General features: G+C 51.5%; 4 protein-coding genes and 2 long non-coding RNA genes across 9 annotated transcripts; 4 read left to right on the top strand and 2 right to left on the bottom strand.

The window, feature by feature from the left end:
• The first annotated feature begins 3,251 nt into the window (after nt 1–3,251).
• Nucleotides 3,252–9,729, top strand: RRP7A (ribosomal RNA processing 7 homolog A). The gene is made up of 7 exons (XM_033116839.1): nt 3,252–3,343; nt 4,864–5,006; nt 6,491–6,616; nt 7,256–7,373; nt 7,630–7,727; nt 8,146–8,344; nt 9,432–9,729. The coding sequence occupies exons 1-7, from the start codon at nt 3,271–3,273 to the stop codon at nt 9,515–9,517; spliced, it is 843 nt and encodes a 280-aa protein (XP_032972730.1). The 5' UTR covers nt 3,252–3,270; the 3' UTR covers nt 9,518–9,729.
• A 143-nt stretch (nt 9,730–9,872) lies between these two features.
• On the bottom strand, nt 9,873–29,068 carry SERHL2 (serine hydrolase like 2). Its single transcript, XM_033116838.1, is given in 13 exon segments — nt 9,873–10,230; nt 11,070–11,166; nt 12,553–12,635; nt 16,611–16,645; nt 23,905–23,954; nt 23,956–23,982; nt 24,671–24,783; nt 26,240–26,314; nt 26,824–26,843; nt 27,263–27,304; nt 27,660–27,773; nt 27,890–28,039; nt 28,989–29,068. Coding segments are annotated over 13 exon segments (930 nt in total). The 5' UTR covers nt 28,993–29,068; the 3' UTR covers nt 9,873–10,110.
• On the top strand, nt 15,183–21,776 carry LOC117028376 (uncharacterized). 2 transcript variants are annotated; one of them, XR_004424116.1, is made up of 4 exons: nt 15,183–16,164; nt 16,552–16,689; nt 17,095–17,218; nt 20,996–21,776. It is a non-coding gene; the product is annotated as an uncharacterized LOC117028376 (long non-coding RNA). The 2 variants fall into 2 exon arrangements; XR_004424115.1 differs by lacking the exon at nt 17,095–17,218.
• A 3,074-nt stretch (nt 29,069–32,142) lies between the features above and the next one.
• LOC117028293 (DAZ-associated protein 2-like) lies at nt 32,143–32,623 on the top strand. Its single transcript, XM_033116671.1, is given in 3 exon segments — nt 32,143–32,206; nt 32,209–32,235; nt 32,238–32,623. Coding segments are annotated over 3 exon segments (477 nt in total).
• A 3,710-nt stretch (nt 32,624–36,333) lies between these two features.
• Nucleotides 36,334–109,941, top strand: NFAM1 (NFAT activating protein with ITAM motif 1). Of its 2 annotated transcripts, none has more exons than XM_033116080.1 (6): nt 36,334–36,469; nt 94,907–95,236; nt 96,439–96,551; nt 99,711–99,806; nt 107,997–108,080; nt 109,449–109,941. In XM_033116080.1, exons 2-6 carry the CDS (start codon nt 94,942–94,944, stop codon nt 109,506–109,508), a joined length of 648 nt encoding a protein of 215 aa, XP_032971971.1. In that variant the 5' UTR covers nt 36,334–36,469; nt 94,907–94,941; the 3' UTR covers nt 109,509–109,941. The 2 variants fall into 2 exon arrangements, with proteins under 2 accessions (XP_032971971.1, XP_032971970.1); XM_033116079.1 differs by lacking the exon at nt 36,334–36,469 and adding an exon at nt 80,917–81,163 and having other exon boundaries at nt 109,449–109,940.
• On the bottom strand, nt 72,849–80,980 carry LOC117027985 (uncharacterized). 2 transcript variants are annotated; one of them, XR_004424049.1, is made up of 3 exons: nt 80,858–80,980; nt 79,726–79,821; nt 72,849–73,698 (listed from the first exon to the last, which is right to left on the bottom strand). It is a non-coding gene; the product is annotated as an uncharacterized LOC117027985 (long non-coding RNA). The 2 variants fall into 2 exon arrangements; XR_004424048.1 differs by lacking the exon at nt 72,849–73,698 and adding an exon at nt 74,140–75,784.
• Nucleotides 109,942–140,504: the final 30,563 nt, after the last annotated feature.

Raw genomic sequence — 140,504 nt, forward strand, 5'->3', positions numbered from 1 at the left:
AGGTTGCAGGACAAGATCAATTGATAAATACTTGCCATGAACAATCTAAAAATCAAAACAATTTTGCGTAGCATAGCATCAAAAAGTAAAATGCATACATTTAACAAAATAAATGTAAAACTTACATTTTGAAGACTACAAAACATTGTTGGAAAAAAAAACTGAAGGGACCCTGAGTAGCCAAATCACTCTTGAAAAGAATAGAGTTGAAGGACTCACATCTCCCAATTTCAAACCTTAATTACAAAGCTATAGTAATCAGACAATGTGGTACTAGTGTAAGGATAGAAATATAAGTCCATGGCATAGACTGGAGAGTCCAGAAGTAAAGCTCATAGGTCTTGTCAATTGATTTTCAACATGGGTGCCAAGACAATTCACTGGAGGAAAGAATAGTCCTTTCGATACGTGATTCAAAGACAACGGGATATCCACACAAAATAGTTAATTCCATCAAAATTCAAAGCTTCTGTGCTTTGAAGGATTCCTATAACAAAGTGAAAAGACAACCCACAGAATAGAAGAAAATATTTGCAAATCATATATCTGACAAAGGAATTGTATCCAGAAAGAACTCCTACAACTCAACAAAAAGAAATAACCTAATGGGCAAAGAATTTGAGTAACATTTCAATAATAATAAAAAGATACATGAATGGCCAATGAGCACATGAAAAGATGTTCAGTATCATCAGTCATTAGGGAAATGCAAATGAGAATCATAAGAAACACCACTTCACACCCACTAGGGTGGATATAATAAAAATGACAGACAATGACAACTGTTGACGAAGATATGGAGAAGTTGGAACCCTCACACATGGCTGGTGGGATTATAAAATGGTGGGGTCACTTTAGAAAACAGTTTAGCAGTTTCTCAAGAAGTTAAACAGAGTGACCAAGATATTTTCCTAAATATATACTCATGAGGAATTAAAACATGTCTGCACGTTCTGCACACGAATGTTTGTAACTATTATAATAGAAGTACAAACAACCCAAGTGTCTGCTACCAGATGAATGAATATGTGGTCTGTACACCTGTTGACATAAGAATATCCGAACCTATAGAAAATTTAAGAGTTTATTTGAGCCAAACTGTGGGCATGCCCTGAAGCAAGCTCTCAACAGATTGAGAAAATGCTCCAGAGAATGGAAGTTTGGCAGTTCTTTTTATGCATTTGGAATCAGAGCAGGGAACGTAAGGAAGATTACATGAAATCTATTGCTGGTAGGTTAGAGAGAGAGGGAGACAGCAAGGTGGAGAAATCTGACTGGATACAAAGTCAAATGGAGAGAACATTCGCGGTAAATAGGGATGATATACTGTTAGTAACATGTGCTCCTCTTGGGGTCTGGAAAAGAGGATTATTCTGGCACTTCAAAGGTGTGTTAGTTAACCTAGATTCATAAGAACAATGGGCAAGGCTGGCTGAAGGCAAAGATAAACCAAACCTTACACTAGTTATAGGCCTGGGGCGTGACTAATTCTAGAAACTGTTCAGGCTCCAAAAAAGAAACCCATACTTAAAATTATTCCATGTCCCCCTCCGCCCACCCCCGGCCCCGGTAGCCACTAGTCTAACGTCTTGTCTTTGTGGATTTGCCTGTTCTGGACATTGCACGTGTATGGAATCATGCAATGTGTGGTCTTTTGTGACTGGCTTCCTTAGCATAATTTTTTCAAGGTGCATCTGTGTTGTAGGTTGTATCAGTAGTTCAATTCCTTTTTTTAAAAAAAAAATCTGTGGTAGGGCTGGCCCTGTGGCTCAGGCGGTTGGAGCTCCGTGCTCCTAAAACCGAAGGCTGCCGGTTCGATTCCCACATGGGCCAGTGGGCTCTCAACCACAAGGTTGCCTTCAACTCCCGCAAGGGATGGTGGGCTCTGCACCCTGCAACTGACAACGGCAACTGGACCTGGAGCTGAGCTGCGCCCTCCACAACTAAGATTGAAAGAACAACAGCTTGACTTGGAAAAAGTCCTGGAAGTACACACTGTTCCCCAATAAAGACCTGTTCCCCTTCCCCAATAAAATCTTAAAAAAAAAAAAAAGAAAATCTGTGGTAAATAATATATATGTATGTACGTATACATTATATTAAATATATTTAATATTAAAATTTACCATTTTAACTATTTTAAAGCAACAGCTAGCTGGAACGTGACTTATCTCGTCTGCACTGCGATGGGGCACAGTGGGAAAGCAGGAACGTTGTAAGTGACAACACCATGCTTCCACCTGCTCAGACACTGAAACCTAGCAGAGGTCCTGGATTTCTCTTTTTCTCACACTGCATATCCAACCTGTCAGCAAATCTGACTGGAATTCTTCAGAACATACCCAGACTCTGGCTGCCTCTCATCACCTCCACCTCCACTTAATGAAGGTGATTAAGCCTTCATCTTTCCATCCATTGTTGCAGTGGTGTCCTAAACGACCCTGCTGCTGCCATGGCCCTCCCGCAATCTAACTGCAGTGTAACAGCCAAAATGGCTGTTTACACATCACTCCTTTCCGCTCCAAATGTGGCCCCCATCACACGCAGGTGGAGTACCAGTGCTTCTGGTAGTCTGCCAGAGCCTAAGGGATCGGCCAGGCCCCTGCCCCCTACCTCCCCACCCCCCCAGATTCTTCCTCAGTTCCAGCGCGGCGATCACCTTGTTTCTCTACCACACCAGGGAGACAACAGCCTCAGAGTCTTTGCTCTCTCCCTTCCCTCTGCTCAGAATACCCTTCTCCCAGACACCTGAACGCCTTGCTCCTTCACCTCTTTCAAGTATTTGTTCAAATGGCACTTCAGTGAGGCCTTCACCTTATTTAAAATTGCAATGCCACCCCTCACCACATTCCCTCTCCTCCATTTTCTCTAGCACTTTGCTCTGATGCATATGCTTTGTGTTTTGCTTCTTTGTGTGTTTATTGCCTCGTTCCCTCGTTAGAATATAACCTCCAGGAAGGCTGGCTTTTATTTCACCTCTGTATCTCTAGTACTTAGGAGAGCGCCTGGAGCATTCATTGTTATTTGGGGAATGGAGAGTTGAGTTCACACCCGGGAACTGCCCGCGTCCACGCTGACATTTATTCCCACATTCATGCGCTGACTTGATTCCGAGCAAGTGAAAGTGGGGCCCTGGCGTGACCCGGGCCAGAAAGGAGAGCATGTAACCGAGATTGTGGGGGAGCAACTCGGCGCCGTCGTCATAGAAACGCGCCGTTCCCATCGTCCAACTACAACTCCCAGTGGCCCCCGCGGCTTCCGGTCGGCAAGATGGTGGCACGCAGGAGGAAGCGTGCGGCGCGGGACTCTCGGGAGGAGATTCCGAGCCCGCCGGGCTACTCAGGTGAGGGGTGAGGGGTGCGGGACGCGGCGCCGGGCACGGTCAGCCTTCGCCCGGAGGCGGCTCGGGGGTCGGCGGTGGCCCCGCAGGTGTCGTGAGGCTCCGGGCCCTCAAGAGCCAAGCGGCGCTCGTCTGGCTATACGCTTTCGGGGCGAGCCCACTTTGGCTTCTCTGGAGTGAACCCTCCTCTGTCCACCCTCCCCCCCAGGGCGAACCCGTGTCCGTCTACACCCTTACCCTCCCTCCCCCCGCCAAGTGAACGCATCTGCTTCTCATCACGTCTTTGCAGTTCCTAGTCCGGTCCCATCCACTCTCTCCTGGGCAGTTGTGTACCCTTCTAACTGGTTCTGCTTCTGTTCTTGCTCCTACCTTCAGTTCTCTCCACTCAGGTGCCAGAATGTTCTTTCTAAAGTCAGATTTAAATCAGATTTTGCTTCACACTCCCACTTAGTCCCTCCAGTGGCTAAAGTTAGCACCTAAAACAAAATCGGGCCTTCTTCCCGTTGACCTGCACGGCCCCACTCGTTCTGGCTGGTGCTGACCTAAAGCTCGGTCTTTTCTGTTTCTCTGAAGCACCAAGCTCTTTACACTTTCAGGGATTTGGCACTTGCAGTGCCCTCTTCCTCAGAGTTCCTGCAACAGCTATGCCCTGACTGTCCACCAGCTTTGTGTCCTTGGCGTCTAAGTTCTAATGTTCCTCAAGAGGCCATTCTGACAGTTGGTTAAAGGCCTCTGCCACCCATCACCCCACACTACTCCCCTGTTTCTTTTGTATTTGATACAATCTTGCTATGTGTGTGCTCCGCCATTGCCTTTCTCCAGGACTGTGTGAGCCTCAGAGTGCAGGGACTGCAACTGTAGCCCCCTGTGCTCTGAAGGAGGTGCTGAGAAAAACAGAAAAGAGTTCCTAGTTTTATGAGGATTAAAATTTATGGAAATGAGTGATTACCCAGATGATCATACAGATACAGACTTAAGACCATGAGAAATGACGAAGGCACAGAGCCCGTGACCCTAACCTGGCCTGTGTGGCACTCCTGAGGAAGTGAAGTTAAAACCTGAAGAACGGGTGGAAGGAAGAGGGTTGGTGTTTCACATAGAGGGAACAGCATGGGGGAGGCCCTGGCTTCATGAGAGAAAGCCAGAGTGTTGGGGTGCCAGCTGGTGGGCGGAAGATGGTGTGAGAAGAGGCCGCAGAAGTGGTCAGCAGGGCCTCCAGCCAGGATAAGGATTTTGGTGTTTTCCCCAAGAGCAAGTAGGGTTTCAACTTCCTTCCTGTTTCCCTCCCCACCTGTAATAACTGCCCGGTTATGTTCTGTCTCCCTCACCAGTTTGGGGGCCCCTCCCTGGCAAATTCTTTGTTCATTCACTCTCATAGACTGCACAGCACCCTGCACAGGCCTTGCCTAGGGGATGGACTCAGTGAAGGATGGATGGGTAGGTGGACAGACAGATGGGACTAGAAAGGGGCAGCCTGAACCTGGCTTTCATGCCAGTCCCTTCCCACCCCATTTCTCTTCCAGCCATTCCTATCAAGTTCTCTGAAAAGCAGCAGGCGTGTCATTATCTCTATGTGAGAGAGCACAGAGTTCGAGAAGGCATCACCTCTTCCTGGCCTCAGAAGCGGACCCTTTTTATCCTCAATGTGCCCCCATACTGCACAGAGGTGAGCTGGTATCGAGAGGGAGCCTGGAGGCTCAAGTGGGCTTCAGGCAGAGCTGGGCTCCCCCCGGCCCCCACCAAGTCCTTGCCGGTGAGATGGAAGCAGCTAACTGAAGCCCCAAGGGAGGGTATCCAGAGGGCTGCCTCTTTCCCGTGACAGGAAATAAGCTTTTTAAAGATGTGTTTCTAAAAATACAGTTTTAAGGAGCCCAAAGCTTTTTATTGTTTACCCAGAATTGTTTAAATTGCATATTGCATTTCCCTGATTATAAAAGTGATGCATGTCCATAGGACAAAATAGGAAAAGTATAAGGAAATAAAGTGACTTGTAAATCTGCTGTCCAGACATGCCAACTGTTTTCAAAACTGTTAAATTTAATATGTAAATTTATAGAAGAGAAACTAAGGAAATTGCTGGACTTTAGATGAATTTTTTTCAAAAAAGAAATACAAATTCCTGAGAGATTATAGTTACAGAGAGAAAGAGCCATTAAGAGGAGAGAATGTCGTTTTTAACCTTTACTGAAGAATAGTGTATGTGTGGAGATGACCTCGGGCCAGAGGTAGAGTTTCTGGCATCTCACAAACTGAACAGACCCGTGTAATCAGCACCTAGATGGAGAAACAGCATCACGCGCACCCTAGAAAGCCCTCACGCCCTTCCGCCACCACGGCCAGCCATCGTCCTGACTCCAACAGCATAGATTTAACTCAGTGTTTAAATGGCTGACTCAAGTAGTTGGTGGTCTCATAAAAATCATAGTGGCACCAAAAATATCCCCACCTATTCTTGTAATAATTACTGTGTTTCCCCCGAAAATAAGACCTAGCCGGACAATCAGCTTTATTGCGTCTCTTGGAGCCAAAATTAATATGACTCGGTCTTATTTTACTATAATATAAGATCGGGTATTATATAATGTAATATAAAACTGGGTCTTACATTAATTTTTGCTCCAAAAGACGCATTAGAGCTGATTGTCCAGCTAGGTCTTATTTTCGGGGAAACATGGTAAAAAAGAAAGTTTAGAGCCTAACCTTATTTTTAGGATCATTTCACCAGAGAATTTGATAGGGAAAGACTGATCTTTCAGCAAGATGTCCTGTCAAGTGAGAAATCCTTTCAGACTGGTGAGAAAACCAAACACACCCTGGGCCTGTGCGCCCAGCCGTGTCCTGCCACAAAGCAAAAAAGCTGATAGCTGCATTCCATCTCGCATTCCATCTCGCATTCCATCTCCTCCCAAGTCCCCTGGCCAGTGAAGGGGTGGCTTTTTGCCCACGATTTTTAATGGGAAATGAACCCAGCTGTTGCCTCGGGCCCTGGGAGGGCAGGATTGTGACCTCTGTGCAGAGGAGGATGTGGCCCTCCAGACCCTCCCTGCGTGCTCCCAGGTTGGGCGCAGACGGGCTCCCCAACCTTCAGGGGCGGCGGGAGGCTCTGGGAAGACCCTGCGGTCACTGACACGGCTTCCTCGGCCATGGCAGGAGTGCCTGTCCCGCCTCCTCTCCCCCTGTGGACCTGTGCGGTCAGTGGAGTTACAGGAGAAGCCGGACCTCGCCGAGAGCCCAAAGGAGCCAAAGTCGAAGTTTTTTCACCCCAAGCCTGTTCCAGTAAGCCTCCAAGTACTGGGTCTGCTAGAATGGGGGCGTGGGGTGGGGCTAGGGCAGCGTCCCCAGTGTGTAAGGGGACGGTGGAGTCGGGTGGCAGTGGGGCTTGCAGAGCATTCCCTGGGGCCCTGGCCAGTCCTGGCTGTGTGGGGGTGTAGGAGGAATCGGGTGATCAGCCTGCACTCCTTTGCAGGATTCACCACATCCGTTAGCTTCCTTCTGGCTCTTTCCCTTGTCCTGGGTGAAAGCCTTCCCTGCGCTCCCAGTCTGCTTCCCCCACTGAAGTCCATTCTTCCCCAGGCTCAGTGGGCCCAGTGTCATTTCCCTGTGTTTCCTGAGGCCACAGTTCCTCCGGGTTTAGTGGAGTTTGACCTAGTGTGTGCCCCATGTGTCCATCTGCTCCTGTGCTTTTCACTGAGTCCCTCCTGTAAAGGGAAGAGGTGGGAACGTGTCACTTCTTACAGAAGTTGGCCAGCTCAGATCGCCGTCGTCCCCACCCCTGGATTACAGACAACCTCCTGGTTATGTTCACGGTTCGGGCGACAAGTCAAGCTGAGGGCAGGTGGCAGCGCTTGTGCCAGGCGGAGGTGGCTAGAAGGGTGGGAAGGCCTCCAGCACTGGGACATCTCTCCCTCCCTCCAGGGGTTCCAGGTAGCTTACGTGGTGTTCCAGAAGCCCAGTGGGGTGTCAGCTGCCTTAGCCCTGAAGGGCCCTTTGCTGGTGTCGACAGAGAGTTACCCCATGAAGAGTGGCATTCAGAGTCAGTACTGTGGGAAGGTCGGGGGCCTCCTTCCTGGGCCCTGGTTTGGCGGGGGAGGTTTTGTGGGGGCAGCGTCTGCCATGTTCACTTGCCCTGAGAGCAGCGTGTGCGAGGCCTGAGCCTGGCACTCGGGTGGGCAGAGGTGAGGTCTAGCTTCCCCCCTGGACCGTGGGCCACAGTCTCCGTGCCTGCGGCCTGTGTATGATGCTCCCAGCTGGCCTGAGGAAGCCCCGTTTCCCTCCCTCCTTCTCCCTAGAGTGGATCAGTGACTACACAGACTCCGTGCTGGACCCCGAGGCCCTGAGGGCGGAGGTGGACTCATTCATGGAGGCGTATGACAAGAGGATCGCTGAGGTGGGGCTTCCACACAGGTGGCTGGCTGCTCATCACCTGTGTGACCATGGGGAAGGTGGCGCTACGCATGTCGTGGGATGGCTCCCGGGGGGCGGGGCTGTGGCAACCTGGCCAGGTCACCGTGTAGAGTCCAGGGTCCCTTTTTTCCCTGCTGAGTCCTGGGCCATCTAAATAGGTGACATCTAGTCTCTAGACGGTCTATAGGGAATGAACTGTCCGAGGGTGGAGGCGGCGGCGTTGGCATATCTGTGCCACCCCCCAACCCCCAGGTGAGGCACCAACACCATACTGGGAGCAGAGGGAGCAGCAGGTGCTGGTGGGTGCCCCGGGTGGTTCTGGGTACAGGGGGAGGGAGAAGCACTCCTAGGCTGCAGGGCCGGTCCCAGGCGCCTACCCGGCTCAGTCGTGTTCCTTGCAGGAGGAGGCTAAGGCTAAGGAGGAGGACGGGGTCCCCGATGAGGAGGGCTGGGTGAAGGTGACCCGCCGCGGCCGGCGGCCCGTGCTCCCCCGGACAGAGGCAGCCAGCCTGCGGGTGCTGGAGAGGGAGAAGCGGAAGCGCGCCCGCAAGGAGCTGCTCAACTTCTATGCCTGGCAGCACCGCGAGACCAAGATGGAGCGTAAGGGAGCGCCCCCAGCCCCTGTCCCCACCCCTGTGGCCAGAGCACAAATCCCCAGAGGGCGGGCGCTGGACCTGGCAGTTGGGCAGTGGTGTCCTTAGGCACAGGCTTCCCAATAGGTTCTGGGGTTAGGGTCCCCAGCCTGGCAGCATCCCATGTGGTGATTCCCCTGTTGCTCCCCAAAGAGCATTGTGGGGGCCGCTGGATTACTTAGAAGCTGCAGAGGCACCTGGGATGTAGGACCCACCGCCAGACTCCTGAGCAGTTAGTGCTGGAAACTGTCAGCCTCCCGCAGGAGCCAGATTGCAGAGGACGGGCGTCAAGTGCTCGCTGTGGGTGCAGAGAGGGTCACTGCCGGGGGAGGGGTGTTTGTGTGCACCCACACACATGGAGAGCACCCTGGAGGGTGCTGATCACCTGTGGTGGCCGTGCTGAGCTGCCTCCTGGCAGGACGGCTTCCCTGTGGGCCCAGCAGTGGGGACAAGCCCTGACCTACCACCCAGTCACACTGCTCACCTGCTGGCTGCTCCTCCCACACTACCCACCCCCTGCGGCACCTCTGCTCCTGACCTCGTGGCCCCTAGACTCACTGGATAGCGGGCTTTCCTCCCAGCCTCCCGGCCTCACACACCCCTTGGACCCAGTCATCCAGTGACCAGAGCTGCCATCTGAATTCTGGCACTCTGGGGGTGCAGTCCTTTTACTGTTCCCGATGTCCTCCCTAGTCTGATTGCTGCAGTGGGGAAGGGCTGGGACCGGTGTCCCCAGGGGTCTCTCAGCACCCCCAGAGCCTTCTTCCTTTACCTATGGATGTGTGGGTGCTGGGGTGGGGCTGGTAAGGGAGCAAGTGCCGTTTTACTGGTGCATTTCCTATCTGAGAACTCAGGCGTGCCGTCTTCTCCACTCGAGCCTCTGCCCTCCGTCTGGGCCTGCAGTCCAGTTCCGTTTCCTGGCAGCATCCAGACCATTCCCAGAGCACACCCGAGGGGGGAGGCGATGCTGAGCTCCCGGACTCTCGAGTGGGGGGCAGGGGGCGCGGCGCCCAGCGGGCAGGCTGTCTGATCCTGGCCCTTTCCCCGCCCCTCAGATCTGGCACAGCTGCGTAAGAAGTTCGAGGAGGACAAACAGAGGATTGAATTGATGCGGGCCCAGCGCAAATTCCGACCCTACTGAGCCAGCGTGGAGGGGGCAGCGGTGGCCAGTGAGGACGTGAGGCGCAGGAACGCTGCAGACTGGACCTGCCTAGGCTGAGGGGCCGCCACACGGCAAAGATCTGAGTCCACACGGGGGGTGAAGGACAGTGTCACCCTGGTACTTGAGCTTCAGGCATCCTGGCGCTCAGTGCTGGCGAGGCCAACAGCCCGAGTAGTTCCTTCCCGCCCCTGGTATGTGTCCCCAGCCTGTCTCTGGATCCTCTGAAAGCTAAGTGTCTGCTCTGTTCTCCCCTGTCCCTCAGTGGAAAAGCCCCCACTGCAGTGAAAGCCTCAAAAGCAGTGAGACTACAAGAACAATTTATTTTTCATCCAGTCAGCAGCAGGAAAAGGCTGCAAAAGCTGCGGGGCTGCATGCAGGCCTGGGCGGCCTGTCCCAGCCCCTTCCTGTAGCCAAAGTCTCCCCTGTGAAGTCACAACTGTTGGAGCCTCACCCCCACAGCTCCCCTCTGCTCGTCCATGCTACTCAAGACCGTGAGGCCTGGCCTGGCCGGGGGCTTGGGAGCTGGGCGTCCGGGTGCTGAGTGGTGAGTGCGACATCTCAGTAGCCCAGGGCTACGGCTGGGCTGGGATCCTGTCCCTGCTCTGTAAGAAGGAGCTGATGATACTGGCCACGTGGTGGGGATGGCTCATGTGGACGTAGTGAGTGCCTGGGACTTCCACAAACTGGAACCTCTGGAGAAGGGAGGGGACATGTGGTGAGCGGTGGCCCAGACAGGTGGTTCTGCCGGCCCTCTGGTCGGGCTTCTGGTCTGCGTCCCTCCCCCCAACCCCCGTACCCCGGTCTGTTTATAGTACCCCATGGGCAAGTCAGGCCCGGGCTCTAAGCCAGTGAGAAAGGCCTGATTCTGTAAACTGGGGTTCTGGGCCATTCTGAGTTGTGAATTTGTGGGGCCAGGGGTCAGACTGCTGCTGGTTCTGATAATTCTATCAGGTCCACTTGAGAAAAGAATGAGTAGCTTTCCGAAGTCACTTCTGCCTGGGACACGGGCCCACAAGACAGGAAGGCTCTGCCTGCTGGCCAACCAGCCACACGCAGGCTTCCCTTCCTTCCTTGGGGACAACAAGGTGTCTGCAGAGGCCCCAGGGTCAGGTGTTTGTGCTGGATGATCATAAAATGCCAGGTGCTCCCAGGGACAAAGTCACAGCACAAATCCCAGCCCTCCAACTTGGAGGCCCACTCCCACCTACAGCCAGCACCCACTGAGGGGACTGGTCATCTGATCCCATTTGGGACCCTAGAAAATTGTGGCATGGCCTCTGGTTGAGCTGGGCTTGGCCCGGGGATATGTGAGGACAAGAAAACTGGGAGAATGCCAGTGAACAGTGTGCCTGCGCGCTCTTCCATGGGCCCCCGCTGGAGGGAGGCCTGGTAGCTCCTGGGGGGCCAGCTGTTAGGCCTGGAGCTGAGCCAGACCGGGAATCCCAGTGCAGGAGAAGAGACAGGTGCAGTGGAGCCAAGTGCCCGACGCCCCCCTCCTAGACCCCAGCTGCCCTGAGCCCCCTGCACATACCTCTTTTAAAACAGATTTCAGCTTGTCAATCATGAAACCCAGGGTCTCCTTGTTAGCGGCATTCTGTCTCCTCACACCATCATATCCCTGGTTTGCTCTGGGAAACGGGGTTCATCTCAGGTCTGCTTCCACGCAGTGCCCTCCGCCCGGGCCTGCGCTGCCCTCTGACTTGCCCACAGCTGAGTCTCTCTGAATTCAGATCTACCCACTCACACTCAGGGCCCACCATGGCCGGCACCAGCGGGGCTCAGCGGAGTCCCGGGACCCACCCACGGCCACTCTGTGGCAGAGCCAGGATCTGAACGGCTCTGGAATCTATGCTTTCTCTCTTTTAACAGCTTTACTGAGATAATTTCACCCACTTTAATTGTATAATTCATGGTTTTTAATGTACTCCGTGGTGTAATTCATTAGTCAGTTGTCAACAGTAGAACATTTTCATCACCTCAAAAAGAAAAGTCCCAAAGCTGTTCTCTCTCACACACACACACACACCTCCCAGTCTACACAACCACTAATTGACTTTCCGTCTCTAGAGAGAATTTCCCTGTTTGGACTTGCATGCGGATGGAATGATACAGTATGTAGACTTTGTGTCTGACTTCTTTGCGTAAGAAGGTTCACCCACGGTACAGCATGCAACAGTGCTCGTTCCTTTTTATGGCTGAAAAGTAGTCCACTGGCCGGCTAGACCCCATTTCGCTTGTTCATGGACGGACGTTTGGGTGCCTCCCCTTTTGGGTGTTGTGAATAATGCTGCTGTGAGCCTTCGCGTACATGTGGGGTACACACCTAGCAGTGGCACTGCTGGGGCAGAGGGTCTCATGGTAACTTACTGGCTTGAGAAGCTGCTGGACTGTTTTCCAAAGTGGCCGCACCACTTTGCAGTCCCATAGCAGCGTGAGGGTTCTGCCTCCTCCCTGCGCTTGCCGTCTGTTCTCTCACTTTGAGTCTAGCCGTCTTGGTGGGTGTGCAGTGTGTGCAGCACATCTGGAGTCCATGCTTTCTAAACCGTGTGCTCAGCACCAGAGACACATGTGTCCCTGGAAATCACAGTTCCTGCCTCAGGCATGCCACGGCCAGAATGGCTGCAGTGGAGTGGGGAGTGGTGTCTCGGCCACACTAAAGGGGGTTCAGTGCTGTGGGACCCAGAGGCGATAGACTTACGGCTGGGTGGGGGAGGGGAGGAAGGCAGAGGGTGGAACCGCGTCGGCCTGGGAAGGGGAGGGGTAGCTGGAGGGTTGGGACAGGCAAGGGCCAGACCAGTGGTAGCCAGACTGCCCTGCCGATGGGCCCTGCGGACACCTGTCAAGAGGGGTGTAGTCCTCGCCCTATCCCCTGCTTCCCAAGCCCTCCCGTCACTGTGCCTGCCTTCCACAAGCCAGCTGCTGGGGACTTCCCAAGAAAGATGGCAGCGTGGTGTCCGGGAGAACCAGAGGCTCCTGGCGCTCCCGGCTCAGTGAGGCACTAGGTGCAGACTTACTTGATGAGCAGGGTGTGCGCTTGTAGCTTCGTGATGTAGTGCTCAAACTGCTCCCTGCTGATGAAATCGAAGGCATATTCCAGCTGCAGAGACAGAACCACAGTGAGTTCTCGGCCAGGCACCAGGCACTGCTGTGGCTGCAAAGCCTGTCTCTGGGGGACAGTGGGGGGCCTGGTGGGGCCACCTCACCATCTACCCCAGGACGGAGCCACATCACCTCCCCACAGAGGCCTCTGACTGCCACGGGCCAGACTTTTCCCTGAATTTGTTCTTCCTGGGCTCATGGCTGCCCAACCAGATGCCGTTCCCCAGACTCCCTCACAGTCAGGTGTGGCCTTGCGACTAAACGCAGAGAAGGGACTCGGGCTACTTCCGGGCCTAGAGTTAGGACTGAGGTGTGGCCCCTGCACAGCCCCTTTCCCCATCCACAGGCTGCCCGGCAGTGCTGCCCCGCCAGCCGCGGGCCTGGCCAAGCAGAGCCCACCTCCCTGCACTGAGTTTCCATTTGCTTAAGCCACTGCAGAATGCGTGCGCCATAATGCCCCCATGGTCCCCGCCGGCCGCCGGCAGCCCTGAGCACCATCATAACCATTTAAGATGTCGGGCTGTGCTGTGCCACGGAACCATCAGCCCCGGGTGACTGTGGAGTGCCTGAAATGGAGCTAGTCCACACAGATGCGCTGTCGGTGTAAATTGCACAGTGGAATTTGAAGACAGTGGGAAAAAGTGTCAGCTATCTTCATAGTGTTTTATACTGATTACGTGCTGAAATGATAACATCTTGGATACTGATTTTTAAATGTACTGGACATGATTTCACCTGTTTCTTTTTACTCCTCTAATACGGCTACTAGAGACGTAAAGTTACATGAAGCTCACATTATTCGTCTGAGAACCCTCTCATGGCACCAGAATGGCCTGAGTCCGTAGCTCTCAGCTCGCAGCCTGACAGGATAAATGTGTATTGAGCGGATTCGTTCACGAAAGCTCCCGTAAGGATTGACTGTGAAGTCATGCCCAATACTCTTCCACCATCGCAATGGATATAAAACTCGACACAAACACGCACGTGCACACACCTATCTGGTCACAGCCCCCAAAACCCATCGCCCTTGTTCCACCTTGACCCCCCCTCCCAGCCATCTCCTGCTCCTCAGGCCACAATGACCTTGGGTGCTTTTCCAGAAACAGGTTTGCACATCATCTGCAACAGATGAGCGAAGCTTTACTGAGGACCCAGACGTGCCACATGTTACCACCCCTCCCAAGGCACAGCGCCTGACTAGGAAATGACAGGTGGGTCCTGCCTGTGGGAAGGGCTCCGGGACAGATCTGAAAGTCTGCGTCACAGTCAGCAGCTAACGAGATGGTGCCAGGACTCAGCTCGGGCCTGGGCCCCCAGCCTGGCTGTGCTGCCCCACTCCCTACGGCAGAGGTTTTTGAGCCAAATTGACGACAAATGCTGGGAAGCAAGATCTCAAATGCTCCCTCCTCACCATTCATTTAAAAAAAATTTTTTTAATTGGGGAATATTGGGCAACAGTGTGTTTCTCCAGGGCCCATCAGCTCCAACTCATTGTCCTTCAATCCAGTTGTGGAGGGCGCAGCTCACTGGCCCATGCTCACATCATTCTTAAGAACAAATCCCAGTTGGACCAAAAACAAAACTCAAACTTTCCCATCCCCTTGGCGGATGTCCTGTACATCTCACATCCAAGCCGGGTCTGGGCAGCAGCTTTCAGCGGCCTCGGAGGCCAGAGCTTCCTACCTCTAATGACGGTCTCGTGCAAAGCATTTCACCCTCAAACAGTCGCAGTAAGAGCAGCAGCTGTGAGCACCTGTAGTGACAGCACTGTGCTAAGGCCAGTCCCTGTGACCTCGGCTTGTCAGCAACCCCCAGCGACCCCAGGGGCGGCACCTCCCAGCTCCTCATTAACCATCAGCATGAGTGAATAATGAGTAAAATGAACGCACTTTCTTTTTGCCCACAAGACAACTGAGACTCCAGGTAAGCGCCTTGCCCAAGGTCACACAGCCTCCCCGTGGGTGACACAGCTGAGTTTCTACAAGTGCTCCTGTCACACCTCCAGCCCTCCTGACGGCTGGTTTTTAAGTCCTTTTGTTATCCAGTCCCTCTCCTTTTAGTCTTCACTCGAGGAACCCGCCACCCCACCCCACCTACAGCTCAGCAGACGCACTGAGCTGACTCCCAGTCTTTACCACTGTGACAGCAAGTACCTGGAATGTTCCCCTTCTCTACCCACCTGGATCCCACTGCCCTGGGCCCAGCACAAGTCCCGCCTGCTCTAAGAAACTCCTGACCACACCCTTCTCGGCTGCCCTTCAGTTAATTCATTTACGGGTTTGCAACCATTTATGTAAAAACCTAAACAAGACCAAAAAGGCCCTAAAACAAGCCCGTGTCTATCTACATAGACACGTGTGGGGACAGAGCCAGGAGTGCAGTTTCCAGGCTCTCGGCCTCACGTGCAAAGGTGCTGGCTCAGGTAGTAAATGGCCATCAACTGTGATTGGATGGCCATCAGCTGTGGCTAGTTGGCCGTCAGCTGTAACCAGTGAGCCATTGGCCACTAATATAACTGCCGTGACTACACTAGCAGCAAATGGGGGCTTAGCAAGAAGATGGTGGCTGAGCTACCAAGAGCGGATTGCAGCTAGCACGGCGGATTGCAGCTAGCAAGTGAGCTTGGTTGGCAGAGAAGTGGACGGAAGGTTGCGGAATTGTGGCTCTTGTTTCCCGTGTCTCCAACCCAGCTGCCAGCGAGAATATAGTGGTGTGACTCCCCTACTGTGGCTCTGTGGGTGTTCCTTTTTGGCCTCACCATATCCTGCGTTCTTATGTGGGGAGCGGGAGCTGAGACCCCGCATGACACCCTGCATAACAACACGCATGACAACACACAGATGGGACTGCAAGTTAACCTGTGACACGACCTGACACAATCTATGCAGCCAACTTTCACGTTTTGCTCTGTGGACACCTGTGTGTCAGTCATGGTTTGTTTTTTTAAATTGTGCCCTGGGTGTGAAGCCCCTCCCCCCAGCTGTGCTGTCTCAACCTAGTTTCCTGGTGGTAAAATGTGGGTGACAACACCTCCTGTCTCTGGAGCTGCCCTGTGGATTAGCACACACACAAGAGGCGCCGTCACTGGGGCCCCAAGCCCGGATGGCCCTGCATTATCCCAGGTGCCGAGCAAGCCCCACTCCTGCCAGCCCCGTTTGGGACACAGCCTAACTTCAGGAATCTGCTGGTTGGTGGACCTCTCCCTCGCCCCCAGTCCTTGCCATAAGGAGAGCGAGGATTCAGAAGAGACCGGACACCACACCCACTAGGATGGCTATCCTCAAAAAAGACAATGACAAGTGTTAACAGGGCTGTGGAGAGACTGGGACCCTCACATGCCTGGTGGGAATGTAAAATGGTGCAGCCACTGGGGACGAGTTTGGTGGTTTCTCAAAAGGTTAAAGCCAGGATTCTCATGGGATAAAGCAGTTCCACTCCTGGATGTAGATGCGAAAGAACTGAAAGAGGACTTGGACTGATTCACGTCCATCGTGCTCACAGCAGCATTATTCACAAAGAGCTAAAAGGTGGGAACAACCCACGTGTCCCATGGATGAATGGCACATCCATCCACGGGATATTATTGGGCCATAAAAGGAATGCTGACCCACGCTACCACATGGATAAACCTTGAAAATATTATCTAAGGGAAGGAAGCCAGACACAGGCTACACGCTGCATGAGTCCACTTACATGAGATCCCTAGCGTAGTCACACTCGAGACAGAGCAGAGCGGTGGGGGGCGGGGGCGGGAGATGGGCAGTGAGTGTTTATGGGTATGGATTTTGGGGGTGAGGGAAGGTTTGGGGGAGGGTGATGGTTGCACAACCTCGTGAATGTACTTAGTGCCACTGAATTGTACACTTATGAACGGTTTAAAAAATAAGTATCATGCTACGTATATTTTTCCACAGAAGAAAAAGAGAGGCTGACAGGCAGAGCGTGGATGGAGCAGGAAGACCGCTGCACTCACCAACGTGATCCTCCGATCTCTGTTGAGCGTCAGACCTGGGAGGAAAGCACAGAGACTGACCTCAGCACCGCCTGGTGGGGTGAGTTCCCTGGGGACCCTGGGGTCTCCAGCCGGGGCTCATTTCTTCAGCCTGGACTGGCAGGGACCATCCCTGACATCCTCGGGGTTCAGAGCTTGTCCACAGCTCCCTGGCTGTGGACCAGTGCGGCCCACACAGGTGCCTGCCCCGGCCACTCCAGAGGGTGGCCCAGAAGGATGGTGGTGGGAACAGTTAACACTTGTCCTCTGAGAACCTTAAAATGATCGTGCGGATCTTTAAACACCAGGAAGGAACCGTGACTAAGAGTCGAGTGTTCACTTGTCAAAGAGAAACTGAGCGATAAAAGGAAGTCTGGAAGGGTTGAGAGGCCGGGGTGGTCCCAGGTCCAGGGGGAGCCTGGGTTCTCTGCCACAATCCCGATGGTGGACAGCTTGGTCTCACTAGGGACGGCGGACACCCAGCAATGCCACGCCTGGGAAATGTCCCCTTGAGAAATGGCTGCAGGAGTGTCACGGAGGGCACAGAAGCACAGACCGTGGAGACTGCCTGCTGTTAGCGGGATGGACAAGTGAGCTGTGGGGTGGTCCTTCGGAACCCTCTCCAGTGGGGAGATGGCAGACGTCAACTGGGTAAAACCCACAGTCGTGCCGCCCAGAGTCAGGAGGCCCCGTCCCTCCCACAAGTCTTTGCTCCAATACCACCTTTCCCGCCAGGCCTCCCCATCTCCTTCTGGTCTATTTCTCTCCATAACACTCAGCACTTTCTCACACACTCTGTCATTTACTTCTCTGCTTCTTCTTTCTTCTGCTAGGACGGAGCTTCCATGAGGACAAGGGGTTTGGTCTCGTATTCACAGCGGGGTCCCTAGAACCTGCCACACAGCAGGGGCTCAAAAGTGCTTGCTGAGTGAATAAGCAGGTGTTTGCCGCTGGGTGGCAGTGGTGGGGATGGGCAGGGTTCAAAGGAACGGGTGCTGGTCTGTGGTTTTTGGCTGGGTAATGGGCACAAGTGCTGTTACTATTATTAACATTAGTATTAGTGAGACATATATGATACACCAACAAGATTTGGGGGCGGGGAAGTAAAGTACCCAATTCTGGAGTTCACTGGGAAAAGTAAGCAAACAAGAATAGCAGAAAAGCTCTGAAAAAGAGCCATGAAAGGAGAGTGTCCTACAGATAGCAAAACACGCTGTGAGACCTCACTAATTTAAACGGCGTAGTGCTGCTAAGCGAAGGCGGCCAGGCGCATCGAAAGGCAGAGCTCCAGAGATGGACAGGACAGAGCTGGACAGTCAGGGTATGATGTGGCAGCGCTTATGTCCATGAGGGCAAAGACAGAGACTTTTAAAAACTGGCGTGTGGAAAAAGATGGAGACAGATCCAAACCTCACCCTGTACACTAGATAAAAACCCAATGTAGCAAATATTTAAATGCAGACACTCAATCTCAAACAGTATTAGAATCAAACATGAGCTTTAAACTAAGATTCAAAATGCAGACGCCATAAAAAAGACATATTCAATTACATTAAATTCTGCATTGCAAGAAAAAACAACAACAACAAAAAACATTCTAAGCAAAGCCAAAAGATAAATGACAACCTGGGAAAAAGTATTTGTAATTCAATCTCCCCAACATACGAAGAGTTCCTAAAAATTGAGGAAAGACCAGTAGCCCAGCAGAAAGATGGGCAAGAGGACGGAAACACAGTTGTCAGAAAAAATACAAGCGAGATTTATCCTTACCATGAAAACCAATTAAAACCACATTGAGATATAACTTCTCACCTGTCAAATGGGAAAAATGCCAATCGGGTGACAGCCAGGGACATAGGTCTCTCATCCATCGCAGGCCGGGCAGCTAAGGGACAGCCCTGGAGGGTACCTGGCAATGCCTTTCACCTCGCCAGGGGAGAAGTGCGACCTCAGTGTGGTTTTCAGTTGTGTGGTGCCCACGCTCTATGGGTTGTTAAACCTGCGAAACGAGGAGCTCCACTGCGCAGTGCAGCCCTGCTCCTAACAGGGCAGTCTGGAAACGACCCGTGTCTGCCTGGAGGGAACTGGCTAAATTAGCTTCCAGGTCACGTGGGGGACATGCTGCGTCGGTGCAAAGGATGTGGCCCAGTCTCCAGGATCTATAGTGAGGAGCAAGGAGGCTGCAGAACTGGCTACAGTGGGGGTAAATGAGGGCATATATTTGCATGTTTGTACTTACCTAAGAAAACTCGGGAAGGATGGGAACCAATTTAAAAAGGGGGTGAGTTGAGGAACAAGGTGGATAGAACGGGGTGAGACCCAGCGAGACGGGCCCGTAATTATATAGTGATTTTTAAACCATGTGATCTAGGACCTGTTCAGAAAGTAATATCAGATTAAGAAGTAAAAACAAAAGGGCAGCTCTGCTCAGCCCTTCGGACATGCCGTCAACCCCTCAGGTGGAGGGACACGTTGGGCAAGTGTCCACCGGAGGAGAGGCATCGGGATTCCCCCGGGAAGACTGATGTTTGAATGCAAAGTGGCTTTCCGAGAAAGAAAGAAACGATTATGGAAACATGAAGGCGAGCTATTTTCCATAATGATTAGGTTCCCCCTCTAATTAGAGATGATGGAACTTTTAGATGATACATCTAGAATCTAGATGATTAATTGTTGACAGAGGTTCTTGGTCAGGCATTTGTGACTCAAAATACCATGTAACTGGAAGATTTTCTGGTCACTGTACTACTAGATATGTCAGCCTAATGAACCAAGGCTGAGGCCCCTGGGCCACCCTCAGCTCTGGCCATGACCTCCCTGCACAGAGGACAGGCCCCTGCTGTCTGTGCAGGACCCTGGTGACGTCTGGGCTCGCTGCCTTCCTCCTTCCTCTGAACCTGGGTTCCAGTTACTCAGAGGATGTGAAAAAGCTTACAGTGGGGGTTCTCTTGAGAGTGGGATGAACCCCCAAGTATCTGGGGACCCCCACTGTGCTGTTTTCTCTGTCCTGAGGCCTTGGCTCCTCCTCCCCGCCACCCCTCCTCCTGCTCTGACACATCCTGAACTGCCTGGGCACCCCCACAGCCCAGCTGCTTTTCTATCTGCCTCCCCTGTGACAGTGACCTTTGTAATACAAGAACTGTTTCTCAGACCAGCGTGCCAGCACAGATGTCCCTTAACTTAAATAAGGAGTCCAGCCATCAGATCGAAGAGCAAGTGGCCCCGGCATTTGTGGAGTGAGAGAGATTAGTGCTCAGTCCTTTTCTCAATCAGATTCAGATCCCAGGGACACTGCGTGCCAGCAGTCGTGCTGCCGGCCTTTCCCGCTAACTTGTCTTGTCAGCCATGCAGAGGCCGATGTCAGCACCTCTGTTTCCCCAGAAGGAAAAGGAGGAGGGAGGCTTGGCCCGGGCCGGAGGGACAGACCCTGCACCAGCACGGCTGGACTCCTCAGGCCGGCAGGTGGCTCAGGAGACACGCCACCTCCAAGGGTTTCAAGAGCCCCAAAAAGTTACATGAAAGGAACATTTTATAAGAATAGAGTTTGAATGCAGGAGATATTATCAGAATCCTAGACCCTCCTCTCCCACCACAGCCAATAATTAGAGGCTGTGATAGTGAGACAGGATAAGAAATACATCTTAGTATTTGTCCCTGGCTCCTGGCAGAGCTCCTAAAACCTGTATTTCCTAAGTGGAAAAGTGCTAGGAGCATCTTTTGCTCTAATATTTGGTCTTTGAACCTAGTTCCTGACACAGAGCTCCTTGGAATCTCCTGGGTGACAGGAGCGTCTTTTGTTCTCATGAGGGGACTTAAGGTGGTCTCCTGGAGAGCTTCGGGATGGGGGCTGGTCAGCAGAAAGAGCAAGCCAGCCCTGGGGGAGTAGAGAAGGGCTGGAGGCTGTTTCCTCCCCATCTCCCACTGTCCAGTTACAACCCTCCAAGAGCTTCCCTTTGCTTTTGGAGTAAAACCACAATCAACCATCAACCAATGGTAGCTAACTGAGCCCTGCCCGGTCCAGCCTCTACCCTCCACCCCCCATGGCAGCCACTCGCTACCCCTCTCGAAGTTCCTGGCCTTCTGTCAGGTCCTCAAACTGGATGGCTTCCTCCTGCCACGGGCAGGATTTCCCACTAACTTGTCTTGCCAGTTCCCTCCACAACCACGCAGACGTCAATGTCAGCGCCTGTGTTTCCTGGGTCTGGACCGCTCCCCATGCCATCTCGTCCTCTTCACCTGGCGGGGCACACCTTCACTATCCTTGGGCCCCTAGGCAGGGTTCCCACAGATTGGGCGCCCCTCCCCCAGGTTAGGTAACCATGAACGTGATGTGACTTGGTTAACATCTGTCCCCACCCCACCCCCAGGCTGACTCTAGGATCCCCAGGCATGAGCACACAGGCTGCCCGGGGCAGGGGTCCAGGACTGGTGGTTCAACGTGGGACTCTTTGGATGACATCAGCCCTGGACGGAAACCTCAGAGAACCTTTCAACCCTCTCCCTCCCCGTTCCTCTGCTGGGAACTACCATGGTCACAGACTCAGATGCCGGCAGAGGCTGGGCAGAGTGAGTGCAGTGCCCACTCACACGCCATGGCAGCGGAGTCTGCCAGCCACTGTTGCCTGTGGAGAACACACAGTGTGTTGCCAGGTCTTCCCATTTTTCAAAAGAAGCTGAAAATCTCCAGTTTTACATAACATCTTTCTATTTTAAATATGAACAACTTATTCAAAATTCCCCTCATGCCAAAATTTTGTGTTTAAGCTGTACAACCCAAACAAATCCTGCTTGCAACCCCAGGCCCACCCAGCCTGTGGTGAGGATGGAGCGTCCCCCAACGTGGGCAGGCTGCAGGGCCCGAATACTGGCACAGGCATGTCCTTTGTCATTAGGAAACCCCAACCAGAGCTGGACTCGTCCCTCTTTCACGCCAACACCTCCAGCTTGTTTCCAGAAGGTCTAGGCCAGTATTAAGACAGGACTCAGATAAGAACGCAGATAAGATAAGGAGTTGGCCTCTCTCTCCCTACACTGGCTCACTGCCTCCTGGTTTCACCCACCCGCAGGGTCAAGTTCAAGCCTCCCAAGCCTTTCCCGGTGGCTCCCTTTGCCTGGATCACATTCCTGCTGGATTTCCGTCTGGCCAGCTCCCTCACCTGCACCTCTTTGGTCAAAAGCCATCTTCTCCAGGTCAACCGGCTTGTCCTGTCTAAAGATCCTATGGCACGCTCTGCGCCACGCGGAGCCCGTCAGCCTGCTCTCACCTTACATACTCCGTGCAGACTGGGGAGAATGGCAACAAACACGTGAGGCCGCCAGGAGACAGTGTAAACAGTCTGTCACAGCCCTGCCAACACTTTGACCTTGGATTTCTGGCATCCAGAACTGGGAAGGAATAAAATGTCTGCTGTTGAAGCTGTCCAGTCCAGGGCACTTCTGCGGGCTGGCAGCCCTAGGAAGTGAATTCGGATTTTGGAGACGTCAGGTTGAACGATGGAAATTTCCAGTCCTCTGCCCTGCTCCAGAACAGAATGGGGGCTGTCAGGAGCTCTCTGGGGCTTGAGGAAAAGGACTCGGGGAGCTTGGAACACCAGCTCCCCCAGTGTCACCCCACCCCGGTGGTGTCTGGGAGCCGACTCGGTCTTTTAAGTTAACCCCGGGCCCTAAAGGGCCACGACTGCTGCAGAGGGGCTGGTCCCAGCACTACAATCCAGTCACCTGCTCACTCCCCCTGCACCCCTTTCCCAGCCCGCCCTCGTCTCCCACTCCCCTTGACAATTGGTTCAGTGTCACCATTTCATGTGAGCCCGGCCTGGCCTAATCGGCTTCTGCAGCCTGGCCAGAGCATGTCTGATTCCAGATTAGCCCACTTCTGAGCCACCCATCTGTGTGGGCACGTCGGGAAGACTGGACCCACGGCCCTGTGCCCTGGACCTCCCCTTTCCAAGATGCATTTGGAGGAGGAGCCGACAGAGTCTCAGAAATAATGACGACGACGGCCCCCACAACAGGTTGCGAACTGGCAGCTGAGGCCAACACAGCCTTAGGTACCGTGTAGTCCAGTTGACCTCACAGAGTGTTGCTAACTACTAGAAAATAACCCAGCACAGAGGAGCAGCTGGGGACTCGGGCCATCCTAGACCGATTCCACATGATAAGCCCTGGCTGGGCCAGTTCCACAATCCCCTTCACTGCCCACTGCCTCGCTCGCAGCCGCTGGATTATTCCATAACTTGCCCAGCTCCCACAGGCTCTTGGGTTTTTGACCCCTGCCTCCTCGGCTGAAGTCACATTCACCACCTTGCTTGATCCAATCAGCCTAGGAGGACAAAAATCCCAAGACCTGTCACCCGAGGAAACCAGGGCCGTCGAACGGGAGGGACTTGCCAAGATGGCTGAGCTGGCAGAGTCAAGAATCGAACCCTGGTCTTTGCGCTCAATTTAGTGCATGTTCCATCTTACCACACTGTCTCCCTGGGCTTTTCCTTCACCTCCTGAGAGCCCCTTCCAGGAACAGGCCTGCCCACGGGTGTCTTCCAGAGCACTCACTACATTCCTTTTATTCCTGTTACAATAAAACGTCTACTGATTTGTCTGTTTACTGACTTATTGTCCATTTCTCCTCCTAGAATGTACTTCCTGCCCGGCCTCCTCCTTGCTCAAGTCCTGGGAGAGTCATTTCCAGGGAGGTCACTTGTGAATGGCGGCCCCTGGAGCTGTGCTGGCAGAGACATTGACCCCTCAGGAGAGAGGGCGGTGTCAGTTCCTGCTCCCTGCAGCCCAGCTCGGGCCAGCACTGAGCATGCTCTTGATGAATGAACATATCAGGGAACAAAGTGCAGAAGATACGGGCCGACACTGCTTGAAGCCAGGTGACCACCGACTCCTCTTCTCCGTTTTATAAAACCTCTTCAAAGTTGCTTGGCCGCACAGGACATCCCCAAAGCCTAGCTTTGGACACTGGTGCCCACCACACAGGACCTGTACAGCAGGGCTGACATTCCCCAACACTTGGTCCCAAGAAGCCTGTCCAAGCTCCCACAGGACGTGGCTTCCTGGGACGTGCAGTACCGTCTGCCCTGGTACAAGTCACTTGGCCTTTCCAAGCCTCAGTCTGTTCTGTAATAAATGGGATGTGATAGGGTGGTCGGAAGATTAAATGAGACACTGTTTGCAAAGCACATAGATTACACCTGATCCAAAGCGAGCTTAGTCACTGTCATTCCTCACCAAGAACAGTGCCAATGAGCACAGCCTGGGACGGTGATTGCCTTACCTGTGGCCACCTGTGTGGTTCCTCTCTGCAGCAGGAGCTCCCCACACTCCGTTCATTTGGCTGTTATTCTGCAGGAACCTGGGGGAGACGGAAGGACCTGAGAGCCTTGTGTGAGGAGAGGCCAGATGGAGAGGAGAGGAGGGCAGGGAAAGGTAGGCCACGCCACAAGGACAGAGGCATGTGTGGAGGGGTCGTTCACATCAGCAGGGAGTGTGTGTGTGTGTTTTCACTCCTTTAGGCAACACATCGTTACAGAGCCCTGATGCCCAGGCACACTGGTGCATGCTGGAGGCACAAATGTGACCAAGCAGCCTTAGCCACCACCTACAGACCTGAGATGACCTACAGGGCAGGGAGGTGGAGTCAGGGCAGGCTTCCAGAAGAAGTGCCAGCAGCTGAGGCCCAAAGGAGGAGCAGGGACATCAGCAAGGGGCCCTGAGCGAGATCCAGGTAGAAGCCACAACGGGGATGAAAGCTGTGCCAGGAGAGTGTGCATGAAGGGAGAGGAAGGGGGACCAGCGAGTGGGTGGAGAGGGCTCCAGGGCACGGCTATAGAGTGGGGAGAATGAAAGGCTGATAAAGTCAAAACTGGGCATCTGAGGAGTGCCAGGAAGCCTGATGCCCAGGGTGGGCAGAGAGAAACAGGCTTGGTTGGATTTGCGAGTAGGAGAAAGAAGCTGCTTCCGGGCCCCAAAGATTTCCTTCTTGGTGTCCTGCAGTTCCCCCCGGGCCGCCCCCCACCCCAGTCTCACCTGAGGGCACCCACCTGTGTAGCATCTCCTCCCGGCTGATAACGCTTGAGGGCTTTTTGGGTAATCTCTCCATCTGCAGCGTGTGCTCTATCAGGTTCCGCTTGTAGATCAGAAAGTTCTCTATTTCCTAAATATTCGTGGTTCTGCTGGGTGGGCAGAGCTCTCACATGCAGATAAAAGGGCCCAGCTCCTCCCCCAGCTCCACCCTCTGCCCTCAGCAGCCCCTCAGCTGTGCACCCTCTTAGCTGGTGATTCATTCTGGCCCAGTGAGGGGTGGCACCGGACAAGCCCCTGCTAGTTAGCACTGTGGTCCGGAGCAAGTTGGCTGCCTAGTCACAGGCATCCCAGCCCTGCCTGTGGCGGGGGACAGCTGGAGGGGTCAGACTGGATGAAGGAAATCTCTGTCAACTGCCAAGTGCTTGCAAAGGTGAGATATTAGGGTCCATAAGTCAGGAACTATCCAGGGTTGGCCATTTCATCTGGTTTAACTAATGTTATCACTCTGAATGGTGGAGCAGAGGCTGGCGGGGAGTGCAGTGCAGAGGCTTTCAGCCTCCCCCCAGGGTACCCCTTTCCAGCCCAGCTCACTCTGGGAACGGCCTGGCCCTGTCCACAGTGCACTGCGTGGAGTAGCCGTGGGAAATGACACTCCCATCCATGCCCGATGACAGTACAGCAAACAGGAAGGAACAAAACACAAGAGCCCCAGGAGAAAGACCCAGGGGGACACTGTGTTTGTCAACTCAGTGGGTGAAACACATAAAGAAGTGAGACCCAGACTCATTGGATCCTCACAATAACTCACAAATTATTTACCCTTCCATTCAACGAACATTTACTGAGCACTTACTATGTGCCAGGATTGGGCACGTGGTGATAAAAAGACAGCGATGGTTCTTGCCCTTATGGAGCTTGTGGTCATTTGACAGACAAGAAAACTGAAACTGATGAAGGAGTTGTCACAACCGAAAAGGTTGAACCCTCGGGAATAGAATGACAGAAGCTGGCAGGGCACCTCCCAGGTCATCCAGTCCAATCTCCTCATTTTATGTGAGAAAACTGAGGCCCAGAGAGGTGAAGTGACTTGCCCAGGGTCACACAGCAGGTAAAGGGCAGAGCCAGGACTCAGATGCAGGGACAGCCCTGGTTGTTGTCATTGGTGGTGGTGGCAGGGGATGGGGGCAGCACTTTTGCTATCAGCCCATACTCAGGGCTGTTGTGTGCAGTTGTGCAATGTTCACACATCACAAAGCCATTTGAGCCTGAGTGTGGGTGGGCTGGCCAAGCTGTATGCCTCCCGAGTTTCCTCAGCCCACTGCTCCTACCCTCTCCCACCCCGTCACTTCATGATTGACCTGGCATTCTGCAATCCCAGGCCACACACAGGGCTTCCAAGTATAACAAAGGCCCCAGCACCCCTTTCCCTGCCCACCCCTAAGGGCACAAGCAGCATATCACCCTGTTTTCTCTGTTGGGGGGCCCCCTGACTCCCCTTGTCTGCCCTTTTGCCACCTCTTCCCACCTCCCTGGTATCCACCGAAAGAGACAGGGCTGGGGGCATGCATGTAAGCCGCCATTCTTACATTACAGTCCAGGAAGAAAGGGACTGAGTCCAGCAAGATGAGTTTATCTACCATCTCAGGGAAGATACAGGAAAACTATGATGCGACACAAAAAGGGAAGAATGAATAGGAGAGGAACTTGAAGGAAAAGGGACTCAGACTCTTCTCCGGGGACACTGGTGTTTCCTGAAATATCTCTCAGGTTGGGGGGAGGGTGCTGACCCAGAGGCTAGAACAAAATTCTTCTAGTCCTTCCAGGGACCTTCCTTCTGTGCCCCTCCCCCTGCCCCCCACGCCATTCACACCCAGCACGGAGCTCCAAGCCTTGGCAATGGCTGGACTCCAGGGTTCTCTGTGACGGGCCGGGGGCTGTCAAAGCTCTGAACTCCACCAGAGTCTGCATTTCCACTTACCTCTCCATGATAAGGATCATTGCTGCAATGTACACAGCAAACCAGCACTAGCTAATAAAATGTTGGCTGGAGACTGATCTGAGGAGGCACTTCCTTTCCCAGGTAACTTCCCCCTCTTCCTCCTGTTCTCCCCACCCCAGAAGGAGCACCCCTCGGTGGCCAGAGGTGGTCACTGTAAAGCCATCTACTCACCATTCCACCTACGCTGCCACCTGGCGGACAAAAGAGTAGTCTGGCTGATATTCCCCAGCAATCAAAATCCTACCAGAATTTCCTCCCAGGGGCTGACCCACCCTCAGGCTAGGGGCCTGGTTCCTCTCTCCCATCAGTAGACAGGCTCTGTATCTGCCGTCAAACTGGGGCTCCCTGGGGCCAGGTGGCCCCTTCATCAGACTTCACCATTCAGAAGGTCACATTGGGAGATAGCTACCTACAGGGGCCATATGTTCCTCAGAGGAGAGGCCTGAGGTCAAAGGGCACAGTACCCAAAGGTCAATGTCTAAGGAACCTCCTCATCTCTCCTTGCAGTTCCCAGAAGTGCAGGGGAGAGGTACCTGTGCCCCAACTCCTCTCCCTCCCTCGCAGCCCCACCATGGGAGCCCAGGTCAGGTCCTGGCCAAAGTGAACTCACCAAAACTGTGGCACATGAGGGACAAACGATTCCATTTCAAGGCTGAAAGCACACGGAGCCAGGTCTGCAAGGGCCCAGCCTCCCCCACCCTCTGTCCTGCAGTTCCTGTGCTCGGGAAATCCCGCCCCAGCACCTGGGGTGCCCCACTCAGGAGACCAGCTTAGAGGGGCCCTAGCTTCAGTGAGGAGTGGAGCCCTCAGGAGAAAGTGAACTCTTCTTGGCAGCCTTCTCCAACTTTCCCAAAGTTACCCATGAATTCTTGGCAGGTCACCTCCAGGCCAGTGTTGTTTCCTGGCTACCACACCCCACTTCAGTGATAAGAGGGGGGTGTCCCTGAGCACCCCTACCAACACACACACACACACACAGACACACACACACTCCACCTCTTACTCACCTGCTACAACTCTTCGGATCTCACTCACAAAGTTTAGATGGTAATACGGGAGACCTGGGCTGTAGTGGGACGAGAGCCCGTGACCCCCGAAATCCATGGCAACGTAATAAAAGCCTGAGACAGAGATAAAGGAGGTAGAAGAAGGTGTCTAGGTCAGCTGTCTTCCCCTCCCTCATTCTCCTGCAGTCCTGCCACCTGGCCTCTCCGCTTCCTTTCAGCCCCCAACCCACCTTTTGGGAGAAGAGGAATGAGTCTGTCGAAGGAGTTGGCATTGTCCAGCCAGCCGTGCAGGCAGAGAACAGGGGAGCCGTGCTGGGAGCCCCAGGCTTTGGCAGCGATGTGGCCCCAGGGTAAAGCCAGCCTCAGCTCTGAGAACAGACCTGACGACAGACAGAGCCACCCACTCAGTCATGAAGCACCACTTCCTGAGCCCCTCATCTAGGCCCTAATATGTTCCCGGCATCAGTGCTACCCAGGGGTTCAGGTCTCCTGGGCCATCTCCAGGGGGTTATGGGGAAAGAGCCAGAGGTGGGTGTGGGGCTCCCCAGAGGAGGGAAAAATAAACTGGGTCCACTGGGTGAGGAAAACCTTGGGAGGGTTTCACCGCAGAACTTTCTAGAATAGGCTAGGGATGTTGGCTAGGTCTGGGCTCTGCCACTTGCTGGCTGTGTGACTTTGGGCAAATTACTGAAAAACAAAGACAAAAACAAAATCCCAGCCTCTGTTTCCTTTTCTGTAAAACTGGAGTGAACAGTAATAACAACAGCCAACATTTTCAGAGTCTTCACTGAGGGCCAGATGGGGAAGTCCCTCTCCCCACATTGTCACAGTTAAGCTGGATCACTATTACTCTCCCTTCGCAGACCAGGAAACGGAGACATAGGGAGGTGCAGTCCATGCCCAAAGTCCCAGGGAGGACGCGGCGGGTTGAGGATTTAACGTGACACGACCCCTTGTCCTGACCATACTGTCTCGGGTCCACTCTGGTCAGGGCTGCATTCTCCACCGTCCAGAGCTTACCTTTTTACCCTGCTGGCCCTCCCCACGGGCTGGAGACCTGCGCGCCCCTAAACCCCCATGAGCTTGCTTCTCTAACCGGGGCCTCCCAGAACCCTGAGAGGCCACCTGCGGCCATGTACTGGGGCCACCATTACCCTCCCACCCCATGCCCCAGCCCCGCGGTGGGGCTCGGCCCGCTTCCCAGGCTGCGGAAGAAAGAGACGTGACTCCCAGAAGGGAGGCCTGGTCCCAAGTAGGTGGGTGGGCGGGTGGAAGCGCGCGTAGCCTCCACCACTTCTGTCTAACGGCCCCTGGGTACAACGTCTTCACCCATCGCAAGCGTCCTTTGGTGGCACAGCCGCGGTCACTCTGCGCCGGAAAGTCGAGCCCAGGGATAGGGTGGTCAATATCTGGCCCCGCCCCGCCCCACGGAGGCCCCGCCCCCACGGAGGCCCCGCTCCTCTCGCCAGCCCTAGGCCCGCCCTGCATCTCTCTGCCCAGGCTCCCCCCCAGCCCGCCAACGTGACCTGGCCCTAGCTTCTCGACTGCAGGAGTTGGGCGCTCTCCGAGGCACCGCCTGCGTTAGGGAAACCACCCCAAAGGTCGGCTCAGTGGAGTCGTGAGCAGAGCCGCTGGGGATTCTGGGGTCAGTGGCCAAAGGACATCCGTATTGCAGGTTACACCTGAGCGGTATCGCAGGGAGTGGAGAAGGCTCGGTTTGACATGTGGATCGTGTATTGGCATAGAATTAACCCCCTGTCGTCGCAGAATGTAAAAAGATTTGCAGGACTCTACAAGAGTAAGAAAAGATGTATTAAAAGTCAAAGAGAGAGAGAGAGAGTCCTGTTTGTAGCTACTAGCAGAAGTTTTGCCAGGGCAGTCTGAGAGAAACAGCTGCGCCCGTTTCTGTTTAGCTAGAGTTTTGTATTTCTCTAAAAATGATGTAGGGTGCTTGTCATCTTGCAGGGGGCCTGCCGTTACAATTGTCTTCTCCTGGGAATGTCCTATTCCCATCTATGACGGAAGTCAGCTTGCAGGCAGTTGCTGTTGCAATTGGGAACTGTTCTGTTCCTCTCTATGATGGATGTAAAGCGCTTGTCAGTTTTCAGGTGCAGTGCTGGCCAGGGGATTCCGAGCCAAGTGGTTACCGGTTAGCTTGTTCCTGTTAGCCCACAAGCTCGCTCCTGTTAACTCTTTACTTGTCTCATCAGGTGGCAGGATCCCCAGGGCAGTGCCCATGGCCACCCCTAGCCCCTTGTGGGCCCAGGAGTTGGCAAAGGACTGGGGAGCAGCCCCGGGACACCCCCTGGGTGCTCACTGGCTTGCACTGTAGGGCTAAAGGTCGAGTGACTGATTAATGGTTAATGTTCACCCTGGCGCCTACCGTGTAGTGCGTCCTCAGCAGTTCCCTGGCGCGAACCAGCCTTAGTATTTGTTGTGAATGAATGAATGTATAAATTGGGGACATGGAGGACCCCCCACAGGTGAGGAAGGATTATAGACGATGACATCTACAAAGGGTTAGCTCCTACACAAGATTACTCGAGAGAGGTTGCTGTTTTGCCTAATTCATAGAAACAAACACAGAGAGACAGCCAAAATGAGGAGACTGAGAAATACGTTCCAAACGAAAGACCAGGAAAAGAACTAAACGAAACAGAGACAAGCAATCTATCAGATGCAGAGTTCAAAACACTGGTTTTAAGGTGCTCAGTGAACCCCGGGAGAGCTTCACAAAAAGACCGAAGACATAAAAAAGAACCAGTCAGAAATGGAGAATACAATAACTGAAATGAAGAATATATGTTATGGAATCAATAGATTAGATGAAGCAGATTGAATCACCAATTTGGAAGGCTAGGTAGTGAAAAACACCCAATCGGAACAGCAAAAAGAAAAAAGAATTTTTAAAAATGAGGATAGTTTAAGGGACCTTTAGGACAACATCAAGCGTACCAACATTCGAATCATAAAGATCCCAGAAGGAGAAGAGAGAGAAAGGGACAAGAAACCTATTTAAAGAAATAATGGCTGAAAAGTTCCCCAGCCCTATGAATGAAATAGACATCCAGGTGCAGGAAGCACAGAGAGTCCCAAACAAGACGTACCCAAAGAGACCCCCATCAAAACACATCATAATTAAAATGCCAAAGGTAAAATCAACAAGGATTTATTTTTTAACTTCAAAGTTGGAAACAAACAGAAACAAATAAACTTAACTGTATATCAAATGGGTAACAACCATATGAAAGAAAAATGGAAAAGAAAGAGTCCAAGTAGCTTTAAGCCACAGTATTTTCACTCCCCTCAGTCTGAAGATAAAAGGACCAAAAGAACTGCAAAGAAAACTTAAATTTTACTTAATAAGTTATTAGGTTTTTTGGTTAATAGTGGTGTGGGTGTGGTAATTCTGAAGCAAATTTATGTTCATTGCAGAATTGAGCAAAGGAGTAAATATATTGATTTTGTTGGGAGCCAGGCTTCTCATGGTGAGAGAAGGGAGCTACAAACATAAAATTGTGAAAGGCAAGAATTATTTGAAATGGCTATTTTCCCCAGTCTGGCCACTGAAAGGACAAGAGCGATGACGCCTCGGTCGCAATGAGCACACCTAGCTTCCAGATCTCGGGTTGTACTATCACTCCCCACTAACAAGAATCAAGGGTCCTTAGCAACATGACTGAGTCCAGGGCTGAAGCCGGGAGAGTAAGCCTGGACCATCTTGTTTCAGAAGCAAAAACTCAGTGCTCAAAGAATGACGGGAACAGAAACCAGCTTGAAGGAGCTCCCACTGGCCAAATCCGGGACAATCTGAATATCCAAATAAGTAATGATAGTAATGGATTATCACCCACTGAATAAAACCAGAATCCATGGACCCATATTGACAGAACTAACTAAGTAAGGGAGAAGAAAAGGCCCTTACAGTAAAATGTTCACTAAGAAATGCAGAAGGAATGATTGAGTTTAAAAACCACAATCAGGAATCATTTTAGTAATTTGATTCCAGCAAGAACCCTCAATGTACTATGAGGAACAGGATATTCACATGGTAATGTTCAAATAATCTCCGCCCAGGTTAGTTATTAATGACAAAGGGAAACTATTAATCTTACAACAGTGAAACTCGGAGGACCAGCCGAGGACTTGGTGATTGACATTCACATGACCAATATGGGAACAAGTCACAGTCAACTGCCACCTGGTAAGATCAATGAGAACACAGTGTCGTTTCTGGGGCATTCCTGCCACCTATGTGTAACCTGAACCTAATGAAATATCAGATGAACACAAATCAAGGGACGTTCTATAAAATAACTGGCCCCATCTTTTCAAAATGTCAAAGTTGAGAAGGACCGAGAAACACTAAGATTGATCCAGATAAAGGAAGGCTGAAGAGGTGACATGGAAGCGACTACGAACAGGAAGAGGATGAGAAAAATAACTGTCTGCGACGCCAAACCGAACCGGACCCGCAGCCACCATGAAGAGCATAGGTCAATATCCAACGCAGCCAACCTACCCTGTGCAGCCTCCTGGCAATCCTGTGACCCTCAGACTTTGCATCTCCCTCAGGCTCCCCCTACACTGATGCTCCACCTGCCTGCTCAGAGCTCTGTCATCGGAGCTTTGTGCACCTACCTAGGGGCTGCCACATCCTTACCATGTCAGCTGCATTACCTGGCGCCTCCCTGTATCTGCCCATGGCCCAGTCTGTGGCTGTGGGACGCTTAGGTTCCACAGTCCCCATGGCTTATTATCCAGTTGGCCCCATCTATCCACCTGGTTCCACAATGCTGGTGGAAGGAGGGTATGATGCAGGTGCTAGATTTGGAGCTGGGGCGACTGTTGGCAACATTCTTCCACCACCCCCTGGATGCCCTCCCAATGCTGCTCAGCTTGCAGTCATGCAGGGGGCCAATGTCCTCGTAACTCAGCGGAAGGGAAACTACTTCATGCTTTAGGGACAACTGAAATGTAACAGGTGACCTTGGATTGGATCCTGGGCCTGAAAAATTCGTATTACAGAGGACGAGGACAACAGGTGAAATCTGAATAAAGTCTGTGGGTTGGATAACTGTTATCAAATGTTAATTTCCCAATTTTGACACATTTGCTTTGTGGTCATATAAAAGAATGTCCTTGATTTGAAGAAACACACACCGAAGTATTCAGAGATTAAAAAGAAGAGAAACAAAGGACTGAGCAGATCCTCTTGGGTTGGGCGCGGGTTCCAGAATGCCTGTGCTGAGTGGGGAACATAGTGTGTGGCCAGAAATGAAGCCACCTGGTGATGGCCCAGCTTGATGGGATGGAAGGAGGGGCTGGTGAGCCTGAGGGGACAGAGGAGGACCTTGAAGGTAACAAATGTGTGTCCCTGTGGTGTGCCTGGTCCCGGTGCCAGTGGCTTCAGGGTGAGTGACAGACTCCAGGACAGCTGGGCAAACACCCTGGAATTACTGAAAACCATTTGCTGACACCCAGTCCCCAGGTTGTCACGCACAGTCATACGAGCTCTCCATAGGCCACTGTCCTCAGGCAGTGGCTGCCACCCGCCCTGTCTTATTGGCACAAGGCACAGTGGCCGAAGCATCCTCTGGCAGGCTAGCTGTTCCCTCCTTCTTGCCCCATCATACCCCGTGGCAGCGCACCTAACCTGTTTCCTCAGAGTCCTAAGGTGACCGAGGTGGTGGAGGGAAATGACGGTTCTGTCTTTCTTCTCAAGCAACAAAAGCTCTTTGTCGAGGGCCTAAGTAGCAGACCTTTCTGAGAATATCCACAGCTGCTCTTTTAGTTCTTTTGCTCAGGGACCCTGGGTTTTCATCTCATTTCAATTAGACCTTAAAAGTCTAATTGAAAGGAGGTACTCTCACTGTACCACAAAATTGGGGCGGCCGGTTAGCTCAGTTGGTTAAAGCGTGGTGCTAATAACACCAAGGTTGCCGGTTCGATCCCCACATGGGCCAGTGAGCTGCGCCCTCCTTAAAAACAAAAAAGTCACAAAATGAAGTTCACCAAAACCAACAGATCTTGGACTCAGTGAAGCCAACTCTCCTCCTAAGCTCACCCTTCAGAGTGATATTCACGCGGCCTTCGCTCTCCAGGCTCGGGTCCCATTGATCCCTCATTGCTTGTTGCCGGGCAGGGCCCCTGGAGCCCCTGGGGAAGGGCTCACAGAGGCTCTTTACCATCGGGTATGAAAACAGTTCAGTTCAACACCTGGTACAACCACACTCAGCACAGCCACCACTGTCCTCCTGTTGCTTCATGGTAGAAAGGGAAGCCACTTTCTGTCTTTATGCCTGATGTCTAACTGGGGGGACCTTATGGTTCGTCTGTCCCCAACCCTTATATTGTCAGATTCATCAAAGAAACATTTCCTGAGCAGGTGGCTTGTGCTGGGAGCTGGACCAGAGAGACGTGTCAGGTGTCCCTGTCACTGGGCAGTCCATGATGACAAGAAGGAGAGGGCACAGACAGAACAGGCTGAGGAATGGAGAGGAATTTGGCAGAGGAGGGCCTTGGGGTGACTCCAGGGCTCTGACCTGGGTGAGTGGTACTAGTGTGTGCTGTCCAGATGAGGACAGGAAATAGTTAGGAGTAAACAGTAAAAGTTCATTGAGCCAGAGGCTAGAAAGAGGGGCTCTCGGAGGCTAGAGCAAAGGTACCAGAAACAGTGAGAGTACCTCCAGCATTATAGTAATGGCACCAAGGAGGGACCCCTTCTGTGCTTCCCAAAACATCAGGTACGCCTCAGTCAGCTCCAGCAGCCTGTGATGGAGGAGACCTCTACCGTTGCTTCAGTCCCAGGAGCTGTGTCAGCTTCTTGTAAGGACGAATGTGGCAGTTTTTCTTAGTTTGCTCCTCTGTGCCAACATGGTCCTTATTTAAGTTTCCCTTATTAAATTCCCTCTGTTCCAATACCTAGAGTTTTTCTGTTTACTTCACTAGAGACTGGTTCATACCATTTCCTGTACGATTGGGAAAAGTTAGAAAGTCTGGTAATACCGGGTATTGAGTAGTTATGTGGAACAATTGAAACTACTGAAGGGGTGTATAAGTTGGGACACTTGAAAGAATTTGGCATCAACTGTTAAAGCTAAAGATTGATACTCTGTAACCTAATAGCTCCTATCCTATGTATAAAACCCAGAGAAACTGGTGCACGTGTGGGTCAAGATATGTGTACAAGCAGTATTTCTTGCAGAAACCAAAGCTGTCCTGGCTGTTGTAAATAATGCAACTACGAACATTGGTTTACGAGTCCATCTGTCTGAACCCTTGCTTTCAATACTTTCGGATATACACCTGGGAGGGGCATGGCTGGATCAAGTGGTGTTCTGTGTTTAACCTTTTGAGAAACGGCCAAACTATTTTCCACAGGGGCTGCACCATTTTACAATCCCACCAGTAATACACAGGGTTCCGATGTCTCCACATGCTCAACAATGCTTGTTATTTTCTGTATTTCTGGTTATAACCATCCTAGGAGGTGTAGATGGCACCTCTTGTGGTTTTGATTTGCATTTGCACAAGTCATGTGTATATTTTCTTTGGAGAAATGTCGTCGTTTGTGCTTTTTAAAACTGGCTTGTTAGTTTTTTTCGGTGGGGCTTGTGTTCAGAATGGAGCTGTGGGTATGACCATCACCCACCCCTGCAGCCTAAGTAGCAGGGGGAAAAAATCAGATGTGCAGAGAGCAGAGGAGAATGAAACAGGCTGCCTGCCCTCGATGACTGTAGTGGGTGCCATGGTGCACCACCCAGAATCCTGCCAGGGCTGAGGTGCCATGTCTCCAAGTGCCAGGGAGTGTCACTGTGACGGCTCACAGCTGAGTTCTTGCCTGAGACTCCCGTCCCCGAAGAGAGGAGCTGCCATGCCTAAGATTATGCTCTCTTCTGCCATGGACCGACCAGTCCATACATGGGTACAATGGGCTGGCCCCCTTACCTTAATTCAGGGCAACTCTGAAGGACGACCCTAGCTCCTGAGCTCCCTGTGGAGTTGGCTAAGGCTCCCAGCTGTATCAAAGTACAACTTCTGGACAGTCCAGCTTTTCTTACTGGCTCGTGGGATGGTTCCTGAGGCGCTGCCCAACAAGGGTTGTGCAAGTACATCTTGAAGCCTCTGCTTCTGTGTCCGGGTAACCCAATCTAAGACAGGAGGCTTAGGGAAAAGAGGCTTGTGGTTGCTATGACGATGCCAGTAATTACACCGTGCTGCATCTGAGTTTTCTTGCTGGGCCTAAAGCTGGGCCTCACTAAATTCATGTTTAGTAATGAAACAGACTGGCTCAGGTCGGGGTGGTAATCATTTCTGCCTCGGGCACAGCAGGGCAGGTCCGGTCAACGTCGTGAGGGAGGTCATGTGTGGCTTTGGCGTCTCGTCTTTTTTTTTTTGGAATCTCCCTCCCACAGGTCCCCCCACTGCCCTAGGGACTAGATGTGAGGTGCTCCACCCAGCCTGGCTTCATTCATTCAACAAGGACTGAGCACCCCCGAGTGCGGGCTCCATTCTCTCATGCATCTCGCCATCACAGTGCCCTGACTGGGTCCCATCCACTCTGATCGCCTTAGCCAGCGAAGCACACGTGCAGTAACTACCGCCAGCTGCGTTTTAAGCACGATCCTTCCACTGGGCTCCTGTTCCGTGTCTCGGAATTCCTCCTCAGGTGAAATCGCAGCTCAGTCTCCATTTTAGGGTCTGCAAAAGTCTCCAGGCTGAAGGAGGCACAGAAGGTCAGAGGACCTCACATGGGCTCCAGAAAAAATGTCATCCAAGCCGCTCTTGTCGCAACTGTGTTAACAGAGGTGAGTAATTGATCCAATCCCACAGCCAGGGCCAGGCGGGTGGGGGAAATGCTTCTCGCAATTCGACTCGATTCTTCCGCCACCCACCAGCCCCCGCCTTCCTTTGGATGGTTTCATGACTGTGATTTGCTTCCAAGTGCCCGCAGTTACGATAGCGGGGCGGGAGCGGGGGGCGGGGGGGGGGAACGGGGGGGCCGCGAGCCGGCAGGAGGACGGGCCTGCGGGCGGCCACGCGCTCGCGGGCTGCGGTGGGGGTGTGTGGCGAGAGCGCGCGGCGGGCACGCGCCCGGGGAGGCAGTCGGGGCGCAGGGAGCTGCTGGCGCCGGGCGCCGACGCTGAGCGGTTTGGGTGTGCTTGTGTGTGGAGGCACCCCCACCCCAGTCTCGCTCCTTCTAGAACCCCTTCGGAGCGGGGCGCGTCTTGTGCGACGTGTTTTGGCGAACGTGCTTCCTGAAATGAGGGCGGTGGGGCGGCGTCTGTTGGAGGCTTTTGGGGTGAGTTAGAGGAAGACCCCGCCGTTCCGCAGACCCTGAATTCGGTCCCTCGCAAGCGGCTTGGGCGGCGCAGGCGGTGGGCCGCGTGCAAGGACCGAGGCGGGCGCGGCGGGGTTGAGGGTGAATGAAGCAAAAAAGGGAAAGACGCGGCGAGGGGCGTTGGACGGCGCGGCCCGGGCGCGCGCCACCCCAAGTGCGCGGCACCGCGCAGACCTGGGCGGCGACGACCTCAGGCGCCGGCCCGGCCCGGGGAAGCCTGCAGCACCCCCTGGCGGCTCCCCGCCTTACTGGAGCCCTGCCCGCTGTCCTCCCGGCCGCCCGCCGTGCGGGACCCGGGCCCGCACCACCAGAGCGTCCCGCGCCTTCCAAAGCCGGCGTTCCCTTCGCACTTAGCTGCTGTTGGTTTGGCCTTAATTAAAGAGAAAAGGGCAGAAGGGCCCCGTACCCACCCCCGCCCCCGTGTGAGAAAATGGAGAGAAATACGCATACACTTCGGTGGGGGCTTCCAAACGTTTTTGGTTCAAGGACCACTTCTGGGTCAAAGACTAAAGAACATCCTTGCCACTGTCCTGTGCCTTAGGAGCTTCTCCTGTCCGTAGGATTCGGTTATCAAACACTTACTTGGAAAATAGGGGAGCTCTAAGAAGCTGCTTCCTGAACATCGGAAGGTGTAACCCTATTCCCTAACTCTGCACCCTCTTTGTTTTCTTCACTTACCCCCGTTTGCAGTTACTTTTTTGTCTTTGGTCTGTTTTACCTCTTTTTGTCTTTGGTCTGTCAGCACCACTGACTTACCCACCTTAGTCTGATTCCCCATTGTTAGTACCCGGCCTGGCACAGAGCTGGCTGTCAGCAAATGTGTGTTGGAGGAGCCGTCTCAAGAAGCTGTGCGAGGTAGAACCAGCTTTCATTTCGTTTGCTGGCTGTCTCTGCACCCCGTATTTGTCCCCTCTCCCTCGGATCTCCTCCGATGCCCACGGTATTCTCCAGTCCCCCTGGAGTCTACATTGTGCCCTGTGTCTGAACTGGGCTTACACATTCAGTGCATATATTTTTTTGACAAGCTACCAAACCTTTCCAAGAATGTTCTGAAATCTGTGTGCAAGGAGCAGAGGCAGTGTAGGAAGGAACAAACCTGCCCCCTGCTGGGCTCTGCCGCGGACTAGCTGGGTCACTGAACTGAACACTATGTCCTCTTTTATAGTGGGTCATAGTAATTCTTCCCTCAGCAGGAAGATAGAGTGAGGTCGTAATGGACAGCGTTTATTGAGCACCTGCTATATCCAGTACAGTTCTTAGAACTTTGTTTGTATCAAATCATTTAATCAATGAGATAATGCTAGTAGGTGCTTGGCTCAGTGTCTGCCATAAAATAAATGGTATAGATAAAAATAACTTTAAAAAATTGTTCAATGAAAAAGGAGACCATACATAGAAACTTATTAATGCTGCTTTAGCTTGTTGGAAGTATTATTTATTTAAACAGTTAAAACTCTTCTATTTCACTATGTAGATGACAACATACAATGTTCAAAGGTTACATTTTTTATTACTTTGTAAACTTCTTGGTGTGATGTATTTTAAGCTTAAGAATATTTCAAATTATTGTAAGCTTCATAAATTTCATTTGAATATTTATATTTTGCCATTATTGACATATAATGCATAAATATTTTTAAAATGGAGCTAAATACCTAAAATGTAGAATTAAATAAAGTAGTACATATACAATATTTAGTTTTGATATAATAGTGTGCTCAATATATTGCGGCTGTTGTATTATTTCTATTATCAGCTTGACCTCTGAAATAAACTGTCAAAATAAAAACATCCATGAGAGGCATAATTATTTTAAAATATTCTTGAATTCATTAGAACCAGTAAGTACAATGGTGAAACATGAAATGGGAGACACCCGTTTGCTTGTCGTTCCATAGACTGTTCTGAAAGAGCATGTCTGAGAGTTTTATAAAGGTGGTAATGTAACCTACACAGCTCCGAAGAAATCTGCTATGTCTGTAGTTTCCGTCTTCCAGACGCCCACCCTCCTTGAGGAAGTTTGTATATTTAGTCCTGGTATCGCCCTGGCTTTTTTGCACCTGTTGAAATGAGTAATCAGAAATGCTCCAAAATGTGTTACTCATAAGAACTTAAGGGGGTGAGTTACAGGATTTTAACTTTTGGGAAGGCAAGAAGGCTCCCACCTGTAAGGTAAAGGTTGGTTTATTTTGGAGGCTGAAGCGAGTTGGTTTTATGGGTGATTTACTACTGTTCATTAAGAAATTTCATAATTAAAGATACATCTAATTATAAAAAAGGAAGCATGTGTATTTAAATGCCAAATGTATCCAGTTCCTGTGAATTTGGGTTTTTGTTTTCCTTTGTTTTGGTAGAAAAATAAATTATTGAAATCTTAAACAGGAAACATGTGAGGGCAACCTGGGTGCTTGTCTGTCTCTCCTTCTCTCTCTCTCCATGGCCTCTTTTCCTCTCCCCCTCCCTCAATCTTTCTGTCTTTCCCCATCCCTCTTCCCCTGTACACATTTTTTCTTTCATTTTCTTTGTTTAGAACACCCTTATGGAAGTGATGAATGTTTTATATTTGGTTTAAAATGATTATGTGCTCAGTGCAGTACTTTATTTTTTCAAATATGAACAAATTTATTACCAGTTGCTATAGACGCTGTCCCCATGTCTTTATGAACAGACTTGCTCTGCCAGAGCGCGTGGAGTTTGGACCTGCCTAGCTACTCACTAGCTCTGTGATCTTGAGCAAGCTACTCAACCTTTCTGTGCCTTGGGTCCTAGTCTGTAAAATGGGTACAATAAGATTCCACTCCAAAGGAGCCTTGGGGGTGGAATGAGTTAATCAGATAAAGCAGTTAGAATCATGCCTGGTGTACCATAAATATTATCTAAAATTATTACAGTACTCGTGCTTGACTTTGAAAAGCATAGTTGAGCCTGTTTTTCTTTCTTTTAAAAAAAGGATTATGTAAACTCTACAACTGACAAGCACGGAGGACACCTGGTGAAACATGGTCTCTCCCACGCTGCCCCAGCCACCCAGGCCCACACCTTGCATCTTGTACTTTCCATAGTGTATCTTGGTGAGCACATGTCAAAGACAAAGCCGGACATTAGTGAATGTGGTACAAACAGATTTTATTCTGTAACCACTGCATCCGGGACAGAGCTGAGGTCCATTCTGACTTGTGCAGAGGTGACCAGGCATTTTAAAGAGAGAATAAGGGAGTGTTCAGGGGAGTGAGTCAGAGAAGTGAAAAATTACCAAAAGTGAGTAAGAGGGTTGGTCAGTGTCGATGGGATTAGATCAGCTGTGTCTGCTAACTGGCAATTGTGGAAGTTAGGTTTCCGCCTCCCACAGAGACTAGGGGGCAGCGGTCCTGTCCCTCCTGATGATGACGTTTCAATTGAATGGCCTTCAGGTCCCTGACAGTGACACTCCTGGGTTGTGGGAGACACATATACATCTCAAAGGGACAGCGATATTCCATTTCATGGCTGGTGGTCCCCTATTGATGGACATTTGGGCCCAGTGTACTGAAGGTTTTATAAACCCACGCTGTTTTCGAGAAGACAACTATTAAATGGAGATTGCTTGCTTCAAAAATGATCAATGCCGCATGTAAAGAAATAATCTGAGGTTGAGTTTTTTTAAAGATTTCTCCACTATTATTCCTCTCCTAGGACTAACCTCATAAGAACGTGTGTGGGGAATGGATTTTTACCGCACACCCTGTGCCCTGTGCCTTGGGTTCAAATCCTGGTTCTGACACTGATAACCTGTGTGGTTGTGACAAATCACTCTTATTTTCTCGGTGCCTCAATGTTCGCATCTATAAAATGGGATGATAACCTCTTAGGGTTATTGTGAAAATTAAGTTAATTAATCCATGTGAAGCCCTTAATAATTGTTAACAGTTTAATCCAATTTCTTATTACCTCCCACGCACAGGCCTAGGAGAGGATCAAGGATTGCGGTGTTGTGCTTTTGTACCTTCGGTCTGCAATATCTATCCTATTTCTGTATCTTAAAAACCTCTCCAGCGTTCACTGATGATTTCAGACATAACTGTACCCTAAACCCCTTGCTGATTCACTGACGTGCCATTAGTATCCCATGTATATTATGGAATTTACGTTAGTTCTGCACGTATTACAAGTTGGAGGTTCTTATCTAATCTTAGCTACTCTTCTTTTCAATCCCCCCAACTCAACGAACCTTGAAGCATTTGCTGAGGGTCTCAGCCTGTATGGGAAGCACAAATCAGGTTAGATGATGCTTTCTTTCACAAAGAGTATACGGTTCCATTATGGCCACTAGGTTTCACAACTTTTACCAAGTGCCGCAAGGTATATAGCACAGGTAATGACCTTGTTTCAGTACGTTCCTGGCAATCTAGAGGAGTCGGTATCTTCAAGGAAGGAGAAGGGGGTTGAGGTGGGTCTTCAAGAATGCTTAGCGTTTGATTGGTGGCCTTGGCAGGAGACAGGTGCCCAGGGCAGAGTGAGGAAGAAACCAAGCTTGTCTATGGGGAGAGAATTCCTATCTGGGGTTGGAGGGACAGGGTGGGAGCCAATCATGGGGACTTTGGAAACTAAACAGCTCTTTAGATATGACAAAAGAGGAAGTAGCCTCCATGTGTCTTAAGCAAAGTCTTAGGTAATTGTAGCCTCTTACCGTGTTTCCCCGAAAATAAGACCTAGCCGGATAGTCAGCTCTAATGTGTCTTGGAGCAAAAATTAATATAATATAAGACCTGGTCTAATTTTACTTATTTTACTATAAGACCGGGTCTTATATGATCGGGTTTTATATAATATAATTTTTGCTCCAAAAGACGCATTAGAGCTGATTGTCTGGCTAGGACTTATTTTCACGGAAACACGGTACTATAAGAGCCTGTGTCAGGATAAGACCGGTGGGATTGTGGGCCTGGAAATTTTTTGTAAGAACCAACTTTCCTTTTAAGTATTTATTTATATCTCAATTTTCATCCTTCAGCAGTAGGAACAGTGAGTAGAATTGAGATTGTGCCATATTTACTCTCCACTTCATGAAAAAAATGCTAACGTCCCCAACCCGTCACACCTGACTTTGGCCTTTCTTCTCTGGCAGTTCTCTCCATGAATCAGGACCCGGTTCTCCCTTCTAAGAACACATTTCCATTGCTGAACAGCCAGGCATTTGCTCACTAAATACAATGTATTCTTGTTTCTGTGGGCTTACTGTCTCATTGAAAACTGACGTATAAATACCTAAATAGGGTAGACCAGGAGTTGGCAGACTTTGTCTGTAAAAAGCCCGATAATAAACATTTTAGGCTTTGCAGTCATATGTCTCTGTTGAAAGTATTCAGCTCTGTCACTGTAGCAGTGACAGAAAAGCAGTCATAGACAATACGTAACTAAACACGAGAGCACAGCTTCACTTTTGGACACTGAAATGGACATTTCGCATGAGTTTCATGCGCCACAAAATTTTCTCCCTGTGATTTTTGTTCACCCATTTAGCAATGTACAAACCACACGAAGCTCGCAGGCCACAGGAGAACCAGGGGCCCGTCACTGGTTGACTCCTGGAATGGACCATGATAAAGGTTTGTACAGAGTGCCAAGGAGCACAGAGCAGGCAGGGGATGCTTCCAGAAAGAGTTTTACACAGGCTTGGAAAGTTAAGCATTTGTTGGCCTGGGGCCAGTAGGAGGGGAGGTAAGGGTGGATAAGGACAAGTGAGTTGTATTCCAGGCTCCTTGAGCAAAGACAAAAGGACAAAAAGGCCTCAAGTGTGTGGAACCATGACTGGTTGGTGTGGCTGGAGCACAGGTAATGGGGACAGGAGTGGCCGGAAGTGGGCAGGGAAATGGGCCAAGTTTTGCAAAGGGCCTTTATTGCCGCGCTAGAGAGTTTGGCTTTTATTTCATAGGCAATGGAAACCTGGAAAGTTTCCCAGCAGGGAAGAGGTTCAAAGTGGATCTGTGTTTTACATAGACATCGGGGGGCCGGGGCATGGAGGCCGGGTTAGAGGGGGGCATGGGAGCAGGTAGGGGTCCGGTTGGGCTGTCGGGGTAGGACCTGGGTGTGAGGGCCATCTCCAGAGAAAGGGTTGTGGGCAGTGCCAGAAAGGAAAGGAGCTTTAGTTGGAATCCAGGGAGTGAAGCCAAAGCTAGGAGCCAGAAATATAACCTGGCAGGGCACTGCCTGCAAGAGCCAGGATTTTGGGGAAAAGATGTCATTTTTTAAATTATAAAAATAACACGTAATAATTTTAAAAAAGTAAAACAATGTGTATGTGTATAGATATACGTATATGTGTGTATATCTACACACACACACACACACACACACACACACACACACACACACACAAAGTCCTCCCTCTAGAATCAGACTTTAAGAGATTTATAGAAATGTAAAACGATGTCTGTATAGGAGGGAAGCAGGTTGGCGTTGCCTCAGGCCAGGGACCCCTGCCGGGCCTCCAGGCAGGGAAGCTTCCTCAGCTCCTTGCTGCCTTTCCCTTTCCATTCGTGTATACTCGTTCGTGTATACTCGTGACACTGGACAGTTCCTGATGAGTTACTTATCCATGTGCTGCTTTCTCTCTTCCACTAAACCAGCAGTTCCCAAGCGTTTTGGTCTCAGGACCCCTTCAGACTCATAAAAATTGAGGACCCCAGAGAGCTTTGGCTGATGTGGATTACGTCTATCGAAGTAAAGCTGAGAAAAAAAATATATGTATTAATGCACTTGAAAATAATAATGTCCATTAGATATTAACACAAGTAGCATATTTTAATGAAAGATAACTATTTTCTAAAACAAAAAAACCTGCAGGGAGTGAAGGAAGGGACATTGTTTGATTTTTGTCAATCTCTTTGTGCTAGAGACACAAAGCTTGTAGCCTTTGCTTGTAGTCATTTTTTTTTTATTATAGTGGTAAAATATCCATAGCATAAAATCGACCATTTTAACCATTTTTAAGTGTACAGTTCAGTGGCATTAGATACATTTGCATTGTTGTACAACTGTCACTGCCATTTATCTCCAGAACTTTTCCATGTTCCCACACTGAAACATGTACCTGTTAAATCCTAACTGTAACTCTTCATTCGCCTGACCCTTTTTGCTTCTAGTTTTGTCCAAATAATAGAGACAGGTATCCCACTTTCTGGGATAATTATTTTCTTCTCCTTAATTTAGATTTTCAGAATATCTACTGTTTCCATCACCAGAGCACACATTTTGAAGGTCTCTTGTGCTGTCACACAGAAGCATAGGACATACTCTCTGCCCTCAGGTAGCTTGGTTTTAATTAGATGGGAACATAAGATACAACGCAATTTATGTGAAAATGTTTATTCACTTAGAAAATATTTGTTGAATGTCTGTATTTCATTGATTGCAAAATGCCTATTTTTCTCACATTTTAACATTTCTCGAGATGAATTGCACTATGAATGGATATCATACTCGAACCATCATTTTTTTTTTTTTTCTTTCTTGAATACAGTTTGTGTCAGGTACCTTTCAAAGTGCTGGAGATACAGTGATCAAAACAGACAAAGGGACAGTGGAAAACATGTAGTAGTCACACACTAAATCTTTGTTTCTTATTTCTTTTTCTTTTTCTTTTTTTTTGCCTTATTTCTTTTGAAAACTGGCGAGTATGCAACCTAAAGCCCCGCTTAGGACTTTCTGCATAGCTGTCCTCTCTCCGCCCCCTCCCCCACCTCACAGGGGCTTAAGCGTTTGAGATCTTAGATACAATAGAATTAAATGTTCATTGCCTTCTGAAAAGTAACAGTATCTTTTGTTTGGTTAGCACTTTACAACTTAGCATTTCTATGTGCATGATTTAACAAATACTTACTGAGTGAGTGAATTTTCCCAGGGAATCACAGCATCCCTTTGAGACAGGCCGGTGACGTTGCATCACCACGGGGATGACAGGGATGAAGGATTTGTCCAAGGTCACCCAGCTGATCGGCAGCCCCAGGACGATAACCCAGGTCTTCGGACCCTTGTGCGGGTATACTCAAAGTCCAGCTCCTGTGAAGAGTCTCCTATGTCTGACCAGTAAATATGCAGGAAATCTTAGCATTTCTTCTCCTTCTAATCGAGGGTCCATTTTAAGATACCCTCCAGCTTCGATGTAAGTTGAATAGTTCAAAGTGGAGGCTACTCTCTCTGCAGTTTTAAAATAGGCCATACAAGCTTCTGGGCTGCATATATATTCATAAAATAACTAGTATTTCTTAGTGGTAAAATGGAGGCTAATTTTTATGGAGAGGGAAATGGGGTCAAAGACAACGAGACCAGGACATACCAGGAGGGTGACCTAGAAGCTGAAGCTGTGATGGCACCAGGTCCGCAGGGTCCCTAGTGTTTGAAGGCCTGTGTGCACCATCCCAGACTGTGCTGGTCATGTCTGGGGAAGGGCTCTGCGTGACTTGGGGGTAGGACAGCAGGTGGATTTTACCCTTGAAAATGTAAAATCTTTTAATTATGTGCCAAAGTGCAGCACTGGTGATCCACAGGGTCTTGAGCGATGAGAGTTTAAGGGCCGCTCTTCCTGCCGCGTCTTTGTTCCTTCCTTCATTTCATCAGGCGAATGTTTGCTTTTTTCTCTTGATGCTTCCTTTTGTTTTCACTTCTTCCTCAGACTTTCTCCATCCTTGCGGACCCTCCTCAAGTCAATCTGGTACTCCTTTTTAATCAAGAAGAACCATACAAAGGGGAAATTCAGAACTGGCAGGAGCCAGAGGGCCGGGCGAGAGCCTGACAGGTTGTTAATCCTCCAGCTTTGCATCCAGTGTGGGGATATGGGCCAGGCATCCATTCGGTGAGCGTGGAAAGGGTCCATCTCAGCACTCGTGGATGACACTTTCCTACTTGGGTGTTTTCAGCATCAAATCCGATCATAGGTGTAAATCATTAAATGCTACGTCAGTGGAAGTTCTGAAATAAGGTAGCCACTAACATTCAGAACCAAGTTTTTATCTTAAAATAGATTACGTTCATCTTTCCTGATTCAATGTCAAAAATTTTACAGACTTTCTGGTTTTTTGGAGAAGCCAGCATAATTCTAAGCCGAATAAAGTAGGTAAGCCCAGCAGCTAAGACAACCTAAAATGCTACATAATGTTTTTATCCTATTTAAATACAAATCAGAACAGGATCAAGGGAGAGAGGCCCAACTCAGAGCGCAGAGTATCACCTACTTCATTCCAGCACCAAATGTATATGTGATAACTTGAATTTCTGTGAAGTCCTAATGAATATATTCATGATCTTCTCTCTTCGGGTGAAATTAACATTTCTGCATGAACCAGAAATTAATTTTTTAATTTTACCTTTTCTCTCCTATGGCAGCGATTTCTCATGGCTTTGATCATGCCTGACAGCTCCCCCTTTCCGTGTCTGGCTGGCACCTCTCCCCTGAACACCCTCGTGTGCCCAGGTGCCTCCGCGTCGCTGCTTGCACATCCATCTCAGGCTGTTCCCGTCCACACATCTCATCTGGCCCGCAGGCCTGCTCGTCTCGCAGTGATGGCAACACCCCGTGTCACTCAGGCTCGAACCCTGACACTCATCCTTTCTTCTCCTTTCTTCCCCCAGAGCCAGTCTGTCCCGAGATGCCACTGACTCTGCATTAAAATGAATGCAGGATCCGTCCACGTCTCACCACTTCTGTTCCTGCCTACTAGTCAGAGCCACTTCATGTCTCGCCTGGAAGAGTGCCATCGTGCCTCAGTCTGTCACCCTGCTTCTCCTTTTGTCTCCTAACGTGTGTTCTCAACACAGCAGCCAGAGTGATGCCCTCTTCAGAACCTTGCAACAGCTCCTTCTTTCCCTCTAAATGCCAGCGTCCTCACATGTCTACAGCCCCTCTCGATGCGCCACTGGTCCCAGTACCTCCCTGAGCTCATCTGCTGACCTTGACCTTGCTTGTTGCCTTCCAGCCATGTTGGCCTATGAGAATGGACCCAGCATATTCTGTTCTGGGCCCTTAAACCACAAGTCCCCTTTAATGAGTGGGTGCTCGCCTGTCCTAGTTGTCCACGTGACCAGCTCTACCACCTTCTCCGAATCTTTTCCTAAATGTCACCTCCTCCCCAGGTCTACCCTGACCATCTGACTTAAAATCTCTCTGCACTGCAGCCTCTAGACCCCTCCCACTCCCTTCTACCTTCCCCTTTTCCTTTGATTATCACTTCCGCACATTCTACAAACAGAGTTGAAGTGCTCTTTACGTCTGTTCTTTGTGACGTGTCTCCCTCTGCTGGAGTGGAAGCTCTACAGTAGTAAGGGTCTGTTTTGCTCACACCGCATCCCAAGCCCCTGGTACCTAGTAGGCCCTTCATAAATGGACGCTCACCTTGACCATCTCAGGTGCTGCCAACCTGCGATCAGCACTAGCTTCCTACCGGGATCAAACCTTGGGTTTCAGACAGGTTTATTCTCAGAATTTCAGCGGGGTTCTGTGTTGGAGTGGGAGGGATGGTGGGCGGAACTGGGAGGCAAGGATGTACTGGACATTTGGTCATGAAGAAAAAAAGGATTTGTTGTTCCAAACGTTTTGTTCATTGGGATTAATGAGTCAAAAATTCTAAAACATGGGATAAGGAGACATTTCCCTAGGATGGGGGAGGGGAGCAGGGCACATTCGGGATTGGGATCCCGTGCCCTTTCCACCATCTGTGGGTCTTGTGAGGTTTCGTGTGCTGTGCCCATGTGCGTGTTTGTGAAGAGCATTGCAGAGCCCTCGCTGGAGTCTCAAATGACCGTGACCCACAGAGGGTTACAAGCCCCTGGCTCAGGACAGCGTCAGGTGCGTCTGCTGAGTGCCACGGACCCCCCGCCACCTGGGCACGTCTGTGAGAGTCACTGTGGATCCTTCCTGCCTCCCATTCCCCCCTTGGAAATGGTGCCGTAACTTCATGGAGAGCTACTTTGTGAGGGATGGAGCACAAGCGGACGCACTCGGGCTCAGAAGCAGAATGGCCCAGGTTTGATGGCCTATGTGTCTGCTGTGTGACTCTAGAAGAGTTACTTTACCTCTCTGAGCCTCAGTTCCTTCACTGTAGAATGGGGATGAGTTTGTGTTGAACAAGTGGCACGTGGTAGGGCTCTCTTCACTGAGATAGTATGGTACGGGGACAAAGTATCCTGTAGGAAGGACTTGTATTTCAACTTGAAAAGTTATGTTATAGCATGAGGTGTGAAGGGCCTCCTCAGAATGGGCAGGGCTGAGTTCTGGAAACGTCACATTTAATCCCGTTTCTGTCACAGAGGACTGGACTGTGCCAGTGTTGAAACCCCAGTTGTTTAGACGTCAGTGAATATCTGACTTGGAAGATTTGGTTCCTGGAAGGCTTTTCAAAATTAGGTAGAAGTATGTGTAAAATATGAAGTACAGCAACCAAATACTTTCCCCAATGAAACACACAATGTCTTTTATACCCTCATCAGTGATCCTGAGAATATTTACATTGGTCATATCGTTAATCAAGAAAAACTTTTGGAACTTCTGTTAAAAAGAAAGCTCAGAGGTAGTCAGAGCTACACAGCAAATTAATTCCTTTGTGGCCATGTTTGAGTGTTGTTTCGATTTTGGTCCTAAACTATATTACTTATTTTGATCAATATCCTTATTAATCAGACTGGGTTATAATGACTTCTGCATATTTCCAGAAATTAAATTCACCTCTCAAAGATGAAAACTTGCCAGTATTGAGGAAAGTTAAAAGTGTGCCCTGTTCTGGTTTCATAAGTGTATACATTTATCAGAGAGTTTTATCAACTGGTACACTTTGAAATAAGCACATATAGCGGGGGTCTAAATTATACTCCAATAATTATTTAAAGGAAGGTAAAGAACACCTCAAAATAGGCCCCCTACACTCTGAAGGCAGCGCCCCAAATCTGGCCAGAGGCATTGCTGCTAACATCAGTGCATACTTGTGAAGTAGAATATTTCTTTCGAGTCCCCAAATGATGTAAATGATGTTGGATCTGCCGGCAGTTTCTGAGTATGGGCCGGGATCACGTCTTGTGAAGCCAAAGAATGGACACACGGACCAGGAGAGGCAAAAGGTTGTAAAGGAAAATAGTTTATTAGAGGCAGGAGAAGAGGTTGCAGCTCCCGAGAGGGAAGGGGTCCCGAATGGGGGTGCCCAGTGACTGAGGCAAAAGCTCTTCGTTTTATACCTTCCCCTGCCTGCTTGGGGAAGGGGGCTGGAGCCTTCTAATGGAATTCATCCATCAGGTTTGTCCTGCTTGCTCATCCTGAAGGGATTAACGAACCAACCCATTCCTATCTATCAGATCTGCTCCTTCGGCCAGAAGGGATTTGAGATTATGTATTAACCTCAAAGCGTATTCTCATGTCCCTGTCCTGGAGTGAAGGAGACATTCCAGGGCCTGGAGTTTCAGGACATGGCTGCTTTTTTGTTTATTCTACCAGGGACCCCCCTGTCTACCTAGCAACATGCTAACTAACCTGTCTCACTTGGAAAGGATCCGCCGTGTGCCAGGTATGCGTTGGCACCTGTGTGCACAGGCCCCACTACTGTCCCTGCAGGTTGGTGGCAGTGGTGGAGCCGGTGTGTGTCCACCCTGCTGTGAGATGGTGCCCTCAGTATTGAGCTAGTCCCCACCCCACCCTGCCACCCAGATCAGAGATAGGAAAGGCCACGTGCTAAAGCCAACTTCCTCATGGGACCTGCCTTTTAGTTCCCTGGGCCGTGCAGTCAGGCTCCGTCAGCCTCAGGATTTCCTTCCAAAGGGAATACTTCTGTCTGAAGAACTGTTCTCTGACTGACTGCGTGGGGGCACTTCTGGAAAGGGTGGTGGAAGCCGCTCAGCACAGCTCTCTCCAGTGAACTGGGGGCCTGGGTGAGCTGCAGGAGGATACCAGGCTGTGTGGGGGAAGGGACCCACTGACCTAGCACACGTGCTTCCAGCCAGGACATCACAGCTGAGACACGCTTCTTTGTATTAGCCATCAACTGCTAGGTGGCCGCGTCCTGCATTACTGCCCCTTCTAGGATGTCTGGGCCAGCCTTGTCTTAGGTTTGTTTTTTGGTTTTGTTTTTAAATGGTGGTAGTACATTTAAAGTTTTAGAGGGAAGGTTGAAGCCATCTGTTTGGTCCTAAATATGGGTGGATCTTCCTGGTCCCCTACTGCTGTCCCCATGGAGCATCCCCACAGTTCCACTTTCAGCATAATTAATTCCTTTCCTCCTTTGCAGCTTTTGAAAGGGCAAGATGGGGGTTTTGTGTCTGCTGGTTTGTTCTAATACATGCCTGCAGAATTAGACACAGACTAGAAACAATGGGAAATCAACATTTATTTGGGACTTGGTCAGTGGTTGGCTCATTTTCCTATTAAAGACAGCTCCTCAAGTGCCTTTGTTAGCCAGAGCAGATGTCTACTTTATTGTCCTTGTGGCCAGCGGAGGCTAGCATCCTCGTCAGTTTCACAAGAAACCTTTGGTGTCAGTAGAAGCACATATATAGCAGGATGGGTTTTTCACCTCCCACTACCCCTCTTTCCTTACTCTGCAAGTCAGCCCAAAATAAAATGTTCATAAGTACATTAGTCGGTAGACAAAAGATAAGAAGCTGAAGTAGCTTAATAAATGTCTGACGTACGTTCCCTTTAGTGGCAGTGCTGTAGATGCCTGTTCCTTTATTCTCACCCCAGCAAACACCACATCACAGTAATTGCTATGTGCTTTCTGGGGTCATTGATTCATTTAGCAAAACTGTGTTGAGCCCACGGGGAGCAGCCTTGTAGCTGTGCAGGAGGCTTCAAACAGAAAGGGGGTTGGTAATTTAAGGGGCTTTTCTCTACTGAGGCTAGGGGGTGGGACAGAATGCTGGGGAAAGAGTAGGTCACAGGTCTCGGGGTGAGCTGAACGCTGGACTTTGGGTAGCAAGATCAAGGCCTGGAGAAATGGAATGATTTGCCTGGACTCTCCTGACCACCCTGTAGGGTGTTTTTCCTAGACCATGTCCACTGTATTCTTGATTTGGTTTTTTTTAAACTTTGGAGGCAAAGGAAACATTTTTCATCCTCTTAACACTCATTGGAGTTGTGTGAAAACACCATTTCCCGAACTGTTTTCCTGCAATATTATTCTATGAGATATTATTATGTATCCCCAATTTTTTAAATTGTTAGCAATATTTTTTTCTAAAATTACAGGTTTATAAAAACGTTAAACCCAAGTGTGTATGTAATTATTATTATATGATAATCTATTATTATTTATTAATCTCTATAGTAGTTAATGAATATTGTTCCAAACCCTAAAATGCAAGGACGTAGCATGAAAGTCACCCGATGTATGAATTGCATGCTGGATCTTACAGTGTGGATCTTACCGTGGACGGCGTGTATCAACTCCACACTTTGTGTGTCATTTATTCACGTGTAAGCCTGAGTTCTGGATTACATTTTTTATGAGAACCTCAATATGTGGTTAATAGTCAATATTCTATATGAAACATCAAATCAAATAAAAAATCCTTATTGGAACCTTAGGCAGTGTTTTAAAGCAAGTTTGCATTTTGACACTGACTTGTCCATCTCGGTATCTAAAATAGTTAGTCCTACCCACCGAGGAGGGGGTGGGTGTGGAGTCCCCGGGCGCTGGGACTTCATGGCAGAGGAGGACAGCTCATGTGTTCACGACCAATTCTGTCACTGGCTCAGGGAGTGGCCTCTGTGCTCTACCGTGCTTCCCCGAAAAGAAGACCGGGTCTTATATTAAGGTTTGCTCCAAAAGACGCATTAGGGCTTATGTTCAGGGGATGTCATCCTGAAAAATATGCTAGGGCTTATTTTCCGGTTAGGTCTTATTTCGGGGAAACATGGTAGTTCCTTTGTCTATAATGGATGATGATGAAGACCTTTGCAAACAGAAAGTAAAAGGGACCAAAAACACAATCTGAGGGTAGTTAAGAACTGAGATAGGAATTACCCCGATTTTATCCAAAATGTCTTTCAAAGGTAACAACTGTAAGCAGAGGTTGGTCCATATTATCTGTAATTACACCATTATTAAGCACAAGGATTCTGAAAAATGTTTCTTTTGCATGTGAATATATTTTACATTTTAAAAATTCACAAACATATGCTCTGTATAGGGTGTCTGCGATGCATGATGTCAGTGGACTTAATGATTTTCCCTTAAAGGCATTTAATATTTTGCAGCACCTCGTGGGGAACTCAGTCTTTTTTTTTGAAATTCTTTATTGGGGAATATTGGGGAACAGTGTGTTTCTCCAGGGCCCATTAGCTCCAAGTCATTGTCCTTCAATGTAGTTGTGGAGGGCGCAGCTCAGCTCCAAGTCCAGTCACCGTTTTCAATCTTTAGTTGCAGAGGGCGCAGCCCACCATCCCATGCGGGAATCGAATCGGCAACCTTGTTGTTGAGAGTTCTCGCTCTAACCAACTGAGTCATCCGGCTGCCCCTCTGGCAGCTCAGTCTTGGTAAGAGTCTTGCTCTTAATTCAGGATTGATTTGTGCCTTAGCAAACCTTCTGCAAAACTCTGAATAACACACATTAGGTCCAGACTAAACTTTCCTACAAAGTCCTACGTGCAAAGAAAATTTAGAACGAGGTGGTCAAAGATCATGGTTAAAATGACTTTTCTGGTATAAGGAACCTTATATTCTGGGTATGAAAGGATACTTTGGCTTCTAAATAGCCAAATATTGATTTTAAAAAAATATTGATTATTCATGTTTTCACAGATCTTTTATTATGCTGTTTCCTAAGCTTAGTTAATGCAAGAAAAACTTTCTTGAGTGTATTGTTTGATTATAAACACTGCATATTCATTCCTCCTGAGTAGTGATAGAAATTGAAATGATTTTCTTTGGTCCTCACATGTATTTACAGCAAGAATTAATACATCATTTCATTCAATTCCGATAAATTGAAACCAACCCTAAATTTACCTTGTTACAACCTTTCCTTACAATGTGCATGAATAGTTTAACATAAGATTATAAAGGGATCATTTCAAATGGTTACATTTTATTACACTCTGTTTAATTCAGACTCTTCACCGATTCAGACTGGCCTCTCCCGGAAGTGGGCCAGATTTGCCAGATTGTCAGACACCTTTGTCACCAGCTCTGGGACCAGTACTGATTCCTGACCCAGCTGGTTTGCAGATCAGTGATCAGAACGACCCTGCTGATTTAGCAACACGTTCAGAGCAAGTGATTTCAAGCTCTCCGTCTCTAAAGTTCCTGTTGGCTGCAATCTCTGGTGACTTTTTAATTTTTTTTTTCTAAAGGAATTTTAAAGCATGAGAGATGGGCATTCCCTTGGGAACTTCATGCTGGAGACAGCGTAGGCATCCATCCCTCAAGCATTAGTGCGGATGGCTGACTCTCCAGGTCCTCTGCTCTGTACCACAAGCACTCAGAGCCTTAAGGGCCAGTCCAGTGGGGATGAAAGAGCCAAATCCAGCGCTCGGGGGACTTTGTGTTCGTCTTCTGCAGAGTGTGGGTTCAATAGGGATAAACAGAGGTGCCTTCAAAACAGAAAGGGACATGAGCCACTGCAGAGGACACCAGCCTTTTGTGAACGTGTCCCAACAATGCCACCCCTGGGAGCCCGTGTTCCCTGCAGCGGCCTCTGCAAACGCAGAACACCCGGCACCAGGCGACCTGCAGTGGAAATGCACATGGCACAGACAGTGGGGACACGGGGACACGGGGCCTCATTTTCTTTCCTTGTAAAGTGAATTCCCAGAGGGTTCCGATGCTTTTGCTTGGTAGAGCATGAGAAGAAACATTTCAAATGTATTCCATTGTCTTTCTTGGTGACAGAGCGGCCTCCCGCAGCATGTTTCCAAGTGATTCTTTGTAACCGTGTGCCAGCAAGATCGGTTGCTCCCTTCTCTCAAAGTGAGGCAATAATGAGTAGGAAGAAAAAGTGCTTGCTGCAAAATGCTGATTATTATAGTTCTCCGAGTGTTCTGCCTCCACCTGCTGAGGAAATCATGACTTTGACCATGGAGGGACTTACTGCTTGCCTAGTCATTTGCAAGTTTAGAAGACCTACAAGGTAGGAACCCACTAAGGCCGGGCTACTGAGGCAAAGCCAGCAGAGTGTTTAAAAGGGTGCAACATACTTTAAACATTTGGCCAGTTCTTCACCTCACTGTCTTCTACCCACCCCAGGGGCAATAATAGCCACATCCCTTGGGCGGCGGCCCCTTGTGGCACAATGTAGCTGGCACATTTTCTAGGACCTGAGCTAACTGAAGGTGGGACCCTCGCTATTACAAGCACAGCGTGTGGCTGCTGTCATCATACAAGCCTGGCTGGTGGGAAGTCCTTTCAAGACGTGGGTGCTAGCCCAGCAGGGTGGGGGATGGGAAAGAGAAGTAGAGGCTGGATTCCAGAGGTTTGCTTTTATCAAGTGCTTGCTGTGGCCTTGAGGAGGTTGGGAAACTTCCAGGGTCCTCACTGCCTCCTTTTCCAAATGGAGGATGGCCAGTGGCCTCCTGGGTTCTAAGGTCACCTGACTGACAGGATGCAGGGGTGTCCCCTGGGGATAACGGACACAGGCTGCTGTCATTCACGTCCCCTTCCCCAGGCCTCCTGGCACTCTGGTCTGCAGTCAGCCAGCAGCTCGGTAGCTCTAACCATTTCGCAGAATGAGCTTGTGTGTGCGCTGATTAGTTGGTATAAAGATCAAACGCAGATTCCACCCAGATTTTCTAAGATAAGCACTTTATAGGGAGAAATGGACAAAGGAAGTTTCTGGAGGAGTTAAACTGCCTTCAGTCTGCTAAGAAAAGGCACTGTAGAAAGACTTATTGATTTAAAAAAAAAGTTGTAGCTGGACTCAAAGGCTGGGGGTGGGGGGGGCGGGGATGGAGAGGAGGGGTAACTTGTATGCAGACTCACAAGCAAGAAAAGTCTGTGTGAGGAGGTGGCTCCAGGCGAGGGCAGCTCAAGGAGAGTGGGAGGGGGAGGACCGGAGAGGCTTTGTAAGGGGGGATGTATGGGACTGAAGGTGTCACTGCCCCTCAAACAGTCCTGTCCGACCTGGAACCTGCAACATGACCTTATTTGGAAATAGGGCCTTTGCGGATGTAATCAAGTCAAGCTGGGGTTGGTCCCACTGGCTTAGGGTGGGCCCTAATCCAATGACTGGTGTCTTTATAAGAGGAGGGAAATTTAGACATAGCCATAGCGACACTGACACAGAAGGGACAATGCCAGGTGAAGACAGGCAGAGTTAGGAGTGACGCTGCCACAAGGCAGAAATGGCAAGGACTTAGCTCAGGCTGCAAGGATACAACAACGCAGACTGAGGGGCTTGCACAGACATTTATTTCTGCACTGTCTGGTTCCTGCCTCCCTCCCCACCCTGACCTGGGACCACTCTCTCCCTTGCTCAAAACACTGTAGCCACTCTGGGCTACCTTCCGCTTCTTGATATGCCAAGCTCTTCCCTGCCCCAGGGTCTTTGCACATGCTACTCCCTCTGCTTGAAAAGCTCTTCTGGCTCTCCACAGGGCAGCCTTCTTCTTGTCCTTCAGGCCTTGCCTTCAATGCCAACTCTTCAGAGAAGCCTTTGCTGACCACCCTCTCGAAAGTAGCATCCCACTGTGGTAGGCAGAATGAAGGCCCCCTTCCAAAGATGCACATGTCCTAATCCCTGGAACCTGGGAATAGATTTTGTTCCACGTGAGAGGGAGTTAAGGTTGCACATGGAATGAACTTTTGCTAATCTACTGTCTTTAAAATAATGATATTATTCTGGATTACCTGGTGGGCCCAGCATAATCATAAGGGTCCTTAAATGGGGGCAGAAAAGGCAGAACCAGAGACATGGCATCGCGAGATGGCCTTGCCGGACCATTGTGGACCGTGGAGACAGAGGCGGGTGCCACAAGCCAAGGAACCAGGGCGACCTCAGGAGGTGGAAAAGGCGAGGGTCCTTATTCTCCCTTAGAGCCTCCAGAAAGGAATGCAACATCTTGATTTTAGCCCAGTGACACCCATTTTGGACTCCTAACCGCCAAACTGTCAGGTAACAAATCTGTGTTGTTTCAAGCCACTAAATTTAGTCCTTTGTTACAGCAGCAATAGGAAATGAATACAGATCTTAACTTCAGTGCCAACCCTTCAGAGAAGCCTTCTCTAAGCACCTTACCCAAACTAGCAGCCCACCCTCATCTAGTCCCTCTCTTGGGCACGTCCAGGTGCTAAGCACTGTTTTAGGCCCTAGGGATACAGCCGTGACCAAGACGTTCAAAGTCCCTGTGCTCACAGAGCCTACATGGGGATGGGGTGGGGGACACAATAAACACATAAGAAAAATAAACAGGGTGGCAGATGGTGAGAAATTCTAGGGAGGAAAAGCAGGTCCAGGAGGAGGAGAGGGGGTGCTGGGGTCGGGGGAGTGCACTGTGTAAGTGGCCTGGTCGTGGAACGCACCACTGAAGGTGACATGTGGGCAGAGACCCGAAGCCGGTGAGGGAAGGTGGCAGCTATCTGGGGAAAGAGCAGGCCGGGCAGAGGAGAGGAAACATAATAGCTAGCGCAGAGGCCAGTGCAGCCATCTCATTCATCATCCAAACCAGGGCCTTTGAGACTGAAAGTGGCACTTTTAATAACTGTGGCGGACCAACAGGCAGAAACCGGGACACAGATCACCTGTCAATGGCAGGGTCCCCAAGCTGTGAGGGCAGGTGGCTGGATCACAGTGAATGATGAGGGCGGGGGTAGGCGTGAGGTCTGAGAGGAAAGGGGGCGGGTTGGTATGACCTTGCAGCCTCTGAGAACGTTGGCTGTTACTCTGGGGGAGCTGAAAACCATGGGAGAGTTTGAGCAGAATAGTACGGGATTTATGTTGGAAAAGGATTGCTGTAGCTGGCGTGGTGGGAACTGAACACAAGGGCACGAGGACGGAGGCGGGAGGCCAGTGAGGGCTCCCAGGGTCCCCCAGGACTCCTGCACAGGGGGTGCAGGGAGATGGAGTCTGAGGGTGGAGCTGAAAGGATTTGCCTTCCGACAGGAAGTGGGGTGAGGGAAAGGGGATCTGAGGTTCACATCTCATCTCTTTCACGGACCTTTCGAGTCTTTAAGTTGCTGGTTTGCTTATGTGCTTGTTTGTCATCAGTCTCTCTGAAGCTGGAAGATCCACAGGGTGGGGACCGTCTGTCTGGCACAGCACCCAGCATGGCACAAGCAAGCATTCAGGGCGTGAAAGAATGGATGGAAAGCAACTGGTATTTGCATTTTCTCTGTGTCCATAAGACACATCTGAAACAAAAGAAGTGAAAGAGACGGCCTTGCCCGACATCATGCTCGACTCAGAGACAAAGCTGGGCTCGTCGTGGGTCCTCTGCGGCACTCGCAGGCCAGGATTCGCGGCCTCTCGGCCTCCCGTCCTTGGCCCATCCCCTTGCCTTTGTTTGAAATGTGGTGCCATAGTTAGGTAATGGCCTGGGAAGTGCCCAGGTTAGAAAGCGGAGGCACCAATGATGAGGAAGTGATTTCACGGAGAAAAACTCCGAGTGCTCCTGATACGAGAACGGGCATTGAATTCCAGACCCCGCAGAGATCAGGAGCGTCCCCTCCGTCCCACTGGACGGAGGGTGAGGATGGGTCCTCCCGAGTACCTGCTTCCTGCCGGCTGTGGGAGCCTCGCCAAGTTACCGGTCCTAATAATTTAGGAGGAAAGCGTGTATTTTTCGGAAGTGTATTAACGAGCTCCTTTTTCTCCTTGTCCCTAATTTACCCCGGTGAGACAGTGAGCGGCGCCCGGACAGGGAAGGTGGGAAGGAAGCAGCTCCCTGTAGCGTCGTGTACTCTTCTGTCCCCCGTCTAGGTCGCAGCAGGCCATTGCCAAGCACGAGCTTGGGGCTGCGTTCTGATCACGTGACTCCCGCGGGTTTGCACAATGAAGTTGTCAAGTTGTGTGCGATCTGGCAGGAGTGAGCAGATCATAGCGACTCATCGGCAAGGTCACCTTTCAAATTTGCTGAGGGGGCTGATTTACCCCTCAAACAGAGGGACTGGACTTATTGGACCGACTCTCGCGAGAAACTGAATGTACAAACAGGCAATGGCCCGGTCATATATAAAATAGGACTTTGACTCGCAACCTACAGCAACCTGCCCAGGAAACCAGCCCCCTTACCTGCAATAGCAGCCCAGGAAGCCAGCCCGCTGTCAATCACACTTGCAGGAAGGCACCTTCCTACCTCTACTGCCAATCAAGGGGCTTAATGACTTCTATAGCAATTGACCCAAAAGGACCAGCTCTAGATTAATAACTGGCAGCTTCGCTAATTTTTGTCCCCCCTTCCAACTTAGGATCAACCAGAGAAAGCCAAATATGTACCCCGAACTAAACACAGAGGACACCCCGCTTCTAGTGAGCCTGCAGCAGCCTCCGATCAGGGCACACCTGGGTCTTCCCTTTTTGCCTCGGCAAAGCTTTCCCTCTCTGCCTGCCTTTGAGTCTTTGCCAAAACCAGGGGCACTGGCCTACACCTTTGCTATTGCAAGTTCAGAACCAATAGCCTTTGCTTTTCTCATTTGGTTGGTCTTCGTTTATTTCCAGTTAACAAAGGACTAATGAGGGCATCATACGTGTGCGTGTGCGTTTGCATGTGCGCGCCCACATACAGGCAGCACAGAGTTAGATATTGTTCTAAAAATTAGTTTCAATTTGCAAAGGACTGAATTTTAATTCCAGGATTCTTTGGCAAAGACCTACGTAAAGGTGTGTCTAAGCAAAATGCAGGCACTTCCCCAGAGACTACTGTGTCCTGAATGTCATGGTTCTGAGTTTGCCTTGAGTTCTCTTAAAGGTGTAACCACTGAGTATGGGTGGCCGCTTCAGGCGGGGCAGCCCTGAGCTGGAGAAACTAGTTCAGAAAACACTTCTCCCCCCTCCACACTCCCCCAGGCATGCTTCAGGCTGGGAGGCAGCGGATTCTGGGTAACAAGGATCTTTATCTGGTCTTAGAAAGGGCTGTGACGACAACCACAGGTGGGCAGAAACACCAAAGGCTCCAGGTACCACTGGCCAGAAACGCAGAGACGGGCCTGGGGTCAGAGAGAAAGAGGAGGCCTCTGTGAAGTTGCCATCACTGAGAGGGAGGGAGGAATTAATCAGCCTTGAAAACTGAATCGGGCCCCCATGGACCGAGAGAAATTTGGGTGACTGGCAACGGCATCTGCTATGGCCAAATATGTTAACATTTTTATTAAAAATTTAAAATCTAACTCTGGCTTCTAAACCAACCAGATTTAGCCTTAGGACTTTGTGCCACTGACCTTGTTAGACCAGAGTTAGGGTCCGGGAGTTAGAGTGGGGACATGGCTGCCTCCCTGGGTGATGTTGCATTGGAATCCCAAGGGCCTGGGACAGAAATGAGTGGTTCGATGTGGGTCTTTGGATGTGTCTGTGCCACCAGCCGTCTGACACCCCATGCCCCTCTGCCCCAAACACCCTCCCTGCCATTCGGCATCACAAGAGGGACACCCAAGCTCTCCAAACTGAGTGCATTATCACCATAAAGTCAGTGTTTCCTGTTGGCTGGCAGAATCCTTTCTGGCAGGTTCGATGCTATATTCAGATACTGCATTCAAGTTTCCAGCATCCCATCTCAGGGACATGGGTCCTTTGTTTTATCCTTAAAATCACCAATTTCTCTGCCTGGATTCAAATCCTAATTCCTCCCCTTACTTCACACACGTCCTCTGTGCCTCCGTTCTCTCATGAGAAAAATGGTGGTTTAGTGCCTCCTTCGTTGGGTTGATGAGACAATTAAATATGTCAAGTGCTTGGAGGGGTCCCTGGCACATACTAGGCATAGCAGACATTTTAGCTATTAATACACAAATGTGCTAGTGGAGAGGGGGACCGGGGCGCTGGGTGGAGGAACGCATTCTCAGGCCTCCAGGGCTCCAGAGGCCACCCTCCCAGGAAGGAGAGAAGGGATGTGGCAAAAACCATGTAGTGGCTGAGAAAATTGTACTTGAAAATAAATGAGATGCCCCTGGAGACTCTGAAATATTTAGTGGAAAGAGCCTTGGAAAGGCTGCTAGTGGGGCCAGAATCAGGCCTCAGTGTTTCTGACACTGTAGCCCCACTTTGATTGTGAGGCTGAGGAAACCTAGAAAAACAGGGAGATGCCTTTTGAGTTTTGGCCACGGAGGCCTGCTACCTGGTGGGCCAGCCCACCAGGCTGGAGGGATGGACAGGTAGATGGGTGGATGGATGGACGGGTGGACAGGTGGATGGACAGGTGGATGGGTGGATGGATATATGCGTGGATGAATGAGTAAATGGGTGAAAGGATGGGTGGTGGATGAATGGATGTATGGATAGATCAAGCATCTTCAAAAGATATATTTAGCAAACTTCCACTTATAGCTCGTTGACCAAAACTGTGTCACATGCCACCCTTGGATGCAGAGGAAGCTGGGAAAATAGTACAGTCGTTGTGGTCATTTAAAATGGGGCATCTTCTTATCCTGAACAAAATTATGGTTCTGCTGGTAAGGAAGAAGGGCAGAGTGGATGACGGGCATGCCGCTGGCAGTAACAGCCAGAGGAGTTGCATTTTAGCTGAACTTTGCAGGAAGCCTAAGAGTGGAAGGGCGTTTTGAGCTGAGGAAACAGCCTAAGTAAGCAAAGGTATGGAGAGAACAGAGAAAAGCAGAGGTGCAGCGAATGGCTCATAGTATGTTCTGTATAAATGTTAGCCCGTCACTGTTACTACACCCAGGCAGAGGATTGTGTGGAAAGGATGTGGGTTTCAACCTAAACTGGAAAGAAATCTTGCCCTAGATAATGAGGTGTGAAAGACCAAGTGAGCTATCGTTATTTTTGAATCTCTACTACAGCTGTGTTATGTTCTTCTTGTTCATTCCCATCTTGCCTCTTGCCTTGTCCGTTCTATCCTCAGCCACTCTTGACAAAGATTTGCCTGTTTTATCAGTCTTCTCCAAGATCCAGCTGTGGTTTTGTTGCTCCTCTCATTTTTTCCTTTAATTTCTTTAGTGTTTCCTTCTCTCTTTCCTTTTACTGTTTTTGTTGTTTTATTCTATTCTCTTCCTTACTCCTAGAGTTGGACACTTAGCTCATTCGTTTTGAATGTTTTTTACCTTTCTAATGTGTGTGTTTAAGACTGTAAATCTTTCTCTGCGTACTCCTTTAGCGGAATCCTTCTAGGTTTAGCACGTAGTAATTGAATGCTCTTTCGGTTCTAAACATTTTCTGATTTCCCTTATGATATCTTCGACCTTTATATTAGGTGATCCATGAATTTAAATTTCAAAACATATTGGTTTAAAAAATTAGCTTAATGATTTTTTTTCTAATCTTATTTCATCGTGTCCAAATATCAGTTCTTTGTATGGGTTGAGAATGGCTTTGTGACCTACTGCATGTGCGATTTTTATAAAATTCCATATTCTCTAATTCCTGGAGCTAGGAGTCTGTTATTGTCCACTAATCTTTAAGAGACTGTCTCTATTTTTGCCTGCTTGATCTATCCATTACTAAGGGCTGTATATTACATATATTATGATAGTCTGCTATGATGGTACATGTGGCAGCCATGGCCAGATGACGCTTAGCTTTCCCTTCAAAGGACCCTACTGCGCGGAGTATAGTTAGCCTAGAGCTTCCACCTGCGACACCTTCAGATCCAATGTGGCATTGACACCAAGATCACATTCCCACCTCCCACCTCTCTGGGCTGCCCCAGCCAATGACTTATCACCAGGGGGTACGAGAGCTGACAATGAACTCACAAGACTCTTCTAGTGGGCAGTTTGCTTGGGGACTACCCCTCAGCCTGGCCGAAGCTTTCTCTGAGTCCATCACACTCTGCGCCTTCTTCCTTCCTTCCCTCACTCCTTTCACAGACGTCAGATTTGCGTAAGTGGTCTGAGGCTCCCCCAGCCTGCTTCTGCCCCTTCTCCCTTTATCCTGGATAGCTGTTTCCCCCAATAAATCTCTCGTGTGTCTAATCACATCTTGGGATTTGTTTCTTGGATGATCCAAAGTAGCACAGTGGGTTTGTCGACTTCTTGTAATTCTGGCAATTCCTGACATGTTGTGCATTACATAAAAGTTCAGACTTATATCTTCTTGAAATTCCTATTATCATTTGTAACAATGCTGTTTATTCCTAATAGTACATTTATTAAAAGTATCTGTATTCCTTAGAGGTGGCCAGTTAGCTTAGTTGGTTGGAGCGTGATGCTGATAACACCAAGGTTGCTGGTTCGATCCCCACATGGGTCACTGTGAGCTGGGCCTTCCTGAAAAATAAAATAAAAAATTAAATTAAAAAAAATAGTGTCTGTATTCCTGAACAATATGTAGTGCTATTTCATATTTTTTAACTTTAAAAGGGTCATTTTGAAGTATTCCTCTGCAATTTGTTTTTTGAGATTTATTCACGTAGGTACATGTAGTTGCCATTTATTTATTTTTACTGCTCTATAGTAGTCTGTCATGTGAATAAAATACAATCTATTTATCTTCTCTGCCACTTTAGCTTATTTCCATCTTTTCTCTATTATACATAATGCCGCTGTGAACATTCTTACACACAGATCTGGCACTTATACATGAAAGTTTCCTTAGGATGTTTGACCAGAAGTAAAACTGTTGGGTCATAGCATGTCACTGGATAGTGTCAAATTGCTCTAAAGTGGTCGTCTATCCTCTGTGTCTCTGAAATTCTCTTGAAGTTTCTCATATATGTATCTCTCTACTTTGCATTCTGGATTTTTTTTTTTTAGGTCTTCTAGTTCATCAATTCTTTCTTTATCTGTGTCCAATCTGTGTCCATTAAACCTGCCCTGAATTTTAAATTTCAGTATTTATATCGTTCATTTTGAGAAGTTCTCCTTGGAGCTTTCATTTTGTCTGTCTTTTAATTTTTATTATGGAAATTTTCAAAAGCATATAAAATTAGAGACGATATAATAAGAAACCCCTACGTTTTTATTATTCTTCATCTTCTGCAAGTATCAGCCTGCGGGCCGTCTTCTTTTATACATACTCTTCCCACCATAGCTCAGACGCCGTATCATTTTATCTGTAAATATTGTTCAAATCTGTCTATTCTTGTTTGATGTAACATATTATGATTTTCTTGAGCGTTTGAATCTTTCATTTTGACCTTTAATCATTATAAACATTCTTATTCATATACAGCCTTCGGGCTCGATCCCCCGATTCTGGCGTCTGCTGATATGTTCAAGATGACCTCTTTCTTCACATATACTGGGATTTGATATTGTGAGCTCACATTTGGAGGAGATTGTTTATTTCCTGGGAATTTCCTGTGACCTGATTTGTAAGAGTGTCCCTCTACAGCCATTTTGCATCTGCTTTACCAGGTGGTCCAGGGTTATCACCAACCTGGGACCAGTTGTTTTCTCTTCACATGAGACTCCCAGACCCAGCGTGCAGTTTGGACCTCAAACCCACTCAAAGCACGGGCACGCAGTTTGCGTTTGTCAGAGGATCCTTCTTTAAGCCCCCGCTGCTCGTACCTGTGCTGTGATAGACAAGCTTCCTTGTTATCCCCCGGTGCCAGGAGACAGGGTTTTCTAGCCCATCCTTTCACTGAGAGATGAGCCCTGAGAGGAGTCACAGCTTCAACTCTCGACCTCCTGTTGGCTGCAGGTATTATCTCCGTATCTCATCTCAACAAGGAGCCAAGGCTCCAGGGTTACTGGCTCTGATATCCTTCTACCTCTCTTGCATCGGCCCTAAGGCAGCTGTGGCTGTGGCGTAAAATTACAAGAGTACCACCTTGGTTTTTCCTTCTTTGTTCTGGTCCCTGGAGTTACCCCCCCCCCCTTGCTTGTTAACTCAACCATGCCCTTAACAATTTATTTACGATTTGCGGTTATATTTTATCACGCATTTCTATGTTTTTGTAGGGAGAGCTTTTGCACATTATCCTAGTCAAGACTTTTGTCAGAACTGAGTCCCCTTTATTGTGAAAGGTAGTTTAATTAGTTTCTTACTCACAATTTAAAAATGAACTAACTGATACACTTATCATAGCAGTGTGCCCAGATCAGACCCACCTGCCCTGAAGCCACTGCAGAGGTCCACCCATTCTCTCTGGTCCTGGCCTGCTAAGGGCTTCGGGTTTGAATGGGTCACCTGCACTACACAGGGGCAGGTCCACTCATGACCCTCATTCACGGTGACTGCATGTAGGTCACTCTACAGAGCCTTTGAAGACAGAGCCCCTGCGCCTTTCTTTGGTATCAACAGGCTGTGGTTTTTACTGCATGAAACATACGGATTGCGCTCTGTGTTGTTCCCATTTTGCAGAAACTTCAGAATTTTGGATTTTGCTGTGATGTGGCCTTGGTCCATTTTTCTTTATAAATCGGCTACATTCATCTCCAGTACTGATTTGTATCACTGCCACTAAATAGCCAGCCAGCAGAAAATAGCCTGAGTGCTCATAGCCCAGTTATTTTCCTGTCAAGAAGAATCTAAGAGATGGAGCAAGTTTCACCCCGTCATGGCCACAAATCTTTAGCTCTTGTGCACAGTTGCTGCTGTGTCATTGCTTACGTTCTGGTCTCAATGAGGGGGCCAGGCTTGCCCCTCCAAACCCCTCTCTGCTCTGCTACCAGGTCCCTGTCAAAAACCCTGCTCAGAAGGTTTCTTCTGGGGGATGATGAAAATGTTCTAAAGTTAGATTGTGGTGATGGTACACAACTCTGTAAATATACTAAAAACCATTGAATTGGACACTTGAAGGTGGTGCACTTGATGATGGTATATAAATTAAATATCAAGATTTAATTTATATAATTTATTTAATTTTTTTTTTAGTGCATGAAATTAGATGAGGGAGAAAAAAACCTGCTTGGGTACCCAAGCCTTGCTCATCCACGTGACCTTAACCTGCAGCCAAACCAAACTCCCCACGACCCCTCCCATGTGCCCCCCGGCCCCGTGCACCATAACTTTGCACAGTCTGTCCTCTCCCCATGAGACGCCCTTGCCACTGACCCCGAGTTGTCCTCTGCTGAGCTCCAACATGGCTTTCTCCAGGAAGTTTCTCTGACCCCCTGTGAGTGCCTAAGTATCCGGCTTACCTCTGCCACTGCTCCGGTACCATGGGACGGAGGGTCCCACTTTGGCTCCTGGGACGGTGTCTTAGTCGTTCTGTTTCTCTAGGACCTGTCTTGGTGCCTGGCTCTCAGTCCATGTGTCAGCTAGACCCAGCTGGCTGCATGATGCCCCCATCGAATTTGTGCCTGTGTAGGCGCTAAGCACATGGTCGTGAAGTCACGTGGAATTACGAAGGGTGTGGTTAGAACCTCCTCCCTCGGGCCTTCTTAGCCTCTGATTTAGCAATCACCGATTAGCAATTTCACAAGATCCACCTTCCTTATCTTTCTGGAATACTTCTCTGCTGAGGTACCTTTCCCTTGGGTGTGGAAAAAAACTAGGGGATGACATGTACTAACTGAATGAAAGACAGGGAAAAGGCTAATTAACGTTCAGCTAAGAGAGAAAATGATTTCTCCTATCAGCAATAAAAACTGACAGCTCTATCAGACCCTGAGCCGGGGGCCACAGAGCCTGGCAGGCAGGTGGGGAGGGAAGCCTGCAGGCCTGATTTCGAGGGGTAAAGAGAGCTAAGGACGGAGACTGCTTGCTGCTGGGAATCAGGGAAGCGCTCAGGCATCCAGAGGCCTCGGCTTGGGAGGTGAACCCCGTTCTTCCACGTCGCCCCTCCTTCCTGAGCCAGCCCCAGCAGGAGCATTTGCACTGTTCAGGCTTTATCCCCCGAACTCAGAGCCCTGCCTCTCCTAATGGCTTCTCCCTGAGCTCTCGTTTCCTCTGACCTTATCATAAAAGGAAGCCACGTGATGTCTATTTATGGGAGCGGTATGGTCTGGGGAGAGGAGGCTCACAGTACGGGAAATCCAACGGCTGATGAAATTGCTCTGGCCTCTGGATCTCTCCATGCCATGCATGAATAAACGGGCATGGGGGCAGGGCATGAAATCAAACTCTGGTGATATCTGACAGACAAGTTCCTTCTTGAGTGCCACGTAGGTAATTTGTCCTATAAATCAGAGCTTATAAAGCAGATCAGAGTTAATCGAGCTCAAATTCAATAGCTTTAATATGAGAGGAAGTGCAGGAGAAAAGAGGGGGGAAATGCGCTCATTTGTTTGGCCTGGTAGGGAAGAAGATGTTTAGCTTTTAAAAATATAACCATTCACTCTCTATTTTAAACATAAGTACATTTTGCTGAAAAAGAGGGGGCCAATGAGACAGATACAGCAAACGACATGAAAGCGATCTAAGACTAGAGCAGGTTGTTTCTTTCCACTGAAAACACACCAAGAGGCAGTGGGGTCGTGTTTTATATACAGTTCCGGACCCAATCCTCCCTGATGCACAAAAATGAAACATAAAGACCTGAGAACAGGTTCAGTAACTAAGAGCATCAACTCCCCGAGGCATCTGCGTGGGGACGAAGGAAACAGAACAGTCTGGTGATACAGTGCAGGGCTCCTCATTTCTCCAGACATTCGTCTTCAGCAGACGTGGATGGGGGAAAACAGAGGTCCGGGCCGGCCTTGTCAGAGGTGATGGCTCCCGGGCTGTGGTTTACTGAGCCACGCCCAAATGCTGGAATTTATAATCTGGGATTTCTGATCAGGTCTCATGTCCAAAACCTTCCACCTTTTTAATGTTCTCAGTATAACAGGGATAATGAGGCAGTAAACTGAAGGCCTTAAATACCCAAGAATTGATTCCAATAAAACCAATAAATTCAGGTACGTCCCTGGGTACATGTCCCTAATGGGTGATTAGAAGGTGTCTTTCAAGTTGCACTCCTGATTTTTGAGGTTAACGGCAAGGACGTGCTAGCTGTTGTTAACAAATAAATCCCAAACTATTAATGGCTTAACACAAAAGACATTTCCTTACTGATAACACAGACCTAGACGAGTGTTCAGTCATGACTGGTTGGTTCATGGTTTCCTCCACACAGGGGTTCAGGGCCCACCCCCTTTCCATCTTTTGGCTCCACTACCCCCTAAAACTTCGTCTGTCAGTGCAAATGGAGAGGGCAGAGAAAGAATATTTACTTCTTAACTACATTGGCTTGGAAGTGAGGTACAGTATTTCTGACACCCTATCAGCAAGAACTGTTCCTATTGCCTCACGAAAGGCAAAGACAACTTGGAAACAGTCCCTGGCTGGAGAGCCGCTTCCTGGCAACACCTCTGTGCTGTTGTGGGGAGGAGCATGATTTTTGGTAGATGGCTGTCTTTGTCTCCGCCGAACATGTCTGGGTGCCACTTTCAAACATAACCCAATACATAGAACTGAAAATGAAAATATATAGAAATTTGTGGGATGCAGGTACAGTGCGGTGAGAGGGAAATATACAGCATGAAGTGCTGACATTTGAAAAGAGGAAATCCAGTCAATAACCTAAATTCCTACCTCAGAAAACTAGAAAAAGCATGAAATAAACCCAAAATAAGCAGAAGAAAAGAAATGATGAAGAGTAGAAATCATACGATAAAGAGAAAAATCAATGAAGCAAAAACTGATTCTTTGAAAAAAGAATGGATACAATGCATAAGCCTCTAGAAAGACTGACAAGGTAAAAAGAGAGAAAATACAAATCACCAGTATCAAGAATGAAACAAGGAGTATCACTACAGATCCTACAGCCATTAAAAGGATAATAAAGGAGTACTATGAGCAACTTTACACTCATAAATTGATAGTTTAGATGAAATGGACCAATTCCTTGAAAACCACAGACTACCCAAACTGAACCAAGATGAAAATACATAATCTGAAAGAAAAGTCCTATTACCATTAAGGAAATTGAATTCGTAATTTAAAATCTCCCATTAAAAAAATCGGCACATCCAGGTGGGTTCACTAGAGAATTCTACCAAACACTTAATGAAAAATTAACACCAGTATTACACAATCTCTTCCTGAAAATAGTAGAGGAGAGAATACTTCTCAACTCATTTTATGAGGCCAGTATTACTGATATCAAAACCGAAGACAGCATGAAAAAAACCTACAGACCAATATTTCTCATGAACTTAGAGAAATCCTCGACAAAATGTTAACAAATCAAATACAGCAATATATAAAAAGAATTATTTACCACAACCAAGTAGGATGCATTCTACATATGCAAGACTGTTTCAATATTCAAAAATCAGTTAATAGAACCCACTATATCAACAGGCTAAAGAAGAAAAAATCATATCAATTAATACAGAAAAAGCACTTGACAAAAATCTAACACCCATTCATGATTTAAAAAAACCCAAAACTCTCAGCAAATTGGGAATAGAAGGGAATGTATTCAACTTGATAAAGAGCATCTACAAAAAAATCTGCAGCCAATAGTCCCACAAAAATTGGTAATGTGCTTTCCTTTTCAGTTGGTTCAAAATAGTTTCAAATTTTCCCTTTGACTTCTTTTTTGACTAACGGGTTATTTAGAAGTGTGTTATTTACTTTCCAAATATTTGGGCATTTTCAGAGATGTTTCCATTATAAATTTGAAATTTAATTCCATGTGGTAAGAGAGCATACTTTGTGTGATTTGAATCCTTTTTTTTTTAAAAAAAAAAAAAGATTTTATTGGGGAAAGGGAACAGAACTTTATTGGGGAACAGTGTGTATTTCCAGGACTTCTTTTCCAAGTCAAGTTGTTGTCCTCTCCATCTTAGTTGTGGAGGATGCTGTTCAGCTTCAAGTTGTTGTCCTTTCAGTCTTAGTTGAGGGCGCAGCTCAGCTCCAGGTCCAGTTGCCATTGCTAGTTGCAGGGGGCGCAGCCCACCATCCCTTGCGGGAGTCGAACCAGCAACCTTGTGGTTGAAAGGATGCACTCCAACCAACTGAGCCATCCGGGAGCTCAGCAGCAGCTCAGCTCAAGGTGCTGTGTTCAATCTTAGTTGCAGGGGGCAGAGCCCACCATCCCTTGCGGGACTCGAGGAATTGAACTGGCAACCTTGTGGCTGAGAGCCCACTGACCCATGTGGGAATCGAACCGGCAGCCTTCGGAGTTAGGAGCATGGAGCTCTAATCGCTTGAGCCACCCGGCTGGCCCTGATTTGAATTCTTTTGAATGCACTGAGACGTAGTCTGAATATTGTCTATCTTGGTAAATGTTCTGTGTGAACTTGAGAATGATGTGTATTCTGCTGTTGTTGGATAAAATCTTATATAAATGCCAGTTAGGTCAAGTTGGTCGATAATGTTCAAATCGTGTAAATAGTTACTGGTTTTCTGACCACTTGTTCAATCAATTATTGAAAGAAGGGTGTTGAAATCTTCAACTAAAGCGTCAACTTGTCTATTTCTCTTTGCAGAGCTGTCAGTTTTTGCTTCAAGCATTTTGAAGGTCATTTTTAGGTAAACATTTAAGATTGTTTTGTCCTCTTGATGAATTGACCCCTTTCTCATTGTTATATATACCTTCTTGATCCCTGGTAATATCTTTTGTTCTAAATCTACTTGGTCTGATACTAATATAGTCCCACCAGTTTTTTGATAGCATGATATATCTTTTTTCATACTTTAAGTTTTAACCTATTTGTGTCTTTATATTTGAAGTATGTTTCTTATAGATAGCATATAGATGGATTTTGCTTTTTTAATCCAATCTGACAGTCTCTGCCCTTTATATTTGGATATTTAAACAATTTATATTTAATATGACTATTATATGGTTAGGTTTAAATCTATCATCTTGATATTCATTTTTTTTAAGATTTTTTTTTTTTATTGGTGAAGGGGAACAGTGTGTATTCCCAGGACTTTATTGAGGAACAGTGAGTGCATTTTTCCCAGGACCCATCAGCTCAAACTCAAGTTGTTGTCCTTCAGTCATAGTTGTGGAGGGTGCAGCTCAGCTTCAAGTCCAGTCGCCGTTTTCAATCTTTAATTGCAAGGGTCACAGTCCACCATCCTATGCGGGAGTCAAACCGGCAACCTTGTTGTTAAGAGCACACACTCTAACCATCTGAGCCATCGAGCTGCCCCTTGGCAGCTCAGCGGCAGCTCAACTCAAGTTGTTGTCCTTCAGTCTTAGTTGTGGAGGGCGCAGCTCACTGGCCCATGTAGGACTCGAACCAGCAACCCTGTTTTCAGAGCTCGCGCTCTAACCAACTGAGCCATCCAGCAGCCGTTTTTTATTTATCCGGTTTTCTGTTTCCCTTTCCTCTTTTTCTGATTTCTTTTGGCATAATTGAATATTTTTATGATTCTATTATATCTCATTCGTTGGTTTATTAGTTAAAACTCGTTTATTATTTTAATGGTTGCTTGGGGTTTATAGTACAACTTCAATTCTTCATAGTCCACCTTTAAGAGATAATATACCACTTCATAGAAAGTAAAAGAACCTTACAATAGTGTGTTTTCATTTCTCCCCTCCCATTTATTAAGAAACCAAGAGTTCCTAGCCTTCCCTACACAATTCCAGTCCAATACCACAGGGCTCATTCTAGCTTCTGCCTTTCCACATTCACATCTCCCTTCTCTGACAGTGAGAAACTGGGCTCCCATTATTTCAATCCCTCTGTTTGACACCAGTCTCCTCACCTGTACACTGCCCTTCACCTGTGGGCTGACCCCTACCCCCAACCCGATTAGGGTCTGCCTGCTCCTGACAGCCTACTTTGTTCACATCTGCCTGGTGGACTTCTGATGAATAAGGGAAGGGAAAAGCCAGTAACTATTTTATAAAGCAGGGAAGGGAAGAGGAAGAGCTTTCTTGCTTTCTAGTTTGACCAGATATTCCAGGCTCATCTTGTCCTTTCTTTTTGCCCAGACTTGGAATCAGTCAAGGGGCCTAAGTTCTTTTTAGTGGAAAATGATGTTTAGGTACCACAGTCTGGAAGCTGAGGGCTTTGCTACTGCTTGGTTATTAGTTTCTAGGCATTTTTCAGTGGATAGAGCTGGGAAATACTTTTTGTTTTAAAGAGAAAAATGTATAATGAGTTCATGCTTATATTCTCCCAGCTTAAATTTAGGACGATAGGGTTTTACTTATTTTCTTTGATTTTATATTTGTTCTTTTTTTCTCATGCTGAAAATCTTGGTTCATAAAACCATTAACATTATTACTTATTTGTTTTACCCATATATATTTATATAGAATATATATTACATAATATGTATGATAATATGTAATATACTATATTTAATTTATATGACATATTTCAGAAAAATAAATATTGCTAATAATCTGATTACTGAAAACAATTTAAAATTTCTTTGTTCTCTCTCTTTTTTTTTAATCTTTAGGGTGTCTCATATGGGATGGGCAGTCAAATGACTTAACTCTTGAAATAGTTCCTATCTGAGTGTTTGAGCCACCAACTCTATACACAGTTACATCTATTTGCTTTTGTTTTCTCGGGGATTTTTTTTCCATTTCAATTTAGTATTATTTTATAATTAAATAGAGCATTTACATGGTTCCAAAGTCAAAATTGTAAAACATGGTATATTTAGACAAATCTAGTTTCTGTCTTCTTTATACTGGCCCCTCTTTCCTCATTTCTGTGATCTTAGATCTGAGGTTTTCCTTTTTTTAAAATTATTATTATTATTACTTTTATTGGGGAAGATTTTATTGGGGAAGGGGAACAGGACTTTATTGGGGAACAGTCTGTACTTCCAGGAATTTTTCAAAATCAAGTTGTCCTTTCAGTTGTAGTTGTGGAGGGCGCATCTCAGCTCCAGGACAAGTTGCCGTTGTTAGTTTCAGGGGGCGCAGCCCACCATCCCTTGAGGGAGTCGAGGAGTTGAACTGGCAACCTTGTGGTTGAGAGCCCACTGGCCCATGTGGGAATCGAACCGGCAGCCTTCCGAGTTAGGAGCACGGAGCTCCAACCGCCTGAGCCACCAGGCCAGCCCAGAGGTTTTCCTTTTTTGTAATATAAACAAATACCTTTATATACTTGGACCACCTCCCCTTCTTAGTTCAATAGTATCACACTGTCCATATTTTTCTCCTTTGGACTCTTTTAATGTTAATGCGCCTGTTTTGTGACTTTATAAAGTGGCAAAGGACACAGGTTCATTATTAAGGGGCCATGTCAAGAGCCTTATGAATAGGTTTATATTTTTCAATTTTCTAAGTATTTCGAATCCCCCCTGTATACACAGAATGGTCATCATTGGTCATTTACTGAGTGTGGCTTTTATATGCTATATTCATTACCTAATGTTGTGTAACAAATAAAGACCAAAATCTTAGCTTAAAGCAACAGACATTTATGATCTCACAGTTTGTGTGGGTCTGAAGTCCAGGTTCAGCTTAGGTGGGTCTTCTGGGTGTGCGTATCTCATGGGACTGCAGTCAAGGTGTTCCCAGGGCTGCTGTCATCTCAGGGCCTGGCTGGGGAAGGACCCACGTCCAGCTGACTCATGTGGTTGTTGGCAGGGTTCCGTTCCTGGCAGACTGTTAGCTGGAGTCTGCCCTCTGTTCCTTGCCATGTGGGCCTCTCCATAAGCAGCTCATAATATACCGTGTTTCCCCGAAAATAAGACCTAGCCGGACCATCAGCTGTAAGGCGTCTTTTGGAGCAAAAATTAATATAAGATCCAGTTTTATTTTACTATAATATAAGACTGGGTCTTATATAATAAAATATAAGACCAGATCTTATATTAATTTTTGCTCCAGAAAACACATTAGAGCTGATGGTTGGGCTAGGTCTTATTTTCGGGGAACCAAGTACCCCTCGCTGGGTCTTGGGTTCCACCCTGCTCTGTTCTGCCTCCTTCTTTCCCCTTGGAGTTTTAGGGCTTCCATCCTGAGACCTGGCCCAGGATCCACTCCCACACCCGCAGCCCTGTCTGCCAGGACCCCTGGCCTCCTGGCCCTGATGCCCACAGCTCCCCACCCAGCTGCACCTGGCGTTTGCCGTCACTTGACCAACTGTGACCCTCCTTGCCAGTAACTTGTGAACTTGGCATAGCCTCTCAGATCCCCGTCTCCCTTCTCTGAAAACATGGGAGCTGCCAGCCCCACAAGGTTCTATGCTCAAGGGAGAAAATTGTTGAAAGCAATGCGGGGTAAAACTGGGACTTGCTACCAAATGAGAAAGCTGGTGTATCACTAAAAACACGGGGATGCAGAACACTTAACCAGCACTCAGCCAATTACATTTACTATCAGGAAGGCTGAGCTGAGGGGCTGTGACATCAGGAAGGAGATGCCACCTTATTCCCAGCCACCCCAAGCCCGTCCCCTCCTACCCCTGCCCTTCCTAGCCGACCTCCAGGGGGCACCAGATCTCCACCTTGTGCAGAAAGGAAGAGAGCCAGGGGCGGTGGGGGCTGGGGGTGAGGGGTGGGGAGGGAAATAAAGGGGCTGGCAGAGAGCAGGGCATCCACCCAATGTCATGTTCGGAGCCTCACCAATATATTGCTAGGGTGCAACACCTGTAGTCCTGCAAGATTCAGAACATCCCTAAATCGCCACCTTTGCAGAAAATGGATGAAAAGCTGATCAAACAGACGTTTGATGCTGGGATGAAGAGGAACTGGGTCCAGCAACGTGGAGTTGGAGGCAAAGTGCGGGCTGGAGTTCTGTCAGCTGGAGGTGGAGTCTCCCGTCATCCATCAAGCCTGCAAGGGAAAATGAAAAGGGCTCCACCCTGTTTCTCTTTCCGGGAGCCTGGCCGATGTGGCGCGGAGCAGCGGGCAGAGCGCCCAGGCTGTGCAGGGGCAGGGGCAGGCACAGGCTGGGGCGATGGGGATTCTGGGGCCCTGCTTCCTGGTAAACCACAGTGTAGTCTGGAGTTTGGCTCAGAAACCTGATATCACCCCTTCTCCATGCCTGGGGAGATAGATGCGCTCCCAAAACCAGGCTCCTGGGGCCACGCCAGCAGAACTCTGAACGGCAGTATTCCCCAGACGGAAGCTGACTGCCTCAGAGGAAGAAGAGCCCCATACACTGCCAGGGCCGCTCACAATTCAGGCATTTTTCCGCTCCTTAGGACCTTCCGTCTCCTCATCTGTCTTTCAAGGCAGGGGACTAGGAACCGCTCTCACCTCACGGATGCGGAAGGTGAGGCTCAGAGGCTTCTCACCACTTGCCCAAGGCCCCACAGGTAGGCAGTGGCAGGGCTGGGCTTTGAACCCAGATCTCCCGCCCCGAAGTTCAGACTCAGATTCCTCTAAGGCCAACCCTCCCTGGAAAGGTAAGGCTGCGACTTCTTAGAGAAATCAAAAAAACTAGCAGGAGATTGGTGCTGCGTTCTTTTGGGGGCACTTTCTCTGGAAAGGGCAAGGAGTGGCCTGCCCTCTCTGCCTGGATGTACCTGCTAAGTCAGTGCCTTCAGTACAAACAAATTCTGTTTTGGCCATTGAATTGCAATATTGAATTGCAGTGTGTTCCCATGGTCACACATTTCTGTAGTTTGCAAATATGAGACATTTTAACCTCAGTTAAGTTTCTTCCCACGCCTGTTCCCATGCCGCGAGGGCATAGAAGCCACACGGGATAACAAGTGTCGTCCATCCAAGGAGCATTGGTCCCTGTGGGAGAAAACTCAGCACGCCCTGAATTCCTACTGCTCGTCTATGAAGGAAACTTGGTCCATGTTTGTATTCTGTCTGTAGAGTAAGGAATACAGCATCCTCGTCGGACAAAGAGGTGATGACAGTGTACACGTCACAGGAAATGTGTTCCAGAGGCAGGCGGGCGGTTAATACAAAAATACCCTGTTACTTTCCTGAGTTGCTTGATGGTTCTAGTATTTGTCAGCTTCTTAGAATTTGCAATTTGTGGATTTCTATTCTCATTATAACATTAGAAAGTTAATATTCACTGTCGTACCTAATTTTGGCTTTGTGATCGCGGGTTCAAACATCTGGCAGAAATGAGTTTTCATTCTCTCCTTGGGCCACGACTCCCCCACCCATCCTTTTCCCCAGAGAACCCAAGGGACATTTCAACAAGGGGGGGGCGGTCAGAGGAGGCGGAAGGCTGTGAGTGAGGAGTGAGGTCCAGGCCCTGGGCCAGGGGACAAAGGGCCTCCTGCCCAAGCTGAGGTCAGCTGCACCCAATAAGTACCCCAGCCCGGCTCCCATGGGCAGCTCAGGGATGGCCATGTCCCGTGTGTGCCTCATCTTCCAGAAGGTACTGCCACAAGATCAGCAGACAGGTGTGGGGAGGAAAGAAAGGAAAAGCAACGGCCAGCAGGACTCAGGGAAGTGGGGACTCAGGCGACGGCTCCTTGTGAATCCTTTCGTCCAAGTCTAATGAAAAAAGCTTGACGATACTTTCCTTCGGGCCTCAGCGGGGCTGGGGAATTTCCCGAGGAGGAGGCTTCTAGGTGAGGGAAATCTCAGGGCTCTCGGGCTGCTACTCTTCTGCTGTGACCTAGTGGAAATTTCAGTGCTATGCCATCCAAAGGTCAAGACTCGGCTGATTCTATGCCTTTTTCTATCCAGGTGGACAAAGAACAGACTGTGGGTCTTGTCCATCAGTGCAACCCTTGGAGATTTCTGTTCCTAAAAGACCGCAGTGTCTCTCCAGTGTTGAGGGCAGTTTGTAGAGAATGGGATTTCATTCCAATGACCGCAGAAGCCGCTTAACTTCCAAACGAGGTGTCTTTGGGGGAATCTTTCCACTTGGAAACCTCATCATCAATGATGCCAGGCTTCCAGGAATGGCCAGAAAGCCGCTTAACTCAGAGTGCCTGAAAATCTGTGCATGTGAAATAAAAACAGTAGAAATGGATATTACCGTGTGTCCCCCAGAATAAGACCGGGTCTTATATTAATTTTTGCTCCAAAAGACGCATTAGGTCTTATGTTCAGGGGATGTCGTCCTGAAAAAATCATGCTAGGGCTTATTTTCTGGTTAGGTCTTGTTTTGGAGGAAACATGGTATTTGCAATACCAGTAATTTTTTTTAACAGAAGAATAAATGGGCCCCTTTCTTGCTTCAGCTCCTTGGCCTGGACCTGACACCCTAGCCCCCACCCCCACACCCTCCCCCCTCCTTGCTGGCCCTCTCTTCTGGAAGCTTCTCACTGAGCCTCTGTGAATGCGGTGTGGACTTGGCTTCCATGGCAGGCTCAGCTCTGCCTGCCATGCTCTGGGCTTGTGTACCCCTCACGCTGGGTTCCCACTGGGTTGTGACTTAGATGTGTGGGTGTCAAGCTCTGCCCTAGACAGAGGGTGCCCAGGACAGGGCCTGGCCCTGAGCAATGCCCTGGAGAAGTTTGTTGAATGAAGGAACAAGTGACCCAAAGTTCCTTGTGGGTCCCTGGAGGGACTTGCAGACTCCTGTAGGGATTAGAGGTACTGGCCTGGGTTCTTCGTTGTCTGTGAGCCTAATGCCCATGGGGGTTTGAGGGGGCTGGCCCAGCCACAGGGCAGTGGGAAGGGAAGTGAGGAAAAGAACGTGCTGGGCAGAGGGAAGAGGTGAGAGCTAAGGAGCCAGGCTGAACTGGTGGGCGAGTCCACGGGGTGGGGTCCCCGGACGCCACCCAGCCTTCTGCGCCCCGCTTCTGGAGCCCTAACGGGGGCCAGATCCAAGACCAGACTCCATGCTGCCTGGAGGGCTCCCCTCTCCTGTCGCTCCTGGTCCCACTCCCCACCCTTCCTGAATATCTCCCTGCTGCCCCCTCCCAGAAGAGTCGCCCTCCACAGATTTTCTCATCCAGAACCACATCCCCCCTTGGGGTCTGTACCTGCTCCATCTCCCCTTGCTGGACCGTTGTTCTCTGCAAATCCCCCAAGCCCCTTGGAAAGAAAGCTAAGGAGAGAGGGGCTCAGTAAATGTTTATGGCAAAACAGCTGTTTTCAACCAACATCTTATTCTTTGCAAAGTACTTTCATCTCTTGTTACTCCAGTTGTTCATCAAATCCGTTTGAGGTGGTGGGTATTCACTCCCTTTCATGTTGTAGATGAGGAAACTGCCCCCATAGGCTTAGGAGATAAGGTCAGAGAGCAACCTGAGGGGGCTTGCTCTAGAGTCTCAGGACACCCATGGTGGCCTTGCAAGTGGGGAGGGAGGGAAGGGGAGAGAAAGGAGGGAGGGAGGAGCAAATCTTTTTGAAGGGCTCCTCCTGACCCGTGGCCAAGCTGACCACAGCCTCTGGGGAATCTGCCTCTGGAAGTTCTTCGGGCAGTTTCTCAAGTGTGAGAAGGATGGTCTGTTAAACTGCAGATCTGCTGGCCTCCTAAAGCCTCCTGGAGCCAAGTCTCAGGAAAGGGCGGGAATCTGCATAATCAGTGGCTGCCACACACCCGCCTGTGCCCTCTGCCCCACAGAACCACAGGTGACGATGCATGAATTAGCCTCGGGGGAAGCTAATTGTTTCCTTAACTGACTGAACTCCCTCCGGGGGGCCCTGCCCGCCTGGCAGCCAATAACCGGCTCCGATGACGGTTCCCCAGGAGTTTAGGAAGTGTTCCCGGCTATAGCAGCTTGTTAGAACAGAGAGGACGTGCTCTGAAGGAGGCTCCTAGGGGCTCCGAGGAAGGGCATTAGAGAGACATGCCCTGCGCTCCGTTCCCACAGCCCCCCTCCCCCAGCACATTCCTGGTCCTGCCTGCCCCGACCCCCTCCACCACTCTATCCTGCTGCCTCTCAAGCCCTGGCCTGGCCCTAGAAGGGGAAGAAGCCACCGGGAGATGAAGACATTGCAGGTGAGGGCGTTCCCACAGGCCACAAGGTGGCGCCATTGACACAGGACAGCCGGGGGCTGTCCTTGTAGCAGGGAGGGGAAGGGGGTGGCCCCATTAGCAAAGGAACTTGGAGGCTTTGACACCAGCCACCAGGGACCTCTTGTGATTGGCCTCCTGGTCGGTGCTTGTCTCTCAGGGACACAATTGAACCAAGGACCTAAACCTAACAAGGCCTTGGCACGTGGTGAACATGGAGTAAATGTTGAGAAATGATGCCACCTTGTTTTTTCAGATCTTCAGAATTATTTTCAGTGCGGCAGAGGAGGGGCACTAGCTCCTTACTGCCTCCCCGCAACCAACTTAGCAAGGAAAATCTTATCTCCCTCTGGGCGTGCGGCCAATAGGAAAACCCTGGACTCTGGTCCCAGGTATGCCTCTGATCCCCTCCGCGAGCCCAAGCAGGCCACTTTATTTTTCTCTGTCACTAAATCTGTAGGATGAGGGTTATAATACCAGCCCTGCTGGGAGGGTAAAAAAAACTGCAGGAGAACACAGTGTTTAAAAGTGCAGTCACAGGAGTTCAAATCCTTATTCCACTGCTTACTCGCTGTGTGGCCTTGGGCAGGTGGCTTGCACTCTCTGAACTTCAGTTTCCTCATCTGTAAAATCGGGGCAGTAACACCTGTTGTCCCGTCTAAGTTTCTATGAGGAGTGAAGTAGTCACTACATGAAACCATTGCTTAATAAAGAAGAGAAAATACAGGACAGGTTGGACTGAGAAAGGACTTTGTAGATGGGCCAGGTCAGCCTTCCAGCCCGGACAGGAATCTCCCAGGAACATGCAGGGTGGATAGCTTCCAGGTGGGTTTGTACACGTCCAGTAACAGAGAACTCACTCCCTCTTGAGAAAGGAGGCTGTTTCACTGTGGGCCAGCCCAGCTCACAATTAGATGGGTCTCCTTCAACTGCGTCACAGCTGGTTCTCAGGGACCGAATCATGCCCCTGGACTAGTGGTCAGGTCTTCCCCCCAGAGAGCAGCGGGGTCAGTGCTACCCAACTACCCCCTGCTACATGGCACAGAAAGGGGTACCCCCCAAGGCACAGCTGGGTGTCACTAGGGGGGGAGGGACGCCATCCTCCACCTTCTCCAATGCAGGGGTGCATGAAGGAGAGGACGGAAGGAAACAAGGAGTTGATCGATGATCCACCCCTGGGACCCCAGGGCAGTGGGGACCCCGAGGACCGGAGGAGTGAGCTGCTCTGGGTCTCAGGCATCAGACCGCTGTAGAGGGTCATTGTAAGCTGGCCCCTCCAGCTGATGGGCTCCTGGCACTGGAGTCTGTTGGGAAGAAGGAAGTGGCTTCCTGCAGTGGGGGTAGGGAGGAGAGTGGTCCCCTTCCCAAGGCACTTGTGCTTCCTGCACATCTGCTGCCCACAGTGCAGCCTGGGGAAGAAATGCAGAGAAGACAGGCAGCGCCTGAGGGTAGGAACGAAACACGGCCAGGCCGGGGTCTCGCGCCCACTCGCTCACTCGGGGCAGGGGAAGAGCCCGTCTGGGGGCTCTGTTTTCCTCCCTAGACAGGGTGCACCTTGAGACTGGAACGTGGGCTGCAGAATGAGGGGGCTCAGAGCTGGGGACACGGGGTACAGCAGCACCTGTGTGACAGGCAGGGGCAGAGGCAGTACCTGTGCCCATGTTCCAAGGCCGCCTGGCCCTCGGCCACCTCCTGATGCCAAGTCACAAAGAGACTCACAGGACGATGCCTTTAAAATGTTCCCTCTGTGCACAGAGGTATTAACATGACGTCTGTCACCATGGCATCGAGGTGCTTAGACAACCTGCTCCCCCCAGGAGCTCAGAAACAGCGTGAAGCAGATTATCTGTGTCTCACCGTGACACATGCGATCATGTATCATCGTGATGGATCAACAGTCAGTACCACTGGGGTCCCCTCCGCCCCCCAGCCAGTCGGAAGGGAACCGGCTTGCATTCATACGTCTTCCTCACCTGGTGGGCGGTCCCCGCGCCTGCCAGGCGTCCTCCCAGCACTCCTGGTGTTGGTGGGAAGCGTCTTCTGGCTTTCATCACTCATGTGCAAAGCGGCTGAGGGGAGAGGGAAGCCTTGGGTGAAGGACAGAAGCTGGACCCCATTATGCCACCACTGGGGGCTGCAGTGGGAGGTGAGGGCAAAGGCTGGGGGGCGGCATACACAGCTGGGTGTTCCGTGCTGCCCCTGCGCGCCTGTCCTGATCTTGGGCAAGTTGCTTTGCCTCTTGGGGGAATAGTTTTCTCCTTTGTACAACAGGATGACATGTCTCTTGAGGGTTAACGGAGAAAGGAGAGGAAGTGCTCAGCTGAAACCCAACCACCTTTGCCCCACTTCCTCCACGTGCCAGCATGCTGCGTCCCTCACCATCACCCCTGGTCCCCTTGCCTCTGCCACTCCAGACAAGCAGGCAGACACCTTTCCCCCTGCCCCATCCAGGGTGGCCTGGTGCTGGGTTCTAGAATGTCCGTGGCAGAAGGTGCCCGGTCTGCGGATAACTGCTGTCCCTATGTTGGTGCCTGCTGGATGCGAGGCCAGATGGGGAAGCAATTCCTGTGTCTCCTGGTGGGGGAGGGGTTCAGCTCAGGTTTAGGGAAGCTTCAGCCAGGAAAGACATTTGAGGTAGGCTGGAGGGGAAGCATCCACCGGCCTCCGCGGGGGACCCTTGTTGGGCTAAAGACCAGCCACCTTCCCGTCCCAGAGCTGTTTGGCACCTTGTGGGGCTGGGAACTTGTGGCTCCCGCCCTCATCCAGACTGCCTGCCCCTCCTCCATCACGAACCTGCCCCCTCCCGTATCCTCCCAACCACGGTCCACCCCTGCCTAAAAGCCTGCTCTTTGATGAGCACGGTATGGGGGCAGGGGGAGGTTCCTGGACTATTTACAACGGGAAGTCCACACAAACGTGGTTATTTTTAAAGAGTTTCAGAAGTGAGCAGCTGAACCAAGCCCTGATGTTACTCGTGGAATCTGACCCCCTTCAGTCACCAGTGTCTTCTGGACCCGCCACCTGCTGAAAAGGGGCGGAGGAGGGGAAAGCCCACCCACCTAGTGGGTTGGGAGGCCCCGCCCAGCCCTTCTGCAGATTCCTCACCTGACCCCTCCACCTGGGGCCGGTGGCTACTTGAGTGGAAAGTTCGCGGTTGTTGAGAGGAGCAGGCCCAGTGAGGCCTCCAGGAAGCAGAAGAGCGTCCAGGGAGGAGCTTGGTGGGGACACGAAGGGGAACTGTGGCTGCTGGCAGGCTGCCCCCTCCTGTGAACTCAAGAGGAAGGAGGGACGCTGACCAGGAGGCCCCGATGGAGAGCCGGCCTCCGCAGAGGTGGGCCCCGCCGCCAGGCCCCCTCACGGCCCCCTGGCTCCTGGGCTTGCTCCTGTCCCCCTGGACCGTGCAGCTGGCAGGTACCGTCTTTCTTCTCACGCGCTCGCTGGCTCCGCACATCAGAGAGGCTTTCATCCACCCGCCCCGCCGCGTGCAGCTAATTCCTGTCTCTGGGGATTTGCTGGTTGCGTTTGAACATTGCAGGCTTCACAGGGGGAAGCCTTTGGGGACCAGGAGATGTTTAGCTAATGTCTCGTCAAGGTGGCTTTTGAAGGGGCTGTGGGGGGGAGGGGACAGTGCCCCCTCCCCACGGCTGTGTTAACAGCCTCCCTCCCAGCACAGCTTGACCTACTTGACCCTTAAACAAGGTGGGTGGGCGTTGCTGCAGCCTGGGGGCATTGGGATTGGGTGCAGGGGTCAACGGGGAGGGACATCTCACCCCCAGCGGAGCTTATGATGGAAGCACCAGGTTGAACCTGCAGAGTGGCAGGGCCACCCTCGGTGTTGTTACTGTGTTAGCTGGGAGCAGGAGGGAAGTCCAGCGGTTGGCCACCGGGAGCACTAGAACCTGGGGTACAAAATTGTCACTGTCGTCAGAAAGGGTGGCACCTCCCACTTCCTGAAATACAACCAGAGGCCACAACATTATTTACAACTTGGGAGCTAGGCCTTTCTGAGGGCTGTCACTGTGCCCCCTCGTCCTGGTCCCAGGCCCCCTCAGAAGCTGGGTGGCCTGGATCCAAGCCAGGACCTGGGGTGGGTGGCTTTGGGGAAGTTCATAGAGGCCAGGGAACCCCCAGGAGTGTCCCTCACCAGGGCTGCCCACATGGATCTCTTGGGCTCTGTCTCTCCCTCTTGTATTCCCAGTATCCCCGCTCCCCACCGACTGTGCAGGCTGGGTGTGTTTCTTCCATTTCACTCAGACTTTGATGAGGCTTCCAGGAGCTGCCCCCGCTTCTGCTTCCTCCTCTGCCTCTCACTTGTACCGTGAACAAGAAGAGTTATGTTATTATCACATTCACACTGATACTCAGTCCTCTTCATGTTGAGGCGCTGTCCCCACTGGCACCATTTAAGAACAGGGAAATGGAGGCCCAGGGAGGCCAGGTAGCTTGCCCAAGGCCTAGCAAGTGAGTAGAGTTTGGGTTCAGACCCGGGTCAGCCTGAGCCTGGAGCTAGGACCCTTGGCAGTGGGCTCTGGGGTTCCTCTCGCCTTTCTTTCTAAAGAATATTCTTCACAGAAAAATCCCCCCACCACCAGAAAGGCAAGAGCTGACGGTGGGCCCCTGGTGACATCTCTCCTTGCATCTCATCACCTACCACCCCCTCCCAGCCCTCAGAGATGGGCCAGTGCAAAGATGGCCCAAGGAAATGCAGCTTGTTGGGGACAATGCATTTGAATTTACTCTTAGTCATTTTTAACTTAATTTCCCCAAATTCCCATCATTTCTTTTTGTGTGGTCCCTCCTCCCCAGAAAGGACCAGGTACATCCTGGAAACTGAGTGGAAGAGACTTTGCACAGTGCTGCTGTGAAAAGCTCTTTTGTAATCCTCTCAACTGCAAACAAACAACAGATTTCCACCCCACTCCCCCACCCCCACCCCCGTTACACAAAAGAGAAACTCTGCTCTTTCACAAGAGGTGAAAACACCCTCCCAGCTTCCTAGAACTCTTGGAGCAGCAGACAGCACCCCATTACTCCTGGTCCTGCCCCTGCAGCTCTGTCTCTGTCACTCCACGCCCCTTCCCCACCCTCTTGTCTCTGAATTTTGAGGGTTTGATGAGGGAATCCTGCTGCTCCCACATTCCCCAAACCTCCCCTGAATTCATCCATCAGCCTGGGGCAATCAGCTCCATCAAATGCCAGCACCAAGACCCAGCCTGCACCCTCAGCTATGTCCCCAGGTGGTCTTGGAGAGCGTGGTCACTGAAGCCCAGGGTCAATGCACTGTATCCCTAAACGGCCATATGACATAGGGTTGGGGACATAGGGGCCTTCAGCCTGAGTTTGACTCTGAGCTCTGCGACTCACCCCAGGACCCTGGGCAGGTTCTTAATGTCACTGTGAATCAGTTGCCTCATCTGTTAAATGTGTGCCTGCCTGGTAGCTCATCCTGAGACTGAGTGGCTAGGGCACATGGTTACGGCTCAGAGAATGCCAGCCACCTGCCAGCCTTGCAGAGCCTATCAAAACACTCTACATCTTGGTGAGCCCAGGGCCTCCTTGGAATCACTCCAACCTTTCCAGGGGCCCCTAACACACCCTGGGGTGGCTTCTCAGGACCTCTCTTGTTCCCAACTCTTGTCCTCCTGTTGTGAGCTGGGACTCAGGCTTGCTCTCCTGAGCCCTCTGCAAACTCTACTTTACTCAGAGGGTCCTGCAGCCACTTGTGTCAAGTGCTCTCCCAGTGGTAAATCATCTGAGCCTGATGCTCAGCTTTCCTGGGAGCAGCTACACACCTGGTCTAGCCCAGCTTCTACCAGTCCTCAGTCACCTCCAAGGGCTTTGGGGCCAGGCAGACCAGGTTCAAGTTCTTCTAGTGACTGCTGTGTGACCTCAGGCAAGTTACTTAACCTTTCTGAGCCTCACTGGCCTCAACAAATGTCAGTCTCCTTTCTCTTCTTGGCCTTTCCAGGACTCTGGGCTACATTTATTTCTCAAATATCCATTGAGAAGGACCAGTTCTAGGCAAGGGGGGGGATTGGACAGGCCACAGCCCCCACTCTCAGCCTGGTGGAGACTGAGATTGGAGACCGGCCTGGAGAACATTGACCCATCACCAGAGGCAGAAGTTACCAATTCCTGTTTGCCACCCGCACACCCCCGTTTGCTCTTGACTCAGGTGTCACTGTTCCCTTTGTCGTCCAAAAGACATTCAGGAGCCCCCTGCCTCCCTTTGTACAGCTCTGGCTCCTGTCAGGATTGGCCTCTGCTTTTCATCTTTGTCTAATCCCAATAAAGAGCTTTCCAGGCAGGCAGACTAGAAGCACCTCACTGCTGGAGGTGGGACAGGGGGAGCGTGGGAGGGGGCAATGGAGCGGAGGTAGGGAAGAGACAGAGCAGGTGGGTGGGTAGCAGGCCCAGCATGGATGAAGGCTGGGAGGCCAGAAGGCAGAGCCGCCATGTGAGGTTCAGTTAGACTGGGGAGGGGCGGCTCTCAGCAGAGCAGTGGGATGCGATTCCCACTGGGCTGTAATTCCAGGTGGATTATAAATGCCTGTGAGGTAGGGGTTCAGAGCCGTTCCAATAGGTCCTACTGTCACTGCTTTCTCTTTTCAAATTGTGAAATATAATACTTATACAGAAAGGTACAATAAATATTACAAAGTAAAGTCCTGTGTGACTACCACCCAGGTCAAGAAAGAGAGCATATTCCAGTGCCCCAGAGCCTGTCCCCCCATACCCTCCAAGACACCCTTCTCTCCCCTTTACTAAGCGTCCCTGCATGATATAGATTAGTCTTGCTTGGTTTTGAACTTGGTGGGGATAATCAGAATGATGTGTGTCTTGTTTTGTGACCTTCTTTCACTTAGTGTTAGGTTTTTTTAAAGATGTATCTAGTTGAGGGTTGGCTGAAATTTGTTTTCATTGTTAAAAAGCAGGGGTCGCAAACCATGGCCCGCAGGCTAAATCCAGCCCACTGCCTTTTTGTATGGCCCACAAGTTATGAACGGTTTTTATATTTTTTAATGGTTGGGGGAAAAATCAAAAGAAAAGTATTTCATGACATGTGAAAATTATACAGTATTCACATTTCCATGTCCATAAATAAAGTTTTATTGGAACAGAGCCACGCTTAGTCGTTCATAGATCATCTGTGACTGCTGTCGCCCTATGACCGCACAGTTGAGTTGTTGCGATAGAGACCATATGGCCTGCAAAGCATAAAATATCTACTATCTGGCCCCTTACAGAACACGTTTGTCAACCCCTGCTGTGGCATGTCCACTGAATGAATATACTGCAATTTATTTAGTTGTGATTGACGTTTCAGGTGCTTCCTGTCTGGGGCTGTGACCACTCGCGTGTGGTCTCCAGGCACATGTGTTTTCAGTGCCTCCAGGGGACGCAGTCCCATTGAGGCTGTTTCTGTCCTCACTGTCCATCTTCCCATGTGGACTGTGAGCTTCCAGAGGCAGGACCTGAGCCCCCATTCCTTGTTCTGGTGCTCAGCACCCTTCTATGTCGGCCTCTGGTGGATAGCAAACGGAAGGCACCTCAGGACCGCCTGGGGACAAGGTGGCTGGAAGGAGCCGAATGGTGTGCCTGTCTGGTATCTTCTGGTATCTGCTCCCTTCCCAGGACTGTGTGGGCTGTGAAAGAGAAAGGGTGGGGCTGGAGCCGAGCCCCTTTGAGGCTCTGGGCTAGATCCCTGCCTGCTGCTGATGGGGCAGGGGCAGGGAACACGGGGTGAGCACAGCCCAAGTCCAAGGGCGGAGCAGGCACTCCTTACAGAGCTGCAATAGGGCCCAAGCGCACATTTCGGAGGCCACTTGGCAGCACATCCAAATGTAAAACAGACATACCCTTTGCATCAGCAACTGCCCTTCCCGGACCTTGTCCTGAAAAGCTAGGGGCTCAGGAGACAACCTGTACATGCAGGGGTGATCCTGGATGGGTCCACACAGCACAGCTGCAGTCAGCCTCACTGCCATCAGCTAAAGGGTAGCCCTGGGCTGTCTTTTCTTCCCAGGTGTGGGGGTCTGACTGAGCTCACCTGGGGCAGGTGAGGGTGTGGACAGAGAACAAGTACCAGGGAACAAGTACCCAACCTTAAGAGGTGGGCTGCATAAGAAAAGCCAGGAAAAGGGCAAAGAAAGAAGGTATGGGCTGGGAAAGTCCTGGGGGGAGGAGGGAAGGTCAAAGAGGGAGGCTTCTGCAAGGTCGGGAAATAGCAGGAGCCACAGTTTAGCACACACCCCCAGGGGCACCCCGAGAGGTCTTCTCCCCTCCCTCCATTTCTCTCATCCCCATTCAGAGACAAGGAGCAGGGTCTTTGCTGACCTTGTGTGGCAGGAGGGGAGGAGGCTCCACGGGAGGATGGAGGGTAATGAGTGATTTTATGCCCCAAGGGTACAGGGTCTTTGGAGAGGTAGATTTTAGAGAAGCCAGGATAAAAGGGATCTGGTGAAAATGTCCACAGGAAGGAGTTAGTGTATTGACAGCCAGAAGCATTTATATTTTAGAAGGAGGCTGGCGTGGGGAGGGGGTCTGAAACCCACAGAATGAATCACTAATTTGAGGGTTTGGGGCGGCTGCGGAAGACTGGAATTCTCTAGTATTTCTCTTGTCATCTTTCTAACATGAAATATGATCACGTCAATTCCCAATTTAGAAGGCCACGGAGGCTCTCCTGGGTTTCCAGGACAACATTCAGCCCCGCAACCCTACCTCCCCTGACCGCCCCCAAACCCTTTCAACTTCACCAGGCTCTTGAGTGCTCCAACTCGGTGGCCTGTTTCAAGATTTCTAGAAGCTTCCCCCAAGAGCTTTCTTGTGCTTAACCCCCCTCTCCGTGCCTTCTCCCCCTAACCTGGCTGCTTCCTTACTCTTCCTTCAAAGTTCGCCTTGGTAAAGAGACGGGGAAGGAAGATCAAAATGTTCACAGCTGTGGTGTCAGGGTGGCAGAATGGCAGACAAGTTCCACGTTCTTCTTGATCCTTCCCTGTGGTGTCTAGAATTTCTATAGTGAGCATGTTTCACTTTAATAAGGGAGGGGGGTGACTGAAGAATTATAATTTAAAACACAAGCAAGGGCCCACTCCTCCCAGCTGGACAGGGCCCCTCCTCTGGGTTTCTGCTGTCAGTCAGCTCCCTTCCCAGTGGCAGGGCCTGGATCTGATCCCCTCCCTCTGTTTCTCTCAAACCTCCCCCGCCATACAGAGAGGAGGAGCAGCACCCTCCCTACCACCCCTTTGGCTCTAATACCACTTCCACCCCATTCTGATGCCCTTCTTTGAGGGGAAAGGAGGGTGGAAAGGGAGAAACAGAGTCCCCTGCTGCCCAAGGCCACACCGTCAAACCAGTGCCAAAGTTTTTTTTTTTTTAATGTGACATTCTTTTTTTTTTTAATTTATTGGGGTGACAATTGTTAGTAAAATTACATAGATTTCAGGTGTACAATTCTGTATTACATCATCTATAAATCCCATTGTGTGTTCACCACCCAGAGTCAGTTCTCCTTCCATCATCGTATATTTGAAAGCGCCAAAGTTTGAACAACTTGCCTTTCAAGCCCGGCCAAGAGAGAGGCTATAAAAATACCCATTAACACCCATGAAGCTTTTACATGTCTGGGGCCAAACATTTGACATTCTGCAATTGGTTTGTGTCCCCACATGGCCACTGTGCACCCAGGGTCCAGAGTCCGGAGGCATGAGAACTGCAGGCAGACTGTGCAAATGGCCCACAAGGCAAGCCGCCTCCGTATGCGTCTCTCTAATTTGGAGGTGTTGAAAGATGTGACAGCCAGTCTGATGGCAGTGTTCCGAGGCCATCGGCACTCAGAGCTCCGTAATACACACTCCCTGTTCAAAGGTTGCCTTCGAAAGCCTGCTCCACACTTCTCCCTAATCAGGCACTTGGCCACTCGCCTGCGCCTTTGATGCGGGTGTGTCCTGAAGGACCCACCGTTGTTCTGTGACGTCCTGGCATTCATGCTCAGGCAAATGGCCGGAGCGCTGGGATAAAACCAGCAGCCTCACACCTGCGTCTTCCCAGCAGCCCTCCAGATGAGCCTTTGGGAAAGAAAAAAAAAGAAAAAAAAAAGGCATGGCTCCAAAAGATGCCAGAATTAAATTGGAGGGCAAAACTCCATGCCTAAAATAAAGACCGTGGGAACTGCTTTCTTCTATAGCTGGGGAATCAAAGTGTTTTCCTTCAAAATCGACCTTAGTGGGACTGGGCAACTTTGATCAGCACGTCTGGGCTCTCACACCCTCGGCTGACGCTCAGTGCCATAGAAGAGACTGAGTTCCAGGCATACAGTGAGCTGGGCCAGGGCCGAGAGGAGCAGCCAGGAGGCCAGAGCAGCCGAGGGAGTGGGGAGGGAGGAGAGAGAGGAGGAGGGTGCCAGATTCTGGGGATGAAGGGATGTCATCGCTGCAGGGAGGGAAGGATGCTGGCTGGCCCTCTTTGGACACTAGGCTGGGCCAGTCACAGGACCAGGCTGTAGAGGGCTCACGGGGCCACTCGCTTCTGCTGGGGAGCCACAGTCTCTGGTCAGTTCTGAGTACCGTTGTCCCCAGACCCCTATGTATTGCCAGGCGGGTCTGCCTATTAGATGACCCCAATCTTGGAAAATGGCCTCTAAATTTTTAGCTCCCTTTAAAAGAGTACAGTTTTTTCATTTGAGAAGGTTTTTCTTTTGCTGGCTTTGAGATTTTAAAATTATAGCGTACAGCAGTGGCTCAGAGTGTGGGGTTAAGCAAAGAGGACCCCTGGGATTGTCCCACCAGGACTTCTATGGTCGTTCTACTGAAATGACCTAAAAGTATGGTGGAATAGCCGGCAAGGCTCCCACACTCGCCTAATCCCAGTTGAAACTGCATAACCAGGAAAGGGCTGACAATCTCTGGGACATGAAGCAAGGTCTAAAAATCCAGAGCTTGACAGACCTGAGCAAGATTTTTTTCCTCCTGCCTTTGAATTTATATAATTCCTTAATTATACATCCCTTATGCCGCTTAACCCTTTGTATTTTGTGTTAAAAGTTGTGCTCTTATCTCAAGGTTTCTTCTAGATTGGATACTGCATCTTTTTCATCTTTATACACCCTGTAGCCCTACCACTAGGCTTCATGAAATATAGTCATCTTTGTTATATATAGATATAGATACTGACATTGGTGGAGATACATATACAGATATAAAAGAGTGTGGGGTTAAGGACCCAAAGGGACCCAGCTTAAAATCCCGTCTCCACCACTGACTAGCTGTGCTGCTTAGGCAAAGCGCTTCCCTTCTCTGAGCCTCAGTTTTCTCATCTGCAAAAGGGGAGCATGCCCAGGGATGTTAACTCCTATCATTACATGACTTAGTAGCAGTGCCTGTGAATCTGCTGTGCGGGGCTGCCATGCACCCAGGAGTGGCTCAGGGAGGAGGTGAGCAAGTCCTGCAGGCCAAGAGGGTGACCCCCACGGGCCAGGGAGAGAAAAGGAACAGGAGGGCATTCTGATCAGTGGGAATAGCCGGGGCAAAGGCTCAAGAGCCTGCCAGACCTGGCATCTGTGGGGAAGTAAACTGAAGGCCAGGGCAGCTAAGCCTGTGCAGGGCCTGGAGGTATGGGCTGGATCCTCCAGGCCAGGGACTTACAATTGTTTTTGTTTTTTTAATAGTGGCACAAAGTTAAGGGACGCACGTTATAGCATGACTCTGTCTGAGCCCAGGTGTATGAATATAACTGAAAGCGGAAGGTCACAGACACTGCCTTTACTACATATGAAATGCTCCATGTTCTATTTTTCTTAACTGCTTGTCATGACCTTGTGAATTGATTTCAGACTCCTTCCTAGGTCTCCTCTAACGGGGCATTCAGACAGGATCAGCTGGATGGCTTGTGGATCCCTGGGGGCAGTGCCAGGCAGGCCCTGGCTAGGGAGGCAAAGAGGCTGGGTTGTGCAGCTGTCAAGCTCTCAGACCCACAGTGGCTACAGATTCAAAAGAAGAGCCTGGGAAGGAATCAGGGTCAGTGGGTATAGACAAAGTCTTTCCCAACACGGGCGACAGACAGAAGGAGGAAGGTGCCATGGGCACTGTGCTGCACATGCCCTGTGCTGTGGGCTTGTCACAGGGAGGACTCAGGAGTCATCTGACTTCCTTGCTTCCTTGTCTCTGGGGAAAGGCAGCCTGGCCCTGTGGCAGCCTGTGAATGAATGTTCCTGGCGCCTTTTAATCCTATGGCAGCCCTGTAAGGTTGGCATTATTGCTCTCCCTTGTTGCAGGGGAGACACCGAGATTCAGAGAAGGAAAGTCACCTGACCAAGGTGGCACAGCTTTTAGGTGGCAGAACCAGGGTCCAAACCCGGGCCTGGTGCCTCCAAAAATTGGGCTTTTCCCAGGTACCCCCACTCCCATTTCTGGCCAGGCCCCCATCATCCTAGCAGTGCCTTAGTCCTTGGAGCTGCAGAGAAGTGAGAGAGGGAGGATGTGCCATCCCTGGAAGACGCCATCTCCTGCAAGGTGGGGTTGGGCAGGGCTTAGCAGTGGTAGCCTGCTGCCCCGGTGAACCTTTTGTGCTTGCGGTTGTGTGGGGGCGTGGGGGCGGCGGGGAGGGGAGGACTGCAGATGCCTAATGAGCAACCAAGCCCTCAGGAGGCGGGGCTGGGCAGGGTGGTGGCCCCGAGGACCAGGGCCCTCCCAGCGGGCCTCTGGCTAGCCCGCCCCCATGCACGTCACCCTCCAGGGGTGCTGCCACCTCTCCGCCCTGCATCATCTACATTTACACAGGCTCACACTTCTCTCATCCAGAAAAACTCCCCCTGGACCCGACCTTCAGATTCTCCCTGCCCTCCAGCTCCCCGCTTTTCTTTCCCACCTACATTGGGCAAAGCAACCTGTCGGCAGGTGGAGGTCTGGCTGTCCGACTCCCAGCCCTCCTTGCCCACTGCCCCAACTCTGCCCTCACGGAGCCCCAGAGCTCCTCTCGGCCCTTCCAGGCCCCCGCCAGGCAAAGCTTCCTGAGCTCTTTGGATTGAATGAGTCCGTCCCTCCCACAGAAAACCCTTGAGGCTCTTTGGAGGCTTTCCCCTGTGCTTGTCCCCTTGGCTGCACCGAGAACTCAGAGCCTCCTGGAGAATTATCCCAAGAACAACTTTGCGTCACTCCTGCCATCCTTTAGCATGGGGAGATGTCCCCCAGTGCCCAGAGGGAAAGCTAGGCTGGCCTGGGCTGCTCCCACCACTCTCCTGTGGTCATTTACAGGGACAAAGGAGTCCTAGCTCTTCAAATCTCTAATCCTGACCGAGTAACAGTAAAATTCTGAACTTGATTCACCCGAAGGCGCCATCTGGGGCTGGGGACGGGCGGGCAGGACTGAGAAGCCTGCCAGTCAGGCACTGTGGACAGGTGGCCCTGCACCTGCAGGGTGGGAGTGGATTCCCTTGGGCGCTGTCATGCCACTCAGCAGCCCCCACTGGAGTGTGCCAGCTGGGCTCCTATGGCTCTCCCTGCCTCCTCAGCCCAGGAATGTGAGGTCCCCTAGTCCTTCTCCCTGGGCCATTCGCCCCTCTCAGCACCCTGAGCAGAATCTAAGAGGACCCTGAGCCGGCTCACCCTGCACCCGCCTACCTTGTCCCATGGGGACACGATCCCTTTGCCTGGCTTTGCCTGAACAGGCACAAAGTGTGATATTGCCGTCACCGGGTGCCAGATAGACACCTGTCACTGTGCCATCCCCGTGGGACTCGGGACACACTTTAAGCTCTGTGAGGGTCCCACTGAAGCCCCTGTGGGTCTGGGGTGACAAGCAGGCACCACAGGGCAGGCTGAGTGCCCTGCTGCTCTCTTCAAGCCCCCTCCTCACTTACGCTCTTTGCCATGCAGCCACTCGTTGGCCTCTGGCTGTGAAAATGTGACTTCTGCCAGGAGCCTGACAAACCCCTCTCTGATGTCAACTGAGTTTGGTGTCACCACGAACAACCCCAGCCCTATGCCAGGTCACACTTGGCTGGGTCTCTGAGTCCACTGCCCAGCCCAGATGCTGGCTTTTCTACCTCAGCCCAGACAGCCTGGGTTCAAATCCCAACTCTACCACTTCGGAGATCCATGGCTTTGGGCCTCTAAGACCCTCTGGGGGTTGTTTGTTTGTTTGTTTGTTTGTTTGTTGGTCTGCAAAATGGGGTTATAATAGTTACCCCATAGGATTATTGTGGTGTTTGGTGGACATGGGCCTGTGTGGTGCTCACTAGAGTATGTTGTCTATATATTTTCTTTCCCCTCTGTCCTTGGGCCATTTTTAACCCACTGGATGACTGTTCTTGCTTTCAATTCACTGATGACCTCCAGACCCCAGGATGCCAGCGTGGCCCTCCCCAGCCAGAATTAGTGGTTCCTTCCCCACCAGCCCTCCTACCCCAGGTTCCCTCTGTTCCCTGTTCAACTGGGGATGTTGTCAGGGCAGGGAGGCCCCCCTGCCTCGGACAGGGCCTGTGACCTAACTGCTACCCCTTAAATGTTTGTTGGAGGTGCACACATGGCAGCCGAAAAGAATTTGTGGACTTGGAAATGAGTATGAACCTATCTATAGCACCGAGCCGTAACTGGGGGACACTCGGTGGCCCACTGGAGCAGCCCGCACCCCAGAAGGGGCCTCTTGGAGGCACAGGTCCAGGAGGAGCGTGGGAGGGGGCTGCTGTGGTCCAGGCTCCGGGGTGCTGACACCTCAATAGAAAGAAGGGAAGGTGAAGGCAATTAGTAATCGCCAGGCCGCCATGGCAACTGCACGCCTCCCTCCCTCCCCTGTTTCGCCTGCTGTCCCCAGATTGGCTGCTGGAATTGACCGACAGAAACTGCCTCACCTTTTTGGAGACAGCACTTTCATCCGAGGTCTGAGGTTCTCCTCTCTGTGGCAGACCTGAGCCAGGGGTCGTACATTTTCATGACCCCAACCCTCTGACCTTAAAATAACGAATCCCAGAAGAATCCAGGACAATGGTCGTCTATTTTTATGGAGTCCCCCAGAATTGTAAAGATCAGTTTCATCGCAGCAGCAGAGTCCACCATTTTCTAGAAGGACACCTCAAGTGCAGAGTAACTTTTAAGACAATTGGATGAATGACTTCCCGCCGCCGCCGGGACAAACCGGAAGGTGGCCTTGTAGGGCTGACACCACTCGGGCCTCTTAGATACACGGAGTGGAGAAGCAGCAGGCCCTGCGGGAGGTGGAGACGCCTCCATGAAGGCCATTTCCTGGTGATTTTGGTCACGTCCCAACCTCCCGATTCCCATGAGGAAACACTAGCCTGGTGCCCTCGCCCTGCCTGCCTCCCAGGGTCTCTGCGAGAACCAAACAGGAGGACACGGAGAAAAGCCAGCAATGGTTCCTGAGCCGAGTCTGGGGGAGTAAGTAGGAGCAGGCCAGGTGAGGACGTGGGGGTCGCAGGCAAAGGGGACAGCAGGGGTAGATCAGAGCGGGGTGAGGGCTGTGTGTGCGGGAAGGACGGACGGCAGCGTGGGGTTGCTGCGCAGGGCGAGTAATGTTCATCTCTCCCATCTTGCCTTTTGTCCTCCCTGGCCCATCTGGGACCCAGGGGACATGCCTCTGCACCCCCACCCCCATCCCCCCACCACTGCCACCCCTCAGACAAACTGCAGCCCCGAGTCAATGCTCCTTGTTTTATGATCAAACTAATATACGGTTAGAGTTAAACCACAACAGTCACCCTGCACGAGAGCCCAGGGATGTGAAGTGCACAGTGACATCTGCACCCACCAGAGAGGAACCCCACGCCAGCTCAGTGGGTTCCCCACGCCTGAGAATCAACATAGATAAAGCTGACGCACTGTGACACCCAGACATGCTTGTCGAGTCCCTGGAACTGTCAGTGACTTCAGATCTCTGGGGCAGGGGATGTCTCTTTAGTTGCTCAATAAGTCTGGTAGCTCGAAATAGCGTGGCTGGAGCTTGGAGGGGCTAACTGGTGTCAAGGGCCGTCTCCATCCTTGTCCCCAGTCTTCCAGAGGGCCTGGCCTCCCTCCCCTTGGGATCCTGCTCAGGGCTGAGCTGAAGAGACCTGAGCAGAGACCAGCCTGGCCTCACGCCAGCCCCACACGACAGGCAGGAGGCCCACGCCTCACTTTCCCCAACAAAATAAATCTCGCCGCTGCCTCTGAGCATCTCCAACACGTGATCTTCTCCCGATTAACAACCTGGCCAGCATGTTCTTGGCTGCTCATCGCCGACCTCAATTTAGAACTGTCTGTTGTTTGGCTGCTGGAGAAGGAAAGTGCTGAGGGGACAAGGCATAGGGCTGTGGAGGGGGCTTGTGCAGCTGAGGTCTGAGGGTGGGGACGTGGCCGCTGCAGACCTGACCCAGACCTAACCATCATCACCGGAGCCTGCAGAGGGCGGGAGTCCCAGCCAGGCAGGCTGATGCTGAGGGGCTTTCAAACTGTTTTCCTAGGTGGGTGGAGCAGGGGAGGAGGCAGCTCCCAGGGAATTGCCTTTGCAACAGATATTGAACCTCATGGTCACGACCAAGCGGCAGCAGGAGGAACACCTCTGCATCGCCGGGAAACTGCTCTCAGGGCATTGCTTGTTATGTTTTCTAAAAACTTGACAAATTCTTCTCTGAGCTCAGGTTCAGGGAAAACTTTGTCTGTCCTGATGCCTCCTCCAGGCTGGGGAGAGCGATACGCAGACCTGCCTCCCTCCCTCCTTCTGTCTACTGCCAGGAAGTGCTTCTTCCTGCCAGGAACGGTTTCTTTATTTTGTTTCCTGCTTCCTTCCTCTTCTCATTTCACCAGCTTTGGGTGTTCTCAGACCTCAGAATCAAACGCAGCTTCTTGGGCTGTGGGGAGGAGAGTGGAAGCATGCTTGGTGGAAGCATGGGGCCTGGAGTTGTTCCACCCCGGGTGGGTTTGCAGCTCCACTCCACACCTGCTGAGAGATTGAAAGCCAGCAGCTTGACCTCCCTGAACATCAGACTCTTCCCCTCTGTACACGGAGCTCTTACACACTTTGCTTGGGTGTGTTGGGACATGGGGTAAAGTACCGGGTGAGTGCATGAGAAGTGTGAGCACGAGCCACAGTCCTCGCGGGGAGGCTGGTGGGATGGAAGCAGCTTGAAGAGTGAGCTGCTGTCTCCTTTTCCTTCCCCTGCAGGAGGGCAGTCGGTGATCCAACTTGGCTCCCCCATAATGGTCTCTCTGGCCAACAAGACCATTTCCTTCAGCTGCAATATCACCTACCCATGCACCCCAGAATTCCAAACCTTTACATTCAGCTTCTTTCACGTGGACCTCCAGGACCAGCAGAGCTCTGAGAAACAGATTCCCTGCCAACCCAGGGTGGGCACAGAGAACCAGACCTGCACCACTAAGTGCTCGGTCACCCCCAAGCTGCCCAGCTCCTCAGCCACTGGCACTTACTACTGCTCCGTCCGCTGGCCGAACTCCGAAAGGAAAGGCAGCGGTACCTTCATCCTGGTCAGAGGTGAGGCCTCTTCTGCAGCCCTTCCCAGGGCAAAGGCCCAGAGGTTTCATGCAGCAGAGTTTGGGGCATAGAATCTGAAGTGGGGAATGTTGACCCCATCTTTCAGCTTTGGCAAAACAGACCAGAGTGTCCTCGGGGAGCCCTTGGCCACACAGGTGCTGAGCCACCCACCTTTGTGTGCAAAGGACAGAGGCCTGGGGTGTGGATCTGCCTGTGGCCACCTGAGAGATCCCAGGTGACCTGAGAGAGGTCACTTGGCCCCTTGGTCCCAGTGACCCTTCGGCACAGGCGGGGTTTGGGTGAGTGCAGTGTGCACGCGTGAGTTTGTGGCAGCCTGTGAGCGAGCACTCAGCTTACGGACATCTTTCTGGAGATGGATTCCTACTTTTCATCACCTTCTCAAAGGAGTGATAATACCAAAAATTACGAAGAGCCCGTCACGGAAGCCATGATTCTTTGACCTGCCTCGGTGACTCCCACTGGTGGGGGCTGGGGCTTCAGAACCCCACGGACCTGCGTGTGGGCCCCAGTCCTGCTGCTTGCCGGGATGTGACCTTGGGCCTGGTCTTCATGGCAATACCCTGCCTGTCAAAGGCTTGTATGGGGATGAATGAGATTTTGTGTTTAAGGGCTGGAGCCTCGTAATAGGAAGCACTTGATAAATAACAGATACTGGTGTTCCTGGCACGTGGTCGGCACTGTGAAATGTTTTGCCAGGGAGATGGATGGAGGGATGGATGGAGGGAGGGAGGAAAGGATGGATGGCTCCAGGGAAGGGGCTGGGCTTTGCCTTTCACCTCCCCCTGGTACAGACCAGCCACCTGCCAGCCCAGAAAAAACCCATCCCCTCAGCCTCACCACGCCCGTCCATACGCTCGCTCTTTCACATGTGGAGCAGAGGAGGCCCCAAGAGGTGAAACGACTCGTCCAGGGTCCCACAAGCAGCGCTCAGTGGAGCCAGCTCATTGAGGCAGGGGTACCTAAGAAACAAAAGATGTGGTCCTTGCCTTAACAAGAATCAGGGAACAAACACAGTTTAGGCCAAAGGGAGTGTGGGAGTGAGGACCTCGGGAGGAGGGCCTGGGTGCCCTTGCAGGGCAGTGGTGTAAGGGGGTCCTGGGTAAAGGAGACGTAGGGGTTGGGGGCCTGGGGTTGGTGGGGTGGGGTGTACTAACCCCTCTGCTTCCCTGCCCTCCTCCTAGACACAGGCTACCGGGAGCCCCCACGGTCCCCCAAGAAGCTCCTGTTCCTTTGCTTCATCGGCCTCCTGAGTGTCCTGAGCATCCTGGCTACAGCTCTGGTGCTCTGGAAGAAGGTAGGGATCCACGCACATGGCAGCACTGCTCCTGAGGGCCAAGGGGGGGCCTGCCTGCCCGGTGGGCCCTGGTGAGGGGTCCCATAATAGGTGTTCCCCGTGGTCCCTTATACCAGGCCCCTCCCTCATCCTCCTTGTGGCTGCACCTGAGCTGCCAACTCATCACCGCCAAGTCCCTTTGGATCTCATTGTACAAAACCCAGGCTCCAGCTTTTTCTGTTCAGGGTCCAGCCCCTTCTTCCCTGGCCTTTCTCCCCGTTCCCTGGCCCAGGGCTCCATGAAGTCCTCACCTGGAATATGGGTCTCCCTGCTTGCACACTCCCCTCCCCTCACCCTCGCTTAGGTTCTATCACTGTCCCCGCTCACCAGAGTGTAAACCCTAGAGGGCAGGGATTTGGCGTCCCCCCGTGCCTGGGGGAGTCTGGCGCATCATAAGTGCTTGTGGAAAGGATGACTTGTAAGTGCGCGCTGACACCTGAAAGATGGGTCACAGGTGGCCAGGCCACAAGCTGAGCCGGCTGACAGCATCGCTCCCATTTTACGGAGAGGGAAACTGAGGCTCTGCAGGTTTCCTGAGAAGCTGATGGCCACACTGCTTGGTGTATTCATTTTAAAATCACAATTGGAAGAAAATTGGAAGAAAAGGCCAGGGACAGGGCACCCATGGGGCAAGGATGGCTCCAAGGGGTGGAGCATTCCCACACCTGTAACAGAATGTACCCCCTGATTCTTCAAGGGAGGCTCCTTCTGCACTCCCAGGACCCGGGCCACAGCCCAGGCCTCCTTATCAGGCCCTGGAAGGCCTGTCACTCCTGGGGCTCTCTTGCCTCTTCCCCTTATCACCCCTCGCAACTCTCAATCCACCCACATCTGTGGCAGCGGAGGGAGCCTTATACGATGCAGGTCTTACCAAATCTGACCTCTTCCCTGCCCTCTGAGTAAAGAGACAGTGACATCCTGCCTTTTGTGGCCCTGCCCTCGCCAGCCTCCCAGCTCACCTCCTTTCATCTTTTATTTCCATCCGACCACTTTCTATCTGACAGCTCATCCTTCTGCGTGTCCCTGACATGTCCTGATATTCCTGCCCCTGTGCTATACCATGTGCTGTTCCTGCGGCCTGGGATACTTTAAAAGACCCCTCTCCCATTTCAGGAGATAGCGCAAGCCCTGAGAAGTCTGCCCCAGCCCCTGGCAGATTTGGGGGTCCTTCCCATGACCCGCACCTTCCCCGCGGCCCCATCAGTCTCAGCAGGAGTGCCGAGAGGCCAGTCCTGGGTCTTGCTCACCACGGGGTCCAGGAGAGCCTCTAAGTGACAGGCCCCTCAAAGCAGGTGGTCAGGGGAACGGCACTAGATTTGAGAACAGGGCATCTGGGTTCAATCAGTGGCAGAGTCATTGACAAGGCAGACAGGTCTCAGTTGCCCCCTCTGTTAAACGGGAAATTCACGCCCACCTCCTCAGGTTTTATGAGAATTAATGAAGATAAGAACAAGTCCCACAGTTCTTTGTAAACAGTAAAGCATGACATGGATGCCAGCACCTATCTTACTGCCTATGAGACATACACATTCAGGCAAAACAGGAGCGAAAAAAACTCCATGTACTGTCGGGTCAGCATCTCGGTGAATCAGCCAGACCTGGGCTCAAATCCTACCTCCGCCACTTCCTGGCTCCGTGGCCTCAAGCAAATCACCTGCCCTCCCTGAGCCTTCACGTCCACATGCGTGGAACAGAGACGATAGGAAGACTTGTCTTGCAGGTTTGTTGAGGGGTCCATGAAGTAAGGCAGGTAATGTGTTTAGAGCCCCGTCTGGCGCCCAGTGAGGCTCCATCGTCCTGAGCCGTTATTGTGCTGTGACAGTATGGCGCTGGCTTCTGCAGGAGAGTGAAGTAGCTCTCGAGAGCTAATCCTGAGTAAATGGGCTGGGGATTGGCTGGCGGCCAGGGTTTTTAATTAGCTCCTGCCCGGAGATGAGGCTGTTGTTGCTCCACTGTTGGCAGTGTGGTGCCTGTGAGGAGGGGGATGATGGGGCGGCCTCCCTCGGCCTCAGACCGAGCTGAGTGCGCCCGCTCCTACTGTCTCCGGAGCCCTTTGCCTTCCCCCGCCCGCCACCCCTGCCTCCTCCACCACCAGTAGTGCACACAGCAGGCAGCAGCAGCTTTCTGAAACTGCTGCGCTGTGATCCTGGCCCCTCCCACTTAAAGCCCTCTGATGTTTTCCACTGTCCACTCTCTTCACTGCCCCTGCACGGCCGTCCTGACCCGGGCAGGTTCACCTCTCTCTGGCCACACTCTTTAAGTTCCTCGGGACCTTCAGGCCATGGCACCTGCCGTTCCGTTCCCTCTGCCTCTCCCTCTCTTTCCAAACGAACTTCTCAGCCTTCAGGTCTTACACATCCCTTCCTGCCTGGTATGGCGTTTGTTCCCTCCCTATATGCCAGAGCTCTGTCTCTGGGGGTCAGCGCATGTAGTACCACTCTTTGGGAAAACTGCTAGTCCCTTGTCGGTCTCCCCACAGTGTGTTAAGCTCCCCCGGGGTGGGGGGGTGGGGGGGGTGGGCAGGGAGAGTGTCCATCTCTTCACGCTGGCTGGCTAACAAGAGGTGCCTGACAAATGTGTATAGGTTGGCTGAGGGCCACCTAAATGCCTCCTGAGTGCCAAGCACTTACCCCCTGGTCACCTCCCTGAATCCTTGCAACAATTTTGCTGAGGAGGGTTATTGCCGAAGAAATTGAGGTCCAGAGAGAAAAGCAGCTTGCACAAGGCCACAGAGCCAATGAGGGGCATAGTGGGACTGGACACCGGTCCAGCTGGCATCAGGACCACCCACAACGGTGTGACGGGGACCCTGTCACACTGGCACAGTGCCCTGCAGCTCCTGCCTTCCCTGAGACAGGCCTTGTGTCCGTGGGCGGTGCCTTATGGGGTCTTTATCATTTCTGGTGGCTCTGGGCAGATGAGTAGATTGACGCAGGTCGTGGCACAATTTGGCACGATTCCCTGGAGAGGGCAGGTGAAAGATGCTGAGTGATCAATTTCTGTGTGGCCTCATGACAGTCTGCCATGCTTTCCCGTGGTGGGTCTGTGCAAGGAGGGAGACAGGGGAGGCAGTCACTTGTCCCCAGCCCCGACAGTCTTCTCTGACTCCCTTCCCTGTAGAAACAGATGCAGACTCCATGGAAGCAGCCAGCCCGGAAGTGCCCAGCCCTGAGCACGGCCAGCCCAGAGCAGCCTCCGGCCGAGTCGTTCTACACGGTGAGTCCCTGGCCCTGGGCTCCCCTGCCTCTCCCAAGCTTGACTCAAGGTCTGGTCTCCTGGCTCAGTCATGCCCCAGCTGTGTGACCTCCCGAGCCTCAAGTTCCTCATCTATAAACTGGGGACGACAAGTCTCGCCTGGTGGGCTTTCTGGGAAGGCAAGCTGAGATTACGTGTGTGGTCCTGAACCCTGGTAGGCATGTTGATGTGAGGTGCCCTGGGTCCCCTTCTTGGCCCGTCCCCCCACTTCTGGAGCAGGGGTAGTAGGGCACAAGTAGCAGGGGAATGAAGAAAGTCCCTTCATCCAACCAGAGGACGCTGTTGTTGACTGGCTCACCAACTCCTTCCTGTTTTTAATTGCACAAATAACATCACAGCAGCAACAACAAGAATCACATAAAGAAGAAAAGGTCAGGCACTGTCCCACGCCCTGAACACGTAAACAGTTTTCAATTCTTCACACTCCCCCTTCCCCCCACACAGACATTGTTTTATATCCTTACGGCCAAGTGGAGACGTGGGCTGGGACGCAGTTAGTTCTGTTGTGCCCTAGCATTTTCCATCACTACAGTGGTCTTCATAATTATCTGGGGGAGAGACTCAGCCACATGCCCTACTGGGTGTGCCCACCCCACCCTAGCCTGCCCACCTGGTCAGTACACAGCTATTCTGTCCAGTGGCTGGGCCCGTGACAAACATTCTTTTTTAGTTATGCCTATTTTAGTTCAAGTAATATATGTTCACTGTAGACAAAGTGAAGAATAAATGCCACCCAGTGTCAGCTGGGGTCTCAAGCCGTGAATTCTAGAGCTGCCAGGTTGGGATCTTGGCCCCACACCTGGGAGGTGCAAAGCTCTGCGTGGTCCTGCAGGTTCCCCAGGGGTGTGTTCTGGGGCTGCCTCCAGCACTAGGATTTTGCCTGTATGTGCTGTCACTGTACTTATTCCCACCACCTGACTCACACATGAAACTCGGGGCCTTCCACATTGTCATCAAAACCCCATACTGAGGGCGTGCAGAATATGACCCTGTTTACTATGGACGGGGACAAGGCAAAGGGATTGTCCCTCCCGGGGCAGTGTCGACAACTGCAAGTGGCACACAACGCAGCCAGCTCTCCCAGGGCCTTCAGCCCCTCCACCCAGGGAATTTCCACCAGCCACAGCTTCCCACTTGGCCCCAGACTTCCCCATATTCTCTTCTCTCCCGGCAACTCATTGTGGTATTTTCTCTGTGAGGACTTCTGGTGTCAACTGTTAAATAAAACCATTTCTCTCTCCCTACACACACACACACACACACACACACACACACACACACACACACACACACACACACACACACTAGGTCTCTCTCTCTATATATATATATCAAAAAGGAGAAAATAAGGGGTGACCAGTTAGCTCGGTTGGTTAGAGTGTGGTGCTAACACTAAGGTTGCTGGTTTGATCCCCGCATGGGCCACTGGGAGTTGCGCCCTCCTTAAAAAAAAAAAGAGAGAAAATAACTATCACCCAATTCTATCTTCTTCTGGGATAAATACTAGTAACGTTGACTTCTATACCTTCTACCCTTTTTAAATAAATACCTATAAAGAGACCCATACATGCATTCACACATACTTTTTCCTATTGGGATAGTACAGATGTCTTTTTTCATGTTATCATATTTCATGAACATCTTCCCACCTGAATTAATATCCTTCCACAAGATTATTTTTGATGGAAGAGATTCACTTTTGCATGGAACATCTTTCTTGGCTGGGTGGAGACTCCTTGGAGGCTCAGGCAGACTTCTCTGAGGTGTGGGGAAGAGGCCCAACTGCCCCCCAGGGTTGCAGGGTGTCTTGGAGAGGTTTGAGGACCAGAAAGGAGATGTGGAAGGAGGCCACAGACTTCGCTAGCCTGTGAGACAAGTCCCTACCAGCTGGGGTTGGACCTGGGTGGATAGAATGACATTCACAACACAATGACGATAGCAGGAGCTATTTGTTGAGTACCTACCATGTGCCACACGCTGTGATAAGGCTTTCACCCATTACCTCAACAATCTTCATAATGGGCTCTAAGGTGCAGGCATTGTACCCATTTCAATTTTATTTTCTAATTGTCTATTGCTGGTATGTAGAAATATGATTGATTTTTGCACATTGACTTTATATTGCCAAATTCACACATTAATTCTAATGCTTTTTCTGTAAATTCCTTTGGATTGTCTATGAATCCACTCATGTCATCTATGAATAAAGGAAGTTTCATTTCTTCCTTTCTTATCCTCAGAATGTCTTTCTTCCTTCCTTCCTTTCTTCCTTCCTGCCTTCCTGCCTTCCTGCCTCCCTCCCTCCCTCCCTCCCTTAGCTCGCTCTTTCTTTCCTTCTTTCTTTCTTTCTTTCTTTCTTTCTTTCTTTCTTTCTTTCTTTCTTTCTTTCTTTCTTTCTTTCTTTCTTTCTTTCCTTCCTTCATTCCTTCCATCCTTCCTTCCTTCCTTCCTTCCTTCCTTCTTCCTTCCTTCCTTCCTTCCTCTTTTTCCTGCTTTAATGTGCTGCCTAAGACCTCCAGTATGACGGTGAATAGGAATGGTGACAGCAGGCATCCCTGTCTTGTTCCCAATCTCTGGGGAAGGATTTTTATATATTCTTTCTTTTACTCTCTTTGGATAGATACTTACAGCATTGATTTTCAATCTTTCTTTCTTTTTTAATTTATGCACCTAAAGCTACTGAAAGTTCCCTTTATTTGTGGCTTTAGCTGCATCCCACAAGTTTTGATATGTTGTATTTTCATTAGGTTTCAGTTTAAACTTTGCATTGAGATTTCCTCCTTGCTTGTGGGTTATTTAAAACTGCTTTTGCTTCATTTTCAAATGTTTAATTATTTTCTAGTTATGATTCTGTTTTTTATTTCTCACCAATTCTACTGTGATCAGAGAATATATTCTGTATGATTTTATCCTTTGAAGTTCTTTTGATACTTGCTTTATGACTCAGCATATATTCTGTGTGCAATTGAAAAGAACTTGCATTTGCTGCATGAGTGTTCTATATGTGTCAATTAGGTCAAGTTTATTGATCATGTTGTTAAAATATTCCGTATCCTTATTTATTATTTATTTTTTGTCTAACAGATGTTAAGAGAAGTGAGTTTTAAAATCTGCCCATATGCTTATATTGTATATTTCTCCATTTGTCAGTTTTTCTTTTTATTAATGTAGAAAAATGTTCATGAGAATTATGAAATGAAAAAAAAAAAAAAAGAAATGCTATTAGTACTCCATTTGGTTTTGAAAGAAATTGACCAAATTAGGAGCATGGATTTGGAGTGGGTCAGCCAGACTGGGGGTTCAAGACCTAGTTCTTCTGCTCATGGGTTCTGCTACTTAAACTTTCTGAGTCTGGTTCCATAATCCGCAAAATAGGGCTAATGATACAATACTACATTTATAACTTGCAGACATGGTATGATTTCTTCCATCGTAAATTCTATCTTGAGCCCCACATTCCCTCCAGTGACTCTGCTTTTCTTCCATAAATCTTTATAACAAAACTCTTGTCTTCAGTTTCTCTCTCTCCTTTCCGACCCACTCAGTCAGGCTTTCTGCTCACCTCTTCACCAAAATTTTCCTTCTCAAGGTCACCATTGACTTTCACATAGTTAAATCCAATGGTGAGCTCCAGGTCCTCCCCTTCCTTGATGAATAAACAGCATCTGACACCACTGAGCTCTCCCTCCTCCTCGACGCACTTTCTTCTCTTGCTTCTGGATCATTCCACTCTCTCCTGATGTCCCCTGACTCACGTCCACACCTCCTCAGCCTCCTTCATTCGTACACTCCTCTTCATACACTCTGGCGGCTCCCAAATGTATGTCTCCAGCCCCAGGACATCTTCTATGAACATCAGAGGTCAACTTCATTTGGACGTTTGTCGGCTTCTCGCTCAGGCCAAAAACAATTCTTCACCACTGAAGTGCCTCTCTCAGTCCTCATCGAACTGAATGATTGCTCCCTCCTTTTCTGTTGCCTCAGGTTACATTTTGAAGTCATTCTTTCCTTCTTTCTATCACTGCTCATGGTTGATCTAGCAGCACATCTTGTTTCAAAACACATATGGAATCTAACCCTTCTCACCCCTCCAGTGCTAATGCAGGTGGGAGCCACCACCGTTTCTCTCCTGGAGTCCTGCAGTTGGTTTTGAATCAGCGGGCCCATTGTTGTCCTTGCCCGAGTCTGTTCTCCGCCTGACAGCAGCAGAGTGATCTTGTCCAACTGCAGACAGATCACGTCCCCTCTGCTCAGAGCCCCTAGTGAGTCTGGGTCCTCGGAGAAGCAAACACCAAGCTGGGGTTCGACGTGCCATAGTTTCATTAGGGAAACCAGTGGTGAGAGAAAATGGGGAAGATGGGCAAAGCCATCAGACAGATGCAGGTCTGGTCCTGAGTTAAGGAAAGGGGGAAGGGGGCAGAGAGGAAGGACCCACCACCACACAGTCTCCAGAAGGTTCAGCAAGGCCATCGGGAAATGTTGGGGGGGCAAATCACAGGAGTCTCCTGTTTCCCAGGGTGAGAGGCTGTGATGTCACCGCTGCCGGGCTCAGCTGTTGGCTGGGATTAGCCCACAGGGTGTGTGGCCTCCGTGCATTCATAACGATGGGTCAGAGCCCAGCGGCTGGGGACCTTGGTCAGTGCTGATCCCTGTAGCTGGGGGCCTGCAGAGCACATTGTCTTGACCGCGGTAGTCCTTCAAAGTTCTTGTGTCACTCAGAGTCAACGCCAGAGCCATAGTGGCCTCTAAGAGCTCTGTCCACGTGGCCTCCCCCTGTCTCTTCCCCTCACTTTCTTGCTCCCATCACACTGGCCGCCTTGCTGCTCCCCAAACACACCAGGCATGCCCCCACCGTGGGGGCTTGGTGTTGGCTGTGCCCTCTGCTCCAGAGGGTCCTTTCTGTGGCTGTCCTTCCACTCCCTCATCCCCAGCTCTCTGCTCAGATGGCATCTTTGCAGCGGGGCCTTTCCTGACATCCCTTGTAAAATTGCAACCTCCCTTCCCCTCCGTAGCCCAGCCTCTCTATCTTGCCTCTCCGTGTCTCTCTGTGACTCTTCTGGCTTTTACTTTCCTTACTGTGGTCTATCTCACACCCCTCCCCTAGGCACCAGCCCAACGCCTGGCACACAGTAGGCACTCAGCAATCTGCCATATGCATGAGTGGAGAACTGTTCTTACCTTCCAGGTGCCTGGGATTCTGTGGGGCTCAGTGCTGGGCACAGAGTGGTAACCCCTGTGGCATCAGCACTGTGGTGTCACTCTCCCTCGGTAGCATTTGCCACCCCCCCACCCCCTCTGGCCTCTGCCTGGCCCTCATTCCTGCTCTCAGCCTCCACCCCTCTCACTCCTCGCTGCAGCAGCTGGGACCTTCCTAACACCCCCCACCCCCCGATGCCGTCACTCCCCACTCAAACCTCCAGCGGCTCCCTGCCAGCTCCTCGGCCTGGCACGAGAGGCCTGCATTGGAGGCCTCTCCAGGGACTGCTTCCCCGGACTCCTGTCACTGCAGTGGGCCCTTCACGTCAGACATGCCAGGACTTCACGTAGAGCAGAGGTGCTCCTCCCCTGAATAACGTTCCTTCTGAACAGCCCCCGGATCTCACCCACCTGCCCCCAGAGGGCCTCGTGCAAATCTCTACATGCAGGTGCCCAAGAGGGCACAGCGCTTGTGTTTCCTTGGTCACCGGGAGGCTGGGTATTACAGGGGGACCCATGTCTAAGACCCTCAGATTAGTTCCTGGCCCAGGGTAGCGGACGTCAGCTCTGGAGGAAGGCCGTGGTACTGACCTCACCCCCTCCGCCAGGGCAGATGACCACTCCGGTCAGCACCATTGCCCACTGAGCAGCAGGAGGCAAAGGACACGGAGTGCCTGAGTGCCAGACAAACAGCGCCAGCCCAGTGCAGGCCGCCAGCGCCGCCCTAGCTCTGCCTAATCAGTCCCCACACAGCACAGCCCCTGCGACTCAGGTCCCGCCCAGCCCTGCCCTCCTTCCAGCGCAGCCCATTCAGAGGCCTGGGCAGTCTCCTCCCAGCAGACACACCCTGAGGGAGGCAGGCTCCATCACCCCCTCTGAAGGCAAGGAGGGGCTGGTTCAGAGCCGCAGACGTGCACTGCTGACAAGGCTGCCTGCATTTCACTGCCTAGTGATACAGGTCACAGCCTGAATGCAAATGCAGCCAGCAGGTCAGGACTTGTCAGAGGCTTCACTCTGCAGCTGCTAATTGGCTGCCCTCTGCAGCCTCCCCTGCCCTCTGCCCGCAGCTGCTCCTGCCCCACAGCATGGCCATCTGCCAGTGTGGAGCAGAGGCCTGTGGGGTCCCAGGGCGGGGTCCCAGGGGCTCTTCTCTGGCTTGGAAAGGCCCTGGCTACATGGCTGAGCCAGTGGGAGCATGCGGAGCGGGGGGCAGGAGGCCTGAGTTCCCATCTGAGTTCCACCACTGAAGGGCTATGTGACCTGAGACATCTCTGGGCTCGTGTGTGGTGGGCAGCCCATGTGAGCTGGCCACGAGGAAGAGGGGAGCTACCTGTGGGACCCCAGATCTGCTCCCCTACCGAGATGTCAGCAAGGAGGCCCTTTGCCTCCCTTCTCTCTGTGACCAGAAACGTCCAGCTTGGAGGGGCTGTCAGATCTGTGGAGATCCAGGCCTGGGTGGACAGAGGGTAGGGGCACAGGGCTGCTGAGGAGCAGGTCCCCGTCCCTTGTGCCAGGCTTGCCGGTGGTAGCGGTGCTCTGGGCAGACATGGTGACCGGACAGGCCAGAGCAGGACTTGGAAGTTGCCTTCCACTCCTTGGGGTGGCCCTGCCCCCTTTCCTACCTGGAGGCAGGTCAGAAGCCCCTCCCCCAAGCTCCACCCTCTTTCTGACTCAGAGGCCCCTTGAACTGGTCCCCAGGGCCACCCTGCCATCCCTGTGAGTGATGCCCTTGAAGTGAGGGTCTCCCAAGAGTCAAATGGCTTATTACACGGGTCTTCATACCCTGCTACCTCTGGGCGCCTCCTTCCCGCCTCCCCTGCCCACCTCCCCTTCTTGCCTCAGAGCACCACCTGTCTCTCCAGCCTGCCTCGGCAACCCCTGCTTGCCTGTTGCCAGGGAAACCACCTCCTTGGCAACCAGCCGGCTTCCATATGACATGTACATGTGTGAAGGAAAGGTTCTTGCCTCTTGGTTAGGCTGTTGGTGGCTTTGCTCTGACAGGCCCAAAGAGCAGTGTTTGCCCCTCGCATGGGACCCCAGTGCCCAACAGGGTCTGCGGGAGGGTCCAGGCTGTGACAACAGAGAGGGGAAGGAGGCATCAAGCCTCTCTTGATGACCATCCAACTGATGATGATTCAGCAGTTATTAAGCACTTACTGTTTACCAGACCCTGTCCTGGGCCCTTCATGCACAGTATCTCATTTAATCGGCATTGAGCCTACAAGATAGACAGTATTCTCATTTAACAGATGAACAAACAGTCACAGAGATGTTGCCCATGGCTTGCCGGTGTCAGAGCTGAGTTGAACCCAATCTTGTCTGATTTCAAAGCCCTCGTTCTTTCTACCATCCTGAATCCTCTGGTCAGGCAGCTCATAGCTGGGCCAAGAGCGAGTGTGGCCCCAAGACACACATTCAGGGGAGTGAGGAGCCCCCTCAGCATAGCTCATGTGGTGAGGTTCAGAGACCCAGAGACAAACCAGGCACAGCTTGGTGGGAGAGAAGTGGGACCCCAGTGGGGTGCCTAGGTCATCCTGAGTGCAGGCTGAGGTGGGGGGTGTGGACGGGTGGTTAGGATCCTCAAAGGGGCAGGGACTTTGGACCAGGGGAGTGAGGATGGATGCCAGGAGGGCCTCCTATTGGAGCTGTGGCCATAGCTGCTGGCTGGAGAACTTGAGATGGTGTGAGGGAGATGGCAGGGGGCACAGAGAGGAGTCACCCTGTAAAAGCAGGAAAGGGATGAGGTGGCTCCGAAAGAGGGAATGGCAGGTGCACAGGTACAGCAGTGTGACCATGCGTGGGGTGGCTGGGCGAGGTGTGTGTCCCCTCACAGGCTCCGGCCCACAGGGCTCTGCCCATGCCCTGGGCCCCCCCAGGCAGGAGTGGCCGGGCTGCTGGGGTTGGGGCCCTGGCCCTCCGTTCACCTTCCTCTGACCCTCACGCTGTCTCCTGCAGGCCCTGCAGCGCCAAGACACTGAGGTCTATGCCTGCATGCAGAACGAGGACAACAGTCCACCCTTCAGCTGGAACCTCTCCCAGGTATGCAGGGTGCTGGACAGCCAGCCTGGCTCCTCCTCTCATTCCATCTGACCCTCTCCTCATCTGTGAAATGGGGGTAAGCAGGACCATGGGAGTGAGCCCCTGCTGTTGAATCAGAGGCCTCTCCCGAGGCAGCTGGCCTAGTGGGGAGGAGCCCTGGTGGGCTGGAAGCCCCGCTCCACCGCTCACCAGCTGTGCAGCCCTGGCCACAGGGCTCCTTCTGTGCCCGAGTGCCCCCCTATGTGTGACCTGAGGAACCTAACAGCACTCACGTCATGGATTAACCGTGAGGATCAAATGTTGTATTGGGCCCAGTAGGCGCCCATGAAGTGTGAGCCGTCGTAACTACCACTGGGCACAGTGCAGTGTCTACAGTGGCCAACCAGGCAGAGGGTATTAGACTTCAAGCTGCCCCAGGCTGATGTTGGCTAAAGTCAGGAGCTGGTACCACCCAGGGCGGCCCGGTCAGGGCTCTCTTATTATCACACTGGGGACCAAGGCATTTCACTTCATCATGATTCTCTCTTAAACCTCTGTTTGTTCATTGGTAAAGTGGATGAGTGACACTTGACTGCAAAACCAACTGCCTCTGAATTCAAATGAGTTCCAAGTTCAGAAAAGTCTACACCAGAGATAGGGACACCATAAAGAGCAAAGGATTGTTAAGCAGGTACAGGAGTCCATGGGTCGTAGGTGGGCCTGTGGGCGCCTTGGAAGAATCATCAGAAGTAAGGGAGGCGGGCTTGGCCTCCCTCAGCACAACGGGCCCAGGTTGGCACTGTTGGTGAGTCTCCTATTCTCAAAGCCCTTTCTATACTGAGCCCTGACCTAGGCCTTGCCTGGAAGCAGGGCTTCTCCATGCTGGGACCCCCAAGGATGTCTGGGCCACCCCAGGCAGTACCTGCCTCGTACCAGGCCCTGGGCTGCTGGCCAGGAGCCTCCGGGAACCTCAGGGCTACAGGAACAGGGTCATGGACCTGACAAACACAGAGACATTTGTGGCCCTTTCTGAGGGGTGGGTTCTGGAGAGGGACTAGACCAGAGCTGGGGAGAGGGCTCTGGGGGACACTGAGAGAGCCCTGCAGGGTGAACAGGAGGTAGTTGGGGAATGGGGGGGTCGAAGGAGCACCCCAGACAGAGGAAAGAGCGTGTGGGGAGGCCCTGAGGCATAAAAGGGGAGGCCCATGGGGCAGGAGAGCAGAAATCAGGGGTGCAGTGGAGTGGGGGGAGAAGAAGCTGGCAAGGTGGGCTTGGGGACAAGGACAGGCTTCCCTGTCATAGCTATGCAGGAAGCCATCTGACTAAAACTAAATCAGTGCATGTTTGTTCTTTTCTCTACCTATTGTTTTCTCTTTCTTTTTTTCCTAGGAGAAACCTCATATGTTTGAGAATGACAGTGACGGTAACCTGGTCTACGAAAATCTTTAAGAGGGGCTCCACCTGCCCACAGATCTTGCCCTGGATCACAGGCCCCGGGCAGCCCTCCCTCCGAAGGACTTGATCTGTACCAGGAGTGAGGCCCCGGGGGCGCCCCATCACCTCACCCCCACATTCAGGCCCTTCCTGCCCTGGCCTGCCCCCACACCCATTCTGGGCCCCAGCCATACCCCGAGTGTTAACCATCTCCAGGCCCTCTGCCAGGCGGGCCCTTCCTCAGTCTTTAAGGCTCTCTTGGATACCACCCATTTCCAGATCCCTCTTCACCCCTCAGACACACAGGCTCTTGTGGCACCAGCCTGCAAGGCCGACCTGGAGCTCCTCAGGAAGGACCTGGCAAGGGGCCCTGGCAGGTGCTGAGTGCTCAAGCATCGTGAGTGGATGAATAAAGGAGCAACTATTGAAACGCCCCTACCTCCCTTCCCCCTGCCCAACGTGGCACAAGGCGGCCATGCAAGGTGGAAAGGGGGCTGGCGTGGGAAGTATAGTGGGAAGTATAGAGCGTGGGTAAGAATGAACCGTGCAGATGCTGGGCTGGCCTCAGAGACAGAGCTGGAGGCGAGGCAGTGGCTGAGGGCCTGGGGGCCTGGAGCAGGGAGAGCACAGGCTGGTGAGGAGGGAGATCTGGGCAGTTCTGAGCAGGGGAGGGGCAGGTGCGAGTTGAATGGGAGCTGAACAACCGGAAGCTCTCCAACCCCCAATATTGTCACCCCAAGGTTGTCTCCCATTGGCCTGGCCCTTTATACTTTGCCAACTGCTTTGTCAGCCCCCCCTCCTCCGCCAATCTTCTCCACCCTCAGGGCCTCAGCTGCACCTCCTTCCACCTAAAGCCCAGTCCCCCAAAGGCCCTCTGTCTGGCCTATCCTGACCCCACCTTACTCTGCCTTTATCTGCCTGATGCCCAGCCTCCGGCCCCTGGGGTGGAGGTCAGACCAGCACCTTCCCTCTTGGCCCAGGGCCAGTCCCAGCTGCCTCAAGGTGACCTGCCTCAATCATCTGGGGCCTCCCCTAGGTGGACCGAGGGGTCCCTTCATGTTGCAAAAGCCCCGTGTCGATGGTGGCACCTCAGTGCCTGGCCCTGAGCCGTTTCTGCTCACATTGCCCCTCATTTGACCCCCACAGCAGCCCCGCACTGTAGGGGGAAACCCATTTCACAGGAAGCCAGGGGCTAAGGGTCCAAGTCACCTAAACTGGTATCTGCCAGGCTCTCCTCCATCTCTCCCTCAGCTTCCCACTGTTTTCTCATTTGTAAAATGTGCAAGACAACCCTCCGTCCCCAACCCCTGCTGCCCCAGATGTCCCTGAGGTGCCCTCGCACACAAACCCCAAATGTGTCTGGGAAGGGCGGGGGGCCCAAGGTGCAGCCCCGACTCCATGCCTGAGCAGCACAGGCCCCTCACTTCAGGGATAGAAAGACTGTGGCGGGGGATGGGCAGAGGCCGATGTCCAGAGGAAGCCCTCAGCCCCTCTGCTCGGGTGGCACTGAGCCTCCCTGGGCCCACAGGACAGTCCAGAGCCTCCCAGCTTGGCTCTGGGCCCGGCCCTCGAGCCTATAGCAAGGAGGGCTCCGAGGCGGATTATAAGGCGAGTGGAGAGGGCTGTCCTCCCAGGAAGCTGGGGTTCGGTGAATTTCGTGCCTTTTCAGGGAGGCAGAGCTGCCTAAGCCTCCAGCAGGACCCTCTTTTCCTGACTCCAACAGCCTGAGGCCAGGCCGGGGTGGGGGGTTGGGTGGTGAGGGGAGACAGTGCTGTTCAGAGTGCAGGGAACCTCCCCCAAAACACCACCGCCAGCAAGAGCAGGAGGAGGCCACTTTCGCTGGGCCTGGGCCTCTTGGCCTCAGGAGCTTTGCCTGGGAATCAGCCTTCTCCAGTTGGCCCGACAGGTCGAGAGGGGAACCTGGCAGAGTTCTCCCCACATCCTGGCCTAGGCCCCAGCATGGCTGCTCTGCCTCCACTCCCTTCTCCGTGGTCCTGACCCTCCCGGTGCTTGAAACCCTCACAGTTCCCACCTGACTTAGAACTAAATCCCAACTCCTCCCTGTGGCCTGTGGGGTCACCCCTCTTGTGGACACAGACATTGCCAGTGTGGTGGCCGAGTCTGGTTCAGGGCAAGGCTGTGAAGCCAGGAGATTTTAACGTCTGCAGTGAGCACGGAGAGAGGCAGGGAGGAGGAGGAGGGCCCATGTGGAAGGGTGCCAGTGTCGGAGGGGCTTTGGCACAAGGGAGGTGAGGGAAGAATGTCTGGGACTCCCGGTGTGGAGCAAAGAAGACTGAGTACCTGTTTTCCTCCCCCTCCCCCCCCCACAGTCTTTAGAGATGGGCCCATGCAGGGGTGAAGGGTGGCAGTGAGGGAGAGGGAGGGGAAGAGAGCTCCTTACAGGCAGGCTGGCAGCCTAGCTGTGACTGAATGGGTGGAGGAGAGGAGAGAGAGGAACCACCCTTGGGGGTCATATTGGGGTTCTCTTGAACCCCAGTTCCACCTCCCAGCAACCATGTCCACTTGAGGCTGGGCTTAAGTGACAATTAAACTTGCTCAGCGTTGCTTAGAGAGGACAGATGGGGAACTCCCTGCTTGTGCAGGGGCTCAGTGGGTGTGCAGCTTGTGTGTGTTTCCTTCTCCACTAATCCTTCAGGAAAAACAGGCTGCCAGGGGGCAGTGTGGAGGAGGTCTGCTAAGTGAGGGGCAGGCCACCTGAGGGTGGGGGCAAGGCAAGCAGAGGTGCGTGTGTGTGTGTGTGTGTGTGCGCGTGCGTGCGTGTGTGTGTGTGTGTGTGTGTGTGTGTGTGATCAGGAGGAGAGAGCAGCTGGGAGAGTGCCCAAGGAAAGGAGGGGCCCTGAGGGGTAACAGGTGAAGCGGAGTCTTAGACCCCAAGGGCAGATGGCAGCCAACCTGAGGGTGGACCCCAGGCCTAGAACTGGTATAAGAAGCCCCAGGCAGCCCTGAGGGCCAGGCCTCAGGCACTGCTTCCTCTGGTTGGGACCCTGCCCCAAGGCCCCACCACAGGGGGTGGTCTCAGAGGATGCCTCTCTGCCTGGCCTGCCCTTGCTCTCACAGGGGTTTCCCACCATCTCTCCTCCGAGGTCGTGCCCTGCCACCCTGTTCAGAGCCCTGGGGCATCTGGAAAATTTCAGTGACTTTTGACACCCTCAGCCTCCACTGGCCTCTCCAGGGTAGAGGCTCAGAAATGGCCCATTCTGAGCCCTTTGGGTGACTTTCCGCCTCCAACCCTCCCTTCCGCTTCTGTTCCTCTCAGCATTTGCTGGAGAAAACCATCCCTGGAAGCCAAACTGCAAAGTCGGTGTGGGAAGTGGTGGCTCCTCCCCAGCAACAATTTCCAGAGGATTCTGCGAAGCAGAGTTTCCATGGGAACACGTGCCAGTTGTACATAGAATCCCACCTTCACAACCAACATTGCAGGACCTTGGCAAGGGTGCGGGGTGGGGGTGGGGATGAGCGGGAAATGGTCGGCCAGGCACAGCCACTGCGTTTTGGCCACCAGCCCTCACTAACCTGAAATCAAGTTACAGGCAAACCTGCCTTTTTTTTAACATTCTAATTTAAAGACCGTGCTCCAGTCTAAGGATGCCTCTGGGGTTTCCAGGATGGATTTTTATGTAGTTCAATAGTTTTCTTGGCAGACTGCTCAGCCAGGAGAGGTGGGCTATAGCCTTGGCCCAGCCAGGCTGACAGAATGGCATCTCTGTGTCCCTCCTGGATGCCAAGGGATGTCACTTGTCCACCTGAGGGGCTTCCCCAAACCTGAATCCAGACGACTAGGGACATCGGCACTGAGGCACTGAGACAACTTCTTTCCCAGGCTCCTCTGACCTGCGGTGGTAACTGGGGCCTCCGCGCCTCGACCGAGCGTGGTTCAGGGCCTCCTCTCTGCACTTGGTGGTAGCATGTGTTTCTTTCATGTGTATATCTACGCAGGTGATGTGGGTGCATATTGCGTACAACATTAAACTACAGCAAAGTGAAATTCCCTTTGATGCTCTTGCCACTTCCCCAGAGGCAAGCGGGTCTCCCTGTCCCTTCCCCAGAGGCAACCATTGGGTCATTTGGATGTGCTTTCTTTTGGGCTATTTTTACTGCATCTACATATATGTGCATATATATGAAGATATAAATTATATAGTGCTTGTGCAGGGTTCTGAAAAGCTTAAATGGCATCCTTCTGTAGGTGTTGTTTGTGCTTGCTTTGTTCATGTAGCCCCACGAGGTGGGGGTCTGCCTGTGACAGCACATCAGAGCTGCCAGACTCTGCTCGCAGCAAAGGATTCACAGGACCCGTGGACCCTGATTTAATCAGGTCCTTACAATGGCCTTTGCAGTTCACAATTTTCCAACCTCACAGAAGGGGCTGCAGGGAACATCTCTGGACATAGCTGCACACCTGTCAGGGTGTGGACATGTACTGTTTTAACCGGCACTGCCAAATCGTCACACACGAAGGTTGTGTTGCTCCCTATTCCTCAGGCTCTTTATCTACAGTATCCCATTTAATCCCGAAAGCACCCTGCGAAGTGGGGGGCTTGTCTCCCGGTTTTCCCAAAGCAGAAACTAGGATGCAGAAAAACCTACTGGCTAAAGGTCACTCGGCCCAGAGGGGCAGCGCTGGGCTGGCTCCAACTATGTGCTGTCCCACTGCCTTTGCAGGTCAGGAAAAGGAGGATGGGGGCAGGGAGGGGGACAGAAAGAGCCTTAGAGGGACTTGGTGTCTCCAGGGACACAGTTCGTGAAGGGGCAAATTTCCTTCCTAGCTGCCCTGTCAGCCTTACATTGCTCATACCTGGTTTCTCAGACCTGTGGGAGTTGGGGGATGTCTTCTTGCCCTCCCCCCACACACAGATAGTGGCCTATCTCCTTGGGGAAATGGAGGTGGGTCAGTAGAGGTGATGGGGCTGCACCCACCTGGCAACTCACACCCACTGTGGGGCCTGGTTCGGGCAGCCTAGACATTTGGGTCCCAAACCTCCCCTGGAAATTTCCGGCCCAGCATGCCTGGAAGTGTGAGCTGCCTCTCAGAAGCTTTATAATCCGGGATAATGCTGCTATAATTGGCATTGTTCCACATTGACAGTCCCCTCGTTACCTGAAAACCTACTTGCAATGGCTATATCTAGAGAGGGTTTCATTTTACCACTTTGTGGACCTTAAGAGGCCCAGGAGCACAGGATTTTTCTCTGTCATCCCCCCGCCCCCTGTACCCACCCCATCCTGATTCCCCATTGAGTGCCACAGGCCAGGGCACAGCCCTGTTGCTGGCTCCCCACCACGGCCCTGGGCTGCTCTGGTTTTCTCACCAGTTCCCCCTTCCTTCCCCCATCAAGCCCACCCTTCTAGTCTCCCTCCAACCCCTCCCCCTTCCAGCCCTCCCCTGTCTCTGTCAACAAATTGTTCTTTCGACAGCACAGATCTGACCACGTCACTCCCCTCTCAAAACCCTTCAGTACCTTACATTTTTGGTCAAATCTGTTCAACAAAGGGGCCAAGATAATTCAACGGAGAAAAAACAGTCTTCTCAACAAATGATTCTGGGAGAAATGGACATCCACATGCCAAAGGATGAGGTGGGACCCCCTCGTTCACACCTGATACAAAACCTCGCAGTGGCTTCCACTGTCCACAGGATGGAGGCCTAGTCCCTCAGCCCTGCGCTCAGGGCTCTCGCAACCCGCAGCTGCAGCCATCTGCCAGGCCTTGTGCTGGGGCTGCGATACAGACAGGTGGTTCCGTCCTCATGGAGTCCATCAGCCTCGTTTCTGTCCAGCTCTCGCAGGCCCAAAGTCACCCCAAGGCCCATCCATACTCCCATCCATGGCTGCTGTTCCCCAAGGTGCCAAACTCCCTACCTGTGAACCTGGGCAGGAAATCCTGCTCAAATGCCACCTCTTCCATGAAGCCTTCCCTGAAACCCCCTCCCCTACCAAGCAATTTGTTTATCTCTCTCTTTGCTCTGATCGCCTCGCATTCAATCAATTCACACATATCCATCTGCCCCAGGAGGCTCAGGCTTCCTGAGCATGGGGTTGGGGAACACTTTGCTTATTCCTCTTCGTGCCTGATTCATAGTAGGGGCTGAAGAGCTATCTGTTTAAAAAATAAGTGAATCTTTTCCTTGGCTGGCAATTTAGTGCCAGTTCTTGCAGGAAGAGGGAGAATGATTTTTCTTTCCAATTTCCAGGAAGTGATCTCTAATTAGTACATGACCCATTTTACGTATGTGAAAATGGAGACAGACGTGTTGCTGTACCCACAACAGCAGGAGAGGCAAGGCAATGAAAGGTTCGGGAAAGCCCGCCCCCTCCCGCCTGATGGAAAGGGGCAGGCTTTGTGCCCAGCTGTTGGCAGTGAGGCCCAGGCACATGAGAAAAGCCAGCAGCAGCCCCTGCTTCCCTGCCTGGCTGCCGAGGCTGTCAGAGGCTCCGATCGATGACACGTGCCTGTGGAGCGAGCGTGCGTCGGGGGCCTTGAGCCCTGTTAGGGTGGTTCTGCTAATTGATCCCAGAAGTCCCTGTCACTGCCAGGGATGCCTCAGCGACTCAGCGATGTCCTCACTGCTGTCCCTCACCTCACCAGATGGCCTTGCCTCCTGCTTCAGCTGCCTCTAGGCTAAGCCAGACAGCCCTGACCGTGCAGGGCCTGGGACCCTCCAAGCAGCCAGCAGGACTAAGCCCAGTGGGCGGTGCAGGGTGGGGGCACTGAAGAAGCCCACTGTGGGTCCCTCCTATCCCAGCCGAGTCACAGCCACCCAAAGAGTAGGAGAGGCTCAGGGCTGCTCAGGCCTTAAAAAGGTTCCCTACTCTAGCCTCTCTGGGAACTTGTCAAATGCTCCCAACTTCCTCTAGCAGCCCCATAGGTACTGCCTCGTGTAGGAGGAGCCCCAAGGTGCCATGTGTGGGGGGTGGAGCCAGGATACCTGCTACACACACACACACAGCCCCATCCCCGACCTGTTCGGACAGGTGAGTCCCAGAGGGGGAGACTCTGGAGCCAAGTGATCAGGTCCAGAAAAAAAAATGGTAACTGGTACATACAGCGAGCCCTGAGCTGCGTGCCTCAGCCTCCGTCCGTTTGTGCAGTGGGTCATCCCTGTTTCCTCGGATAAAGTGAGGACCTGGGAGGGGTTGGGGAGGAAGATGAACCCAGAGGCCTGGCCCGTCAGTGGCACCCCTACCCCACGTCTCAATTCTTCCTGGGTTCAAGCCTGGAGTTGGAGATTGTGGGGAGCGTTAGGACACTTCATCCTAAAACTGCCCCACCTGGGGGAGGAGCAGTGACTGCTAGAGGGTACGGAGTTTCTTTATGGGGTGATGAAAATGTTCTGGATTGAGAGTGCTGATGGTCGCACAACCTTGTCACTTGCTAAAAACCACTGAGTTGCACATTTTAAAAGGGTGAATTTTATGATATGTGGATTATATCTCAATAAGAGGAAACAAAAACAAAAATAGCCATGTTTAAATACTTTGTGTCACCTTTCCATTATTTCCAGGACAGAGCATGTGTGCGCGCACGCACACATATGCTTCCCTGGGACCTGGTCCAGCTCCGCCCTCCACCCCAGCCTGTCCTGCCCTATCTCCTTTCCTGCCCTTCTTCCCTCCCTCCTAGGGTCTTTTCGGGGCCTCTCTTGACCTCCAGGACTAAATGCCCACTGAGTTCTTATCTAGAGCTAGGCACTGTTACATTTTATAGATGAGGAAACTGAGGATGAGAGCGATGTAGCAACTTGACCAAGACCACACAGCTGGCAGATGGTGCAGCTGAGAGTCAAGCCCCAGAAGTGACTTCAGAGCTCATGATCAGAACCGCTTGGCTCAGTTGTCTTCCAGGGCAGGCTGAATAATGCCTCCACCCATTCCCGCCCACCCCACCCAAGACATCTACAGCCTAATCCCGGGAACCTGTGAAAGACTTTGCAGAGGTGATTAAGGATCTTGAGATGGGGAGATTATCCTGGATTATTACAATCGAAAGTATCCTGAGAAGAGGGATGCAGAGAGAGGTAACAGCAGGAAGAAGGCAATATGACATGGAATCAGAGAAAGAGATTTGAAGATGCTGGCTTTGAAAATGGAGGAAGGGACCATGAGCAAAGGCATGCAGCTCTAGAAGCTGCAAAGAGCAAAAAAACCGAGCCTCTGGAGGGAGTGTGGCCCTGCTGACACCTTGGATTCCGCCCAGTGAAACTGATTTTGGATTTCTGGCATCCAGAACTATAAGAGATTAAATGTGTGCAATTTTAAGTCACCACATTTGTGGTAATCGGTTACAGCAGCCCTAGGAAACGGGTACACTTTTCCCCTGAAAGAGCTTATTCAGCCTCCTAGGCTGGTTCCTCCTGGAGAATCTCTCCTGCCCCAGCACAGCTCTGATCCTAAAGGTTGCTGCCACCATGGCCTCTGTGCTCACCCCAACCTTGGGCCTTTCCTCTCACTCTCAGCATTGACCTTGCCAGGCTGGCATCATCCTCCAATCGGGGCAGGCACCAGCTCTGGGGCATTTGCAGAGGAGGGAACTGAGGCTCAGAGAGGGGTAGCGAGTGCCCAAGATCATTCAGCTGGTAAGGGGCAAAGCTGGATTTGAACTTGGGCCTGTCTGGTTCCGAAGCTGATGCTCTAAACAATTCCTTTCCCAGTGGACACTCAATAAATGTCCCTGAATAAATGACAAGGCAGGCAGACACCCAGGGAACCCAGGGAAAATGCATTGTAGAAGTAAGGCCTATGGGAGCCCCAAGGAGGGCAGTTACTCCACCTGAGCAAATCAAAGAAGGCTTCCTGGAAGTGAGGGCCTTGAAGAATGAGGACACTCCAGGTAGAGAATATCATGAATAAAGGCCCGAAGACAGATGGAGTGAGATGGCAGGGAATGTGAGTCGCTAAGAGGGAGCCTGGGGAGATGACACCAGACCCAGGTTGGGAAGGGCCTTGGATACCAGGCTGAGGCCTGAGGAGCACAGAGTTTGGGGAGCAGGAGGGCAAAATCCCCTACACTGTTCTTTAGGAAACAACTTGAGTGAGTGGCTCTGGGAAGGGTGGCCTATTCCAATCTGGAGACTGCTGAGATAGGCAAGAGTTTAGGGGCTGGGACAGAGGCTGTGGTAGCAGAGGTTGGAGCAAGGGACTAGACTCTAGAGCCACTTCAGAGGGGGGCCAAAAAGACCTGTTAACCTGCTGGCATCAAGATATGAGGATGAAAAAAAAAAAAAAAAAAGATATGAGGATGAAGAGGTTTCCATACCCCCATCCAATTGACAGAGACTGGCTTCAGCAAATACAACCAAAAGCACTGAAGTGGAGCAGCAAAATCCAGGAAGAGAAATCCAGGCAGCAACCAAGAGGAGGTGTCCCAAAGGCAGCCAAGAGAATGGGTCAGGACTCAGGAAGCAGGTTGAGGCTGCAGACAGATGATGAGAAAAAACGGGCGGTCATGGTGGCCACAGCTGAAGGAGGCAGGAGGTAGTTAGGGAAGGTGTATGGAGAGGTGACCAGGGCCCCCATGATCAAGGAATCTCAAGGAAAGGGCCTTTTCCTTCCTCACCTGCTGCTGCTGTTTCTGGGTGCAAACCCTAGCACCCATCTGGACCCATATGGAATGGACCTTTCCACTTTAGGGAAACCTGATAGCAAATTCCAAACCAATAAGAGCAAATAAATGAGTGGTGATTACTGACAATAGGAGAGGGTACACCACAGGGTGCCTCCAAATAGCGTCTCCTCCAGTATGTTTTAAGTGCTTTATAGGTCATTAACTACTTGACAGAGAGAGCCTGACACTTAAAGCGAAGAATTCTGCGCCTCTGCCAGGGAAAATCAATCAGAAATGAAGATAGAGCATCGCTGGCGCTCGGACGTACTGGGTGGGCAAACGGGATTCGATTTACACATAATTTTGAGGCTTCCTCCATTGTGTAAAGTGAGGCACGCTGGTATTTGAGGACATTTATAAATCCCAAACTGGAGCTTAGAAATGCTTAACCTCCCCCCTGCCATTTGTTGTTGTTGTTGTTAATTAAATATTTCAAAGACATGGAAAAGTACAGCGACAAGCTTAAACAGTCCACCAGCTGATTCTGACAAAACATTATAGCTATGGTTAAAGCATCCACTTTTTAAAAAATGTTACTTGTTTTTCTTCCTGTCTTTTTTAATCCTTTCTGTCTTTTGGCCCCACCTCTTCAGGGGGACTTAGGCTGACCACCCACCCCTGCCTAAGACGTCACTCCTTCCTCTGAAATCTGAGGGTAATTACTGCCTCTTTAATTAACTTGGCGATTAATCACCACCTGCTTGTGAAACAGCTTTTATTGTTCTTGTCCATCTTGCATTCGGGGTGTGGGTGGGGGTGGGGACCAGGCAGGCAGGGGGAGGAGGGAGAGGCAAGGTGGGCTCTCCTCAGGGCCCAGACTGGGCAGGGTTGGCTGGAAGGAGAGCCGTGAGAAGGTCTGATATCCAGCGAGTGAGCTCCCTCCTGGCTCTGTTCAGGTACCAGGAACCTAGACGAGCTGGAGATAAGCCCTAAGAGAGCAGTGGGCAGCTAGGAGGGTAATCCACCCTGGGCATCTGCAGGGCCTCTGACCAGAATGTTCTTTCCTCATTGAACCTTGTTGTGGGTTGTATTGTGCCCCCCAAAGAGACATATTGAAGTCCTAACCACTGGTACCTGTGAATATAACCTGATTTGGAAATAGGGGCCTTGCAAAGGTAATCAAGATGAAGTCATACTGAAGTGGGGCGAGCCCTAACCCAATGACTAGTGTCTTTATAAGGAGGCCATGTGAAGACAGAGACACAGGGAGAACTCACTGTGCCACCAAGCCGGCTCCTGTATACACCTGAACCTGGCTGCCCAGGATCTCAATTTTTCTGGTCGATTCACCCTCCCCACTCAACTCCAGGAGCAGCTCCTACACCCTCCTTTGTCAGAGGAAGCCTTCTCCCTCATCCTTTATCAGAGACCATCCCACAATTGAAAGGACCTACCCGAGGAGTTCCCAATGCCTGCCCTTCCCCCAGAATAGCATGCCTGCTCAAGTCCGTTTGCCTCATGATGGGCCCCGTGTCTTCTCCCACATGCCCCAGAGGTGGGCAAGTAGCCTGGTTTGAGCACAGTGCTTCCAACTCCTCCTGTGATTTACACAGGAGGGGGTCCGGAGGAGGGAGAGGGCCCAGCAGGCTATTGGGACTTTCATGTGGAGGCTAGGTCTGTCTCATTCCTACTGCCAAGCGCGGTGCTGGGTACGGCATGTTCATTGAAACAGCTCATCTTCTAACACATCTGCTCTGATCCAACACTCTCTTTTGATAGATGGGAAACTGAGGCCCTGACACTCCACAGGGCATCGCTGTGTAGAGGAAATCTGAGGTCCAATGATGTAAGCATGTTCCAATTCCAGTTCTGTCATTCACTCCTAAGGGACAGCATTTCTCTGCACCTCAATCTCTCCATTCTTGAAGCAGAATAGTAATACCACCTTCTTGGGGTGTTACTAGCCATGAAGATAGCTCTAAAAATCTGTGTGTACATTTTCCATTAATTCAAGCAAACACGTTTTGAGCACCGTACTGTGTGCAGGCCGTGGAAATAACAGTGGTGAGCTGCACAAACCCTGTGTCCCGACCTTAAGGCGCTACCTATTTGGTAGAAATGGGCCAAAAAAACCAGTTACATTTGGGGTAGTTAAGTGTTATGATGGGGTGCACGAAGCAGCGAGGAAAAGTCTGCAGATATCAGGAGGGCCCAAAAGAGCCGCGGCGGCCACAGGAAAAAGGCAAAGAATGAAACCTTGAATCTCTCACCCCCACTGCCGGAGCCCCGGCTTTGTCTCAGCCAATCAGGTGTCAGCATCGCCGGCCTGCCGACCAATCAGGAGCAAGAAGAGGAGTGCTAGTAGCCGGCCGCGGCTTCCCCGGGAGGACCGCCAGAGCCCGAGCGCCCCGCCGGACCCCGCCCTCTGCCCGCCCAGGCTCCGCCCCTCCTCGCCAGCCGCGCCTGCTTGTAGCCCCTTCGCTAGCGGCGGGTCGCTGGGCAGAGTATTGTCCGAAAGGCAAAAAAAAAAAAAAAAAAGAAAGAAAGAGGGAGGTTGGGGGTCAGGTGCGTGACCGGGAGAGGATTTATAACATTTACTTTCGCCATCGACAATATTGCAAAATGTATGAAAGAGACGGCACCGCCGGGACAGGAGAGTAAGGGACAGGCAAGGTAAGCATCCCCCGGGCGGGCTTCGCCCGGCGTAGGGGGCACCGGGAGAGGATGGGATCGGGACACCATGCCCACACTGAGTGGCTGTTGCCGGGTCTGCGTCCGGGTCGGCTCTCTGAAAGGTCTTGTGAGCCTTAAGCGGTCCGGAGCCGAGGCGTGTATGAGGCGGTGTGGACTCGGCCCCTGGGCGGGGGCGTCTTCTGCGACCTGAGCGCCGCCGAGGCGGTGTAGACGAGCGAAGGTGGTCCCACCGAGGCGCCCCCGAGGTCGTCCAGACTGAACCCTCAGCCTGAGGTTGGCAGTCCGCCTCACTCGCAGCAGGTGAGACCGTGGAGGCGCGGACTATGCCCGGGGGCAGGTGAGGCTGTGCGGACACGCGCTGGTGGTTGAGGCGCTGCAGAACCACTAACAGGTGTGGACGCGGGCGGGTGGCAGACGCGGAAAGTTTGCTAGAGCGCGCGCCGCGGGCGGTGCGGAGCAGGGTCTGGGCGCAGCTGGAGGCGTGGCGCTGGGGCTGGGACCCCGCGCACCCCCACGTGGTGTTTCAGCCGCCTCCCGGGGGGGATGGCGGGAGGAAGTCCCAAAGCTTGGTCTCAGCTGCTCCAGAGATTCACTTTGAGCCTTTCAGACAAGTTCACCAAGCTCCCTCTCTGCTCGCTGAGTCTGCGGAGGTATCAACATTCCTTCACCTGTGAGGAATCAGGGAGAGAGGCGAGGTTGGTGTTCTGACTGACACACCACACGCTGGTAATCAGGGAGTCCAAGCCCGGAGCCCAACTCCTCTCCCTCCACTTCTGTATCAGCGAGGAGAAAGGGTACCAGAAGTGGTAGTGAGGTTTGGGGGGAGATGCAGATGGGACCTGAGGGGGTGTAGGGAGGCCCTGGATTGGGACGCCTGGATCTGCCTTCCACTGCAGTTTTGTGGCTCCAGGTGGCCTCACAGCACCAGGCAAAGGAATGAATGGAGGAGGGTAGGTGGCAGTGGTGGAGAGGGACCAGGTTGATGCTACTGCCCACCTACCTCGCCCCCCGGGGAGCCATGCCTAGGGCAGATCAAGTGGGGCAGGGTATCTATATGACACTCTACTGTAAGGGGGAAGACACCCAACCGCAGTCTCTACCACAGGGGAAGGGCAGAAGGGAGCCCAGAGTCTGGAAGAGATACCTATATGTCCAGCGTGATTCTTGGGGTGCCTCAGTCTCCTCTCCCATTTCTCTCTGTGTCTTTTTCCCCTTTCTTACTTACACACTCTCCTAGTCTCTGTGATTCCTCCTACCACAGCTCCTTTGCACATGTTTATTTTTTTGGTCAACAAGTAGTCTTCAAACATTTACTATGTCCCAGGCATGGGCAACTCAGTGGGTGAACAAGACAGGCCCAGTCTCTGCCCTCCTGGGACTTCCAGACCAGTGCAGGGACCTAGATGATAAACAACAGACAGAAAGGAATGGGGACGAGGGACAACCTTGGATGGGCAACAGGGAAGGCTGCTCTGCAGAGGTGACAGTAAGTCGGAGGGATTAATGCCTCCTCGTCCTTTGGGCCCCAGGAAGCCTTCTCTGACCTTCCTGACCTGCCCCGTCCTATGACAATCTCTCGTCGCCTGGGGACCACTCCCTCCATGAACATTTTTATGTCATTATTAGATCAATGTTTGTCTCCCCCATCAATTATAAGTGCCATGAGGGCAGGCCTGAATCTCTTCTGGGTAGATTGTAGGCAAAGCAAATAAAGAATGAGTAGAATTTCCCCAGAAAGACGGGAGCTGCTCAGCCAGGTCAGATATCCAGACGGCAGAAACTTTTCTTTCCCCTTCATTGGACTGAGTCCTGGGCACTACACCCCACTTGCCGTTCATAGAAACAAAGTGAAAGAAACTAGCCTGGTGGGGAAGAGAACAGGGGGAGGCCTGGCGCAGATGGCCCACTGCAGTGCCAAGGCTGGCCCGCTGGAAGGGAAGTAGACCTGCCAGGGACGGTGAGGGAGGTCTGGGGGCAGGTGCCTCTCCTGTTTTCTGGGCTCAGACCAGCCTACTCCTCATTGTTCTGGCCCAGTTCTTCAAAGGCTACTCTGGGAGAAGATTGCGGCCAGCAGGCTTCCCAGGATGGCCAGGCTACGGGGCTACATAGTAACTGCCTGGCCTCCACCCCCCAGCCCACCCCCGTCCTGGGCAGACAGGACCCTGGGCAGTACCTCTCTGACCCAGGCCTCTGGGCACAAATAGCTGCCCAGGTGAGCTGCAGTTCATTTAAATTCCTGGCTGGAAGGTAAGAATTAGGTCTAGAGGGACTGGCTTTTACTAGTTTTTGTAGTTTCTATACTCAGTGAATGTCTCCCTCCCCTGACTCTGTCAGACCTGTGCGCCTGGCACCTTTCCTCCAGCAGACTATGCTCTCAGAGATGCCCCACAAAGCTTTTAGCGCACCCTCACCACTTCAGGGGATTGAGCAGCCTCCATGCATGCAGGGCTGGAGAGCGTCTACATGCTTTATTCAGGCTCTGGCTGGGACAGAATAAAAGCAGCTTCCCCACCCACCTAGCCAGCCAGACCTCCTGACTGGAATTGCTTTAAAAAATTAATTTGCAGTGATTTACTCCCTTCTGTTCTGTGGGGATCACCAGCTTTTAAAATATGTATTTAAATCAGATTCACAGCTCCCAGATCGACCTTAACTGCCTCCCCACACCCAGCAGAAAGAGCACTGGATTTGGAGTCAGCGACTCAGAGGTTCAGGCCAAGTTCTGCTAATGATGAGCTGTGTGACCTTGGGCAAATTACTTAACCTCTCTGCGCCTCCATTGGCTCCTCTGGAAACTGAGGTTAATGATAATCTTTCCCTCACAGGGTGTTGTGAGGATTAAATTAGATAACGTTCAGGGAAGAGCTGTGCCATACCAGGTCTGTGTTTTCTGTTCCCCAGGACTGGCTGTCTTACTAATTAGCCTGGTGACCTAGGGAAGGTCACTGAGCCACTCAGTTTCTACATCTGAAAAGCACAGGGGTTGTTCTAGCAGATGAGGCCACAGAACCCCCCCCTCGAGCCCTGAGCCCCAACTCATCTCCTGTTCTCTGCCAGACACCCTCCTCTCGGCCATCCTGTTTCTCATCATCCAAGCACTGGGTTCTAATTGGAGATGGTCCCCTTCCCCAGCTGCCTCTCCTCCTGGCTCCCTGTGAAGTTGTAAGGTTTGGGCCCTGTGGGGGCTGCAGTTCTTGGCTCATTTTCAGGAGCAATTAGCCGTGATGTCACAGGCCTCGGAGGTGGCCTTAGTGGGCATGTGGCCAGGCCAGCCTGGAAGCCGGAACTCTGCTGGGTCTGTGGCCTCAGGTCTCCCCCAGGCCCGGGGTCCCCACTGCCTGTGGTGCGGAGGCAGCTTCCCAGGCAAAGCCTGTTCCATTTCTGTACTTTATGACTCCTTGACTCCCAGAGTCTGAGTGTAAATTAGTTCTACGCCGTGCTTTTGTTGGCAACTGTCTGTTCCTTGGAAGCAAGGGGCTTTGTCAGGAAGAACAAAGCTGTTGGGTGTTTTTCTGATTTGGGGAAGCGTGCTCCTAGAGGAGGGCTTGTCGCTTCAGTGTAGAGTCCTTGGTTCTCAGACTCGCTGGTTTTGTTTTGGGTTTTTAAGTCCTATGGCTTAAGAGTCACATATGTTTGTGTGTGTGTTGGCTGAGGGATTTTTTCCTCCCTTTTGGCTTCCATAGTGTATTCTGTGGAAGCTAATTCCAGGGACTGAACTTTTCAAATCACTGCTTCAACAGCTTTTAAAAATCTGGACCTAGTTACTCCTGTCATCCATGTGTAAAGATTTAGAAAAAAATTCCAAACCCGAGGGTGGGCAGCCTGGAGGACGTACCGCTCCTGGCAGTGCACACTCTCTGTCGACCTGAGGTCACAGCCCAAATGTCGAGCGTCTCTTGAGATGGGAGCGGGGAGGAGGGGAGCATGGTCTGCTCAGTGCCAGACATCTGGATATTTAGAAAACATCTGGGTGGCTGAATTTTTCAGGTTTCTGCCTGACATTTAATATCACAAACATTGAGCCTGCCTCCCGTCCCCCGCCTCCCAAACACACCCAGCCCCTCCCCACCCCCTTCCTGACGAGTAAGAAACATCCATTCTTTCCAATTCCCCAGCGTTTCCCCCCTACCGGAAATCTGATGGGCTTATGACATCATGGCTGGCTGCTGAGCGATGAAGTGGATGCCACAAAGAAATCCGACATATCAGATGGCTTCTGAAATCAGTCCCCCTCCGGCGGTAGTAACAGGCCTGCAGTCAGGAGAATGTGAGCTTTGTTTAAAAAACAAAAAAAAATAAACCTAAGCCTTGCCCTGTATTAAAGACAATTTTTTAAAGCAAACAGACCTTTTGGACATTATCTCATTTTAATAGAAATGCTAAAGGAGAGCGGCTAATGAATCAGACTGAGGCTGCACGTGTTGAGTTTTTGTGTGTTTTTCACTACGGAAGGAGTGGTTCATCTCTCCTCATTACCGTGTTATTCAAATGGGATAGCTTTTATTTATTTATTTTTTTTCTTTGAGACGAACAAAATTCACAAGGTACGTTGCTGGTTCATGTTTTTCCAGGAATCCATTTTTATGGTGTGACCGTGGACCTGACCTGGTCTGCACACATTGTATTTGCCTCTGCTGGTTTTTCTGCCTGCGAAGCTGTTAAAAGGATGCAGTTAAGCTTTCTTTTCAGTCTCTCCTCTGCAGGGCAGGACCGGACTGGTGGGCCAGGGTGGTTTTGGGGATGAAAAACCTCTTTGAAAAGACAAAATCAGGAGGAGAAGAGTCAGAAAAGGGGCCTGTATGACACAAGACCCAGGGCAGTCTGGGAGAGGGCAATCCGCTGTCTTCTCCCTTCCCAACGGGATGCGAGGACTTTAGAAATAGATCCAGGCTGAAAGACCTCAGCCCTGATGCAGGCCCAGGTTAAAGGGAACTCAGGGTTCCACGTGTCATGCCTTCCAGGCTCCCGGTGCAGGCATTGAGAGTCCAGCAGACCTGCATTGGAGTCCTAGGTCCTCATGGACAAGCTGCGGGGCCCTGGGCAAGTCATGTCACCTCTTAGTCTCTGCCCAGGCCGGGAACAATGACCTCGCCATGTCAGCTGGGAGAATTGATAGTGCTGGATTCCCCACGATGCCCTGTCACGTCAAAGCTGTCCAGGTCTGTTACAGAGCCGGGAGAGGCCAGTGTTGAGTCCATCACCTGGGTTTGCATCCCGGTTCTGCCAGCCGTTATCTGCAGGATGATCTTGATCTGTGTGATGTTCTCTGTGTCTTGGTTTCCTCATTTACTAATAAAGGACCAACCTCATATTGTGGGGACGGACACAGGGAGTGTTCACCAGCTGTTACCGTGAGATGTGCCCCTGATCCCGCAGGCAGGATGCCGGGTAGGATGTTGGGGCTGCAATGGGAGGGGCTGTCAAGCTGAGCCCAAGTGAAGGATAACCAAGGACAGAATGGATCAGCCCTCATCTCTCTGCACAGAACTGTCCACGGCTCCCCATTGCCCAAAGGGAATAAAGCCCCTCTCCTAAACTGGGCCCCAGGCAGCTCATACTTGGGCCTTGGGTACTGTTCTCTCCCATTTGTCCGTCCTCCCAGGCAACTGGAGCACTCTGCCTTCTTTGGACGAAATATTAATGACTAGGTCACGTAATTAAGCACCTGCCATCACTTTATTCTGGGCACTTTAAATGGTTTAACTCACTCGATCCTCACAGTAACCTGTGCAAGGAGTACGGTTATCACTCGTATTTCAGAGGCGAAAACGGACACCTCAGGGGTGAAGTATTTTGCCCAAGTTTCCAGAGCCTGGATTGGAGCCAGGGGTCGGGCTCCTGGACCCATCCATGTAACCCCAGTCCCACTGGTTTCCTTAGGCCTTCTCCCCTGTTTCCCAGTTCACCCTGCAGCCAGGGCACCTACCTTTCCAGAATTCCCATCCCATCTCTGTCTGCCGAGACTCTTATGCCAGTGCGGCCAACAGGACTTCCCAGGTCACCCTCCCGCCACATTGAGTGCTGGTGGTGTCTCACGTGCTCCTCTCAGGGGGTGGGGTATCCATGGTTGGCCCTGGGGCCCCTTGTTCACTTCTAGAGGCCAGGAGCTGGGCTGTGGCCAGTTCTGTGTCACCCACAAGGCCCTGAAGGCCAGGTTAGCAGGCATTTACTAAGGACCTACTATGTGCAAGACATTGGGCCTCATATGGCAGGTCCCTGCATCCAGCCTGGGCTTCTCTTCCAAACTCCAGACTTGTCCAGCCAATGCGTCTGGCACATCTCCATTTGGAGGGCCAGGGAGCAGCTCCAACTCAGCAGGTCACAAACTGGGCTCCTGAAATTCACCTCAAACCTGCCCCACCCCTGCACCCTGCCCATCTCAAGCAATGGCAGCTCTAGTTTTCCACTCCCTTGCTCAGGCCCAAAACCTTTGGATCATCCTTGATATCTCTCTCTCTCTCTCTCCCTCTCTCTCTCTCTCTCTCTCTCTCTCTCTCTCTCTCTCTCTCTCTCCCTCTCCCTCTACTCCCTTATTCAATCCATCTGCAAATCCTATTGGTTCTGCTTTCAATATACATCAGTGATTTGACCCATCTCTCCATATCCACTGCCACCAGTCGCATTGCCCACCTGCATGAGCCTCCTCGCAAGTCTTCTGCTTCCCCCTCGGCGCCTGGGATCCATTCTCCACACAGCAGCCAGTGATCCTGTTAGCACCTACGCCGAACCCTGCTCTCCTCTTCCCTGAACCCTGCAGTGGCTCCCAGCCCATTCAGGGTCAGAGCCCTGCCTGTTCCCTGTCTGACCTCAGCTCCTGCCATCACCACCCCCGACCACGCATTGACCTTCAAGCTATTCCTCCAACATACCATGTGCATGCCCACCTCAGGACCTTTGCACCTGCTGATCCTCTCCCCAGTATACTCTTTCCTCTGATATTAACAGCACTTCCTCTTTTACTCCCTTCAGAGATCTGAGTAAATGTCACCAGCTCGGAAAGACTCTCCCTTACCCCCACCCCCATCCTTTCCCTATGCTGTCTCTCCTCATACCACTCGTTCCCACGTGACCTTACACACGTATGTAGATGTTACTAGAACGTGACCTGCACTAGAGCAGGGCTCTGCCTGTCTTCTCACTGCTGTATCTCTGGTGAATGAAAGGATAGATGGATGGATGCTGTGTAGGACAGCAAGTATCGAACGTCTTGTCTGTGCCAGGTTCTGTGCTGGGTGCTGAGGCGACATGTGTGACAAGACTGCCGCCTAAAGAGCCCTAGTCTGGGGAGGGAGACAGGCAGTGAGAGGGGGAATGGGGAAGTGTCCGGGAATGAGTGCAGAGGAAGAATTGGTCCAGCTGGTCGGAGGGAACTTCCTGAAAGAGGGGGCACACACGTGACCTGAAAGGTGAAGAGGAATGGGGCAAGAGGAGGGTTGGGTGGACAGGTGGGCATGTGCTCTGGGGGTTGAGGGTGGGGCTGGTGGGCAGGGAGGAGTAGGCGGGGCTTAAAGGTGAATAAGAACCACTTGGGGTGGAGAGAAGAGCAGGTCTTCCCGGTTGGGGTTACCGTGTGGACAAAGGCCCCGAGATGGGAATGCACAGGGCATGTGTGTGGGCAGCTTGGCCGGTGGGGACGGGCTGGGGAAGGTCATCAGTGCTGCCCGGAGAGGTGTCAGGAGGAGCAGCGGAGTCTGGCTTGGAATCCCAGCTCTCCCTCTCCGACCCCGTGGTCCTGATGCATCACTTGCCCTCTCTGTGGCTCAGTTTTCCCATTGGTGGACTCTTGACCACGTGATTCTCCTGCAGCACTGTGCTGCCTCGCCAGGAGGATGACACTCAAGCCTGGAGGGACTGAGTGTGAGAGAAGTCCGCCGGCAAGATCATGGTCAGCAGGGGGAACAGAATATGCAAAGACATGGGGCCCTTCTTCCAGGTTGCATTTGTCCAGTCCTTCACTCAGCGAGCAGAGGCAGCGAAGACAGTGATGGGGGTGACCTGGCTGTCCCTAACGGGGGCCAGGCCTGGGGTGTGCCCAGCTCTGCACTCGAGGAGTCACCAAAGTTTGGCCTCATCCTCTGCCGAGCACCAGAGCCCTGACAGACAGGGCCCTCCTTGAAGCTGGAGAGCAGAGAGGTGACCAGCAGCCTTGTTAGCACATAGCTGGTAAACGGCAGGCGAAGGCCGTGAATCCAGACCAACCTGGCCTCATTCCTTTTAGCAAGACTGAGCCATATCTTTTAGGTGGGCTGGGGGAGCTGGTGCCAATTCTGAGGGAGCCGGGGTCACACAAGTGAAAGCCTGCTCGTGACAGCCTCTGAGATCGAGTCCCAGCCCCCACCATGGGCCTGCTCTCATCAAGGCCACTTCCTCCTTTGGGAAGGCGAGTCAGGCCTCTGGAAAGTTCTCTGAACCTCTCCCATCTGCTGGCGCTTCTCTGAAGACTCTGGATGCTCCTGGAATGTTCCAGGGTTATTGACTCCCTAAAGCCTCACAATGACCCCTCATGCAGGGGTTATTATCCCCATTTTAGGGCTCAGGAAACAGCTCAGAGAGGAGCACTTACCCAAGGGAGGCCCTTGGTTGACTGGGCTGTCCTACTATGTTCATTCTCTGAAGGCTGCTGTGGGGACAGAGGGCCTGGCTCCATGTGCTGCCGAGAGCTGGTGCTCGGGCCTACGGTGGGGGTTTCTGGGAGCCAATTTCAGTGCACACTGAGAACTTTCTTTCAGGTTGCCCAACATGGAGTCTTGGCAGGAGTGAGCTCCCCGTCATCATTAGAGTTCCAAGGATCTCCGCATGTGGGAAGGGGAGGTTAGGTCAGAGGGGCTGTTGGGCTGAGCAGCCCAAATTTCTTTGACCTCTCCAAGCCTCCGTTTCCTTATCTGTGAAATAGAGATATTTTTTTTTAAGTTTTTTGGTTTTTAAAAAATTTTATTGGGGAATATTGGGGAACAGTGTGTTTCTCCAGGGCCCATCAGTACCAGGTCAAGTTGTTGTCCTTCAGTCTTAGTTGTGGAGGGTGCAGCTCAGCAACAAGTCCAGTTGCCGTTTTCAGTCTTTAGTTGCATCCCATGCGGGAATTGAACCGGCAACCTTGTTGTTGAGAGCTTGCGCTCTAACCAACTGAGCCATCCGGCCGCCCCTGAAATGGAGATATTAATACCTGGCTGTCAGAGGCAAAGGGGTCAAGGAGCTCCGTGAAGTAGCCAGCCCTTTTCTGGTCCATGGAACTTACCCAATAAATACCACAGTCCCCTTCCAGGGCTCCCAAGCTTCTCCCATAATGGCCAGGCTCTGAGGACAGAGTGGGAAAGGGGCTTCCTCCACCAGCCCTGTCCTGTCTGGGGAGCCGAGGGTCCAGGCCAGGGGTGGGCAGATGTCTGCCTATCCGTCTCATCTGTCATCTGGGCTGGGCCATGGCCAGCACCTTGAATAACTCAGAGGCCCCACAGTGATACTTTGGAAAGCATGGTTTGAGGGCAGATGTGGGCCTCTTGCCACCACTGACACTGGCTTCCAGGAGGGAGGTTTCACATTTTGTCTTTGTAATAACCTCACTGTTTTAATCACAGCCCCACCCAGGCTACACCTGGAGCCTCCCTGCCTTCCATAGCTTCCTGGCTCCTCAGCTAGGAAATGGCTCAATGCCAGGATCCAGCGGGCTCTCACGATGCTTCAAGCAATTGGTATTTGTTGAACACCAACCCTGTTAGGGACTTTCCTTAGCTTTGCTCAAATAATTCTTGAGGTGAGACTAGGAGAGAAAGCCAAGGCTCAGGGAGAAGAGGCAACCTGGCTGAGCAACATCAGCGCCATAGCTTTCTCCCAGGGCATGAATATCCCTGCCCGCATCCTGGCAGCCCTTGGGCAGGGCAGTGGAAGGAGCACTGGCTTTGGAGCTCTGGAGTGTGATGGGGGACTCTGGGCTGTGCAGGAGGGCAGATGAGGCACAATCCTGACTCCACCCTCATTTCTTTGCATGCTCTGTTCCCCCTGCTCACCATGCTCTTCCTGCAGACTCCTCTCCATCCTGGGTCTCTGCAGGCTTAAATCCCACCCTCTTTGTGAGGCAGGGCAGTGCAAGAGAAAAGGCACATGGTTGGGAACCTACAGGCCTGTTTTCAAATCCTGCCCTGCCGCCACTGGACCTGAAGGAGGGGGGAAGTCGGGAACAGCATGCAAACAGGGACCAGCATAGGCCAAGGCAAGATGATGCGAGTGGGCCTCCCAGCGCTGCATCAGCTAGGAGGGTAGAGCTGGGAGCCGGACCGAGGGCACGAGGCCTGGGTTGGTCTGCTTTTCCCCCACTCTGGGCCTTTGCCAGGGCTGTCCTCTTCTCCTCCTGTCCAAGCCTTCATGCCTTTAGGTCCCTGCTCGTTGGTGTTCCCTGTCAGTCTCTTCCTGGGCCACCCCTTTCCCAGGGTTCCCACAGCCCCAGGTGCTGTCTTGATTTGAGCAATGATCCGGGTTGTACAGATTTCTGTCCTGCCCAAGTGTGGTAGAAAGATCCTCAGTTCAAATCTCGGCTCTGTTCCTCTCCTGCTGGGTGACCATAGACGAGTTACTTCACCTCTCTGTTTTTTCATCTGTGAGATGACAGTAGCAGCCCCCAGCTCACAGGATTCTCTAGGGGACTGAATGCGATTGTGTTTATAAAGCAGCAAACTGTACTGCTTCCAAAAGTCAGCCAGCTGGGACACACACATTCATGCACATCATTATTTGTGAGTCCCTGGAGGGCAAAGCCTTGTGTCTGGTGCCCTGTTCATGGCAAGGCAGAAATGTGGCTCAGTGATTGCTTCTGGAATAAATGGGCAGCCTGTTCTCCTGTGCAAATGTGAGCTCTTAGGTTACCGGTAACCTAAATAGTTACCAGTATGGAATGTCTGCATCATCTTGTTTGATCTTGGCCACCCTTCAGTGGTGGAATTATGTAAACCCATTTGGCAGATAATATAATTGAGGCTTAAAGAGGCTAGGCTGCCGGCCTGAAATCCAGTGAATCCACTGAGTTGACTTTTGCACCTGGGTCTGGCTGACTTTGCTGTGCTGTGTGTTGGTTAGGACTCTGCCCTATTATGCTGCTGGCTGAATGGTGCAGACACCCCCTTCTCTGCCTCCTGGGTGCCCCTCTCCATCTCCAGACCACGCTTTGATGTCACTGAGGTGAGAGGACATGGATTTTGGGCCCGCAGTGATCTGTGCCCTGTAATACACGTACACACACATGCACACAAGTGCACATAGATCACACACGTGCACCTGGCCTCCACAGCCAACAGGTCTCCAGAGGTCTCCGCAACCAAAAACCGTGTGAAGTTCCTGTGAAACACTGCGTGTCGAGCTGTCACTGCTCATGGAATTGTTGGCTTCAGTCCTCCTCCAGCTGTTAGTGTTGGAGCTCGTATCGGCTCATAGCTCATGGGGCTTGGAGACTCCCCACCCTCGGCTTAGTGTCCCAGTGCAGTGGGGGTGGCAAGAGAAGGGCAAGCACACATTATCCTGTCTCACCAGGCCCAGCACCAGGGAAGCCTGGGACCTTGCTGGTGGCCTTGGGCAGCTCACATGCCCTCTCTGAGCTCATTTCCTCATTTGTTCAATGACCTTACAACCCCACTCTGTCTCCCGGGCCAGGCTGGATTTGAGGCTCAAGTCGGAAAGGGAATGTGGAAGATGGATGTGGGGCGAGCAGGGGAATGTCCATTGGTGGCTGGGGGTGGTGTTCAGAGGAGTCCCTGTTGCTGAGGTCCACCCGGGCCCGCTGGGGAAGGTGCTGAATGGTTCTGAACCAACCCTGGTTGTCTTCTCTGGAGTTCAACTTGGGGCCACTGTAGCCATGCCCATCCCGGCATCCTCTGAAAGAGTGTGGGCAGTCCGGGGGTCAGTGGAGACAGTCCTCAAAGGGCCAGGATTCTTTACAGGGGCCTGTGGCGGGCTAAGAAGTCAGTAGCCAAGGGATAAAAGCAGTGATGGGGCAGGGAGGACCTGTGTGGATGTGGAGCCTAGGGCAGGCTAGCCAAGGAGGAGTAAACCTGGACTTGGAAAGGTTTATTAGGCATTCATTCATTCATTCATTCTGCACATGTTAATTGAGCACCTCATATGTGCCCTGTAGACCCATGCTCAGTGCTGGGGACATAGCAGGGGACAAGACCCCTGCCTTTATGGAGATCAGATTCTAATGGAGGATCACAGACAAGAAAACATAATAAGAAAGTAAAATATATTATTGTCCAGAGTGATAAATGCTATGAAGAAAAATTAAACAGAGAAGGGAAACAAGGGGTGGATTTTTTTTTTTTTTTAATAAATAAGGTGTCCAAGAAAGGTCTAATTGAGAAAGTGACATTTGAACAAAGACTGCGAGGAGCTGAGGAGGTGAGTCAGATGGCTCCCTGGGGAAAGAGCATTCCAGCCAGAGGGAACAGCCAGGGCAAAGGCCGGGCGCCAGGAGCGTGCCTGGCATGGTGGAGGAATGGTGAGAAGGCCGGTGGCTGGAGGGGAGTGAGGCAGGGGGAGGTGGTAGCAGATGAGCTCAGAGAGGAAATGGGGGCCAGATGGTGAGGCCTCCTGGACTCACCATTTAAAAGGATCCCTCTGGCTGCAGATTTGAGAATAGACTGGGGGAGGGGCAAGGGCCGCACCAGGGAGACGGATAGGAAGCTGTTGAAAATAATCTAACAGGATTTGCTGATGGATTTTGTGTGTGTGTGTGTGTGTGTGTGTATGAGAGAGAGAGAGAGAGGAGAGGCGGTGTCAAGGATGGTTCCAGAGAATTCTGGTCCATTTGCTGGCCTAGAGGCTCAGAGGAGACCCCAGAGTGGGCTGGGATGAGGATTGGTGGATTAGAAAGGTGGTTCTTTCTGCACCCATGGGGGCTGCATGGATCCCAGCCCAGCCCCAAGGAGGGCCATCCTCTCTGTGCTCTGGGCTGGCGGCTGAACTTACAGTGGTGCCTGGGTCGATATGAACCCTCCCCATCCATTCACCCACCCATCCAGCCTGCCCTCAGCACCCCAACTATCTGGGTGCTGTCCCCAGCATGGGGGCTACACCCGTGAACTCGACAGACAGGTCCCTGCTCTCGTGGACTTGACATCCGGTATGTCCGGACCTGAAGCAACTTGTCCACGGAGCAGAATAAAACCAAAGGATTCTCTTAATTCTTTCCAATTTAAGGTCACTCGACAAGTTTGTGACTACATGTGATTTGATTGTTAAACATTTCTAAGTCATTTCAAATAAAGTTATTATCACTAAAAGACCCTGGTCAGGCCATGCCTCCTGGTCTGGGTTCCAGAAAAGCCTGGCAGAGCTGAGCGGTCCATGCTGCCAAGGCTTAGGGAGGGGTCCGAGGAGGTGGCCTTTATACCCAGGCAGAGAGGGGGAGATAGCATCTAGTGGAAGCCCAGCACACCCAAAGGCACACAGGGCACGGGAGGGTGTGTGGAACAGGATGGGTGTGTGTGGGTGGGGGAGGCTGCAAAGCCAGGTGGGCCCCCTGGGAGCAGCATCTGGCCTTTGTCCTGAGGGCAGTGGGGAGCCATCAAAGGTTTCTGAGCTGGGGAATGACCCACTCTGCTGGTGGCACCACGGAGGATGAATGAGAAAAAGCAAGTGGTTCAAGGTGGGGCGACCAGAGAACAGTCTGTGGCCTTGGTCAGTAAGGGGTGCTGGGACCTAATCCAGAAAAATGGGGAGTCAAGGAGGATGGATCTGGGGAGCATCACAGGGGTAACTCGCTGGATCTGGTAAGTGGGGTGGCACTGCCTGCTTGGGTCCCATAGGTGGCCACCTCAGATAACCTCACACTGGATGTGTTCCTTCGGCAATGCTCTCTGCCTCGGAAATGTCCACATTCTCACCTGGCCCTCGGCACCACCAGAACCTGGCACCATCCTGGACTCCCTCTCCCCTCCACTGGTGTTGTCTCCACAGCACTTTGATTTTGGCTCCCAAATTCCTTCTGGGTGTACCCCTCCTCTGCACCTCCATCCCAGGCCGGGCCCCGCCTCTCCAGACGTGGACTAAGGCCATGGTCTCCTCCCCGTCTCATGTCTCCAGCCTTGTACTGTTGGTCCACCCCCTGTAGAATAGTCAAAGGGATCCTTCTAGAATTAGTCTGGCATGCCACCTTCTTGTCCTCGTGGATTCCCACTGCCCTGAGGAAAGCCCATCTGGCACAGGCCCTCCTCAGCCTACCTGTCCCCCAACCCTCCCAACACCCAGCCTCAGACGGAGCGTTTCACTCATTTGGCTAAGGTTTGCTGGACACCTACTCCGTGTTGGCACCATGCTTGCACTGAAGGGAGAGCGGACAGAGAATCAGTTACAGGCTCAGGGAGCAGATACCTGAGCTGAGATCCGGAAGATGAGCAGGAAGTGGGGAAAGAGTGTTTCAGGAAGGAGGAATAGCGAGAACCAAAGGCCTGAGGCAGGCGTGGGCCGGACCTGCTGGAGGAAGCTGCGTCCTGTGCTCATATCAGGGCATCTGCTACCTGGAACCCCACCATTGCCCCAAGATGGTGGCTTGGGAGGGGCAAAGGCTGAGCCTGGGCAGGTGGCAGGGCCAACTCCTGGGGGACCGTGGGGCAGACTGAGATGTGGGGACCCTATCATTTTTTAAAAAATAGCTTTATTGAGATATAACTCACATACATGAAATTCACCCTTTTAAAGTATACAATTCAGTGGTTTTTAGTATATTTATCGAGTTGTGCAACCATCACCACTATCTAATTCCAGAACATTTTTATCGCCACCCCTCCCAAAGAAACTCTACACCCATTAGTAGTTACTCTCCATTCCCCTACTCCAGTCCTTGGTCACCACTAATCTACTTTCTGTCTGTATGGATTTGCCAATTTCATCGAAATGCAATCAGACAGTATGCGACCTTTTGTATCTGGCTTCTTTCACTTAGCATTTTTTTTTTTTTTTTAAGATTCGTTCATATTATAGCATGGAATAGTACGTCATTCCTTTTTATGGCCAAATAATAGTCCTTTGCATGGATAGATCACATTTCCACGTTTTGTTTTTCCACCCATGTGTAGGAGAGCATTTGGGTTGTTTCCACGTTGCGGCTATTGTGAATGGTGCTGCTCTGAACATTCTGTGCAAGTGGTCGTGTGGACGTGTGTTTTCATTTCTCTTGAGCAGATACCTAGAAGTAGCCTTGCTGGGTTGTAGAGTAGCTCTTGGTTGAACCTTTTGAGGAATGCTCTTTCACAGTGGTCCTGCCCGTTGCATTCTCCCAGAGGGGCGTGGGGTTCCGACTTCCCCACATCCTCACCGACACTTGTCATTGCCTGTCGTTTGATGATAGCCATCCTACAGGGAGAGAAATGGTATCTCCTTGTGGGTTTGACTAATGACTAAGGGTGTTGGCCATCTTTTCATGTGCTTTTTGGCCACTTGTATATCTTCTTTGGAGACTGTTATTCATATTCCTTACCCATTTGAAAATTGGGTGATTTGTCCTTTTATTGTTGATTTGTAAGAGTTCTTTATATTCATGGATACAAATCCCTTATCAAGGGAAAAGAGCTAGAACTCCAGGCCAAGGAGACAGGCCCTGGGGCTTCCCTGAGCTCTCTACTGCTAGTGCTGGGGTCTGTCCCTGAGGTCTCACAGAGGGACTCTAGTGTCCCCTGGGAGGGTGGCCATTTGCCCCATGAGTTAACTTCCTCCTCCAACTCCTTTGAGTCCACTGCCCTGACCCACTTCAGATACCACATGGCAAACGCTTTCCAAGGACTAGGGTGTCTCTGCTCACCAGGACCCAGGCCCAGCAGCTGGCTTTCACATCAAGGAAAAGGGAAAATTCGATCCTTTCAGAGGTGACCGCAGAGAACCTGCCACCTGTTCCACGCCTGCTGTGACACTGCCACAACCACAGCCGTGACAGATCAGCCGCCTCCGGCTGGGCCCAGAGGTCAAGCCCCAGGCTTACCCACAGGCCTGGCCGCCTGAGGGGCAGGCAGCAGGGGGCAGACCCAAGCCTGTGCTGTGGGAGGGACGACTGCCAGGGCAGCCGCAGGCCCTCGGGCCAGGCCCTCCCTTGCCCTGCTTATTTAAACTTTCCTGAACTTTCCACAGCTTGTAAATTGAGATCCTATAACTTTGAGAATCAAGGGAAATGTAAAAAAAACAAAACCCAACCATGGCTGCTGGCTGATTTGGCTCAGACATTTGGGGGGTCCTTTCTCTGTGGCTGCTCAGGGCTGAGTGCTAGACTGAAAACATAGGAGCATTGCTTGCTGGGCCTGCCACATGGGGTCTCACCTCCCCCTATAACCCTTTGGGCTGGGGTGTTGGTCCCGCCAGGAGCCCCCAGCCTCATGCCATTGCTTGTGACTATGTGCCAGGGGAGGGAGGAACACTCTGGGTCACTGCAAAGCAGATAAACCTATGGAGCACAGGGTCCAAAGAAGGGAAGGGGCCTGACAATTCAGGGAGAAGGGCCCAGGCAAGCTGGGGGAGCCTGAGGTGCAGTCTCTGGAAGCTGCGGAGGTTATGTATTGCAGGGGTGAGTTCTGAACTGTCTTTCAAGGAGGGTTAAGATTTCAAAAGTCATTCAGGCACAGAACATCATGCATACAGGCCTGGCACATTGGGGAACGCTTCGAAGGCTGTTATCTGGGGGGTTGAGACAAGCAGGTGAGAAACCAGCTGAGGCTGACCGTCAGTCCCTGGGCCCCACGTGCCTGGGCGTGAGCCCAGCTCCCCAATGGTGCTCCTATGTGCTAAGGAACCCTCTGGACCCCTCCTTAACCTTTGCCCTGCTGCTCTTGGGGTCTGGTTCTGACCCCTCCCCTCAAGCCCCACCAGCGGTGCTCTCTCAGGAGACATCAGGGTCCAGACAGCATTTTTCTCCTTTGCAGGATTGGGCCTCAGGGCTCGCTCCTCGCTCCCGCAGCGCCCAGCTGGGCCTGCCACCCGCCACCTGCCACCTGCCCACGTGGACCCCCCTGTGCCCCTGCTGGCGCAGCTTTGGCAGGCTCTGTGCCCTGAGGCTCTGCTCACTGATTAGGAAGCAGGCAGCCGGTGGGCTCCGGAGCCAGAGCGAGAGATTTATTGTGGTTTTTAGGGGGCGTTTAGGAGCGATGTGATAATGTCTGTGAACGCACTTTGTAAACTGTAACGGGGGAGTGCCATGCACACGTGAGGGACTGTGGCTGGGGTGGCGGCAGGCGCCCAGCCCCTAGATGACATCCTGGGGCTCATCTGGGAAGCCCCTCCATTCCTGGGGGTGGAGAAGCCCTGCTGGGATCCCGGGTGGAGTCCCAGGCTGCATCTGCTGGAATAGGGCTTTCCGGGGCCTGCAGGCCCATCTGTGTCACCAGGCAGCTCTGGAATGAGCTGTGAGCCAGAAAATTGCCCGGGTCCCTCCCTTGCCCAAGAGGCTCAGTTGCACTGAAGTGATGGTGTGCTTCCTGGCTGCAGGACAGGGAGGACTCTGGCCTCCTGACCCTGCAGAGGGACAGCAGTACAAGGGGACAGCACCTGGGCTGGGCTGTCTTCTGGGAAGGGGAGCTGCCTACAGGCCGGGGCTCTGCCATCCCACCCTTCTAGATGATTGTTACCATCAGAGGAGTATTTTCTTCCTTGGCAAATGTTTGTTGAGCACCTACTATGTGCTTGGCACTGCTCTAGATGCTGGGGTTACAGTAAGGATCAAGACAGACAAAATTCCCCATCCTCACAGAGCTTACGTGGAGGGAGGGTGAAGACAGACAACCCACAGGGGACAATTGTAAATACTCATCCTTACCACGGAGGCAGTAAAAGGGAGAGTTGGGAACTACTGGAGCTGGGTGATCAGGAAAGGCCTCTCAGGGGGTCTCTTGCCCTTCTCTCCAGGTGGGCCGTTTTCTGCGGCCTCCAGGACAACCCTGGACCCTGAGGGCTCAGCTGATGCCGCGCCCTCACCTGCTCATGACTACGAAGGCTCGTAGGCCAGGTGGCCTCAGGGCTCCCAGGCCTGCGTCCAGGCTGCCCTGGGTCCTTGAGCTTGGCACTGGTTGCCTTTATTAACCTTGAGAATAATGAGAAGCGAACTAATGCTATTTGAGCATTACTGGTGCCATGTGTCATTCTGACTACCGCACCTGAGTTATTTAATTTAATCCCCAGCACAACCAGATGATTCGGGAACTGTCGTTAATAGTCCTATTTTATAGACAGGGAAACTGAGGCCCAGTGAGGTTGTGTAACTTGCCCAAGGCCACACAGTTGGTACAGTGGAATTAGGATGTGAACCCTCAGGGCCCACGCTTTTCACTGTTCCCTTCTGTCTTCCTCGTTAAGGTCAGAAGCCTTGAACTTTATGATTGACAGGCTGTGCTGAATGGTTCCACATGCCTTGTCCCACGTCAGCCTCATTACAGCTTCTTAAGTCAGTTGGTCTGCTTATGATCCACGCCTGCACTTTTTATCAAGAAAGGAACAGAGGCCCTGAGCAGGTGAGTTGTAGCTGGGAGGTTGGGAAGTCAGGATTCTCACTCAGGCTAGCTATCCCCAAACCCAAGCACTTAACCTCCTGGCTCTCCTTCCTCTTTGCATCCTTTTTGTCTGCTGTCTTGTTTGTGCCCCTAAAAGCCCATAGAGACTGGGTTGATCCCCCATATCGCAGATGGACACACTGAGGTCCAGGGAGGTGTGTTGTGATTGCTGCATGGTTGCTGGCTGTGGAGCCAGGCCTGCTTCCCAGTGCCCTCACTGAGAGGGCTCCTGGCCCAGCCACTGTGGCCA

This window comes from Rhinolophus ferrumequinum, chromosome 10 (genome assembly GCF_004115265.2).
Source record: "Rhinolophus ferrumequinum isolate MPI-CBG mRhiFer1 chromosome 10, mRhiFer1_v1.p, whole genome shotgun sequence".
NCBI classification, from domain to species: Eukaryota; Metazoa; Chordata; class Mammalia; order Chiroptera; family Rhinolophidae; genus Rhinolophus; species Rhinolophus ferrumequinum.

What these genes read in the sequence shown, in the direction of transcription:
- RRP7A (XM_033116839.1), top strand. Translation starts at nt 3,271, where the DNA reads ATGGTGGCACGCAGGAGGAAGCGTGCGGCGCGGGACTCTCGGGAGGAG. An exon ending in TGCCCCCATACTGCACAGAG is followed by an intron (nt 5,007 to 6,490) that starts GTGAGCTGGTAT and finishes CGGCCATGGCAG; the next exon opens with GAGTGCCTGTCCCGCCTCCT. An exon ending in TTCACCCCAAGCCTGTTCCA is followed by an intron (nt 6,617 to 7,255) that starts GTAAGCCTCCAA and finishes CCCTCCCTCCAG; the next exon opens with GGGTTCCAGGTAGCTTACGT.
- NFAM1 (XM_033116079.1), top strand. Translation starts at nt 81,061, where the DNA reads ATGGAGAGCCGGCCTCCGCAGAGGTGGGCCCCGCCGCCAGGCCCCCTC. An exon ending in CTCTGGTGCTCTGGAAGAAG is followed by an intron (nt 96,552 to 99,710) that starts GTAGGGATCCAC and finishes CCTTCCCTGTAG; the next exon opens with AAACAGATGCAGACTCCATG. An exon ending in CGGCCGAGTCGTTCTACACG is followed by an intron (nt 99,807 to 107,996) that starts GTGAGTCCCTGG and finishes TGTCTCCTGCAG; the next exon opens with GCCCTGCAGCGCCAAGACAC.